The following is a 144,179-nucleotide window of genomic DNA, read 5'->3' as shown; positions in this document are numbered from 1 at the left end:
CGCTGATGGTTTCAAACTGATGCTAGAACAAACCTATTATTATTATGCATATCATTATCTGTAAATAGTATTTCTTCTGATTGTTAATTGTAAAGGATAGAAAAATTACCATTTATTTTATTTTTTTTAGAATCAGCTGAGAGAAGTGGTCTACAAAAAACCATGAAGGAAACGGAATATGTGGCTACGAAAGGCAAAAGAAAGGTTTACAAAGCAAATGTGACACATCTTTTTGAAATATTTAGGAATATCAGTAAATTGCATTGAAAAAATGTATGAAAAGATTTTGTTCAATAAAAATGTTTATATTTATCAAGGATGTATTATTTGGTATGGCCACATATCGTCAGTGATGTAATAATACATCCTATCTGTTTTTTCATGAGTTTTGTAAGAGAGACTAAAAACTTGTCTTAGGGTCACCTCCTGTTTTCATATGATATTTTTTGACTTGTTTTGTAGTAAATTAAACTATCTATGAACTACAAAACAAGTCAAAACTTACATATGAACACAGGAGGTGACCTTAAAACATGTTTTTCCATCTCTCATACAAAACTCATGAAAAAACAGATAGGAGGTATTGTCACATCAGCAAGGATGTACAGTGATGAGTGCCCTAATAACCGGCAAAATATGGGCAACATATTTAGTTGTGAGATAAAAAGAAATGAAACTAGTCGAGCTGGGAAATTTAGCGAAATTAACCTTTAAATTTACGTTATATTGATCCCACCTTTACACATATCGGAGGAGTATGTCAACTAAAACTGTCACTGTGACAGTGGTAGTTTCCAAACTCGTCTGATACGTCTGAAGGTGGTACACAATCAATACAATCTAAATGTATAAGTTATTATCGCTAAATTTCCCAGCTCGACTAGTTTCATGTCTTTTTATCTCACTACTTAATACATCTTTTGTGCTATTTTGCCGGTTATTAGAGCGGTCATCACTGTATTTCTGGTATATCCAGGGAATGTCTACAAAATATATTTTGAATGTCCAGAGAACATTTGTGGACATTCATGGAATGTTCCAATAAGACATTCAGGTAATGTTTAAAATGCTGACACAGGATTTTCCTGGGATGTTCAGGGAACATGTTTTCGGGGATATTCCAGGAATTTTTCAATGTCTGTGTACCTTCTATGGACCTATATGGAATATTTTGGTGTTATTACCGCCGCACTCCACTTGCGATTTGTAATCAGGAAGATTGAACACATTGTGTCAAATACAAGTCAATCCATTTGTGACTAAATAATCATGGATTGACTTCTATTTGAAAGAATGTGTTCAATCTTCACAACTACAAATCGCAAGTGGAGTCCGGCGCTTAGGGCTACTTCCTCTTCGGTATTACGTATTATACTACAGAAATCAGGAACTTTGCTTCTAAATATATGTATGCATCTTGGCCATCAAACATATTCTTCCAAACATTTTTTAAGGGGTTACATAGGTCTTGTGGGTAAAAAAAGTGACTTTTTAAAAAAATTATATCTCGAAAACTAAAATTTATTTTTATTTATAATTGGAACATGTAAAAGTATAGTACTTAAGGTAGTCTCAAAAAAAGTTTCAGCCAAAAATATTCATTTTTGTAGAGTTTAAGTTTTTTTGCGTTGGCAGCATAACTAAGTCCAGTCTCATCTGAAATTAAAAAGTTTCTTGTAGTTTATACCTCTGGCTAGAATATGAACGAAGGAATTTAAAAAAAATGAAATTTGAAGATTTTACATAAGTTTAAACACATTTTTGACCCCAATTTTTCTCATTTTTAAAGTAGTTTTTTTTATAAAACAAAAATGACCTCATCTAATAAAAAATCCTTTGTTCATTCACTAGCCAGAGGTATAAACTACAAGAAACTTTGATTTCAGATGAGACTGGACTTGTTATGCTGCTCACTGCAAAAAAGGGCTGTTGTCGAAAAATTGCAGTCAACTCTACAAAAATGAATATTTTTGGCTGAAATTTTTTTGAGAGTACTATACTTTTACATGTTTCAATTATAAATAAAAATAATTTTTAGTTTCCAAGATATAATTTTTTTAAAAAGTCACTTTTTTTACCTGCAAGACAACAACTTAACAAAATGCTGATTTCAAATTGTAACAAGTTGTTTTGCAAAGTATGCTGCCCTCTTGTATTTTCTGTGTTATCTTCATCATAAAATTACTTCATCTAAAAACTTTCTGCGATATATTCGCAACAACAAAAACAAAAAAAAAATAAAACAAAAGTTTAACCACCTTCACACCACAGAATCAAGCAATCAAGTTACAAAATTTTCAAACACCTCACCTGACACAGCGTCTCAAGTACGATTGCGCGCGACCACGCAACTCGAAACACAAGTACGCAAACACGGTTGCGTGAAGCGTGGCTCGCAATCGTGAAATTTACGAGACTTGCTCGACCTGTAGATTCTTGTTACAGGCGCCATCTATCGCCATTACATTTTGTTCAATGAAAACAATTGCAGTTTGCTTTGGTAGTAAACAGGTTTATCAGTGCTCTTGAACCGTTTTACCACAAAACTATTTTTAGTATTCTGTAAAAACAAATAGTAAGAGACGCTATAACTTTTTTATGTGCACATTTGTACGAAGGTAAGTTAGGTTCAATCGAACTAGTTTTGGTCCCAGAATACATATTATGTGATTTAATTTATGACCTGTCTTTTTGTTACACCCTGTATATGCAGTGGCGTAGCTGACAGGCCCGACGTTAGGAGGGGCCCCTTAAAGCCTTCAAGCTTAATACTTCTACTTTCTTTAAATTGGGGACCAAAACATATTTTCTTAATAAGAATCAAAATAGGGAATTTGGAAGAAAGTAATGAAGCGGGTAATTGACATAACTCTTACTCTTTCCAGGTGCAAGGTGCAATTTAGCGTTTCGTGGGCATGTTGGTAGTTTAGACAAAAGTGAATCCCAAAAAGGTAATTTTTTGTCGGTGGATCTTTTACTATAGCTAAATATTATGATCCTGTTTTAGCTAAATTAATTGATAAAAACAATAACTTAAACAATTTACTTGAGCCACCAAATACAAAACGTAGTTATAAATTTGCTGGCTCAAGAAACTGAAAACAAATTTATTGTTTTTATTCAATAATTATTGATACCACTCAAGATATTTCAAAACACAATCAGCTTAGTTTTATTTTCCGGTATGTAAAAATAAATTGCGATGAAAATAATTTACGTTCTAAAGCAGAAGCTGTTGAAAGTTTTTTGGGGTGAAGGTCCTGTAAATGAAATTTTAAAATTTATACAATCAAAGTACCTTTCCGTACACAACTGCAGAGGAAAGGGTATGATGGGGCAAGCGTTATGAGTGGTGTATATTCAGGCGTACAAAGGCACATAACTGACATTGAAAAAAACAGTTTCCTATCTTCATATGCATCCCATAATCTGAACCTAGTGTTGAATGATGCTGTTGCTGGTATACAGGAGTTGGTTTTTTTTACGACATAATTAAGAGATTATATGTTTTTTTAGTGCAAATATTAAAAGATGGAATGTACTACAATATGTAGTATTATCACTTTCGATTCATCGCGTTTGCCAACCAAAAATGTTATGTGAAACCCGGTAGTCATCCAGACATGATGCTGTTATGGCGTTGGTCGAACTTTCCGACAAATAATGAAATCTTTAACGAAAATTTCATTGCTATCAAAAAACTAGGAAAAATTAGAAGCTAATGCATTATTAGAGCATATGAATAATTTTGAATTTGCCGTTAGCGTTACTATTCTATTTAAAATACTTAACTTTATTCAACTAACATCAAAACTTCTGCAATCTGCAAACGGCAGAGTTTACGGTTTTTCAACTTTTTGAAAAAACTCGTGATAATCTTCGAGAAAAGAGAAATTCGTTATCGGAAACTTTAGCAGAAGCAGCAGGAATAGCAGAATAGTGGAGATTAAACCGGAATTTAAAAATAAACGGAAAAAATGTATAAAAAAATTATGATGAGCTCAGCTGGTACGAAAAAATAACTAGCAAAAAAAGTTTTGAAGTTAATGTTTTCAATGTTTTAGATATAATATTGCAACAACTTACTAATAGGTTTAGGTTTGTCGGATTAAGAGACATGAAGGTATAATAAAGTGGGTGATCATATCATTAGAGCCACCTAGTAATATTCAATGTTTTAGAGGAAGGGTATATAATTGAGCTGTATCATATATTAATGCATTTATTTCCATTTGGCTGTCTTGTTACACTTTATGAAAGTGCATTAAAGTCTGACAATAGTGGCAACACGCATGTGTGGCAATGAGTGACTCAGATGCCATTGTTTGTCAGTGCTGCCCAGCCTAGCTTGCAACTTGTGTGCCTATTATTTTGTATTCTTGGTGTTTAGAGTTATAATAAACTTTGTGAGTTTCCATTGCTCTCTAGTGATATTCTGACAGTCCTATACTATATTTTGTGAAATTAGTAAAAATTGCGCGTTCGTTACACTAGTGGTACCAGAACATCATGGGAAATCCAAAGACATCTCCCCAAGGAAAATAGCAGAAATAAAAACTTTAATATTCAATACTAATCACTCCAACAGGAGCATAGCATCCATTTCTAAAGTTTCAAAGGCAATGTGGGCCGTATAAAGAAAAAACTTACATACCATTATTAAACAAAAGTAAAATTTTCTGAGGTAGCTCTAATAATATGATCACCCACTGTAGGTTTTCATGTCTATTCCCAAAAAAACCTATTAAACGAACCGATGAAGACTTATTAAAAAAAGGCCAAATATTGTCATTTACACATATTTTAGTAAATGTTTATAATACGGAGCCACAAAAATTGTCGCGGGTGCCCCCCAATCTTCAGCTACACCACTGTGTATATGCCCTCTTTTATAATTGAATCAGTCGTTTCAGAAATCCAAAAAGGCAAATTTGTGGAAAAGGACAAAAAACATCTCAGTGTTGCGAGGTTTCTCTTGATACAGAAAAGTTTTCTTCACTGTTTAGGTTCATTTAGAACGTTAAATCGGGTCGGGTTATTCTTGAAACATGTGATTCTGTATCTAAGGGTAGAAAAATGGGCAAAAAACGAAAATTGATTTTTTTGGACATGTGGGGTTTCTGAAACAACTGATTCAATTAAAATTAATAAAAGCATATTTTTCAACATTCGTTTGCTTTAAAATAAAATTTAAATTAAAGAATAGAGCTTTTAAGTACAAAAGCAAACTTAATTAGATAAAAATTATTTTTTCCTTCTTTAGTTAGGCATAAGTACCTAATCAAAATCAGAGATACAGAACTCTCAAAATTAATGTTGACCTGTGTTATTACTATTAGCAATTTTTTATTTACCTAGAGTTAAATCTCTGTAAACCTAGAATTTAGGTCAGTAAACAACACCATTTCTTTACTGTGAAAAGGAGTTGACTATATGAACTCACCTGAATATTTTGGAATCCATATGAACTCCAGCTAATTCAGCAAGATGGTGCAGTTCGTTTTGATGGGGTCTCAAATTATCCATCTTTGCAATGTTTTCGTCGTGCATTTTCGTATTGTTTGTATTGAAACAAACTAACTATTCACGGCAACTTGTTTAAAAAACTAAAACAGGTTTTTGTTGTCGTTATTAAGAAGGTTATGTATAATATTGTTGTTTTTAAATTTGACTTTGACAACGAGCAAGAGCTGGGCCCGGATTACGTACACTCGATACGCATCGTATCCGCCATGTTTTACTGTAGCGCCTTATGGGAAAACATGGCGGATACGATGCGTATCGAGTGTACGTAATCCGGGCCCTGATTCACAGTGCTGAATGACTTACTATGTTTATGCAATGTGTTTTTTGCCTCTGTTCTGTATCAGGGCCGGATTTAACAAAGATTTAAACTCGGGTAAAGCTTTTGTTAAAGTTGTATTTTATGTAAAAGATGTAAAGATTTTAGCTTAAACCTTAAACATGCCACAACACATCATGTTTCAGAACCTACCTGGGTTCTTATGTGGAGTGGAGTGGACGTTCCATCACAGACGAGCGACTGTGGCGTAGCCGGCCAAAGTTTCCCAGGGTCAATCATCGGAAACTACTTTTGTGGATCCACAGCGTGGCCGGCCTAAATAAAATATATAATTGCTTTGGGCCCTATAATTGTTTTTATTTACTTTGACAGCTTTGGTAAAGACCAATTAAATAGCCAGACAAAAAATATATTAACCAGCATTTTAATCCTGTTTTGATCTTAGCTCCGGCTCTGTAATTCGGTTTATGACATATGGTTGACATTTGACATAAGACAACCCTGACAACCCTTTAAAATTTAAAATTGTCTTAACCTCAAATTCTTAAATCTTATCACATTTAATTTAGAATTAGGATATTTTAAATTTAAATCTAAAATGGAAGGAATTTCTTCATTATCTGGAGCCCAAAAAGATGAATTAATGGATCAAGTTAAACAACAAATTGCTGTTGCTAATGCACAAGAACTTCTCACAGTAAGTACACTTTTATTTCATCATTGATCCGCGTCTAAATTAGTTTTTATTTACAGAAAATGACCGAAAAATGCTTTAAAAAATGTATATCAAAGCCAGGTACCTCACTAGACAGTTCGGAACAAGTAAGTACAGTTGTGGATTAATTTGATGATTGAGAATTGCTATAGGGTTGACCAATTTTAATACTCTCTTAAAATTCAAGTCAAGTTATTTGTTATGTTAATATACAAAAGTACTTACATACGTCAATAAATAGTGTACAACTTTGGTTCACAGACAGAAAATACAAATAAAACAAGGCATAATATGAAATAATACATACATTAATAATTAAGACAAACACTTTCTGGGTTCCTAAGAATAAATAAAGTACAATTCACAACCCAGTTCCAAACATTAAAGTTAAAAAGTCTTCCCTGCTGTAAATGCTTGACTTATGAGAAAATTCTTTAGTGATTTTCTAAATTGTAAAATTAGCAATTCAGTAGGCAACAGTATTTTAATATTAAAGTTTTTAATACATTATTACCTATAGACCACATTATTGTGAAGTATGGATACATATTTTCCTAGTATTTAAATTATATTGTGGTTTGTGATTTATACTTCAATTTTGAAAATCCTAAATGCAATAATATTAGGTTGTTAGATGTTAAATGGATTCTTAAGGGGGGGGGATGGTTTGAAATTAACATTTCAAGCACATTTTTGTAAATTTCTTTTAAACTATGGTATAATTGCTCTGTAGTTGCAGCTCTGAGTTGGATCCCCTTGCCTAAAGACTGGTGTGATATGTCCATTTTTTTCATTTTATGGGCATGCTTTCGTCCTTCCAAATTGTAACCATTCATTTGTGCATTCGCTTCGTGAGCTCCTCTCCTCCGTTTATGATCAGTTCATTGTTGATTTCATTTGGCCATGGCATTTTGTTTACTTTTAGTTGTTTTAATACCTCCATCAATTCCTGATAAGTAGGTGCGCCTTCCTCTTCATCTCTGTTATCTCTTATGTCCTCATCCTCTGAATATGCCTTTTGGTTGTTTTTGTATAGGTGTTTAATATAGGATAGCTTTTTTGGTACTATATTGTTGTTTTATATATTCAATTATACTATACAATTCAATACTATCGTATTATTCGTAATCGCAAAACATAACCTGCCCAAATTAACATATTTATGTTGTCCGACTAAAGAAACAAGGCTGAAACAAACAGAACTCGCTGGAAAAATTGATTCTTCTTCTAATCCAATGCATTTTTTAAATGAAGTAAACACTACAAATTCTTTTTATTTTCTTCCCACTAATTCGGCTGAAATAAAAAATATTATACAAAGCATTAAAACTCCTATAGCTGCAGGCTGGGATGATATCCCATCTAAAGTTTTATCCCATCTTCCTGATAATGTTCTGAAAATTTTAGCGGAGGCAATTAACACATCTTTTTCAACAGGTCATTTTAGCGATTGTTTAAAATGTGCCAAGATTATTCCTTTATATAAAGGTGGTGACCACGATTTACCTGCTAATTATCGTCCTATCTCTTTGTTACCATCGCTTTCAAAGGTTGTAGAAAAATTGGTCAAAATCCAAATGATGACTTTCTTACAAAAACACGATTTACTTTCTTCCTGCCAATTCGGTTTCCAGTCATTAAAAGTACATATGATGCCATCTTCGAACTCATGGAAAAACTGTACTTAGACTTAAATAACGATTATATTGTTGCTGCAGTTTTCTGTGATCTATCTAAAGCCTTTTCTTAATAAACTGGAAAGATATGGTTTTAGAGGCACTACTCTAAAGTGGTTCAGTTCATACTTGAAAGACAGATGCCAGTCTGTATCAATCAATGAGCACTATTCTAGTAATATCTTTATTAATTGTGGCGTACCTCAAGGCTCTGTCTTGGGTCCTATCTTTTTCTTGATCTATTTTAATGACATAATTAACCTCGATATTAATGGACAATTTACTATATTTGCAGAATGATACCACAATTTTATGGCAAAACAAGGACTCTAAGGTACTGAACAAGATTATTAGTAGTGATATGCTAAAAATCTTAGTGGTGCAAAGCTAATCATTTGACATTTAATTTTTCAAAAACCAAATTAATTTCTTTTAAGAATGATCTAAACAACATAACTCTGGGTAATGAAGGCATTTGTTCTGATACTGTTAACAAATTTTTAGGTCTCTATATTGACAATAAAAAGTTTGAGCAACACACTGTATATTTAAGCAAACAGATATCATCGGGTTGCTTTGCTGTCAAATCAGTTGCACACCATTTGGATTTCAAGATTGCAAAAAGTGTTTATGTGGCCCTGATTGAATCTCAATTTGAGATACGGTATTGCCTTTTGGGGTAGCTGTTCTCTTCATCATTTCAGTAGAATCTTTATGCTACAAAAGAGAGCACTTAAATATTTATGCAAGGTCAAGTTTGGTACATCATGCACCATGCAGGCCTCTGTTCCGGAAACATGGTATCTTGACACTTCCCTGCATATATATCGTTGAATTAGCGTGCTTAATTGTTAAAAAACATAAAGAGGATATTCGGACAGATTCCCTTTATAACACTCGTCTAACTTACGTTATTCCACTTCCAATTCCCTCTTCTACATTAATTAAAAAATCATTTATTTACACTGGAAAGAAAGTGTTTAATCACCTACAACTCAATATAAGATCCTCAAGCAATATTTTTGTATTCCGAAGAGCAATCAAGAAGTTTTTATTATCTAAGTGTTACTATAGTATCGAGGAATTTTTTGAGGACAGTTGCGCTAATTGATGGCTTTTTTATTTTTTTATTATGTAAGTTTTATAGTTAGTATTTTAATGTATCTTGTACTGTGTTTGTACTATACCACGTTGTGTTTTATAAATGTAAACTCATTTTTAGAAACAATAAATTTTCTCTCTCTCTCTCTCTGTAAATTTGTCGGACAGGAGATCGACAATATTTAATAATTATCAAAACTTTAAATTGAAAATTAACAGTTTTGTTATCAAACTTACCGCGCTAGGAGTAACATCTTGCATGTGTTGGACTCGACGATCGTGCCCTCTTTTTTGTCCGACAAAATAATTTATTTTATTCTAACGCATAATCTTTTGATTAAAATTAAAAATTATAATTTTGCAATCACAAAACCTAACCGCGCTAAAGCTACACGCTTAGGCGTGAGGCGTGCTGAAACGGGTCCAACCTGTACTCTGAAATTGTTCACAAAGTGGTAGACTCATTCAAACCCTTCTTACATCATATCACAGCAACTTTCACTCACGACTAACTTACGCAATCCTTTCCTGGGGACACTCTTGCCATATAGATAAGGTGTTTGGTCAGCAGAGAAAGTGTATTCGCATAATCACAGGTCAGGGTTATCGGGACGATTGTAGGCAGTCTTTCAGAAACCTGAGGATTCTCACACTACCTTCTGTGTACATTATGCAGTGCCTGTTGTATGTTCATCAAAATGTAGATCTGTATAAAACACAACAGCATACTTATCAGACTAGAAATCATGATGCCCTTGTACCAGACTTCAGTCGACTTGAGAGGACCAGAAATGGAACCAGATACCTAGCATTGAAATTTTATAACTGTATACCAATATCTATTAAAAGTCTTGATTTTAACCAATTTAAGAGACAAATTAAAAATTATCTTCTGATGGGTGCTTTCTACTCATTTGAGGAGTACTTCAGATCTAAATTTTGTTTTGTCCTGTAATTTAATTAGTGTTTAGTTTTTAAATTTTAGTAATAGGTTTTTTTTACTGAAGTACTGTCAACTTTTAATGTAATTTTAGACAATTTTAATTATTGCTGACCTGTAAAAGTACATTTGTACATTATTACCAATAAATACTCTACTCTACTAAACGAAGCAATTAAAACCAACTTTAAGACTTTTGTAATCATTTTTGAAAAAAAACGATGTACTGTGGACTAATATTATGTTCATATTATATTTACTAAAATTTTTTTTTATTTTCAGAAATGTGTAGCTATGTGTATGGACAGGTATATGGACTCTTGGAATCTAGTATCAAAAGCATATGGTATGAGGATACAAAGGGAAAGGGGAAATATGTAAATTATTGTATATACTCCATTACAGCTAGAGAAGATTTTTTGTACTGAGTTTGTGAATAGTCAAACCGATATAGATGTTGTTAGTTATAAACTTGTTAATAAAGCACCTATTGCTTTACAAGTGTTGTTCTTTTCCATAATTTTAAGATAAATATTTATTCCAACCAAAGTTAGACCAGTAGCAGACTTCAAAAGATGTTCTTAAGTTGTGACTTAACAAATGGATCATAACTATGACAGCTACTATAATTTTGTATAATAGCACCCGGGGCCCATCTATGGATGTGATGAAAAAGTGAAATTAGGCATTACCCTTTTGCTGCGGATGATTCGAAAGATGTCGTTCACTGGAGGCTGACGATGTACTAAAGTAAGTTATTTGCCTGTGCCGATGGCGTCGAAAAATGTCATCCGCCTGTGACTTAAAAATCGAATGATGTCTTTTGACGTCATCCGCAACAAAAGGCCTAATAAAATGAATTGATTTTAAAGATGAAATTCAATCCTGTCCATACACTTCCTTTTTTTTTTCGTATCGTTTTGCCCTCTCAGGCATCGGATTAAGAGTTTTGTTAGGGGATCTAGACGTTTTCTTACCTTTTTCCAACAATCCCTCTTTTTCTCTGGTCCTCTTCCTATTATTTTCTGATGTGTAGTCGCCCCAATCCATTTTATATTAAGTTGAAAGACTGATAGGTTTTGTACACACTTGAAATGAATGAAAGAAGTGAAAGAAGTATATTAAAGTGTGTAAATGTATTTTAATTTCCTTAGCTAAGCGCTTTCGACATAAAAGTCATCTTCAGAGCTAATGGTCAATATATAAAAAGTACCGGCTACTTAGGAATGTATTTTCTTGCATCGCATTAAGAAATTTGTAATTCAGGTGCACTGTACAACTCCGGCTGATGAAAGCTAGTTTTAATTTTTAGTTTTTCTATGGTAAAACAATAAAAACAACCACTGGGACGATACATACATATAAAATTTTTTTCATGGTAAAGGTTTTACCCAACCATTTTGAAGTGAATAGGAGATTTAGAAAGTAGGAGAGTTATACTAAACTATATATCTTATATTATATTGCCTTAAATAGAAAAAATATCTTATTTAAATTGTATCCATGTAAGTTTTGATTTAATGAAATAAACCTTTTAATCAAAAAAGTGTTGTTTACTTGTGTACACCCAGCAATATCCTGATCATAGATAAATAATATAGTATTACCGGATCCTGATATGCAGACGCCAATAGGGCTTTTCATCGATTGTCATTTGTTTCGAGCTTCTGTCATGAGTCACATAATATTAATGTATCTGCGTCATACGTCTTTGGTTTGTATCATTGGTATATACCAATAACGTACGACGTAGATATATTAATATTGTGACACATGACAGAAGCTCGAAACAAATGACTGTGAATGAAATGCCCTATTGAATAGGGCTTTTCATCGATTGTCATTTGTTTCGAGCTTCGGTCAAGTGTCACAATATTAATATATCTACGTCATACGTCTTTGGTTTGTATCATTGGCAATATCAATAACATATGACATAGATATATTAATATTAGACAACACATGACAGAGGCTCGAAACAAATGACTGAGTGAAAAGCCCTATATCATGTAAATACAAGTCATAAAGATGTCTTTCTACAGTTAAAATTGCACAGCCTAAAGACATCATTTATGTAACTTCTTAAGCCGTCACAAAATGACTGCAATAAGAAAATAGAATTTATTAAACTTGCCCTCGCTAAGAATGTTTTTTTCAATTTTTTTTATTTTGAGGCTTTAGCGCTTAGCTATTTAGCCAGATAAATGATGAGAATTAATACTATTATCATACATATTAAAACTAATTCAAATTACTAGTAATTTTATTAATATTCTGAATAATTATGTAACAACTTAATACTAAAATAAAAAAGTGTCCATCTATATTATCCCAACACATTTTCACCTTTGAAATCGTAAATTTCCATTCCCATTAAAAAATAATTTGTACTGTATAAGTATATTTCTTAAAATAATTTGTACTGTATAAGTATATTTCTTTTGAGCTTCATTTTTTTTTCAAAATACTGTAACACGAGTTTTAAATTATGACACAGTACAATACTTTTACATGTAAATAAAATAATCCTATAATTACTTGTAAAAGTAAGGTTATAAATTTAAGAATACAGAACTCTCTTTTAATACCAAAGTGGCATTAGACTAATTTTAAAATTCCCGCTAAAAGGAAAAAGGTAAATCTGGCAACAGTGCCGTCGTTTGCTGGACATTTAATCTCTCCCATTATTCACTCCCGTTGCTTTATTCGCTGTGTGCAAGTACTTGGAGGGGACACGAGAAACGATTGTGCACGAGTAGCGAAGAAATCTGGCAACTTTATTTAATTCATATTGTCAATTGAAATTGTCAAATTGACATATTTCATACCTACTGTCATTGAAAAAAATGGGATTTCGCAAATGCTGTGTTATAAATTGTAAAAATACAACAAAAAATTGTCAATTTAAGTTCTATTCGTTTCCAACTTCTAATTACAAATTAATACAAAGAGAAAAGTGGATTTCCATATCACCTTTTAATAATGGAAAGAAATGAAAGTTTATTGGTTACACTTTTTATTTAACGTATTCAACACAATTAACAACGGAATGAATATGCCGGTTACACACACAACCTTTTTGCTTCAAAGTTGGGCCCGGCGCAAATTGAACCTAAGCGAGGCACAACCTGCGCCGGCTGGACGGGTGACCCGTGCATTAATTTTTCTAGCGGACCGCATATTGAAAACAACTAAGTACACACCTACACTGGATCCGATTTTCTCCGATCAGATCAGATCCGATCCGACAGGCGGTGCCTACATTGGATCCGTCTTTCTCCGATCAGACCGGTTTTCCGGCGAGGGTGCCTACATTGGTTCAGTAATCTTCCGACCACCGACAATGAGTTCCGATGAAGATGTGTTAAGGAGATGATGAATTGAATATATTTAAACATGTTAGCTTGCAACCCCCAACTTGCAACCAGTTTGAAACCAGTTTGCAACCAACTTGCAACCAATTTGCAACCAACTTGCAACCAAAATTGCACCTCAACTTGCAACCAATCGGAATGAAACCAAACCCTTCTCGATGAGAATAGAAGAAGCTACGCCCGACGTCGGCCGATATCGGATCGGAGAAAAACGGATCCAATGTAGGCACTCCCATTTAATACTATGGGTTTATTTTTTATTCCGACGTCGGATCTGATCTGGTCGGAGAAAATCGGATCCAATGTAGGTGCGGCCTAACCTAACCGTCGGCTGTCGGTGTTGGAAATAGAGACGGGCAAAATCAGTGCGGACGTGTAACGGTTACTTTTGATAGCGGTTCTCAGTGGTACTGAATACAAATACTGATTACAAAATAATGATGTATCTGATCCTTGAACTGCATTGAGTAGGCAACTTTAAATCGGTATTTCCGTACTTCTAACTCATAACGTTTTAAATATCTTACACGTCCCTAGTACTCGTAGCAGTATGACTTTCGAAAACATCGAATTTAATAATAATAATAATAATAGCGTTTATTGTCCAACAGAATCCATTTACAGGACAAAATATTACACAAAAAAAATTAAATGAAATATTAGTAATTCATAGGTACCAATAACACATCAAAAATTTTACAAAACTAAATTTGAACGTAAAGAAATAAATTATTAATCACCTAGGTAGATCTTGGCCATAGAAATAAGTTGCTTTAAACTGCAGTTAAATATATCGCAGTAAATACTTAAGGCATTATAATAGCTGCACATGTCGAATAGAGGAGAATTCAACATAAGGTTAGTTCTAGCTTGTGTATTTCTGAATGTAATCGAATTTCTTACTGGATAAGACGGAACGTTAAAATTTATTTGTCGAAGGATATCAGGGCTGTTAAGGCCGCGTCCCACCATCAAATAATTTGAGCAAACTGAAAGTGACAGTTAGTGACGTCACATCCTGAGTGTTCATTGTGGATAATAATGAAAAATTTTAATTTTAAATAAAGTACAAACAAGTTAGACAACTCAATACAAAAAATTTGATCAAACTAGACTGATAGTGAGAGCACAGATTTTTAGAATTTCAAAAAAACTGCAATTGTGACGTCACTTTGACGTACTTCCGGTGTTTGCTCAAACTGTTTGATCAAATTATTTGATGGTGAGACGCGGCCTTCAATGAGATTATGTATGTAGTAGCTTGTACAGGAATACCAGGGAGGCATTAATTCGTCTAGATTCTAATGATACTACGTCCAAACCGCTACATAACTCATTATTGCTGATACCCCTCCTAGGATATATACCATTAATTTTGTAAGACAAAAATTTTTGCTGTACCCGTTCTATAATTTGGATATGTACATCATAAAATGGTGACCAAATGATAGAGGCATATTCCAGTTTACAGCGTACAAAAGTGTAAAACAATAATTTAATGGCCTTAGTATTAGATTTCGACCATTTCTCAAATTTGATCATAAGTGGGTGCATAAAAAGATATCTTACACTGAACATTTTATTTCTGCACATAATACCTACACATATGTATTTAAAATAATCTCAGAGTTATTTAATAATCCCTCCGCTACTGATCGGTCATAAAAATAACAGTATCTGCATATTATTTCGTTTTTAATTTTTAAGCATAAACAAAAATGTAATATGCTGACAAGTTGAATTTGAGGGTAATACGATATTTTTATCGATCACGGGTTTAAGTATTAACATGAATCATTTTTCATTGATAAGCTGTAAATTTAAGGAATAATTATTATATAAAATTTTTATACCTATAGAAAGAGGTATACGCTATCATTATTTGTGACATCCTATTTAATTTTAAAGAAACCTTATTTTTCTAATAATGTGTTATTGTAAAGGCATAACTTTGATCATTAATTTCGTTTCACCGTTTATTTAGTCTACTAGTAATAAAGTTATAATAATTTAATGACAAAGAAAAAAGCAGTTTTCACTCGGGGTTTTGACTATGCTAATATTTTTATTTATCACAATAAATTGTACTTAGGTACCATCCGTATTCATTTCATTCCCTATTTTCTCTCGTACGTCGTGTTTCCACGGGTATATCCCGAACGAGTTCAATTAGCTTCGATACGTCCATCTCGCAAACGAAAACAAGTAAAAATAAACATCTGGCGGTAAGTCACGCGTCCCACGACCCAAGAAAACTGTACGCCGATGACAAACGTTCCCAAGTGAGACCTGCGATCGCAGTTTAGGTCCAATTTGCGGTGCCTCGCTTCTAAGCGTGCTTCACAAAACTATCCACGCAGTTCGCCGGTGCAGGTTGTGTTTCGCTTAGGATCAATTTGCGCTGGGGCTAATGACATAATGCGTGACTCGCAGGGCTCGTTCGCGCGCTCAAGGCGGCGGTTACATACCAAACAGGTTTGGAATGAATTGGTATGCTTACGGTCCAACCGGCATTTTGTAACTATTTTGATTGTGAAAAAATTATCATTACCTTATCAATCCTATTTAGTTCCGGTTCTTTTTAATTTACAGTTCAATATTTTTGTACTTTTTCAGTAAATATAAGAAATTGTACTTACATAGTATTCCTGTTTATTTTGGCTGACTTCACGTGTCATTACACATTCTCACTTTATGATCACTCTGGCGCTCGCGAAACTTTTTAATTAAACGTAATAATCACAAAATTGTGATAAATATTAAGATCACTCGTAAATGTCTTACGAATAGGCCTGGATCCCGCGTACAAAAAAAAGTTGATTAATAGCAAGCTGAAAATTTGTTAATAGCTTAACGGTGTCTAGTCGGACAAACTTTAATGTAAGGAAACACTGGAACAAGGGAAGTTTTGATTGTGAAACAGTTTAAAAATTTGGAACGTCAGATTACGAAAACGTCCCATGTAGTTTGTCGGACAGAACATCCAATTGATTTGTTAGCCTTTCATTAAACTTTCATGCAAAAATCAGACTGCTATTACTAACCAACATGATTCCTGTCATTTGACATGTTCTTCGTGTTCCACTCATTAAAATGCCCAGTTGGTAATAAACACCAGTCTGATTTTTGCATGAGAATTTAATGAAATGGTAAAAAATCAATTGGAAGTTCTGTCCGACAAAATACATGGAACGTTTTCGTAGTCTGACGTTCCAAATTTTTAACCTGTTCCACAATTAAAATTTCCCCTGTTCTAGTGTTCCCATACATCAAAGTTTGGCCGACTAGACACCGTTAAGCTATTAACCCTAGAAGGACCAAGGAGGGTTAAAAAGTATCCACAGCATTGCATTACATCCGATTTTCTAAATACGTTTGTTCCTAAAAATCTCAAATAATTAGTAGTTGTCGGCGTACTACTGCCCTATTAGAAGGTATAATTAGCATTTCTATAATTTAATTCATTTCCTCATACTTTTATAAAAAACTTGACAGTGGACTATAAAATAATCCCCTTGAATACCTTCAACACCATCCCAAAATGGAAAGGGACGATATCATTCATGTGTCAAATTAGCAAAATCTAAAAGAAAAAGGCCAATAAGTGGGCAAAAACAACCATAGTTTGTTCAAATGTATGCGGTAAGCACAGTAAGAAATCAAAAATGTTTCTGTATCCTACGATGATGCCAATTCCACTGAAGCCGAAGACTCCGGGTAAATTATAAATTCGTATCTTTTAACTGTTCCATTAACGTCTAGGAATAATATAAAAGTGTTATTTTTAAATTAGTTTAAATAAAGAAGCAAGTTTTTGAATAATTAATGTGTGGGCATTTATTGACCCTCCCTTTTCCTCGGTGTTTCTAATAAAAGGTTGGTCCTGCAAGGGTTAATAAATTTTCAGCTTGCTATCAATCAACTTTTTTTTGGTACGCGGGATCCAGGTCTATAATTCAATTAAAGAAGGGGAATGATTATCATATATGTAGTTTTAGCTTAAATAAAAATATATTTTTATGACATACTAGTTACTTATAACTGGAGAGACATTAAATCCAATAGGTAGGAATGCTTTGCAATAAAAAATCGATAAAAAAATATTGTATGTAATATGTTTTGAAAATTGGATTTAGCATTTTAAACTTTGTCCATATGTAGTTCTTTTATTATTTTATTTTTTTTAAGTTTTCTGAGTTTTAAGGTGTCCTAAATTCGTTGTAATAAAAAAAATTAAGTTGTATCAATTTCAATCCAGTAGCGTAGTATTTTTTAATAAAAAATTGCTAATAGAAATTTTTTATTTTCGACTATGCAAAAGTATAGTATACACCGAAAATTTGAATAAACACTTTAAATGTTGTTCCGGTGTATAATCTTTTATTACCTTACATTAAAAATTTGGTTGAACGGACACCGTACACATCTTATTGAAAATATATAATGACACTCAAATTCAATAAAAATGTACATGAATATATTGGTCTCGAATTTACGATCATTTCAGATCATTGCGCCAACTCTGAATTTTAATTAATAACGCCGCAAATTGTAATTGGACGGTGTTCTGCAATAATAGTCTAACCCACACATCTGTTGTTCAGAGTAAATGAGCATAATTATTCTACCTACTTTAAAAAAATCACTGATAGAAAATAAGGCTTTATTGTCACATCATTTTTATATATCAATAATTACAGGCTACCTTAAAAACATACAAAAGTAAAATAAATAAAAACATGTTATTGCAAAAATAACTTGAAAATGGCTTAGACGGTTTTTGCAAAATTTTAAAAATTTTGCGTTAACAGACTATCTTTCCGCTATAATAAATACAAAGCAAAACTGCAAATTCGACTGTATTACTAATAGTAAGTAAACGTTACTAATTAAGTTCCTACTCGAATTAATCTTCTTCAAAATCTTCCGAGTCGATGTTGCTCAGAAATCCATAAAAAGGTATGGCATCTTGGGAAATTAACTTACACAAATCTTTAAGGTTCTTTATTTTTTCAGCGGACAATGGTTTGCTATTTGGCCACAAGAGAGGAAACTCTACAATCTTTAAGAGAGGCTTTTGACCTGTACCTAATTTTTTTAAATATACCTTCGAAAATTCTTTATCTCCCATGTTTTTTGGTGCAAAACTGTAGAACCTTTCTTTGTAATAATTTTTACATGTTTCTTTAGCAATTTAATAACATCCTTATTTTTATCTGTTTTGCGATTTGTTATTGATTGTTATTATTCGCTATTAACTGAACCCATTTACCCCCACCCCGTACCTCGAGTGATAAAAATCATAGTCCCTGAAGTAAGAACGATTATTAACTTTGTGATTTTTTGCTTTAAAATATTTCAACAAGAACGTAAACAACAACCTACCGCACGTTTAAAACAATGAAAACACGCACAAAGATTTGCAACAAGGGTCTAACCCACATATACCTAATGAAAATGTGGGTTAGACTATTTTTACAAATTTCTAGTTTCATAATTTGACGAATGTGGTTTAGAACCTAGTTCAAAGATGCCGCCATCAGCGTAGATGTGTGGCTTATATCATTTTTGCTTGCTGTAGTATGCATTATGATGGACAGTTTGGCACGTCTAACCTAATTTGTAAACAAATGGGGGTTAGACGGTTGTTGCAAATCTTGTGTGCGAGTTTTCATTGTTTCAAACGTGCGGCAGGTTGTTGTTTACGTTCTTGTTGAACTATTCTAAAACAAAAAATCACCATCCAATTACAGTTTATGAAAATTTCATTCATAACTACTATTAGTTTAGGTGCTATTCAAAACAGCTTACTTAAACCCAGCGTGAGCTAAACCGATTAGAGCTTTAGCCGTTGTCATTTATTATCTACGATGTCATTTATTATATAAGAATACCTGCAGAAAATGTATGAAGTAATGAATTATAAAATATTTTTTCTCTGTCTAACTTACGTACCTACCCATTTGTTTTTAGATTTTTTTTATAAAAATTGACGCCGTTATTAAGCAAAATTCAGAGTTGGCGCAATGATATGAAATGTCGAGACGAATCTATTCATGTAAATTTGATTGAATTTGAGTGACATTATATTTTCCATCAGATGTGTGCGGTGTCCTTTGTTAATCGAAATGGTATGTATGTTTCCAATTTAAATAGATCATACTATATAAGCTGGTAAAGAGGTTTATTGTACAGATTAAGGGATTACATAGGTCTTACAACTGACTAGAGATCTCGGACCGTGTATCCGAGTCTGTCACCTTAACATCGAGGGCATAAGCCAGGCAAAATGCCAAGTGTTGCAAAAAATCCTACACGATAACGACATTGACCTGGTTGCCATACAAGAGACCCATACTGAAGACAAAGTCCAGCTTGATTTAAGGGGAAAGATACCTGGCTACGATTTACTGGGAGCCACCTATGATAAACATTACGGCGTCGCAACCTACATTCGCTTCAATATAGAAAATGGTTTCCTACTTTCTGCTTCCAATGAAAATAATATACATGAAGTAGTCACCAAGATTGGAGATATTACCGTAGTTAACATATACAAACCTCCAGCCACTACATGGAACCCAGAAGTGCTAAAGACTCATCCACATCCTACTATATACATCGGCGACTTCAACAGCCACCACGAAATGTGGAAGTACACCACGAATGATGAAAATGGGGAGGCACTAGTAGAATGGTCCGAAGAGCAAAACACATATCTAGTTTTTGATGCCAAAGACAGAGGAACATTTAAATCAGCTGCATGGAGAAAAGAATATAACCCAGACCTATGTTTTGTCTCAAAAGATACCAATGACAGACCACTAACAACTGCGAGAAGTGTCCTTGCAGACTTCCCACATACTCAACATCGTCCGGTGCTTATCACCATCGGAATATCAATTCCAATAATTAGATCATATCCTCGACCCAGGTGGAATCTTAGAAACGCAAACTGGAAGTTCTCTGAACAACTAGACCGGACCTTGAGCTGGGTCCCTCCAACCAGCAAACATTATGAGAGGTTTGTGGGCGCAGTAATAAGCACTGCCAAGAAAACCATCCCTAGGGGGTATCGCAAAGAATATGTGCCTGGATGGACTGAAACATGTGAAGACTTATACACGAAGTTTCTCGAAAGTGGTGACCGAGAAATAGCCGATGAGCTTTTACACAACATCGATACAGCTAGACGCCAAAAATGGATAAAGACTGTCGAAAACCTTGACTTCAAAAAATCAAGCCGGCAGGCATGGTCCTTGTTGCGGAAAATTGGAGGAGCTAACCAGCTGGAATCCAGAGAGTCTAAAATGTCTCCTAACAAGGTTGCCTCCCATATAGTATCTCTATCCAGAGCTCCACAAGATCGAACACATACTACCAACGTGAAAAGAGACTTAAGGGCATTAAAACAAATGAACAGAACGAACTCCGAATATTCAGCAAGAATACTTATTTCTGAAATCACACATGCGCTGAAAGAAATGAAATCAGGTAAAGCACCTGGCTTTGATGGTATCCATCCAGAGTTCTTGATACACAGTGGTGCATACACGAAACAGTGGCTTGCAATGTTCTTTAATGATATACTTCAGTCAGGTAACATTCCTTTCTCACTTAAGCGAACAAAGATAATTGCAATTCCGAAACCGGGCAAATCAAACGATAAGCCAGAAAACTACCGCCCCATAGCTCTACTCAGCATGGTATATAAACTATTAGAAAAGCTTCTCCTCAACAGAATTAGTCACAGGATACTAGAAAATGTCCCCATTGAACAAGCTGGCTTCCGCCCTCATCGAAGCTGTACGGACCAAGTACTGTCATTAACAACTTTTATAGAAGCTAGTTTTCAAAAGAAACAAAAGACAGCAACAGTATTTATAGATCTAACAGCAGCATATGACACTGTTTGGAGACAGGGATTAATATATAAACTGGCCCGCATTATCCCCTGCAGAAAGATAATTAACCTCATTGACAACATGCTGACCAACAGAGCCTTCCAGGTTATAATGGGAAAGGAGACGAGTAGACAGATGAAACTTAACAATGGTCTTCCACAGGGTTCTGTCCTTGCCCCTTTACTTTTCAGCCTCTATATTGCTGACATGCCTGAAACCGAATCTCGGAAGTTTGGATATGCTGACGACTGGACCCTTGCAACAAGCCACCAATCTTTAGAAACTACAGAAATCACTCTCACGAATGACTTATCCATCCTCAGCGAATACCTTAAGAAATGGAGACTACAGCCAAGTACTACAAAAACTGAAGTATCAGCTTTTCATCTAAACAACAAGTTGGCAAACAGAGAATTGCGAGTGAATTTTAATAACAAGCTGTTAAAACACAATAAATACCCGAAATACCTTGGGGTTACTCTAGACAGAACGCTCACATTCAGAGAACACCTGACGAAAACAGCAGCAAAATTGAAAACACGCAACAATATAATACAGAAACTCTGCGGCACTACATGGGGGTCCACAGCATCAACATTAAGATCCTCTGCTCTTGGCCTGATATATCTGGTGGCAGAATACTGTGCTGCAGTGTGGCTAAATAGCAGGCATACCCATCTGGTCGACACCCAACTAAACCGTACTATGCGTATGATAACAGGCACAATTAAGCCCACCCCTACAATGTGGCTACCTACCCTTAGTAATATAGCACCACCCAACCTACGCCGCGAACATGCATTGGTTAAAGAATATAACAAAATAATGGACAGTCGCCAGCTTCTAGTCCACAACGACATCCCCGATATTCTTGGAAACCGTATCCGATCCAGGTTACCCCCTCTACAATCTGCTCAAGCGCTGCAGCAATCCAACTTTGACTTAAATACCCGATGGAGAGAAGATTGGGAAAGTAGGACAGATCCGCATTACCATAGTCTACCGGACATCATAGGGAAACCTGGCGAATTTGAACGTCCCCGTAAGATTTGGGCAGCCCTTAATCGAATTCGAACAAACTGTGGAAGATGCGCCGACTCCCTCCACAGATGGGGTAAACTCCCCTCGCCTTCTTGTGACTGCGGCGCTGCAAGACAGACGATCAGTCACATTGTTCAGGACTGCCCACGCAGAGCATACACAGGCGACCCTATAGACTTTGTAATGGCAACCGAAGGGGCGATCGAATATATAAAAAAATTGGACATCTGTTTGTGATGCATTGTATAATGCATAAATCTAAATATATTCTGTGATATACTTAAGCCATACGCTAAATAAAATAAATAGGTCTTGCGGGTTAAAAAAGTGACTTTTTAAAAAAATTATATCTCGAAAACTAAAAATTATTTTTATTTATAATTGGAACATGTAAAAGTATAGTACTTAATGGACTCTCAAAAAAATTTTCAGCCAAAAATATTCATTTTTGTAGAGTTGACTGCAATTTTTCGATAACAGCCCTTTTTTTGCAGTGGGCAGCATAACTAAGTCCAGTCTCATCTGAAATCAAAAAGTTTCTTGTAGTTTATACCTCTGGCTAGTGAATGAACGAAGGAATTTTTATTAGGTAAAGTTGTTTTTGTTTTATAAAAAAAAACTACTCTAAAAATAGTCATTTTTGAAAAAATGAGAATAATTGGTGTCGAAAATGTTTAAACATTAAAAAATGTTCAAATTTAATTTTTTTTAATTCCTTCGTTCATTCACTAGCCAGAGGTATAAACTACAAGAAACTTTTTGATTTCAGATGAGACTGGACTTAGTTATGCTGCCCACCGCAAAAAAGGGCTGTTGTCGAAAAATTGCAGTCAACTCTACAAAAATGAATATTTTTTTGAGAGTACCTTAAGTACTATACTTTTACATGTTCCAATTATAAATAAAAATAATTTTTAGTTTTCGAGATATAATTTTTTTAAATAGTCACTTTTTATCCGCAAGACCTATGTAACCCCTTAAGTACAAATGGGTGAAATAGCAAAATTGTCAGGTCAATTTCTACTTAAAGGTGAAGAGCAAGGAGAAGGACGAACAAGATAGCAAGGAAATGTAAAACCATAAATTTATATACAATAATTTTAACAAAAATTTATGTATATTAATTTTTACATTGCTCCAAACAATCCCTTAGTGCTATTAATATTCAAATGTGAATCAGTACTAAATCATAATAATTTATTAAAATAGATTTTTACAATTTTTTAGAGAGGACATTTGATTCGGGCGAATATTTACAATGGGGCTCGTTTTAAAATTTGTACATGTATTAAATAAATAAAATTTATTCAGGAACTTCAAGACGATGTTATCCATTTCACTATATCACCGCTCTACCTTTGCCTGTCAAAATAAAAAGCTTTAATGAGGGCCAGATGTACCTATAGCGAAAATTCAAGTAAAAACTACATTTAAAAAACTTCTTTCATGGTTATAAAAAGTTTCTAGTTTGATCAAAGTAGAGTAGATTTCAAAAAATTAATCTGGCAGTACAAATTCCTTTTCTCTTTTTACTGCTAAATGTTTGTAAATTTATCGAATCTACCTACATAAATAACCAAGAGATTTTAATAAATTTTATACATTTTATAAAGTTTCTTCTTCTAGTCTTTTATGAGCTTTTATATAATATATTATTCTACTTTTTCCTCTACCAAAATAAAATCACAAAATAATTATTTATTTTACATTTCTACAACGACCTAACACCTTAAACAGATTATCTTGTTTCAAAATAGCTATACATATGTGTAAGTTTGAAAAACTCTTGGTAACATTTGTCGGTACAATCTCCAAACCATAAATCTGTAGTGGTATGGCAAAACTTCATATGTCCGATTTTTGCCAAAATAAGATTATGTGCTCGATATAATACAGTGCGCACCAAAATTAACGCATACTTTTAAAAACCCTGGTAAATCAATTAATATTTCGATTTTTGTGAAATTTAGTTGGGTTGGAATACGTTGTATAAAAGCCCTCGGTTCGGATAATCTCCCTGCCGAACTTTTCAAAAACGGCGGTGACACCCTCCTGAAACACATGCATAAACTGATAACTGCAATTTGGCAACAGAAAGAAACACCCACAGACTGGAAGTTAGGTGTACTGTGTCCTCTACACAAAAAGGGAGACATGATGGTGTGTGATAATTATAGACGCATCACTCTACTCAATATGGCATATAAAGTGTTGTCCAACGTATTGTACAAAAGACTCCTCCCCTACGCCGAACAAATAGTGGGAGGATATCAGTGCGGTTTCCGTCCTAATAAATCAACAACGGGCCAGATATTTACAGTGAGTCAGATCCTTGGAAAAACCCTAGACTTCGGCGTCGACAACTATCACATATTCGTTGACTTCAAAGCCGTATACGGCTCAATTAATAGAAATAGTTAATAGTTAATAGAAACTTGCTATGGTAGAATTTCGAAACCGTTTCATCTTGTCCAATTAACTGAACTTACACTCACAGGTACAGAGAGCATGGTAAAAATCCAAAATGATCTCTCAAGACCCTTCCATTGCAAAAATGGACTAAGACGAGGGTGATGGACTATCGTGTCTCTTATTTAACCTGGCATTAGAAAAAATAATTTGAGAGTCACAGATTACTACGAATGGTACTATCTTTAACAAGTCAGTACAAATTGTCGGGTACGCAGATGACATAGACATCATAGGTAGGTCCACAGAATCTCTGACAAGCATTTCGGTCGTTAAGAGCATCTACACAGAGAATGGGACTAAATATAAATGTTCAAAAGACCAAATATATGTGTTGCACTAGGTCAAGCAACCCGACACCTACAAGCATAATAATTGATGACCTATAACTGGAAGGTGTCTACACCTTCATATACTTAGGCTCGCTGCTAACTAAAGATAACAATGTCAGTGAAGAAATTAAAAGAACAATAGTGCTCTCCAATAAGTGTTACTATGGCTTAAGAAGACAGATGGCCTCAAAAATGCCTAGAAAAATTAAACTGACTGTATACAAAACACTAATAAGACCAGTGCTAGCATATGGTTCAGAAACTTGGTCACTTACACAGAATGACCAAGAACTGCTTAAATGTTTCGAGCGAAAAATACTAAGACGAATATATGGAGGCATAAAAGAACAAGATTTGTGGCGCAGGCGTTACAACTTTGAGTTGTATAGAAGTTTTGGAGAACCTGATGTAAAATTCATTAAGATAGCACGCCTTAGATGAGTAGGTCATGTAACCAGACGAGAGGAAGATGCCATAGTCAGAAAAGTTTTTGACTGAAGAGGGTCGATAGGACAACGAACAAGAGGAAGACCGAAACTTAGGTACCAAGACAACCTAGAAAATAATTTGAAATCTATTGGAATTAGAGCATGGAGAAGAGTTGCCAGAGACAGGAGCGAATGGAGGATTGTTCTGAAGAAGGCTTTGGCTCATAAAGAGCTGTAACGCCACTTATGATGATGATGGAATACGTTGTGCTGAACGTTTAAAGGCGTTTTTTTTCAAGTTTATTAAGTGTTTCTTCCTTTGAAATGAACCACCAGCAGCAATAAAATCGAAATTTGTCAGAACTTCAATGTACAATTTGGGTCAACCCCAAAATCGCAACTGTCATTAACACGCTAAGTTAGGCGTGCAACGTTGATACAAGAATTATAAAAAAAGACTGTGTGTGTACTTTGTACGCACGTAAGAAGTTATAATTCTATTATATAATTTCAACGAAATAAATATACTTAACTGTTTATATTTGCATTTTATTTAAATATTAAACTAACTTTCTTACCTACCACTTTCAAAAAAATTTTATTAAAACTACCAAACATTAAAAAAACCGTGAAACCTCTCGATCTCCAGTCCAATGTTCTACCTCTTATCTGTTTCCTCCCAAGAGTTCGGAGCGGTTTTTTAATTCTGAACAATTCATTGCAACTAAGTACATACTGTCTGTGTGCGCATGCGCGCAGTTTTATGAAATTTTACTCTCAATCGCGCCTAAATAAGTATAACTTCAAAAAGATTAATTGAAATCCAGATCTCGTAATTTTTTGAGCATTATAAAGTGAGTACAAAGGCATACATAATTTTTTTTGTAATTCTACTTTCAATTTACCGTGCATTTTTCGTGGACTCTTGCTGATAAGGTAGGGTCGTTGATGACTAGGGCCACACCCCTCGAGAGGACCCGGTCAAGGCTGTAGAAGGGTTACAACTCCTAATCAAGACCGGTTGACATTTGACATTTCGTAAACTGAGACAAACATCAGCCAAAATACGATAAGAGGAAGACTTGCCGAAAACGACGAGGGTACAGAAGGCCTGGGAAACGCTACGCACAGTGTAACACCATAGGGACTGTACAGTATGGTGACAGCTCGGTAATGGTGTGGAGTGGGATTAATTTGGAGGCTCGTACGGAGTTAGTTAGAATAGATCGCGGGCGGCTTACATTACACAGGTATATAACAGACATTTTAGAAGAGCATGTCGTGCCACTTGCACCATTTATTAGGGATAATTTCATGCTTATGGAAGATAATGCCAGGCCACACATGGTAAGAATTGTGCAGCAATATCGTCAGGAGGTTGGAATTCCTGCCATGGATTGGCCTATGAGAAGTCCTGACCTCAACCCAATAGAACATGTTCGGGACATCATAGGCAGAAGACTATGACAACTTGCACCAAACACGTTAGATGAATTGTTTTTGCGGTTAGTTGAAATTTGGGATCAAATTGATCAAGAAGAAATAAGAACGGTAATTCTTAGTATGAGAGATTGTTGTCAAGCAGTAATAAATGCCAGAGGAGGCAATACTAGGTACTAGTACTTTCTTGAACTTTAAAAATTTTAATTCCGTCATTTATTTATGTTAGTTTGTTTACATGCTTAGATTTATTATGTTATATTGTTTATTTCAATACATTTTTTGTAAAAAAAGAAAAGATATTTCAGATGTTCTAAAAGCAACCTTAAAGCACAAAAGAACAAACAAAAATGTTTTCATTTTAACTGAAATTGTAGTTTTAAAATCATGCGTTAATTTTGACGCGCAGCGTATTTAGTAACATTAATTTCTTCAAGTTGGTAGAATTTGGTATGTATATGGTGAAGGTAAAATCCTTAAAAATGAGAAAGACATAATATGATATTTCAGCTGTGGTACTTATTAGATAGGGCAGAACTTGATGTTACTTGATTTCTTAGGTTGATTACGGTTCATTTTTGGATTGGCTAAACATGATTCAAACTTTCAAAATGCTCTACTGAAAAATTAGGCTACATGGACATATCAACTATTGCCATAACACTACAGAAATGTACAAAAATGACAAATTTTCGTCCAAGTAGTTTAGCACACTACAGCATATTTCAGACATGCGATTCAGTGTACAAAGGATAGGGCCATACAAACTAAATGAGAATTTTCTAACAACGTTGCCGCTCTTACCGTCGACTACCGTGAAAGCTTGTATTAAGGCAGGTACTTGTAGAGGATTATCGCTGTTAACTGCTGTGGAATACTAAAAGAGGATTTATTTATGATAATTCACAGAATGGGCGAAGTATGGCAATCCCGCTTGCAATATATAACCATACTGATTCTATATTTTCAAACTCTATTATTTATATCTTTTCTACCTTTCACTAAAGAATTTTGGTTTTATAGTTTTCTTTCTATAGTGTTTTACTTGAATTTTGGCCAATATTTATTGTTAGTTAAAGAATTAAGGAACTCAAAGATTTATTTCTCTAAATTTTATATGTATATAAAAAGTTTTCACAGTATGAACACAGAGATATAACAAACAAAAAAGATCACAGCACAAAGTACACAAAAAAAGAGTTAGTCCATAAGTTGAACCTATATAAAACAAATTATTCAACATTATACTATACTCTATTCAGTTTTGAATTTTAAGCTAAATAAAACAACTAGCCTTGGAACCAAACAAATGTACAATATGTGCATTATAGTTTTGTTTCTTAAAAATATATCATAAAACACCATAAGTCATAAAATATATCAACTTTGATGCATCAGAGAATCAATCAAACATCACATATTATTTAACCAAAATACTTTTCACTACCATTTTTACCAATAAGGAACAGTTTCAAATAATTGAAATATTAAAACTTTGGTACATGTGTCATCTCTAATGGTCTGAAATAAAGCTTTGTAAATTTTCAACAACTATTATTAGTGTATAAAATACTTTGAAGTAAAAAAAATTTCAAATAAATTACATATCTACTTCTTGTCTCGTGAAATTTCATTTGAATAATCAGATCAAGGAAGTTCTTCCGAAAAACTGTACTATAGTCCCTTCAAAAATATATATTTGAAAAAGAAACATGATAAGCTCCTCTTTTTGCTCTAATTTTTATGTCTGTATTTAAGAAATCATCAACTACATTATACAATGATTATTTGTATTATTTATAATGTTTCAGTTAAAGTATAATTTCATATCCTCCTTCACTTAAAGAGCAAACCCCTTTTTTGATAATCTCATGGTTTTTTAACGAGACAGCAAACCCTGTAATATATTTTTTCTTCTTCTTTCTCATAATTTTAGTGCTCTTAAGAGTGCTAACGGGCATCTGACATAATATAGCATTCAAGATGGCGCCGAACGATGCGCACGTGAAATTACTCCTCTCTGTAAATGATGAGAATTTTAAGGAAAAAGCATTCAAATGTTGCCAGAAAACTACTAACGTTATAGTGTGCATAAAATGTGGAAGTATTTTTCATTTATCTTGTTCATCAAGAAAAAAGCAGAAATGTATAAAGTTATGTGATACTAGAATTGTATGTGAGACATGTGAACAATCTGAAAATCCCAAAGGAAACTCAGTAAGTCATACTCAAGAGGTAAATGCACATATCCTACAGTTGGAAATTGATTTTCTAAAAACAATTTTAAGTGAAAAAGAGGAAAAATATAAAATTTTATTTGATAATAATCAATTGTTAAAAAGAACTAACGAGCTCCTTGAAGAAAAAGTAAAACAAAAAACTAAAGAACCTGAATTCAAGGTAATTAACGTTGACAAAAGAAAAAACTGGACTTCCCCTGGTAAAGATGATAAACAACTACAAAATGTTAATGACCTTACTAATAGTAAACAAACTGAATTAGTAGTGACTAAAATTCCTGCAGACGGAACGCTAGCGCGATCCTCAACATCGACAAACTTTGGAAATGAAGTGCCAAATGAAAAAAAATACATTACATCAAGACAAATGAGTGCCGCAATGCAAGAAGCCAAAACTCAAACTGTTTTACATAATCTGTTGAACACTGAAAATAATGCTCCGGTTCTTTCAGAGTCTTCAAGCAACGGTGCGTGGACACAGGTAGCTCATAGAAAAAAGAGGAAGTTCTTAGTTGGAAGTACCGAGTCACCTTGCAACATTGAGGCTGTTCCACAAATGATCAACCTACATGTGACTCGCCTAAAGCCTGACACAAAACCGGAGCAATTAGAAAAGTTCCTGGAAAATCATTTAGATGGCGTAAAATGCGAAATCCATCAGTCCAAAAAACCTGACATATATGCATCCATGAAAGTGACCATTAGACGAGACTTAATTAAGAATGCATGGAAGCGAGAAATCTGGCCCAGCGGAGCATTAGTCTCGTTTTTCAAGATGAGGAGGACGCTGTCGCATTAGGTGGGTCCTCAAGCAATACAACTATTTCACGTATAGTAAATGACTTTAAATTGAAGTTAATCTCGGTTAATGTACAATGTTTAACAAACAAACTTTTAAACCTTGAGCTTTTTTCTAATGCTGAAAAACCTGACATTCTATGTATTCAGGAGCACTGGTGTAATGAGGATAATATTAATCTTATTTATATCCCAGGGTACACTTTAATAACCCATTTTACTAGAAAAAATAAAATACATGGTGGAACTCTTATTTTATCTAAATCTGGGACAGACAAGTATGCAGTCTCAGTCGTTGATTGCCGTAAATTCTCTGAGGAAGAAAGCTTTGAATGTTGTGCTGTGACTATTTTAATCAGTAACTGTAAATTTCTAGTCATTAATGTGTACAGAACGCCTAACAGCAATCTAGATTCTTTTATAAATAATTGTTTTAATATTTTAGGTCATTTTCACAACCGTGTTGATAAAATTTATCTCTGTGGAGACTTTAATATCAACTACTTAATTCAGAGCAATGAAAAACTTCGATTAGATGATCTTTTTCAATCGTTTGGTTTGTCTCTTAATATCCCAAATATACCAACACGTATTTTCATGAATAACAATAAAGTAACAAAAACAAAAATTGACTACATTGCTACTAATAATATCACTATGAATCATACTTGTCAAGTCAATCAACCCAATATGGGTGACCATCTTGCCATTATTTTTGACATTGTTGTAGGTCGTAATCAGGATAGGATGGAATCTAATATAAAACAGCAGTGTTTTAGGTGTTTAAATGATAATAATTTAGACATCCTAAAACAAGACTTAATGAGGATTGGTTTTTGCGAGGTATACAATGAAAGTAATATTAATAACGCTTTTATCGAATTTATGGATACTTTAAACTTTGCTATTACTTCAAACTGTCCCCTTAAAAGTAAAATAGGTAAGGACGTGCATAAAAGTAAAGGTTGGGTTGATCATGACATATATGCTAGGAGTAAACAATTAAAAAACCTATTTAATGAAGCTAAAAACTCTAATAATAGTAACATCTGGAATGAGTATAAAGCTACCAAGAAGGAATACAATAATCTTATTGCTGAAAAGAAAAGGGAATTCAATTATCTTCAAATTATAAGTAGTAATAATAAACAAAAAACTATGTGGAGTATAGTAAATAAAACTATAGGGAGAAAGCAAAGTACTAATAAAATTAAACTCAAAATTGAAGACAAACTAATATCAGATGATAAAAATTTAGCTCAATATTTTGCATGCCATTTCAATGACAGAAATAATGCACTAAAAAATAGGCTTGACAATAACCCTCAAAACTGTACTTTATCACATAGGTGGACTATAGACAGTTTTGTTTATTTTCCAGTAACATCTGATGAAGTTCTTGATATTATTTGTGGTCTTAAAAATAAACATTCTTTTGGAAATGATGAATTAAACACAAGAATGATCAAACACATCAAGGATGTTATATCAGAACCGCTGGCATATTTAATTAACCTAGTATACAACACAGGTGAATTTCCTGAAAACCTAAAATTAAGTAAAATTGTTCCAGTATATAAAAAATCCGATCACACTTGTATTGATAATTATAGACCTATTTCTTTGTTAAATGTAATTTCAAAAATTTTTGAACGAGCTTACTACACTAGGATCATACAGTTTTTGGACAAAAATAATGCACTGTGTTCAGAACAGCATGGCTTTCGATCCGGAAGATCAACAGAGGGGGCTACTGAAGTATTTATGGAATCTGTCTATAGGCATCTTGATGATGGTCTTCTTGTAGTGGGTATCTTCTTTGATCTTTCCAGAGCATTCGACAGTCTTAAATTTGAATTTGTCCTTAACAAATTGTATGTCCACGGAATAAGAGGTAACATGTTAAATTTATTGAACTCATATCTTCTGGAGAGGAAATTCTATGTTGAATTAAACAAGGAAAGGTCAGACATCTTCAGTGTAGATGTAGGAGTGCCGCAGGGATCTGTGTTGGGACCACTGCTATTTCTTATTTTTGTCAATGACCTACCCGATCATATTACTCATGACCACATTGTAATGTACGCAGATGACTCATCTGTGATTGTATCAGCACATACATATGTAGAGCTTCAAAATAGAGTGTCAAGGGTTATCAGATTATTCCAAACATGGTGTACACAAAACTTGCTACAACTGAATATTGATAAAACATCGTATATACATTTTAGATGTAAACGAAATATGCCAGTTGTGTCTATTCCTGAAATTGTAAATATTCCAAACATAAAATTTTTAGGTGTATTCTTGGACCAGTTTATGAGTTGGGATGTTCACGTTGAATATGTTAATAAGAAACTAAATTGTTCATTCTATGCTTTAGTACAGTTGAAGAGAACACTCAGTATTAAAACTCTCATTAATGTATATTATTCTTTGGTTTATTGTCACCTTACTTATAATGTTACGTTATGGGGTAATTCCACAAAATCAGACACAGTGTTTATTAAACAGAAGAGAATTATTAGACTTATCTTCAATATTCCTTTTGGGCATACTTGTAAGCAAGTTTTCATTAATAACAATATCTTACCGTTGCCTTCCATATATATCTTGAAATCCATATTGTATATTAAGCATAATTTACATTCATTCAAGAGAAATTCTGATTTACATGCATACTCAACTAGGAATGCCAATCAGTTTGTTACTGTTGGTCACAAACTATCCAAATTTGAGAAGTCCACAGATTATGTGGGGGTCAGGCTATATAATCATCTTCCAAATGAAGTTAGATCTTTGCATCCGGTGAAATTCAAAAGAGTTGTGAAAAGTATACTATGTAAACATGCATTCTACAGTGTAGAAGAATACTTAGCAACTAGATTGCTGTTATGAGTTCTGTCTAATATTAATAATTTTCATATTTATCAATGTACATTATGTTAAATCTAAAATTTAAGTGTATGTATAGGTATTTGATTATGTGTCTGTGACTATATTGTGTTGTATATCTGACGTGTATATCCATCTTTATGATGGCAGCTGTAAAGCTATACCAATAAAGTATTCTATTCTATTCTATTCTATATTTTAAATTTGAAATATATATCTTCAAAAGTGTTATAACCAAAAATAACATCTATGACTCACTATGTTTTACGAATATACTTTTTTATGGCATAAATATTTATTTTAGAATCACTATACTCTATATTATCCTTAAAGTATTTTAAAACTAAATCTTACGCTGGATTAAATTGCCGTAATTCTGATAACTTATCCCTATTGACCCAGAGGGCATATGCTGTTGATACTCCTAATCCAATAGCTCCACCCAAACCACATTTTCTAAGTCCAGCTGAAAAAAAAAAACAACAGTATAATGAATAATTATTTATATGGGAAATAAGCCACAATTAAAATGAAAAAAATAATTTTATTAACGTTTCGACGCCCAAATCGGGTGCCGTTGTCAAAATACAAAATACTACTAATGGAAACAAAAATGTTGTTGCTTAGTAAAAAAATTCTTCCAATAATTTATTTAATTTGACTCATTTATATCGGCAATTCAGATACATATGATACATTTTAAAGTAGAAGACTTTAAAATGATATTGCCAATATTTATGAGTTGCGTTCCTGGGACGACTTTACTGAAAGATAGTTCATTCGATTACATGAAATTAACCCCAACTCAAGAATATTTTCAACTATCTTTCAGTAAAGTCGTCCCAGGAACGCAACTCATAAATATTGGCAATATCATTTTAAAGTCTTCTACTTTAAAATGTATCATATGTATCTGAATTGCCGATATAAATGAGTCAAATTAAATAAATTATTAGAAGAATTTTTTTACTAAGCAACAACATTTTTGTTTCCATTAGTAGTATTTTGTATTTTGACAACGGCACCCGATTTGGGCGTCGAAACGTTAATAAAATTATTTTTTTCATTTTAATTGTGGCTTATTTCCCATATAAATAATTAATCATAAAAATGCCACAAGGAAATAGCTTCAGAACAACCGTATAATGAATATTTGCCCCCCTTTCCCTTATTTAACGTTACTCCAATAACTAGTAAGAACCATGTAATATAGGAATCTCAAATAAGGACATAATCAGGACTGTGTTCGAATAAATTCATTTGAATGTATAAAACTATTTAAAAATATTTTTTTCTACAACCATTTAATAACATGCTCATTATTCGCTATTTTTTAATAGATAATAGCACCCATTATTTACCCGTGAGTAATAGTTCATTACTCACAGGCTGAAGTTACTCACAGGCTAAAGTTAGATTCAAATGGTGCATGCCACTTTTAATATTAATCGTATATAAACTGCAAATAAAATTACTTATGGCTGGTTTCACCAACGACAAATAGTAGTTTAATCTATGATTAAAGTTATTTGACCAATTAAATGACATTTCTCCATTTTACTAACGTCAAATAAGAATTATATTATTTAATTATCAGTTTCAGACACCTGATTCGTGGGTTTTTTGTGACATCACAGCTTGTCGTTGGTTAGAAATTAATTTATTGTAGAATCTATACTAGAAATCTTGAAAGCGAATGAACTATAGCTTAGTACTTTTTTTTTATTTATTTATTGACGGGATACCACCCAATTAACTATACATAAAATATTACAATAATTATTATCTAGTGATACATTAAACATAAATATAGTGAATATGACAAAAATTGGTGATGCAGCCATATAGAAAAAAACAAATATTAAAGTAAGATTAAGATTAAGCACATAACAAATATAAATCACCTAAATTATAAACATTTTTTACACACTGTCTACAAATGTTTTCGGAAGCGCACAGCAACAAATCAGTCTATTCTATTTCCATTTAGAATGATTCTACTCGGTGGAGAATGAATACCAAAGTTGCAGCGATGAAATTTAATTGCAAAATTTTGAGATGATTTAGTGACTCTAGAGGGAACATTAAAATCAATTAGAGACAGTAGATCATTGCAATTTATTTTAGAATTCAATAGTTTATGTAGAAACAAAACATCAGCATAAATCCGTCTAGAAGATAGCTTAGGAAGGTTTAATGTATTTCTAATTTCTGAGTAGGAATGGTCACTTAAAGGTTTGTGTAATTTAAAACTTAAATACCTAAAGAATTTATTTTGAACTTTTTCCAGATTGGCTATATGGACTTCATAAGTGGGTGACCAAACAACTGAGCAATACTCAAGAACAGATCTAACTAGGGAAATATAAATCACATCTGATGGAATTAATATTATGCAAACATCTAGAAGTTCTGATAATGAAGCCTAACATTTTAAATGCCTGGTTATTCACATAATCAAAATGAGCACAAAAATTTAGTTTGGAATCTAATTGAACACCTAGATCTCTCACAGTTGATGTTGATACAGCCTTCAGTGGTTCTTCAGCTAATTTGTAATTATTGTAAAAGAGGTTGTTAATTCTTCTACAGAAACTAATAAAGTGACATTTTCCAACATTAATGCTTATTTGGTTCAATTAGCACCATGCCATAATTTTATTAATATCAATTTGAAGTATTTCACAATCCGAGATGGATTCGATAATTATAAAGATTTTTAAATCGTCAGCAAATAGCAGAAATTTAGAGTTACTTTGAGATTAATGTCATTAACAAATATATTAAATAGGAAAGGCCCTAAGTGGCTTCCTTGTGGAACACCAGATTTTTCAAGTAAGGTCTAACACTTTTCAAGTAAGGTCTATATAATAAGCTATAGTTCATTCACTATCAAGATTTCTAGAATAGATTCAAGAATAAATTAATTTCTAACCAACGACAAGCTGTGATGTCACAAAAAGCCCACGAATCAGCCGCCTGAAACTAGCATCTTATCTTATCTTGAAAGCGAATGAACAGGTACTTATCAGAAAACTATCTTTCCAACGTCTTGTCCATAAAGTCAAACAAGTTTTTAAAACACACAGCAAACAAGAAATGACAGTTTAGGATAAGTAGAAGAAAAAGAAGAGATAAGTCAGCAAAAACAGAGAGGCGAAGTAAATGGAAAGTAACAAAATGGTATAAAAAGAACATCCAAGAAGTCCAAAATGTTGAAAATCTAGGATGACTGAAAAAACTAGATTATAAATATAGAACTACAACAGGAATAATAAAATTGTTCTGAAGCTATTTACTTGTGGGATATTATGTAATTTAGTATTTTATTTGGGAATAAAGCCAGAATTAAAGTTTGAAATTAATTTATTTAAAGTTTTGACTTCCACTTCCAAAATCGTAACAAAATATGAAACATTAATTTATTAATGTTTTGTATTTTGGTAATGATTTCTGAAGTGGAAGTTGAAATGTCAAATAAAATAATTTCAAACTTTAACTGTGGTTTTATTCCCAAATAAAATAGTAAAAGGAATAATAAAAATAAATGTATAATTATCTTTATTAAAAAAAAAGTGTTGTTTGTTTTTACCTGTCGATTTATATAAACATCCAGTTGCTGTGGCAGCTACAATTGTATTAAGATCATCATCAGTTCCTCCTCTGGCCCAAGAAAGTATTACACCAAATGCAGAATATATCACAGCAACAGATCCAAATGTATTTGCAGTAGCACTACCCTTCTTCATAATGTAATTTATCAACCTACAAATTTTAGAAACAGTTATAAAAAGAAAATAACCTTAACCCGTTCACTACCAAGTGACTCATACATGAGCTACATCGGTTTTTCCTATAGACCAGCGTCTCAACAGTGATCTGGGAATCACACTGCACATAACAGCAATTTAAACAGCTAAAGTCTGTGAGGACGAAACTTAAATACCTATCCTCTTGGTAGCGAATGTGTTAAAAAACTGTTTTTGTAAGTGTTATCAATACAGTAGTTTTAAATGTTCTCTGCTACTGGACCAATTATAGTAAAAATAAGCAGAGACATGGGTATGTTTAAATAAAGCTATACTAAACTTGACTAAACTAAATAATGATTTAACGTTTAGAGACTTTCAATAAAATCTACACAGCATTGTATTTAGAATAATTTAAAGTTAACATGAAACTTACTGTGTTCGTCTAAGTTTTCCAGTCTGACCTGCCAATGTAGTGGCTTTTAACCCATTATAAAACCCTGAGGCACCTCCTAAAGCTGCTCCTATCATGCATGATCCACCAATTTGTCCAAAAGCAAGTTCAAATCTGCCTCTTTGTTTACTGGCTCCATCCAAGAATATAAATTCTGGTTGCGCTTGTGGTAGATATCCTGGGTCATAATTCAAATACGGCGAAGAAAAGGGGCTTACTTTACCTACAAATTTATGTAACATTGATTTAGGTTATGACGCATTTCATGGAAACTTACCATGAAGTCCTGATCTGCTAGAATAGTTTGAGGAGTAGACGTCGTTGCTATCGTTTAAGGAAGACATACTGTGAGTTTCGACTATTTGTTTTTAAATTTTTGTGGTTTCTTTTCCTGAAATTAAAAATAAGAAACCTATCGCAATGTCAGATGGTTCAAGAAGGTTTGTTTGTTTCCGGTATTTCGAAATTGACATTTTGATACTGAAATAAAGTTAAAAATATTAATTTCCATACGAGAAAAAGAGACAAATGATATCACTCCATGGAACCTGTAAACATGAGAAAACGAACCAAATTGAAGTTAGCAAGGAACTGTAAACTTGTAGGGTCGGGAACAGTGGTTAATTGGTTAGGAAAGAAGAACCATTTCGACTGGGCGTGAAAAATGTCAAAATTTGTTGACAAACACATTTACATAGAAAATTCGTAAATTCCTCAAAAGTGAATTAAATTTTTTTGAATGAAAAGTGGTTCATTGTTGATATTAAAATTGAAATAATTTTATTTCTTTAATAGGTAAATAAAATGTGATACAAATTTGGCCTAGCATTATTATCTTATCTAAGGATGGCACAATAAAAGATTAATTTATTTATTCATTATCTTTTAGGTTTTCTTGGTGGAAAATGGATCAGCTTTCTGCAGAAAAACGGTTATGTTGTGCATATATTCTGGCTATAGCTGCAGGAGCTACTTCAAGTATATCAACTGGAATAGTATGGAGTCATTGGTATAGAACTTTAGATCAATGTGTGGATAGAAACTGTAGTTGTATAATATATGGAACGCATACTGCTACCCATTTCTTAGGTATTATTTATTTTTCCATAATTTTTGTCCATCTTCCAACCCTATTTATTGTTATTGCCCCTTAAAATCCTTTATAATATAATACCTGCAATGCTCCCTGCAATCCAAAATTATTCCCCCAGTGCGATAGAGAAAAGTGTTTGTATTTAGGGTAGACATCTCTTTCTAATCGACAAGGCTTATCCAATGACATGTTAATCAACCACATGATCTTCCCACTGCTGCCGATTAGAAAAAGGTGCATAGCCTGAATACAAACACTTTTCTCACACTGGGCTAACAATTTTAGATTGCAGCGTGCAGTCTAGGTATTATATGTCTATGTTCAAATCTAAAGCGGGCCACTCACAGTACTGCAGTGTTGTTCAAAATTGTTGAGTTTGGCTAATTAGCAAAAATTTTGATCATGTGTGACCATACATCCAACAAAAACATATATCCACAGAGATACTGGCCCTGTCAGGTGCAGTACTGCAGAATTGATATCATCTGCAATCTTTTAGAACCACACTGCAGAACCATGAGTGGCCGTCTTTATGTTATTTGATCACATTTGCATATCACTAATTATTTTTTAGGTGGTAGTCAAGGAGCATGTATCTGGACAACTTTTGCACCTCTTATTTATGTATTTTTTGGAATTGGTTTCATCTGTTTTCATGGATATAGAGTATTGTTTACTACAAAATCACCTAGTGGCAGGGCTACTAGAACAATGTTGGCAAAATTAGAGTAAGTATTGAGGTATATTTTTCTTATTATTAACCCTAAAGGTAAAACTTGCAGTTTTCACATTCTTGTGTGATAATAATCTTTGAAAAATAGTAGTTCTTGTGCTTTTCATGAGCATTTTTCAGTGCGTAACAAATGATAGGAAAAAGGGTAAGTCCGTGATAATACCAATGAACTGTCAACACTGATGGAATGGCCCCGTCCCATTCCAACAGTGAAGCGAGATAGGCGCCAACATACAAGAGAGAGGTTCTAGCACTTCTAGAGAGACATGAGAGAGACAGAGAATTTTCAGGTAAAATTTGCTACAACTACAACGTACCTGACTAGCACTGTCCGATTATCTTCCCTCCTTTACCTGATTATCTTCTATCTCATCCTGACGCCATTAACTTCATTTTATGGCGATTCCATCAGTGTTGACAGTTCCTTGGATAATACACATTTATGACATTTATTCTAACATGACATTTTAGTTAAATCTGACAGTTGTCACAATTTATTTTCAATTTGGAATAAAAACAAATCAAATGTGTTTCTTGCATTTATAAAATGGTATTTTCTTTGATTTGTATAGTCTTATAAATTATACAGATTATATTTGTAATATTATTATCTAATTAAAAAAAAATTATTTTTTTTATTATGGCGCCATCTATCGACAACTAGAATAACTAGAATAAATGTTATAAATGTCACCGATGTAATGTAATCACTGACATGCGTTTTTTCTATCACATACAATTTAATGCGTTAGAAAGAAATCGAAAAACTGTGACGCACTGAAAGATGATCATGAGAAAAAGAATATAAAATACACTAGGCAAAAATGTTTATTAACCTTCCAGTGGACTAATGAGGCCTATCAGGCCTCTGCTACATAAAAGTACAACATAAACTTGGTAATTTTTTATTACAATTATTTACAATTGAAATCCTATATACCTACCTCTTCTACTAATAAAAATATAATCTCTCTGCAAAATGTTGAAAAAAAAAATACACGGAATATAGGATCGCTAATGGTGCTTACAGACCTCATCCGACCAAACATTTATTTACTTATTTATTTTTAAAGAAAAATAATACACAAACATTCTAAATAAGATTGTTGAATTATCATAACAGAAAAAGCTTACCTACAAAGATTCTACGAACAGATAAACAGCTCTAGAAATGAATTTTTAATGTACTTAATGTTTATTTACGGACTTGCCATTTTTACAAATCAACTTAAATTTAAGTAAACTATTAAAGCACAATGTGTTTACATAAAAAGGTATTTTCGATCTCATTCTTAATTGGGACCGTGCAAGTTCGGAAAAGCGACACCTATTTCTGCGCTCTGAACTTTTATTCGCACTTTTAATTATATTGGCCAACCATATGGTCCTGGTTACTGGATAATTGTCAAGGCCATAGTCCAAAAAAAATAATAAAAAGAAAAAATAAGATTTAGGTTGTGTTATTTAATCATAAACAATTGTATGTAGTAAATAAAATTAGTTATTAAAATGCAGTATTGCAAGCAAAATACAATTAATTAAATTTACCTTTATATAATAATTGCATATCATATCAATATTGTGAAGCAATATATAATTTTTCTTCTTAAATGACAATAGGTATGAAATGTACGTCAATTTGACAATTTCAGTTGACAATGTGAATTATTTAAGAAAGTTGCAATATTTCTCGTTTCGCGTATCCCTTCCAAGTACTTGCACACCGCGAATAGTACTTAGTGATAAATGAAAAAAACCATTACTATTAAATTTGTTTGCATTTCTACACATTCTCTGTAAGGGTTTATTTACAGTGTAAGTTCGATTATGAAATTCTAAATAAAATAAGTCTTGGGATCTAGTGTGTCTACAGGGAGTATGGAAGTAAACCTTTTCTAAATTATTAAATTAATTTATATATAAATGCTACATCTAGCAATATTCGCCTTTCTTCAAGAGTAGGTAATTTAAGTAAAGATTGTAAAACAATGTATTCAATTTCATTTACAGGTATTCTCAATTTTAAAGCAATAAATCTTAAGAACTTTCTCTGTACTCTTTCTAATAGATCTTTGTAGCAGGTATAATGTGGAGACCAAATATTGCTACCATATTCCAAAACCGATCTAATAAGGGAACAGTAGATATTTTTGAGACAATAAATTTTATCAAATTCAGAGAGACTACATTTCGTGAAACCTAAAAGTTTCATGGATCTATTAGAAACGTAAGAAAAGTGGTCCCTGAAGCTTACTGTAGGGTCAAAAATTACCCCAAGATCCTTAAATGTTGTGATTACAGTAGACTCCCGTAAGTTCGGCCTCGGTTAGTTCGGTCTCCGCTTAGTCCGGCCGACTCTCTGAGCATTAGTCACACACTTTGCACATCAAAAATCATTAGAAAAGAAAATTCAGAAAAAAATTAAAGACTTTTTTTAAGTGTAAGAAGGCAAACCACCAATGTGCAATAATATTTTTAAATTTTATTGGGCCTAGAGTTCTGTAAGTATTGTTTTATAGTATTTTTGTAACGGTCCATCTTTTCATATATTATGTTAAATATATGTCAGAGTATTCCTCTGTGTTGTCTTCTACTGTACAAATGTTTTGTTTTTGCTAGATCCATACAAACAATAAATGGGCATTTTTTAGATAAGCATCGGTTAGTTCGGCCACTTTTAAGTTCGGCCTAGGGTCCGGTCCCGAGGTGGCCGAACTTACGGGAGTCTACTGTACCTCCAAAATATTCGGTCCAATATGGTATTCAAATGAACCGATCATTTACAAAACAATTAAAAAGCAGAGGAGATAAATGTCCACCCTGTGGAACACCAGAGGTTACATTGATTGTAGATGACAAAAGTTGGTTAATTTTTACAACTTGAGTTCTTTCTGTGAGATAGCTCTCCATCCAGCCTAATAATCTGCCATGTAAACTAGCATTATAAAGTTTAGATATTAGGACAGTATGATTAACTCGAATCGAATGCCTTCGAAAAGTCAGTATAAATGGCATCAACCTGGTCATACCCTTCAAGAGCATCCAACAAAAATTCTTGTAAAACTAAAAGATTGGTAGTAGTAGAACGTCCTGGAATAAAACCATGTTGGTCGGGCAGTAAAGTAGGATTCAATAATGGACCAAGTTTTGCAGCTACAATCCCTTCAAAAGATTTAGCAAAATAGACGAAGCAACGAAGCATTAAACCTAGGAATTTTGTGCAGTAAGATGAATCGTCATGCAACTTTTTGCATTCGATTAGAGAGAGTGTCAGGCAACTTTGTGAACTAAATTCATCTAGGGCAAAAATTTTTGTGCATAAGAAAATGCATTTTAAAAGTGCATCTCGAAGAGGTGAAAATGAAAAATTTAGAACTCGGGCAATATTGATGGAAATGAGTTGAATTTTTATAATCGGGGGTTTTGGGGATCGTTGAGTACGAATTTCATATCGGCGATGGTCTTGAAGGTACCTGGTGCCCACGGTGGAACTCGTCGCCTAGAGTTTTACGTTATAATCATTAAAAATCAGTCAATATCCATTACTCGGGGGGTTTTTGGGGTCGCTGGCCACGAATTTAGTGTTGGCGATGGTCTCCAAGATACCTGGTGTCCAGGGTGGAACTCGTCGCCTGGAGTTTTATGTTATAATCATTCAAAATTAGTCTATAACCATTACTCTGAGGGTTTTGGGGGTCGCTGAACAAGAGTTTCATGTGGTCGATGGTCTCCAAGATACCTGGTGCCCAGGGTGGAGCTCGTCGTCTGGAGTATTGTTATATTTATTCCAAATCTTTTAAAACCATTACGCGGGGGTTTTGGGGGTCGCTGAGCACGAATTTCATGACGGTGATGGTCTCCTGTGTACCTGGTGCCCAGGGTGAAACTGGAGTTTTATGTTATAATCATTCAAAATCAACCAATAACCATTACTCTGAGGATTTTAGGGGTCGCTGAACAATAATTTCATGTGTTCGATGGTCTCCAAGGTACCTGGTGCCCAAAGTGGAATTCGTCGTCTAGAGTTTTATGTTATAATTATTACAAATCATTTAAAACCATTACTCGGGGAGTTTTGGGGGTCGCTGAACATGAATTTCATGACGGTGATGGTCGCCAAGGTACCTGGTGCCCAGGGTGGAACTCGTCGCGCGTCGCCTGGAGTTTTATGGTATAATCATACAAAATCAGTCAATAACCATTACTATGAAGGTTTTAGGGGTCGTTGGGCATCAATTTCATGTTGGAGATGGTCATCAAGGTAGGTATACAATAATCTAAAAAATACGTGTTAAATTAAATGTTAGTGCACGTATTCATAATCAATTTATTTGTATAATATAATGAAAAATCAATAAAAAGTAAAATAAAATAAAAAAATATATTTACTTACTTGAAGTTACACAAATTTCTCTCTTCCGCAATTTGGAAAACCAAAATTATAAGACAGCGTAGCTATAGACTGTAGAAATAATGAAAATTCCTTTAATACCAATCTTAAACAGCTTGATATTATAATATTATTATTTATTCTGTAATTAACAAAACTAATAAGTATAAAATATATGACTTTTTCAAAACACCAACATTAAAAACTTACTTTACTTTAAATACGGTATCACTTTTTAGATATTTTTTTATAATTAATTAAAAATTTTTAAAACAACAGAACTACATAAAAGTGTAGCTTGGAGGTATTCACATATATACTATGCTTTGTTTTTAAACCAGGAGCAGTAAAATAAAAAGACAGATTCACACCCAAGAAAGTCAATAGAAAAATCACCATATACATCTTCTTTTTTGGTTGATCATATCGGCCTTCGACGGTAATCCATCAACATTATATTATACTAATACGTCGCTAAAGAGTTCTAAAAACCACTGTTTTTTTTTATATAAAAGGAGACTAGAAATCTAAAAATTAACATATTACCGCAGAAAACACAAAAATTCGGTGATATAACTTAATTACCCTTGAAATGCCAATTATGTCAAAATTTCATAAATGTCATTACTTAGTGTCAAAATTTCACAACTGCTTTAAAAGCGACAAAATTTTAAAATAATTTTTAAATAGGTAATTTTTTAGGATATAATATAAAAGTGTTTTAAGAAAAATTATTAATGAAAAATATATTTAGCGACCCCCAAAACACCGAAGTAATGGATATTGACTGATTTTGAATGAATATAACATAAAACTGCAGGCGACGAGTTCCACCCTAGGCACCAGGTAACTTAGAGACCATCGCCGACATGAAATTCGTACTAAGCGACTCCCAAAACCCCCAGATTAATGGTTTTTCACTGATTTTGAATAATTATGACATAAAACTCCAGGCGAAGAGTTGCACCCTGGGAACCAGGTACATTTGGAGACCACCGCCAACATTAAATTGTGTTTAGCGACTCCAAAAACCCCCCGAGTAATGGTTATTGACTGATTTTGAATGGTTATAACATAAAACGCTAGGCAACGAGTTACAACCCTTGGCACCAGGTACCTTGGGCACCATTGCCGCCATGAAATTCGTACTCAGGGACCCTCAAAACCACCTGGGTAATAGTTTTTGACTAATTTTGAATAATTATAACTAAAAACTCCTGGCGACGAGTTCCACTTTAGGCACCACGTATTTTGGAGACCACCGCCGACATTAAATTCGTGGTCAGTGAGCCCAAAAACCGCCGTGTAATGGATATTGACTGATTTTTAATTATTATAACATAAAACTTCAGGCGACGAGTTCCACACTGGGCACCAGGTACCTTGGAGACCATCGCCGACATGAAATTCGTACTCACCGACACCCAAAACCCCCAGGGTAATAGTTTTTGGCTGATTTTGGATAATTATAACTAAAAACTCTAGGGACGAGTTCCACCCTGGGCACCAGGTATCTTGGATGCCATCACCAACAATAAATTCGTGGCCGGCAACCCCAAAAACCCCCCGACTAATGGATATTGACTGATTTTTAATGATTATAACATAAAACTCTAGGCGACGAGTTCCACCATGGGCACCAGGTACCTTGGAGACCATCGCCGATATGAAATTCGTGCTCAGCGATCCCCAAAACCCCCGAGTATAAAAATTCAACTCATTTCCGTCAATACTTCCCAAGTTTTTTCATTGTCACCTCTTCGAGATGCACTTTTAAAATGCATTTTCTTATGCACAAAATTTTTTGCCCTAGATGAATTTAGTTCACAAAGTTGCCTGACACTCTCTCTAATCGAATGCAAAAAGTTCCATGACGATTCATCTTACTGCACAAATTACCTAGGTTTTGGGCTTTTTAGTGCTTCGTTGCTTCGTCTAAAAACTGAAATTTTAGATATACCTCGGTAGTTTTCAATATTTTCTCTATTACCACCTTTATGGACTGGGGTAATATAACTTCTATTTATTAATAACAGATACAAACAGGTTTCCCTACTTACATGTATCCGTATCTACAATGACAACAGTTTAGTACAACGTGCACATAATATAATAATTCGAGGTAATAGAGACAAAAACGACAGATGTCTACCAGCAAAAACGTTAAAAATAATAAAAAAAAAACCTCTATATTATTCATGCAATAGACGTTTAAATAATTGCAAGTTTATTCCAAATAATTCCAGAAAAGTGGTTGTTGTTAAATCGTTGTAAATTTGGCACATTTTATTAAGTGGGCTAGAAGTATTTACAAAAAATATGTTTCTTGTACGGGTTCTGTGATCCGGGACATAAAATTGTATTTGCCCCAAAAGATCAGGCGAGTCTATTAAGTGATTACATAGTTTATAGAGAAAAATTAAACAACGTTGAAGTCTTCTTTGCTCTAATTTTTTTATATTAAATTCTTTTCTTAATGGTTGATACGAATCATATTCTGGCGATATTTTATGCTTTTTGTAAAATAAATATTTAATAAACTTGTTTTGAATTGATTCAATTTGCCGCATGTGACCACTATTTAATAAGGTACATATCTTTGGAAAGACACCTGAGCCCAATGACAAACTAAATATTTTTTGTAAAATATAACTCAGAATAAATCTACCATTAAATATAAACAGAGGGGATATATTATCAGGTCCAGAACTTGCTTTTAGATCAGTTTTAGATATAAATTCAAATACATCTAATACAGTAATATCACAAATTTCAACACAAAGACTATTATCAGAGTTTACAGCTAGATAATCTGTATGACTAGTAACATAGGTTGAATTAAAAAATTTACTAAACAAATTTGCTATATTTTGGGAATTATAAGAAGTTATATTCTCATATTTCATTGTGTTTGGCAAATCAAAACATTTTCTTTTATTACATATTTACATTCCAAATTCCAAAAATCTTTTTTATCATACATAGCAGTTTGTAAATTATTTAGGTGAATCTGATGACATGTTTTGTAACAATCCCTAAATTCTTGACGCAAATTAGAAAAAAGATCATAATCCTTCTTAGATCCTGTCATTTTGTATTTTGCATGAGCAATCTTCTTTTGAAATAATATATGTTTTAAATGAGGAGTGTACCATTTCGGAAATTTTGAGTTTTTGCATCTAGTTTTTGGTACAAATTGATTAATACAGGAATCTAACACTTCATAAAATGTATCAACGCTATTATGTACATCTGTCTCATCAATAACCCTATCCCACTCGACTGAACCTAAATATTCATTAATAAGGATATAATTAGCATTTTTAAGAGGAAACAGTAGCGATCAACAGGTAGCGAAAACGCGTTCCAAGATTGCGGCTGTAATTTTGAATATTTTTTCGAGATACTTGGCACACGTATTGGTAATATAATAAAGAATGGCGGTACAGAGCCCAATTTGAAAAATACATTAATATTTGGAAATTACTCTGTAATTAAATACAATATTAAAAAACGCTGGACGGAAGGGCCGCCCGAGAACTTTATCGTACCGATCTATTATCGTTATCGTACTAGATACTGGCATTCTATAAAAATAACAAAGTTACTCGTTATTTTGATATTTTAGAAACACCTACTGTACTTAAAAGTATGTTATGGTTCTACGCATCATTAATTCCTGCATTTGAGAAAATGTTCGATGCCATATTTCGGGGACACACTATAGATGTGTAGATTATTGCATAAATCAATAGAATATTATAGTCATACTTTCATTTCAAATTAGTTCATTTTTCTGAGAAATTAATAGTTTACAATATTTGCATTTCATTCTATTTCGATTACGCCAGTCAATGCGCGAGATTAAGAACAAGATATTATCTCCAAATTCTCTCCTACTGCATGAATTTTAATGAAATTTTGGGAGTAGCCCAATCTCCTAGTTCAAAGTCTATCCTATATACTATGCCGCTTTTATCATGGGGGAAGTTCCCACCACTTCTCAGGGGTGAAATATTTTTATTTTCGAATTACATGGAGAAAAAGGAAGATTTTTAAGAAAATTTAAAAATTCATTCTATAATTTGATCACATTTTTTACAAAAACCATCTTTATTATTTATAATCTAAAAAATGTTTTATATAGTGTTTTTAGTCCGATGCAAAGTTTTTAAGGTATTCACAAAAAATCCGTCCGAAAAGGTGTCATTTTTCAATGAAAATAGCCAATTTTCAACTACGCATAACTCAAAAAGTATTGGGTTCTCAAAAAAAAAAGTATAGACCAGTTTTTGCTTAGAAATAGGTTCTTTAGCCACTTCCGTGCTTATTTTGACCAACAAATTTTCCACCCCCTTGAAGGGGTGGGAACCGCCCCAAGATGAAAGCGCCATAGTATATAGGGTAGATTCCCTACTTACTGTGAAAATATCAAGTACATCAATGTAGTAGGATGGAATTCGGAGCCAAATACCCTCACTGACTGCCCTACAATAATGCTCTGCTATGAACGCGTGAGAGAGGACACACATAAGATTATAGCAAAATTTCTATTTACCGTAACTTTTCAAGTTTTTAAGCTACAGCAATGAATTCTATGTCATTGAAAAGGTAATTTTGCATTCTTTCAAAATGTGTTAAAATATACAGGGCGTATCTAAAAAAATTAAGATTTTTTATTCATTTCCGGTTCAACCGGAAGCCATATTTTTGGTAAAATTTATTGTGATAATAGATAATAAAGTACCATATATGTCTGCAAAATTTCAAATTTTAGTTTCTATTAACAAGGAAGTTACGGGCACTCGAATATTTTTTTATAAAAAATTCATAACTTCCCTCTTATGGGGAGTTAAGATATATGACTAATGTCATTCAATTTACTGATAGGATATCAAAAATATATTAAAAAAGAAAAAAAATTCCTTGGAGCCATTTTTGAGAAAATCAAGTTCAAATGTATGTCAAAATTTGACCCGTTAAATATAGGCAACCCGTAACTTTTTCTGAAAAACGATAACATCCTTCTTATAGCCCCATCTTTAGGCTATATAACGACTTTTTCAAATTAAACTTATCTTAAACAAGTTTTTAGATAGATAGGGAAATGTGTCGGGTGGGCGGTCGGCCATGTTGGCCGCCATTTTGAATTTGGAAATGTCAAATTCCGTATTTTTATTTACCTATCGATGAGCTTACTTTGAGTTGAATTTCATTCATTTCGGTCAAAATTTGCAAAAATGGGCCCTAAATAACCCCCCTATTTCGGCCCCCCTTTGAGGGGTTTTTTTTAAAAGCTTAGTTTCTCGACAAAATTCTCTTAAACTTACTCATACCGAATTTCATCAAAATCGGTCCAGTAGTTTTTGCTGGGCGGTGGCGACATACGTACGTACATACGTACGTACATACTTCCGACATGTTTTTTTTATTTGCTTTTTAGACTCAGGGTGACTCAAAACGTCGAAAAAAAGTGAAATCTGAAAAAATTTTTTTTGCACGATCCTATAACTTAATCTATTATACTATACTACGTATATAGTACGATAAAGTAATATTATACTATACTACGTATATAGTACGATAAAGTCAAAACGAGCCTGTACCGCCATTAAGAAGAACAAAAAAATACACTTTTTTATCCAATGCCTAGATTTTGTGTCATTTTGGAACTACTAAAATTTTTTATTACATTAGTATGTAGTTCCAAAATGACACAAAATCTAGGCATCGGATAAAAAAGTTTATTTGAAGAAAGTGTATTTTTTGTTCTTCTTAATGGCGGTACAGACTCGTTTTTTTAATATTGTATTTAATTACAGAGTAATTTCCACATATTAATGTATTTTTCAAATTGGGCTCTGTACCGCCATTCTTTATTATATTACGAATACATTATGTACCAAATATCTCGAAAAAATATTCAAAATTACAGCCGCAATCTTGGAACGCGTTTTTGCTACCTGTTGATCGCTACTGTTTCCTCTTAAAGTCAAAATAGAAATAATAGCTAAGAGAGTCTAAAATAATATTTCCAATAATGTCAAAGGACAAGGCTGGATGATAGCTATCACATTTTAATAAAGATTGATCAGCAATTTTTAAGTTTACGTTTTTATTTATACTAGAAAAAATAAGATCTAAGAAACCTCCATTACAGTTTGGTTCATTATTTAATTGAAAGAGATTTAAAAATGCAAAACTTTCTGAAATACATTTAACTTTGTTAGTAATATTTCCAATTGGTCTTGAACCATATTCATTATTTTCCCAATGAATATTTGGTAGGTTAAAATCACCAAGTAGATATACCAAAATGTACTGTGTTTCATATAAAATACCTTCGACACAATTTACATAGTCTTCATACAATACAAACTTAATGGAGAGTTTAGAGGTAAAATTACCAAGGATAGTGTAAAAGTAGTGCTTTTTTGAGGGAAGAGTTGTTGTATTTCCTACAAGAGTAGATATTTGGATTTTTCCATTTGACATATATGTATTTAGATTTAATTGATATACATTTGACAATTTGTACTTCTCTACCGTTAGTGATTTCTGCCAGCAAGTTATACAAACTCTGCTGCTGTTTCACCTCAAAGTTTGTAGATCTTCCTTACTAGTTCATATTCTCAATATGCATCTTAAATTATTGCACAAACTGTTCATTTAATTTTATATATTATTTTCTAGCACTGGAGAATCTGTACAAATAGAAGCAATATCGCAAGAAACTACTGGCCACCTTCCAACCAGCTACTGGGTAACTGCAGCAGTATTCACATGCATCTTCACTGTGTACTCATTAGTTCACTTTGCAATCTACATGGATGGCTTCCTCCACACTTGCAACCAGTACCGATCAACACTTGAGGTTCTGCTTAGCGTTCATGGTACAGCTCTGCCCGTTATATACCAAAGACTGCAGTGTCAAGGAGTTTTTGATTTCATGGACTACATGCAAACAGATAGCGGGAACGCCTATAGAGATGGAATTATTAACACTGGATTGTCGCTCATATTTGGCGTTTCATCAGCGTGTATAGCATGGATTTCTTTCTTAGCAGCGAGCTTTGTTAATATCAAAGTAGCAAGAAGAAATGATGAGGAGTAATTTTTTGTACCTATTAAATACATTTTTAGAAACTTTCTTATCAGTGATGGCTTGTAAAGTAGCAACTTTGACACTATCAGTGGCGGATCCACAGGAGGATAGGGGAAATTCACCTCCTAACAAGGTCCAAAATTACAGAAAAAAATTGTTGAAACATTAAAATATATTAGCTGGCATGAAACATAAACCATAGACAGACAACTTCAACCCAATAAACATGCTAGTTAGGAAAATTAAGGAGGAAAATTAAGGGGGTGGGAGGTATGGTTTGAAATATTTAATTTTTTTTATTATTTCAAATGAAAGTGCTGGGTTGGCAGGTTTAAACCAGCATGCTTAAAACCTTGGTTTAAACCAACTGTTTTTTAAAGAAAAAATCCTGGTTTTTTTATTGGACCTCCAACTGTTGTTTTTATTTAACAACTGTATGTAAGTTTTTAATACAACTGCCGCAAATAGAGAACATTAAGATAAATAAATGTGGCGACACGTTTCAATTATTATTTTACTGAGACTAAGTTTTCACTCTAATGGCATATAGCATATCCCACCAGAATGAAAACAATGGGAACCTTCTCTGGTTACACCTCCGAGGCTTCTACAATTTGCAAGCCATACGGATGCTGAGACTAAGGAAGATGAGGGAATTCTACAATTTACAATTCACGTCCCATCTGCTCAGCGCGGTAAAGTTCCAACGAGACCGGTTCCCTTCATACTCCACACAGAGTAAATGTAAATCAAAAATGAATAACCATTTTATTATTTTACTATTTTTTGTAATGGCTAATTTTAAATATTAACTTTCTTTTCTAAACGAAAATAATATGGGTCATTTAAAATTCACATGTGTTTCGCTCCTAAATACAAAACCAGAATGTATAAAATTAATGGCTTTTTCATGGGAACACAAATTCATAGATTACGGTACCAGATAAAGGGCCAGCCTATTTATGTTAACTTCTTAAAAATCACAAAAATGTTTTCAGCTTTTAAAACGCCAGATCTAATAAATTATTGTCGCCTAGAACACCAGACAGATTAAGTGTTTGTGGTCTCGTTCAGTATAGTCACAGCGGGCACCCGGGGTAGTCACACCACCACACTCGCAAAGAATAACAAACCCTCTTTCGAGAAATATTCACGCTATTTTACCGACACAAATAAATATATTATTGACAGTTTGTTGTGTTTACATTTATTTTAATTTCATTTAATTGATTTCGTAAACCAACACGGAACATAAATTATATTTTTTTACTTTCGAACTTAGTTATTTTGAATATTATTACGTTTGAATATGTTTTTTTGTTGTAATAATTTTTGGTGTGGCTAATAAAAATAAAAGTTGACTTAATAATTTTTTCCATTGTTTATTACTATTATTTTACAAAATAATTTATTAATTTTTAAAGTATTTACACTTATTATATTAAACCTGGTTTAAACCAAAAAATCCTGATTTAAACCAAAAAACCTGGTTTAAACCAAGAAAACCTGATTTAAACCAAAAAACCTGTTTTTTAAACCTTGGTTTTGCCAACCCTGTAAAAGTGCATATTTTCAAGAATACTCTCTGAAAATTTACCACAGAACAGAGTAAATTTACCACAGATACAGCGTGTTGAATATCCCTACCTTCAACTCACATTGTCGCGACTTCGCGCCAGCACGCTTGGGCGTAGTAAGAAATGTTAAACTACTGTTCGCCGTCTCTTTTGTAGATTACTCCGCGATTCAAAAAACATATTCCAATGTGCATCACTTTACGATTTGGCAGACAAATAAGAAGATGAAGATGCAGTTGTCAAAACTTTAAACGCATTTTTCAAAACTGCTTTTTCAAATGCGGTGGACATTGCAACTGAAAAATTACTTGACCGATCCACCTGAAATTTTGCATAGCTTTTTTTTTAGATATTTTGTTAGGTAACACCTTCAAGATGTTTTTAGTTTTGTGCTTATTTTTTGTCCAACAATAAAAAATCTGTTGATTTTCATAAAATTTATACCAAATATTTCGTATTTTTGACTTCGTCGTGATTCCAAAATCATTAAAAATAAAAAAAAACTCAACGTTGTTACCTCGTGAAACTCATAAGCTAATTAAATCTTTTTGAATTTTTTGTTTCGTATGATCCAGTGACGAGTTCTGATGTCCACCGCAAATATTTTTCTTAGCTTTTTTTTGTGTGGATTTGATGGCCTTGGCTGAGCCAATTAGCCAGACATTTTATTTTAAAAACAAACAATTTTTTTTCAGAGGAATTTTTTTCTTTATTTCTAACTCTAAATATACAGTGAGCACGTAAAGGTTGGAATAAATTCATTTTCTCGAGAATGGACGATTTTGGAAAAAAATCCCAGAACAGGTCAATTTTTATTTTTAAATTACAACTTTTTGGCATATATATCATACTAGTGATGTCACCCATCTGGGCGTGATGACGTCATCGATGATTTTTTTAAATGGTAATAGGGGTTGTGTGATAGCTCATTGGAAAGGTAATTCAATTCTCTATTCAGTAATATAAAGATTAACATAAATCTTTATACAGGGTGCCCAAAAAATTTTTTTTTAAATTACATTTATTGACATAAAAAAGAAGAATGAATGTAATTTATTTAATTCAAAATACATTTTACTGCTCTCAGAAAACAGAAAACAATGTATATTTGAAAAATATTCATTGCTTTTCGCTTAAATTCAATGTTCAAACTGTCAAGAGGAAGGCGAGTGGCTCCTTTAATATTGAATTTAAGCAAAAAACAATATTTATTTGTCAAATAAACATTATTTCCTGTTTTCTGATAGCAGTAAAATGTATTTTTGAGTTAAATAAATTACACAGATTCTTCTTTTTATGCCAATTAATTTAATTAAAAAAAATTTTTTTGGGCGCCCTGTATAAATAATTATGTTAATGTTTATACTACTGAATAGAGAATTGAATTACCTTTCAAATGAGCTATTACACAACCCCTATTCTCATTTAAAAAAATCATAGATGACGTCATCACGCCCAGATGGGTGACGTCATTAGTATAATATATATGCCAAAATGTCGCAATTTAAAAATAAAAATTTACCTGTTTCGGGATTTTTTTCCAAAATCGTCCATTCTCGAGAAAATGAATTTATTCCAACCTTTACGTGCTCACTGTATGTACATAAGAAACTAACATACTACTATCTAAATAAATACACTGTTTTGGATGTAAATATTTTTTGTATATATTTTTTTTATTATATTTTTAGTTTGTTTTTTTTTTCTTTTTTTTTTAATTGTTTTTTACTACGCTAAGACATAAACCCGATTCAACTTCTCGGAGGTTTACATCTTCTTAGTTTTTTTCTCTTTTTTTTTTCTTGTTCTTTTTTTTCAATTATAATATACAATAATTACTTAAATATACAGGGTTAAAAAAATAACAACAAGACGAACCTGTTTGTTTTGTTTTAACAAACATGCCTGCTTTGTTTTAACAAAATTACTTAAATACAGGGTTAATTATTTAGCTGCCTGTCAAAATTTGCCACGAATGGCTTATTTTTCAATATTGTGGATTGAATTTTTTTTAAATATTCTTTGAATTGTACGTAATATGTTTATTTAATTTAAAAATAAAATAATTCTACCATAGGTTCGAAAAAATTCACAAATTTACTTGATATGTTGATTTCAAACCATACCCCCCTTAAGGGAACTTAATGCATATATGTATATTATTTACTTATGTGTTTTATGCAGTTTGGGTTTATCTTTTATATGTCTTTTGGTTGGTGTTTCATTGGACGTTCCCCCTACCCCACAAATGTCTAGATCCGCCTCTGTATGCTATAAATATCACAGATAGTAGTTTGCTCTTAAGCCGCCAATGATATCAGTGTGCTTATTGATGTTAACACTTAGGCCGCTATTATATTAGGCAACTGGTGACGCCACCAAGTTGCTCCACCAGTGACTCATGACGTCACGGGGCATTTAAGTAAATGAGACCTATTAGACTACGGCAACTGGTTGCGCCACCAGAAATTGTTGTCGATCTGGTGGCCGAACCAGTCCACCAGCCGGGTAACCGGGTCTGGTGACGCCACCAAGCCGGGGCATTATGTTATATGGACCCTATTAGACTGAGCAACTGGTGTCGGCCACCACTAGTTCATTTGTATTGTAATTGAGTGCTTCGTATTTCTTTTCTATTAACTTCTATATTTTCTATTAACAAGCGTATATTTTTCTAAAACCTTTTTTGTTGATTTATAAATATGTTATATTAAAAAGTTCTTCTCGCAGATTTAGCCGTTAATTGTTTATTCATTGTTTAAACAATAAAAGCTCTTTTTATATTTTAGAAATATCGGTGAATTCATCACTTTACCTTGATCAAAAATGTTTCTATTTTGTTTTTGATTATGCTGAATCCAAATGTGACGTTAATTGGAAAATTTAAAAAAAATTGAGCTTTTATATAAAGGTACAGTATGTCTGCGTAACTTGGAGCCATATGGGAAACTTTTTTCTTATCAATTTTACTAAAAAAAAATATTCTTTATAAAATGCTCTGCATAGTCTATGTTATACGAGGTATGTCAAAAAAATTGTATGTAAAGTACCTTTAGATTTCACAACATCGAAAATTGTTATTATGAAAAGTTGTTAAGAATTAAAAAAACTATGTTTTGGGTCGCATTAATTTTATTACATCATTCTAATTGAAAAAGAAAATGCAATTTTTTTTAAATTACGGATACCCAACATCATTTTATTACAAATATCTATAAGTATTTTATTATTAATTTTACGAAAAAAGTTATTTTTTACAAAAAGCTTTATATGGTCTAAAATCTAAGATGCAATGATAATATATAAACTTTTATCAATTCTATATGAGGTATGTTAAAAAATATGAATTTCGTCCAAGAGTAAAGTACCTTTACGGTTCACAATATTTCAATTAGAAGAATGTAATTGCATATTCAAACATAGCTTTTAATTCCGAACAACTTTTTATAAAACATTTTTCGATATTGTTTAATATAAGGATACTTTACTCTTGAGCGAAATTCATCTTTTTTGACATACCTCGTATAAAATTCACAAAATTTGAATCTGATGGTTGCATCTTATATTTTATACTATTAAGAGCATTTTATGAAGAATAACTTTTTTTCGTAAAATTGATAACAAACAAGTTTCCAATTGCATTTGATTATTTTTCCAATTCCAATTCAGTTTATTATTTTTGCTGGTGGCTATTCTCGGCCACCAGTTGCCCGTGCTCACAATTTGGTGGGCCCACTAGTTGCGCCACTAGTTGCGCCATCAGTTACCTAGACTAATAGAGCCCTTAGTATGGTCCTTTTCATGAGCATTTTTCAGTGCGTCACAAATGATACAAAAAAGGTAAGTCCGTGATTATACACATTTATAACATTTATTCTAGGCGAATGGATTTAGTGTCCGCAGTCATATAAACCCAAACAAACAACAAACATTTATTCTAACATGACATTTTAGTTAAATCTGACAGTTGTCACATTTTATTTGCAATTTGGCATAAAAACAAATCAATTGTGTTTATTACATTTATAAAATGGTATTTTCTTTGATTTGTATAGTCTTATAAATTGTACCTACAGATTATATTCATAGATATATTATATAATTCGTAAATAACTTTTTTCGATTATAGCGCCATCTATCGACAACTAGAATAAATGTTATAAATGTCTGTAATCACCGACGTGCCTTTTTTTCTGTCACATACAATTTAATGCGTTAGAAAGAAATCGAAAAACTGTGACGCACTGAAAGATGCTCATGAGAAAAAGAATACCACTCATATTTTAACGACAGCTACATATACATTAGTTTTTCTTTGATCCCCTAAGGAATCTAAGGAGTATTTTTTTTCTATCCGTCCAGATTTATAGTGCATTCCATTTTGTTATTTTATATATTTTTTAGATTAAGATTATACACACGCGCGTGATACAAGAACTTATTTTGCCACATATTACATTACATTTTTTATCTTAATTAGTATTTATCGACAGTATTTATGAAAATACAAACATTTTGTGCCTTTCTATTATATGAACGTGTGCCTTTAAAATGTTATAATATACTGTGTCTTTGCAGCTAAAACATATGACTAGCAGTCACTGACTGTACTCGTATTAAACATACTGTAAAATGTTGTGAATTGACTATTTATATTTTTTAATCTTATAAGATTTACAATGTTTTTATTTACTTGTACTATTTGAAATAAAAGTCTGACTTTAAAAATATTTTGAGAGATTTACACGTAGCTTAAGAGTTCTAAAAGTACAAAGTAGCTTTTATAGGATAAGTTTTTTGGTGTTTGATGTTTTTATTGTAAGAAAATAGAAATAAAGCCTTAACCAAAAAATGATATTTATTTACTATAAAACTAAAAACACAGAATGTTTTGAGAATGGCAAAAGAGTTGACGATAAAAAATTATTTCACATTAAGATTTGTCTAATAATGTATCTGAATCACGAATGATAATTGATAATATAATGATCCGCGATGCTTTGTTGTAACTATAAATAAACTAGAAAAGTGTTGATGTTTTTAACGCTGACTCGGCTTGGCCGTGAATTAAGAATAATATTGAATAGCTGACAAAGCGTTATTGAAATAACTAGTGCACTCGTGTTAAGCAATCGGTGTCACCTCATTATTTAACAACAAACGTGATGTTTATTTTGTAAGACATTTAAAAATTAAATTAATACGTGTTGCTCTTATTTTGGATGCTGATAATCCTGTACAAAAGTATAATATAACATGTAGGTAATTCGTTTATTCATTCGTACAATAATAAAAAATAAGTCGAATTCAGAAAATTTTAATGTTTTAGCCTTAGCGTATTTTATTCAACTCCCAATTCATTAAATTTACTTTATAAACAGTTTGCTGGATGAATCTACTAGTTCAAAAATATTATGGCCATAGAAAGGATGTCTTTATTTTTGCTTTATCGACTACTAAAGGGATTTGACAATATTGGGCACTAACTATTCAAACTTTAAAGGATATTGGTCTCGATGACAAATATATGAGGATCATTAAAAACTACTAAAAAATGCAGAATTAATTCTTACCAACAGTCTGTATTCGCGGTGTGCAAGTACTTGGAAGGGATACGCGAAACGATCGTGCGCGAATAGCGGAGAAACATTGCAACTTTCTTAAATAATTCATATTGTCAATTGAAATTGTCAAATTGACGTACATTTCATTCTTATTGTCATTTAAGAAGAAAAATTATATATTGCTCCACAGTATTGATATTATATGCAATTATTGTATAAAGGTAAATTTAATTAATTGTATTTTGCTTGCAGTACTGCATTTTAATAACTAATTTTATTTACTACATACAATTGTTTACGTTTAAATAGCATAACCTAAATCTTATTTTTTCTTTTTATTTTTTTTTTGGACTATGGCCTTGACAATTATCCAGTAACCAGGACCATATGATTGGCCAATATAATCAAAAGTGCGAATAAAAGTGCAGAGCGTAGAAATAGGTGTCGCTTTTCCGAACTTGCACGGTCCCAATACAGGACAAGTGAAAATAAGTAAAGGTGTATAACAGAACTGTATCCTCACGCCATTTCTGTTTAAAATATCGCACCCTCATCGCAAAACTGTTGTAAGTCAAAATAAGTAAGTTTTGAGGTAGCGATTTTGTGCTATTATCGGTGTGCTAGTGATAGTTGTGAATATTTGGCCGGTTGAGCATTTCAAAGTTACTAAAATTTTACACGGGATAGATATGCATGTTTACAAGCGAATACCATGATTACTTCATTTTCATAAAATTTTTGACTTAAAGGGCGCTTTACGGCTTGCAATTCTACCTGCAAGACGCAAGAAAGTTGCATAAAGGCATGCGCAGTATGTTGTCAGTTGATTATTGCATGCAACTTCTTGCAATTGCGCGATAATCGGTTTGGTGCCATTTTTTCTGCAAGTCTTAGGGGAATTTGATTTTTCCACAATATCAAATATCATTGACGACACGGATTCACGAATACATGCCGATCAGCTGTTTTCTGTTTGTGAAATATATCAACGATGGAAATGAATGAATAATGAAATGGCACTTTCTGAGATTCTATAATTATTGTAAATTGTATATTAAGTTATGGAAGCTCTCTCTCCTCTAGCTAAGTACCTTAGGATAATAATTAATTTGTGTTTCGCAGAATTAGTATTTCGAAATATAGATTTCTTTGTAATTGTTCAATTTTTCCCAAGGGTTTATTAAAATGTACATTCATTCCTAGAAAATTAGAGTCATTTTCATCATCTACTTGGATAAATTCTTCTGTTGGAGATACATTATTACCCCTCTTCTTGTTCAACTAAGATCTTACTCACCATCTCCGATCTCGGCGTTCTAAATTAGTGACTAAAAGGCTGGCTGCAGCAATAATAATACTTAAAGTTGCTGCTACTTGCCTTTTTCCTTTTATATTTGGTTATTTCTGATAGTCCATTCTCATAGACCATTTCGAAATTTTTTTTTTCTGATTCTGGCTTTGGTTTAGAACTAGAACCTTTAGCCACGTAATTGTATAACTTATCACTAAGTCAGGGGAGTAGTGTGTGTGTTGAGTAAGTGTCTTGTTACTTTGCAAAGTCGACGTCATTAGGGAGTTTTTGTTGCTACGTAACGTACGCATCTCCGTATACGTAAAGCAACTAACGTGTCGTAGAGGATGAACGTTAAAACGAGAGTTTTTGTACTGCACGTAACGTAACGATGGTGTTGCCCTCATCGAATTAGTAATAAACTAAAAGTTGTCAGTCTTCCTTCAATTCAGTCTTGTCTCTTGTCTTATTTATTTCATTTCTGAAATCACGTTGTTTACGTTTATACCTTCTTGTCGTTTTGTTTTTTTTTTGATATTAGTTTAATTAATTAGTTTAGTCTTTAATTTTTAAGGGATTTTGTAGTTTCATTATTAATTGTTTACTGTTTATTTTATTAGTGTTAGATAGTTATTGAGTGTTTTATTTATATTAGTGATTTTTAGTTTAACTAGTCCTTTTAGATTAATTAATTAGTTTAGTGTTTAATTAGTGAACTCTTTAATTTTTAGTGATTTTTTACCCTTGTCCTTAACCTTATTTTTGGTAGGACAAAATAAATAGACCACGTTTTTTACAATTTTTGATTTTGGAGATGGACCCAATATTAAATATTGCCGCGTTTATTGATGATGAAGAAGACGAAGACGTAGAAGATGCGCTTCTTCTCCACATCTTGCACGATGATGAGCGTCTAGGAAATAGAGCAATTATATATGGTCGCTTCAATTTACAAACAATGTCGGATGTAGAATGCAAAAATCTTTTTCGTTTTGCCAAAAACGATATCACAAGACTTGCTATGGCTCTCAATTTACCCAATATGCTACGAATTGAAAATGTCACATGTATATCAGGTAAGTTTTACTGTTAATACCACGAATTTTGGATTGTTGCCACAATGACTATTTTTCTCTGCAACATTAGTACAAAAGTAAATGGCTCTAATAATTTATGGCTCAATAAACAACAATGTAATTTGCAATTAACTTTCGTTCATCATATTTTGCACAGTAAAATATTCGTTGTTAAGATAATCCAAAACAGTCATATATTCGTGGAATTGGGTATATAGCATTCGCCACACAATTTTTAAGTTTGATGAGTCAAAGCAGTGTAATTTTTTTAGGAATTGATGGATTATGTATGCTGTTACGAAGATTTACATACCCTAACAGGCTTTCAGATCTAGAGCCTCTTTTTGGATTTTCTGGATCGATTATATCAAAAGTGTGTACATACACATTAAACCTCATTTCAGAAAATAAATCTCGCTTATTATTGGATTTAGGGAATGTCGCATATTTAAATTATGAAAAATTAAAAGAATATTCTGAGGTTAGTTTAAAAACATTTATGTACATCCCACCAAACATAGTTAAAAGTGTGAAAATAACCATGTTGCACATTCATCATATGACAGACCTTGCACTGACCATCCTGTTAATATCTACCGTTCTCAGGATGTATGCGAATTTCACACGTTCAGCTATGTCTGGTGTACTGTACATGTAAACAATGGAAGTTTTTAATGTAATTAACTTTTAGGCTATAAGAAATATGGGTTGTCCACTTGACAATTGTTGGGGATTTATAGATGGTACAGTCCGACCAATTTGCAGACCAAGCATCAACCAACAACTCTATTACTCTGGACACAAAAGGCTCCATTGCCTAAAGTTCCAATCTGTTCTGTGTCCAGATGGAATTATCATTAGTTTAAAAGGTGCTTTTGAAGGCAGGAGGCATGACTCCGGTATCCTTAGGGAATCTAGATTGTACGAAGAACTGGAAGATAATGTCACATTTCCAAACCGTAGGTTTTGTCTATATGGCGATCAGGCATATGCTTTGCGAGAATTATTACTCAGACCATATACTGAACACGAAATTGCAGGTAACCAACAGAGGCAGCAGTTTAATACAGCCATGAGGGGACTTCGTGTAGCAGTAGAATGGGGTTTTGGCAAAGTAATTCAAAACTTTGCATTTTTAGATTTTAAGAAAAACCAGAAAATTCTTCTTCAGGATATAGGGACAATGTATAGAATAGGTGTGTTACTAACAAATTGTCACACATGTCTTTATGGTGGAGAAATACCATCATATTTTGGCATAGATCCTCCATCATTAGAAGAGTATTTGGATGCAAATAATTAAATATTTTATGAATACTATTGGATATGTCATTGCTAAATTCAGTATAAAAAAACAACATTAATTTGTATAGTACAATATTTACAATGGGTGCGTTCGGACGACCACAGCGGCTGGACAGCTGAGCAGCTGTCAGACGTCACCGCTGGAAGTCAGCAGCTGAGAGATTTACTAAGCTTTCCCTATCACGGCTGGATGCAACCATTCAGCCGATTTATGCTGACAGCCAGCCGATATGGTCGTCCGAACGCACCCAATGGAAAAAACTCACAAAACATAAAATATAATTATAAAATAACATTTTTTTATAAGTGAAATATGAAGCTACTGCAGTTTGTCCTCAAGATGATCATCTATAGAATAATAGGATTTTTTTAAGAGTAAATATTGAACATTTTTTTAATTTCGTGGAAAGAGGTAATTAGTCTGGGCTGATTATCGGAGAATATGCCATTTTTGGGAAAAGTTATTTACCAGCAATTTTATTGCTGGAATCGAATCTTATGATTGTATATATTAATAATATAGATATGCAAAGTCCGCAGATAGTGTGCTACTTTTTTATAAACAAAATGGCGCCCGAAAATCGTGTTTTTTTCAATTTTTGCTCTTTAACTCAAAAGATTTTAACTTTAGACCAAAAACACCCAAATAAAAATTCACCGCAATTAAATTCTGCATAGAGACGTGTTTTGTTACTTAATTTACGTAATTTACTTCGACGAAAACTTTCCCCGGAAAAAGCGGGGTTTTCCAACAAAATCTTTAATTTTCAGCTAAACTTTTAGATAAATTTTAAACATTTTGTTAATAAATAATTAAATTACTTGGTAACGTAAAAGCCCTTTTCGTTTATATTATAATTCCAGAAGCCGATGGAAATTGAATAAACAGTTTAGCAACAATTGAAATGTTAATTAAAAATTTACGGTCGCTATAATAACGACAATAATTATGATGCATAATAATAACTATGATTTTTTCATAAAAAGACACAATACCTATCTAATGTACTTTACAGAATTGAAATTGGACTATTTAAGCGGCCTCAGGAATATTTTAAAATTATAAACAATTTTTTGGCTTATAAACAAATAGAATATCTCGGGAAATATTAAACTAAATTAAATTTTGAAAACGGTATTCGAAAGACAGCGGCAGGACGCTTCTTTTAAAAGAAAAAACGTTTAATTATGACGAGTAGTTCCTGAGATACAACCGGTCAAAGTTGACCGAAATTTACGGCAAAGATATAAACAATAGGATTATAATTTTCAAACCATCACCTTTTTATTTTTGTCCTCTTTCTCCACACCAATTTTCATATCTTTAAAATCCTCATAACATATATTATTATAATAAAAACTATCAATAATACGTGTGAAAATTGCCAAAAATAGCAAAAATTCCAATCAAAAATTAGGTTGGAGAAAATGTAACCCTCAAAGTTCAAAATCGGTATACGTTAAAAAAATGCATTTTCTCGGCTTCCCATGGAGCAATTTCCTTCATTCTTTTTTTGTTCCCAAGTAACTCGAGTAGAGCCATCGAACTAATGCATTACTAAATGTCAAACTTGCTTTTGTTTTGTTATAATAAATTAATTTATTTATTATAACACAATATTTTAATTTCTTTAAATAAAAATTGTTTAAATAATTATACAGCTTTAAAATGAGAATATTTATGTTTTTAACTTTAAAAGGTACACTTGTAGTAAGTTTATCTAAAAAAAGCCTACAACTGGAAAAAATATGTAATTTTCTGTTATTATAAATAAATTAATCTATTATAACAAAACAAAAGCAAGTTTGACATTAATAATGCGTTAGTTCGATGGCTCTACTCGAGTTATTAGGGAACAAAAAAAGAATGAAGGAAATTGCTCCATGGGAAGCCGAGAAAATGCATTTTGTTAACGTATACCGATTTTGAACTTTGAGGGTTACATTTTCTCCAACCTAATTTTTTATTGGAATTTTGCAATTTTTGGCAATTTTCACACGTATTATCGATAGTTTTTATTATAATAATATATGTTATGAGGATTTTAAAGATATGAAAATTGGTGTGGAGAAAGAGGACAAAAATAAAAAGGTGATGGTTTGAAAATTATGATCCTATTGTTTATATCTTTGCCGTAAATTCCGGTCAACTTTGTCCAGTTGTATCTCAGGAACCACTCGTCATAATTAAAGGTTTTTTCTTTTAAAAGAAGCGCCCTGTCGCTGTCTTTCGAATACCGTTTTCAAAATTTAATTTAGTTTAATATTTCCCGATATATTCTATTTGTTTATAAGCCAAAAAATTGTTTATAATTTTAAAATATCCCTGAGGCCGCTTAAATAGTCCAATTTCAATTCTGTAAAGTACATTAGATAGGTAATGTGTCTTTTTATGAAAAAATCATAGTTATTCTTATGCATCATAATTATTGTCGTTATTATAGCGACCGTAATTTTTTAATTAACATTTTAATTGTTGCTAAACTGTTCATTCAATTTCCATAGACTTCTGGAATTATAATATATACGGAAAGGGCTTTTACGTTACCAAGTTATTTAATTATTGATTAACAACTACTTATCTAAAAGTTTAGTTGAAAATTAAAGATTTTGTTGGAAAAACCCGCTTTTTCCGGGGAAAGTTTTCGTTGAAGTAAATCGGAAAAAACACGTCTCTATGCAGAATTTAATTGCGGTGAATTTTTATTTGGGTGTTTTTGGTCTAAAGTTAAAATCTTTGGAGTTATAGAGCAAAAATTGAAAAAAACACGATTTTCGGGCGCTATTTTGTTTATAAAAAAAGTAGCCACTATCTGCGGACTCCTGGTTAAAAAATAAACTATAGATGACTGGAACATACATATATGAATGCCTACTTTTCATTTTTAAAAAATAATCATAAATTCATGAAACACGTAATAAACCATAATTATTCTAATACACGAAACAATCTTATAAACTATAATATACCAATACATAGACTAACAACATCTGAGAAAACTACAGAATATGCCTGTATTAAATTTGTTTAATAAACTGCCTTATAGCATTAAAATAGAAACTGAAATAAATAAATATAGTAAGTCTGTTCAACAGTTAGGTAATCATAAACCTAGAACCATACAAAGTGGAAGAATACCTTCAAACTGACCTGCAAGGAGACTGAGGGCTCTTATCTTAACCTACATGTCACTGTTATTATTGTAATTATATTTTTAATATCATTTTTTTTTGTTAAGTGTAGGTTGTTTCAGCAACCCTTATAAATTGTATTTGACACCATTCTCCCTATTTCTGTTCTAGAAATATCCCTCTAAAACCAACATTATATAATTTATTGTGAATAAATGTTATGTCTATGCAGTCAAAAGCTTGTGATAGATCAATATGTATTTTTTAATGAATAACACGTTGACAGACAAAAGTCTAATTTTTATTGATGTAATGTGACAACGTCTATAGGCGCCATTTGTAAAATAACGAGTTGTGACAAAAAATAGCATGCAATAGATGCATTTCATATGCATCTGAGTACAGATGCATATGAAATGTGATATGACATCCATTGTTGTCATCCACATGTTTACAGGAAATGTTAAAAAACTCCTTTCCAAAAATTTTTTCCATAAACTATAAGCGGTAAAAGAAATTCAGCAATTTCCCTATTCTGCTTTGCAAAATACATATAGTGTCACAACACTTGCTTATACATTTGACGCACTGTCCATCAACGTGTTAAACAAAATATTTTTTAAAACGTTTTTATATACTTGGCTTAGTCTTTGTTACTGTCTCCGCAAATTGTGTAATCCATTTTAAAAATAGCTCTAGGCTACCTAGGTACCTGAAATTTTCAGAATAGCTTAGAACTAGCCAACAATGTAATATTTAACTGCTATTATACAGGGTATTTACAAAGTTATAACCAATCTTATATGAAAATCGTAACAAGTTTAACTCCGTGTATAAGTAAAAATAAGCACAACGGCAACAGTTTATTGATGCCATACTTTTTTATTTATTGTCAAAATTTTCATAAATGATCGATATTGCTAATTTTCTTTATATTGAATACAGGGTGAGTCAAAACGCAAGTACATTATTTTCTCAGTAATTTTAAATGAAACACCCTGTATTTTATATCACTGTCGAAAAGTACCATTACCATACTTTAATTTTTATATAACATTACATATGTCTAAATTTATTAGTTTTCGAGATATTTTCATGTTTCAGAGCAAGTTAATAATTACGGGTCTAAATCTTTCCAAATTTTAGGTAAGCCATGACTGAATTGTCTAAAACTGACAATTTACGATTACTGATTATCAATCTGTAATCAAAGCAGCTGGCTACAATTTTTGTTATTAACTTTTATTGCTTTACCCCACCTATTCAATCACCCTGTATGGATAAATTAATTTTTTTTATTTCAAATTATTTTAAAAATGTGACTAATGCAATGATGTTTTAAATAATAATAAATAATAAAAACGTTTTTTTATAAAAAAAAAGTTCTTTTTTATAAAAGTGTTATTATTATAAACCAGCTGCACTTGCATTTTTTTCATTTCAATCCTGTTTTCTCTTTTCCATTTCTCAATTGAAATTGTTGTTCCTGTAACGTTTTTCCCTCACTTGAAGTGCCAATTCCCTACTTCGGATTTCATACCAGCGATAAATAAAACATCGAAGCTACATAAATGAGATTCCTAAAAAAATGGAAGTGGTTACAAAAAGAGATAAAATAAGAAATGACACAATAACTCAAGCTCCAACGTTAAAACCCAGAGACAATTATAGGGGAAAGACAACTAGGATTGCTAGGCCACATCCATAGAATGAGCGACAAAAGAATAACAAAAAAAATATGAAGTTATATAGGGTACAAGGTAAAAACAAAGTAGGCCGCCCAAGAATGAGGTGGGAAGAACAAGTCAGACAGGAAGCAGAGAAGATAGGACTATAGGACTGCAATGGAATGTTAAAACAATTAGCTCAAAACAGAACCTTGTGAAAAAGAGATATTAAAGAAACACCGCAATAGTAAATATATGGACAGAAAAATGTGTTAAAATAAGTAGGTAGTTGATAAAATAAGTATTTTATAATTCTGGACCTCGGAGATAAACTACACTATGTCGACATGGTGTTGTTTTGAATAAGTTCCTTTAATCCACTTATTTTATTAGTTGGATCATACAAATTGGTTATATCATTAAAATATTGTCATATATTGTTACTCAACCAATTATGGGATATATCAGATTTTTATTAACATCCTAAGTGGTCTAAACACAGTTGCTTGACATTACATAGTACTTATAGTTTATCTCCGAGGTCCAAAGTTATTGAACTGTATATACTTAAATAGCCCAATGCGAAAGGTACAAATGGGTTTAAGTGATTAAATAAAAAAACATTCTTTATATTTTTAATGAAAGTAAACCTCATTAGTTAACTTATTGTTGTTTTGCCTTCAGAATTTTCAGCCCTTCATATCTTTTGATTAAGACTCATAATAATAAAGCTCGTAAATGCTGCAATGAGATATGGTTTAGAAAAAACTGAGTACATGGCAAAGAAGCAGTAGAAAACTGATTAGAACTAGAAATTAATAACTGCTGAACAGAAAATCAATGAAGCCTGGGTCCTGAAAGAAACATCTAAAAACAAACTCGACACATTCGAAAGGAAAATACTAGGACATGTGAAGGAAAACGGAATCTTCACAAGTCGATACAACAACGAACTTTATCGGCTTTATAGGGAAGCACCCCTGTCAGATTTCATTAGAATACAAAGATTGCAATAGGCCGGACATGTGATATGAATGGGAGAGGATAGGCTACCAAAAAGAGCACTGAATGCTAGAATGCAAGGAAAGAGACCGGTTGGAAAGCCAAGAAAGCGGTGGGAAGACACAGTAAACAGCGACGCACAAGCCCTTTTAGGAGTCCGTGTATGGAGAACAACAGCCACAGACAAGCAAGGGTGGAGGCAAAAAATGTAGGAGGCCAAGGCTCAATTTGGGCTGTAGTGCCGTAGAAGAACAGAAGAGCTACAAATTTGAGAACAAAGAAAATTTCATTCATCTATTATGGTAGCGAAAATACTAAAATTTCATTCATATCTAATTAATAACGGTAGCAGAAGCAATGTTTAGGATACCATCAAGAAAAGCAAATAAATATATCAAAGATACTATCAAGAAAAGCAAAAGAAAGCTCTACAGAACTGTCATAAGACCAGTTGTGCTTTATGGGTGCGAACTATGGATGCTAAATAAAACAAATACTAATGCTAGAAGTTCGGGAACGAAACATTTTACACAAAATATATAGAAGAAAAAGGAGGCATGTGAGTTAGAAAAAATAGCTTAAGTCAAAGCGCAAAGAATAAGATGGCTGGAGCATGTAAAAAGACTTCCGGAACAAAGAGCAACCAAACAAATGCTGAGAAGAGACCAAACGGGAGAAAAAAGACAAAAGGGGCCTAGAAGAAAATGGATAGATGCGGTAGAAGTGAAATTTAAAGAATTTAAGATAAGAGACTGGGAAACTAATGCACCGAATGGAGAGGAATTGTCAACCAAGCAAGTGAGCTGTGAAGGCCCGTTAAGAAATAGGAAAGATGTATATAGTACAAGTGTTATAGCAAATTGTTACACATGTCTTTATGCTGGAGAAATACATTTTGGAAACAATACATGGACATTTTGGAATAGATCCTCCATCATTGGAAGAATATTTGGGTGTAAATAATTAAAGTAATAAATATTTTTCAGTATGTATTTTTTTAATAATAAAACAATTTTTTTTTATAAATTCAAACTAGATTTGTTTAAAATTGCCTCCACTAATTTCTGTTGGTTCTTAAACAAATCTAGTTGAACTTCCAATCTTTTTTCCTCCATTTCGGTCCTCTTCTCTGTTTCCCATTTTGCCAATTTAAATTTTTCTTCTTGTAACGTTTTCTCCCTCTCTTGGAGTGCCAGTTCCCTACTCCGGATTTCAAACCAGCGGTCATTTTTTTTTTGTAAATAGTCTAGAGATGACTGTTTTAAGCCAACATTCCTTCTATTTCCTTTAGGAGCTACAAATAAATTTATGAAGATATACTCACGGCCAAAAATATTGCATATGCATGTAAAATGAAATGTTCTGTGCTGCCTTTCTTAGCCCCCAGTATCATACAAATGGATTTCTTTTCCGAATGCGCTGGTTTAAAGTGTCGTATAAATGCTATAATTGGATTTAAATATGATCTGGGCTATATGCTGGCCAATATGATTTTTAAATTGAATCTCATCAAGTACATACTCACTATTCTAGCGACATGAAGACGTGCATTGGCGCCAATATGTCATATCCAATGTGGCTTGCAAATGGCAAAACATGATCTTTTAAAACGTTTTCAATGTACATGTCAGTTCGCACCTAATCACCTCCACGTGTTCGGTATGTCCTTTCAGAACAATACTATGCCACCACCACCAAAACTAGCACTCTGTATGAGGTTACAACTGAACTACTGTACGAAGTTTTGTCAATCTTGCTTCCATATGGGATGATGAACAGTATGCCATATGTAACATTATACAGAGTGTAAATTTTGGTGGTGGTGGCATAGTACTATGGAGTGGTATTTCTTGGGAAGGAGATACCAAACTTTTGTGAAGGTGATTGGGTGAATGAAAGTTGATATTTAATCATATTTTGCCATTTGCCAGCCATATTGGATAACACGTTCGTGTTAATGCACCATAACGCAGGTCTTCATGTCGGTAGAATAGTAAATACTTACCTTGTTAATATTCAATTTAAAAATCATATTGGCCACCATACAGCCCATATAAAATTTTAATCCGATTATACCATTTATGATACTTTAAAAGAGCACATTCGGAAAAGAAATACTCTTTCCATGACACTGGGAGCAGCAAAAAAAATTTCATTTTACACGTTAATTTAAAAATATGCAATATTTTGTCATGAGTGTATATAATATATATTGATGTTGAATAATCGAGTACAAATATAAATATAGATAAGCAAAATTATTGGCTAAAACTCGTAAAGTGAATGTGGATATAAACGGAAATATATAAAATGATGAAGGGTCATCATTCCATACATTTCTGGGCAACTATATACACGTGATTCGGAATGTATGTAATGTATGGAATGATGACACTTCATCATTTTATATATTTCCTTTTATATTCACATTCACTTTATGAGTTTTTGCCAATAATATATATATATATATACATCAACCAGTGAATATTAAAAATAACATACTTAAAATGGTCCTTTTTTTTCCTGGAGTTTCTTCAATTTTTTGCTGACTTGATCCAGGCTTTGTTGGATCCTCGCTTTCGACAATTATTTCCTCATGAACTATAATATAAAAAATGTTAATAACTTTGTTTCATTCATAGACAGTCTCTAACTTACCATCAATTGTAGATGAGTCGTTAAATAAATTTAATGTTGCATTTTCCCTTATCACCAATGCCTGCTGGTGACTGTTATTCTGACTTTTACCCTTAACAGAGGGTAAAAGTGCAGATTCCCTTGACAACTCCAGTACATACTGCAAAAGATCATCCATCTCAGAAACTTCTTCTTCAACTCCTGATCTATAAAAAATAAGGCAATCTCAGTGTTTGTATTTAATTTCGTTTATTTATTAACTCCAAGAAACACAAATGTCACCTCCAGTACATTAAAAAAATACAAAAATGTTCACACAAAATACAATTACCTACTTATCTGATATTAGGTCTGGATCCCGCGTATGAAAAAAAAGTTGATTAATAGCAAGCTGAAAATTTGTTAATAGCTTAAGGGTGTCTAGTCGAATAAACTTTGATATATGGGAACACTGAAACAGGGGTAGTTTTAATTGTGGAACAGGTTAAAAATTTGGAACGGTCACAGCACGAAAACGGCACATTTATTTTGTCCGACAGAACAGACTTAAACTCTCCGAACAGAGATTAAACTCTCATGAAAAAATCAGACTGCTATTTATTACCTGTCATAATTCCTGTCATTTGACATATTCTACATGTTCCACTCATTAAAACGCCCATTTGGTGATAAATAGCAGTCTGATTTTGCATGAGAGTTTAATCTCTGTTCGAAGAGTTTAAGTCTGTTCTGTCGGACAAAATAAATGCCGTTTTCGTGCTGTGACCGTTCCAAATTTTTAACCTGTTCCACAATTAAAACTACCCCTGTTCCAGTGTTCACACATATCAAAGTTTATTCGACTAGACACCCTTAAGCTATTAACAAATTTTCAGCTTGCTATTAATCAACTTTTTTTCATACGCGGGATCCAGACCTATATGTAATAAAAAAATTTAAAAAAAAAATTTTTAGGAAACGCTTTTCTTTAGTTACGAGTGACTAAAATTATAAATATAAAAAAATCAACTAAAAAGCAAAAAATTAAAATAATTGAAAAAATCTAACACATTCGCCAAAGAAAAACGTGGCGTGTCTTCATCGAATACACGGTTTTCGCCCCACGCTTTTCTTTGACTAATGTGTTTTTTTCAATTATTTTTATTTTTTGCTTTTTGGTTAATTTTTTTATATTTTTAATTTTGGTCACTCGTAACTAAAGAAAAGCGTTTCCTAAAAATTTTTTTTTTTAATATTTTTTTATTTTTTACTTTTTAGTCTTACACTTTTCAAACATTAAAATATATCGTCATGTTTATTAAAGTATGTATCAAACATATGATGTACAAACATGAAAAGTCGTCAGAATCAGCAAAAAATTTGAAACTTTATTGTTTATTTATGAAGTCTAACGTAAACAATTAACGTAAAAAGTAAAATTATCTACAGTAATTAGCTTCTTCTAAAGTTTCTTCATTGTAAAAAACAAGAGAATTTAAGGATTTTCCATTAAAATAATTTTTTTAGTTAAACAATTAATAAACATAAAATTTTTCATTGACTATTCGTGTATTGTTCCTGCGAATGGATATGTCTGCAAATTTTTAGTCATTTGCATTGAAGAAAAGGCAGTCAAATTAACATCCAAAGATTTGACCCAAATGATTGAACTAAAGAAAAGCGTTTAAAAAAGATAAATGATGATATTGTATTGTTTTGATTGCTTGTTAGGTCTGGATCCCGCGTATGAAAAAAAGTTGATTAATAGCAAGCTGAAAATTTGTTAATAGCTTAAGGGTGTCTAGTCGGATAAACTTTGATATATGGGAACACTGGAACAGGGGTAGTTTTAATTGTGGAACAGGTTAAAAATTTGGAATGGTCAGATTATGAAAACATCCAATGTATTTTGTCAGACAGAACTTCCAATTGATTTGTTGCCCTTTCATTAAACTCTCATGCAAAAATCAGACTGCTATTTATCATCAACATAATTCCTGTCATTTGACATGTTCTATATATATCATTCTAGCATAACGTTATTCTAACATTGTAATGTCAGACTTGTTAAAACGCCAAAAATATTTTCTGACATAATTTTTTTTTTCATATATTATATAAAGTTTGCTATTGAATAAACCTAAAAACAACCTGCTAGTTTTCACAATCATAAACTTGTCAGGACGACATGTTCCACAATTAATACTTTCCCTGTTTCCAGTGTTCCCCTACATCAAACTTTGTCCGAATAGACACCTTAAGCTATTAACAAGTATTCAGCTTGCTATTAATAAATTTTTTTGTAGGTGGGATCCAAGCCTATGTATTTAAATATAAAAATATGCTTTTATCTGAGTTTTCAATTTTTTTATTTTGTTTATACCTTTTGGTTGTGAAGGTAAATTATTGTATATCAATAATTTAAATATTTTTTTCCATATTTGAAAATTTTACTGAAATTAAGTCATTTGTTGGTCTACTTATATTTCTTAAATACAAGATTTGTTTGTTTTATTTTTATAATAGACAACTTAATACATTATTATTATATACCTAGGCAAATATTAAACATTAAATATGGAGTTCCAATAAGGAACATGGATGATTACTTAAATTATCCAAAGAAAATGTATACTCAGGGTTGCCAACGACGGAACCTCGTTTTCTACTAGATTTATATATAAAATCTACTAAATTCTACTAGATTCAGGATAAAATCTACCAAAAATTCTACTAAATTATTTGCTCACAAATGACACCCAAAAAAGAAGAAAAAAATGACAGATGACTGCCCAAAAAAGAAGAAGAAATGACAGATGACAGTCGAAAAAGAAGAAGAAATGACAGATGACAGCCGAAAAAGAAATGACAGATGACAGGCTATTTTGTTATATACAAAAACCAGTTTTATTTAAAATATAATAATTTTTATAAATATTGACATGAACAACATAACTGAAACTTCTAAAAAATAATTTCAAAAAATGTTAAATACTTATTCTATACAAAAATATATCCTCTCTAGGAGAAAGTGGTGAAAACAAGAGAAACAAGTTACATTTTAACTAATACCATTGTTTAAGAACTACCCTTTTTTAAACAATGCTAATACATTTTGTACACTTAATTTTTATAAAGTCACTTTCTTGTGCTTAACACAGTTTAGTATCCAAAATTTTACTTTAAAATTAAGTTAGTTTAACGTTTTGAATTGTAAACTTATGTTAATGTAAAACTATAGCCTATTCCCAGTAAAAATAGTGCATTAAAGTTAATTTCTAACACTCAATAAACCCCAACTGATAAAATGCTGCCAGCATTGGCAATTTTATCTGATTGCACATATCACAAAAATATCCTCTCTAAAAAGAAATAAGTAGGTAAAAATAAGTTGTATTTAGCTGAACGGAAAGTTCTACATATTAAACATGTAAAAGACAACTATAAATTCTAGGTAAAAAAATATTAAATAGTATATATGTACAAAGTTCATTTTTAACTTAAAATATTTTCGATTTCCTCAAATTCTAAACCTACAATGGTATGTTTATGTCTTTTGTAATGTCTAAAGGTAAGTATATTGGAATTAAAATAACATTTATATATATTTTTTTCTCCTTGTGAACTCTTATTTACAATCAATTTCTTAAGCAAGTTTGAATGAAATTTTAAGCAAGGAAGGATGATGATCCAATGATGCTTCGTCTTATAGGTTTATTTCACTGTTGTATTAAATCTTGTAGCCACGTTTGCTTGAATCTTCTGATTATTGGTCCATTGGCAGATATGTTTGATCAGTTCGTTGTCTTGGTTTCTTGTTCGACTTTCATGGTTGGTCGCTGTATTTCATCTATTACGAAGGGAATATTCAGATCAGTGTGAGATTACTGACATACCAAGGTGCACCAGTAATTAATCAAAGGACTTTTGATTGAAATTGTGGTATGGTTGTGATGTGTGTTAATTTAGCACAATCCCAGAGGTGGATACCATACATCCTAATTGATTTCAACATGGCTTTGTATAGTAGGAATTTGTTATTTAATGACAATTTGGATGTCGTACCAAGGAGCCAGTACATTTGTCTGAACTTGAGATCCAACTGCCTGCATTTCATTTGGAGGTGTTTGTTCCATGTTATCCTTTGGTTGATATGCAATCTAAGGTATTTAAGATGCAATGTAAATTAATTTGAATGCACAAATATCATGCTTGAGACGAGACATTGTGGAAAAGTTTAGGATTTGTTAAAATTCTGGATTCAAAAATAGGAGTTCAATTCAACAGATATATAACATAAATGGTATTAACAATATAAACAGGTTAATACAATAAAACAAAGGTTTAAGTCTTTATTTTTTAAATTTTAATACTTTATGTATTAGAATCTATTAGAAGTTTTGAACCAAAAGTATTACACTTTTATTTGCATGCTATCAGCATTTGGTTATTTAAATGTGCTATAACAAACCACCATAAACCATAAAGCCAATTCCTTTACTATATCTCTCTCTTTTCCTCCTCCTCCGTTGTTGTTGTTGAGAGAGATATCTCTCTCTTTTCCTCCTCCTCCGTTTGTTGTTGTTGAGAGAGATATCTCTCTCTTTTCCTCCTCCTCCGTTGTTGTTGTTGAGAGAGATAAGAAAAAGAATATATTATCAACATTAACCATTTACAGTAAAGCCTCCGTTAACCGAAATAATTAGGGGGGGGGGGGTGGGTAGGCTGTTTTGGATAAAGAGTTTCAGTTAAAAATGACATTGTTTTTTGTACTATTATTTTATCAAATTACATAGTATTGGAGAGATAAAGCTACAAAACATTATCATTGTCAAAGAGAAACACAAAAGAAAATATAGATTTCTTTAAAAAAAACACTCAACATGTTCATTTTCCTTAATTGTATTGCTTTTTGTTTAATATACTTTTTATTGACAAAATTATTGAAACTGTCAGCCATTTCGGTTTACCGATGTTTTGGTTAACGGAGGTTTTACTGTATTTGCCTTAAATGGCAACATTTTAAAACAAACAAACACACACTGCCCAAAAAGTTGCACTAGATTTTCTCCTGGTTAAAAATGTATAAAATGTAGCAACTGCCACAGCTTGTTGGATTAAATAACCGCAGGCTCAGTTGCCAGTATTTCAATGTTTTCTCTAAACAACTGCAATATTTGTAAAGCTGATACTATTTTAACAAAAGGTATCTTGCATTGCATCTCATTTCACATATTAATATGAAAAATCTCTTTAAAATACCATACCTTCTTTCAATAACAATTGAAGCAATAATTTATGATTGATTAAACAGCACTTTAACTGATGTCTGAAGATTCTGCAATGGTGTCATTTCACTAGGTAGTTGAGAACTGGAACTGGATATTCCCTAACAATCCATTGTCCATAAATTCTTCATTTTTTATACCCATAATATGCAAAAGTATTTAACAACTAAAATAGAGTATTTCTGAATTAATTAAATTCAACGTTTTACTCTTTTCCATGAACTTATTTTACTTTTTATCTATATTACAGGTAACAAATAGAATTTTAGCACATTTTAGAAGTTATTTTGTACAAATTAATAAAAATAAAAATATGTAATGTCATTTGTCAAAATAAAAGATTCCTTTACTTTTACTGTTTTACTTACAACCAAATCCTACTAAAATCTACTAAATTTTCTACCAGATTCTAAAATCTACTAGATTTAAAATTTTCCCACTAAATCACAAGAAATTCTACTAGATCTAGTAGAAAATCTACTAAATTGGCAACCCTGTGTATACTCACTTAATTTGAAGTCTGTGGTCCCTCTGACTAAACTTGCTCACAGGGGCCTGGGCCCTGATTCTAAATCAAATTTCGACACTAAACAAGTCGCTTTCAATATGGCGATGGCGACTGTCGAAATTATTTGACACGGAGATGAATGAATGGCCAAAAGCGAGGTTAGGTTTAGTTTAGATGTGTTTTGTTTATTTCTTGCAAGGAAAACTAAATCAAAAGGTATTATAATATAGCTGGGTTTAATTGAAATTTGCTTGTTTTGAGGAATTAGATAGAATAGTATTAAATTAGAAATATAATAATTGAGAATGTCCACAACATGAATCATCAACTCAATGAAAGATGTGAGGTAATAATCTGGGAAAATTAGTAAAAAACAAGGAAAATTAATTACCAGCTATTTTATTGCTGGACATGCTGAAATAAAATCTTCAAGATTTCCTATATTAGTAATATAGCTGTGCAAAGTCCACAGAAAGTGTGCTATTTTGTTTATAAACAAATTAGCGCTCCGAAATCTTTTTTTTTATTATTGCTCTAAAACTCCGAAAATTTTAACTTTAAACCAAAACACTCACATAAAAATTGACAGTAATTTAATTCTGCACATTAATAATTTATTCCAATTTCCTTCGACGGAAATTTTCTTCGGAAAATTCGGGTTTTCCAAACAAAATCTTTAATTTTCAACTAAAATTTGAGGGAAGTAATTATTTATCAATAATTAAATAATTTGGTGACAGTGACATAAATCTTTTTTGTTATGAGTGTCTTGAAGATATGAAAATTTGTATGTACAAAGAAGACCGGAATTAAAAGGTATCTAATGGTTCAAAGATTAAAATCCTGTTGTTTATAACTCTGTCGCAAATGCCGGTCAAATTTGACCGGTTATACCTGGAATCACTCCTCGCAATTCAATTTGTTTTTCTTCGAAAAGGACACAGAAGCCGTGCTCTTTTCAACAGCGTTAACTTAATTTAATTTAATCTAATATTTTCTGAGGGGTTCTATTTGTTTATAAGCCAAAAAATTGTTTCTTTATAACATTCCCGAGACCGCTCAAATGGTCCAATTTCAATCCTGTAAGGTACGTTGAATAGGTATAGTGCTTTTTTATATGAAAATCATAGTTATTCTGGTGTATCATAATCTTTCTGGTTATTATTTCGACCGAAATTTTTTAATTAACATTTTAATTATTGCTAAACTATTGGTTAGATTGTCGCCGGTCTCCTGATATACAGAGAGGGGCTAAATTATGGAATAAATTCATTTTCTCTAAAATGGACGATTTTAGAGAAAAATCCCGAAACAGGTCGATTTTTATTTTTAAATTAAATTTCTTGGCATATATTTCAAACTAGTGACGTCATCCATCCGAGCGTGATGACGTAATTATTTTTTTAAATAGGAATATGGGTTCGTGTTGTAGCTCATTTACAAAGGCGTTCAATTCTCTATTCAGTATTATAAACATTAGTTTCATTATTTATACAGGGAGGCCAAGAAAAATTTTGAATTAAATTAATTGACGCAAGAAGAAGAATGCATGTAATTTATTTAACTCAAAATACATTGTATTGCTGTCAGAAAATAGAAAAAAATGTTTATTTTGCAAATAAACATTGCTTTTAGCTTAAATTAAAAGTTCAAACTGCCAATAGGTAGGAGGGAGTCTGTTTGTGATTTAATTTAAGCGAAAAGAAATGTTTATTTGTGAAATAAACCTTTTTTTCTATTTTCTGACAGCAGTACAATGTATTTTGAGTTAAATAAATTACATACATTCTTCTTTTTGCGCCAATTAATTTAATTCAAAATTTTTTTTTGGCAACCATGTATAAATACCTAATGATATTAATGTTTATATTACTGAATAGAGAATTAAACGCCCTTTCAAATGACCTACCACACGACCCCTATTCCCATTAACAAAATTATCGATTACGTCATCACGCTCAGATGGATGACGTCACTAGTATGAAATATATGCCAAAAAATTGTAATTTAAAAATAAAAATCGACCTCTTTCGGGATTTTGCTCCAAAATCGTCCGTTTTAAAGAAATGAATTTATTCCATAATTTAGCCCCTCTGTATAATCTACTATAATAAATCTTTCATGTCTTCAATTATTTAATTATTGATAAATAATTAGGTACTTCCCTAAAATTTTAATTGAAAATGGCAGATTTTTTGGGAAAACTCGGATTTTCTGAGTAAAATTTTTGTTGAAGGAAATCGGAAAAAAAATAACTTTGTGCAGAACTAAATTACGGTGAATTTTTATTTGAGTGTTTTTGGCTCAAAGGAAAAAATATAGGAGTTACAGACCACTAATTGAAAAAAAAAAAAAGAAGATTTAGGAGTGCTAATTTGTTTATAAATAAAATAACACACTTTCTGCGGACTTGTCATACCCCATATTACTAATATATGCAATCTTAAGATTCGATTTTAGCAATAAAATAGCTGGTAAATAATTTTTCCCAAAAATGGTATTTTTTCGATAATTTTCCCAGACTATCAACAAAATCCAAGAAACCGAAGCGCCAACCCAAATTCTGAGCAGTCTCAACATAATAAGGTTAATATCCCCAAGAATCGCGCGGTGTCGACATAGATATATAATACTCTAGATTGCGCCCTGCGATCTTAAAATGGGTGACGGTTGCGACAGAGATAAATGAGCCTATTTGGTCGGTAGTCTCTTTTTAATTTAAGGGGAATATCGACGACGTGAATATCCCACTTTATCGAGTAATATGTCTTGACAGTTGGAGCGGGTGGTGACGGGAAATGGTCTTTGGTCTTCGGACGTGGATAATCGTGGTTCGAATCCCATACCAAACTTTACTTTTTTTATTTTTATTTAATCAATATTGGGTTTATTAGATATTTTTACATCTGAAAAATGGACCTAAGTAAATCTAGCAGATAATAAATGTGTATGTATAGTAAGTTAATATTGGAATACATAATTTGTGAATTGCATAGTAAAATAAAAGTCATTCGTTATTAATAAAAATTCGTCCTTATTCGAATGATGTGAATGTTTGTTTTGCTTCTACTTTTTAAAAAATTGTAACAATAGTTTCATAAATAAAAATAATGTCTAATTACTTATAATTGAATCGGTCATTTCAAAAACAGCAAAGTCCACAATTTTCAGAAACTAACTTTTTGAGAGGAATAGACCCCTTTAAGATAAACGTTGTGTGCAAAAACGACACCAGTCCAGTAAAAACATTAGGAACAAAACTACAATATAACTCTGAATTTTGATGTCATCCATTTCATCCATCTTTCGACTATATAGTTAGTTTTCTTTGCTCTTCTGTAAAATTAGGAATATGTGACTCATGTTGTTTTTGAAATGACCAATTCAATTAATAAATCGATGGTACATTATGTTGATATTAATTATTGGTAATTTTTTACGAATATTTTTAACAATTACTTTATACTATTCTACAATTAACTTATTAAAAAAATAACATTGGCTTTTATATTTTTAAAAATCTATAGGTACCTACACAGTTTTTCTTATTTGTTATATATTTCTTTGCATAGATTTACTTTAGAGATGTAATAATATCTAATAAACGCAATATTGATTAAATAAAAAATAAAAAAAGTAAAGATTGATATGGGATTCGAACCAGGATTATCCACGTCCGAAGACAAACGACCAGTTCTCGTCGCCATCCGCTCGAACTGTCAAACCATCTAAAATACTCGACGACAGAGTAGGATAGTGACGTCGTCGATACTCCCCTTGAATTAGAAAGAGACTACCGACCAAATAGGCTCATTTATCTCTGTCGCAACCGTCACCCATTTTAAGATCGTAAGGCGCAATCTAGAGTATTATATATCTATGGGTGTCGAAATGAAATTGCGACTGTCGAAATGAATTAGAATCAGGCCCCTGATTCTAAATCAAATTTCGACACTAAACAAGTCGCTTTCAATATGGCGACGGTTGAAATGCGATTGTGCGAGCCTTGTGGATTTTAGTTGAACTAACGAAGTGACGTCATGAAATAGCGACTATCGAAATTAATAGCGACTTTAAAAAGGGTGTTGATATTATAATTTCGACTGTCGAAATTATTTGACACGGAGATGAATGATTGGCCAAAAGCGAGGTTAGGTTTAGTTTAGATGTGTTTTGTTTATTTCTTGCAAGGAAAACTAAAGCAAAAGGTATTATAATATAGCTGGGTTTAATTGAAATTTGCTTGTTTTGAGGAATTAGATAGAATAGTATTAAATTAGAAATATAATAATTGAGAATGTCCACAACATGAATCATCAACTCAATGAAAGATGTAAGGTAATAATCTGGGAAAATTAGTAAAAAACAAGAAAAATTTATTACCAGCTATTTTATTGCTGGACATGCTGAAATCAAATCTTAAGACTTCCTATATTAGTAATATAGCTGTGCAAAGTCCACAGAAAGTGTGCTATTTTGTTTATAAACAAATTAGTGCTCCGAAATCTTTTTTTATTATTGCTCTATAACTCCGAAAATTTTAACTTTAAACCAAAACACTCACATAAAAATTGACAGTAATTCTGCACATTGATAATTTATTCCAATTTCCTTCGACGGAAATTTTCCTCGGAAAATTCGGGTTTGCCAAACAAAATCTTTAATTTTCAACTAAAATTTGAGGGAAGTAATTATTTATCAATAATTAAATAATTTGGTGACAGTGTCATAAATCTTTTTTGTTATAAGTGTCTTGAAGATATGAAAATTTGTATGTACAAAGAGGACCGGAATTAAAAGGTATCTAATGGTTCAAAGATTAAAATCCTGTTGCTTATAACTCTGTCGCAAATGCCGGTCAAATTTGACCGGTTATACCTGGAATCACTCCTCGCAATTCAATTTGTTTTTCTTCGTAAAGGACACAGAAGCCGTGCCCTTTTCAACAGCGTTAACTTAATTTAATTAAATCTAATATTTTCTGAGGGGTTCTATTTGTTTATAAGCCAAAAAATTGTTTCTTTATAACATTCCTGAGACCGCTCAAATGGTCCAATTTCAATCCTGTAAGGAACGTTGAATAGGTATAGTTCTTTTTTATACGAAAATCATAGTTATTCTGGTGTATCATAATCTTTCTGGTTATTATTTCGACCGAAATTTTTTAATTAACATTTTAATTATTGCTAAACTATTGGTTAGATTGTCGCCGGTCTCCTGATATACAGAGAGGGGCTAAATTATGGAATAAATTCATTTTCTCTAAAATGGACGATTTTAGAGAAAAATCCCGAAACAGGTCGATTTTTATTTTTAAATTAAATTTCTTGGCATATATTTCAAACTAGTGACGTCATCCATCCGAGCGTGATGACGTAATCGATTATTTTTTTTAAATGGGAATAGGGGTTCGTGTTGTAGCTTATTTACAAAGGCGTTCAATTATCTATTCAGTATTATAAACATTAATATCATTATTTATACAGGGAGGCCAAAAAAATTTTTGAATTAAATTAATTGACGCAAGAAGAAGAATGCATGTAATTTATTTAACTCAAAATACATTCTATTGCTGTCAGAAAATAGAAAAAAATGTTTATTTTGCAAATAAACATTGCTTTTAGCTTAAATTAAATGTTCAAACTGCCAATAGGTAGGAGGGAGGCTGTTTGTGATTTAATTTAAGCGAAAAGAAATGCTTATTTGTGAAATAAACCTTTTCTTCTATTTTCTGACAGCAGTACAATGTATTTTGAGTTAAATAAATTACATACATTCTTTTTGCGCCAATTAATTTAATTCAAAAATTTTTTTTGGCAACCCTGTATAAATACCTAATGATAATAATGTTTATATTACTGAATAGAGAATTGAACGCCCTTTCAAATGACCTACCACACGACCCCTATTCCCATTAACAAAATTATCGATTACGTCATCACGCTCAGATGGATGACGTCACTAGTAAGAAATATATGCCAAAAAATTGTAATTTAAAAATAAAAATCGACCTCTTTCGGGATTTTGCTCCAAAATCGTCCGTTTTAAAGAAATGAATTTATTCCATAATTTAGCCCCTCTGTATAATCTACTATAATAAATCTTTCATGTCATCAATTATTTAATTATTGATAAATAATTAGGTACTTCCCTAAAATTTTAATTGAAAATTGCAGATTTTTTGGGAAAACTCGGATTTTCTGAGTAAAATTTTTGTTGAAGGAAATCGGAAAAAAATAACTTTGTGCAGAACTAAATTACGGTGAATTTTTATTTGAGTGTTTTTGGCTCAAAGGAAAAATTTTAGGAGTTACAGACCACTAATTGAAAAATAAAGAAGATTTAGAAGTGCTAATTTGTTTATAAATAAAATAACACACTTTCTGCGGACTTGTCATACCCCATATTACTAATAAAGTAACGCATAAATTCGTTATTTCGTAAAGTGGTTACTTTAAGGAAAATTCCCGAAACACGTCGATTTTTATTTTTAAATTACGGTTTTTTGGCATATATATCATACTAGTGAAGTCATCCATCTGGGCGTGATGACTTAATCGATGATTTTTTTAAATGAGAATAGGGGTCATATGATAACTCATTTAAAAGGGTATCCAATTCTCTATCCAAGAATATAAACATTAACATAATTATTTATACAGTGTGTTCAAAAAACATTTTTTAATTAAAATAAGTGAGACAAAAAGAAGAATATAATGTAATTATTTAATTCAAAATACATTTTACTACTGTCAGTAAACAGAAAAAAATTTTATTTGACAAATAAACATTGATTTTCGCTTAAACGAAATGTTCAAACTGCCAAGCGACAGGTGGGTGGCAGCTTTAACATTGAATTTAAGCAAAAAACAATATTTATTTCTCAAATAAACATTTTTTTCCTGTTTTCTGACAACAGTAAAACGTATTTTGAATTAAATAAATTACGTACATTCTTCTTTTTGTTTCAATTATTTTAATTAAAAAAATGTTTTTTGAACACCTTGTATAAATAATTAGGTAAATGTTTATATTAGTGAATAGAGAATTGAATACCCTTTCAAATGAGCTATCACATGACCATTCTCATTTAAAAAAATCATCGATTACGTCATCGCGCCCAGATGGATGACGTCACTAGTATGATATATATGCCAAAAAATCTGAATCTAAAAATAAAAATCGACCCGTTTCAGGATTTTTCATTAATGTCGCTGGTTTACGAAATAATGAATTTATGCGTTACTTTATGGACGCACTGTATATGCAATCTTAAGATTCGATTTTAGCAATAAAATAGCTGGTAAATAATTTTTCCCAACAATGGCATTTTTTCGATAATTTTCCCAGACTATCAACAAGTTCCAATAAACGGGAGCGCCAACCCAAATTCTGAGCAGTCTCAACATGATAAGATTAATATCCCCAGTTGTAACTAATATCGAAATGAATAAGAATCGCTATATTCTGCGGCTGTCATGGCGGTGTCGAAATGAAATTGCGACTGTCGAAATGAATTAGAATCAGGGCCCAGGTCACAGCATAGAAAACGCAACAGCAGTGACACACTAGTAGGCGGGAAAAGTTCGCGCACTATTACGGCGCAGATCGTCGGCCATTTTGTGCGTAGTACCAGACAATGTAGAAAATCGACAGTGTTGCCGATTTGTACATAATTATCAGATTTACTTAACTTTTATGACATTCTGATAATATTAAATATTTTTTAACATAATTTTATACGTATGCCTGTAAGAATTATGTCAATAATTGGGACATAACACAAAATATTGACGATGAATGGCGATTGTATTGTTAATCTTTTGCATACATTCCAGAAATTATTCAAAAAGAATCTCTCACGAGTAATAAAGTTGGTGACATCGGCAACACTGATGAACTAACACATCACATCACCACTGAGATGTACTACGCGAAAAACGGCGACCCTGTACTTTTCAACTTCAAAGGCGGCATCAGGGAGTGTCCTTGCTGGTTTCGTTTATTATGCTGTGACCAGGTTCTTTATACGATCTTTCAGTGCTCTAATGCTGGCCTGCTTTCCAGTGATTTGCAGCATGTTTACTTGAACTAAGTTCCACCTGTCTGGATGCTCGAACGGATTCTGGCCTACGACTTCCTTCAGCAAGAACAAATCATCTTCATTGCTGAAGTGAAGTCGTTTTCTGCTATTTTCCATTGTTAAAAACAAAACAAATGCCTTTAACCTTAAAACTTAAAATAAAAACAAGTGCCACGTGCGAAATGTTAATATATACCTCTATGGTGCGAAATAACGAAATAGAAAAGAATTGACAGACGACAAACCAAACGATGACGGTTTGCGTCTGTAATCGGGTAAGCTCCGCTTGTGCATTCGGTAACTTTCGGCTCGATAGGGATGCGTATGAACCTAACGTACCAGCCCGTAACCTTAGGTAATACGTATCTCGATACGGTAGTTCAACCATTAATGCGCAAGCGTATATGTCAAAAAGATGCGTTACGTTTACGTATTTGTGTGCACAAAAACTCCCTATTGTCTTTGCAAAGAGACGCTAATTGTTTCCGAACGTCTGCGGTCCCTCCGGTGAGTACCGATCCCACAAGGACAGAAACTATTTTTCATTTATTCATTAATAATAAATGAAAAATTTCTGCCCCTGGTAGGATTCGAACTCCCGACCTTTATTTCGAAATTTACCAAGTTAAATAAACAGCAATAAAGTAATTAAAAAAAAACAAAAGTTTATAAGTTAGGTTAAGGGTAAAACTTTCAAATTGCATGCAAGCCGGGTTGCAAGCTGTAAAAGACCATGCAATAGACTTGCATGCGAGAAATTGCAGCAAGTTTTCTTGCAAGCTGTAAAGCGGTCTTAACAGTTTTGCACTGAAGGTGCGATATATTTATGTAGAAATGTTTTTTCAACTTTCACAGTAGAATACCTCAATGACGTATCATAAATTAAATTTTTATTTTATTTTTTCTGATTTAACTATTGTTGCAGATTCAGGAGCTATGAGCATGAGCTTAAACTCAGATCATAGAATCCCAGATGTCTGACGGTTTAAAACACACAGATATAGCCGGATAGCCCTGGTAGATACGGGCACTCAACTGAATGGAAGAAGAAGTAGTCAGTTGACAGCTGAACCCTGTCAAACATCTGTCAAATGCTCAAAACTCAAATCGACATACGTTCTGGGCTTCTGGCTTTAAATAAAATTAAAATAAGATGTTTAATTGTTTAAAATATTTAGTCTTTTGAGTATTTGGACCACAATTTTTGCCCTTCAATTTCATACAAAAAAATGAAGGTGTATGGTACCGAGGTAGTGGCAAGTAGTGGTATTAGGTATCACCAAAGAATATATTATGTAGATAGAGGATAGAGGTATCACACATGTTTTATTGCTATTGATTATAGTAAATGGTTTTGTATGCTTCCAATATTTTTATTCAGTTTATTTGTTAACTATGGAATTTAAAGTTGAAATCAAGGAAGAGTTTGTTCAATATGACCAACAAAATAAGGAGACTCAGCTATGCACATCAATAGATCTGGAACACTTCAAAAATCAATCAGAAGATAGCTCAGGTAACAGAAGGAATATCAATATTACTTTCCAATGCTTCTCATTTGTTTCGAGCTCCCGTCATATGTCCTATTCGCGGTGTGCAAGTACTTGGAAGGGATACGTTAAACGATTGTGTGCAAATAGTGGAGAAATATTGCAACTTTCTTAAATAATTCATATTGTCAATTGAAATTGTTAAATTGACGTACATTTCATATCTACTGTCATTGAAAAAGAAAAATTATATGTTGCTCCACAATATTGATATATGCAATTATTATATAAAGGTAAATTTAATTAATTATATTTTGCTTGCAGTACTGCATTTTAATAACTAATTTTATTTACAGTAGACTCCCGTAAGTTCGGCCACCTCGGGACCGGACTCTAGGCCGAACTTAAAAGTGGCGGAACTAACCAATGCTTATCTAAAAAATGCTTATTTATTGTTTGTATGGATCTAGCAAAAACAAAACACTTGTACATTAAGTAGAAGACAACACAGATGAATAGTCTTGACATATATTTAACATAATATATGAAAAGATAACCCTTACAAAAATACTATAAAACAATACTTACAGAACTCTAGGCCTAATAAAATTTAAAAATATTATTGCACATTGGTGGTTTGGCTTCTTAAACACTTAAAAAAGTCAGTAATTTTTTTCTGAATTTTCTTTTCTAATGATGTTTGATGTGCAAAGTGTATGACTAATGCTCAGAGAGCCGGCCGGACTAAGCAGAGACCGAACTAACCGAGGCCGAACTTATGGGAGTCTACTGTACTACATACAATTGTTTACGTTTTAATAACATAACCTGAATCTTATTTTTTCTTCATATTATTTTTTTGGGCTATGGCCTTGACAATTATCCAGTAACCAGGACTAATTTAATTGGCCAATATAATTAAAAGTGCGAATAAAGTTGCAGAGCGAAGAAATAGGTGTCGCTTTGCTGAACTTGCACGACCCCAATATTAATATTATCAAAGAATATAAATACTCTCCTAGAACAAGAGTTTAAATGAGACAAATTGTCAGGTTTATTTGTCACTACAAAATACTCCCCTAGAGGACAACTGGATAAACTCAAACCATAGCCAAGGGAGTGACAGCATAAATTATTATTAGGCTTGGGGGAAAGTGGGAAAGGAATATGAACTGAGCAATTATTTAATTTTGCATCCAGATCAAATAAAATTTCGATGCCATTGATTTGTAAACTTTTTCACAATAATATCTTTATTTTTAATATATTAAATTGTTACATTTATAATAATTTAATAACTTAAAAAGGTATGAAAACGTCAATATTAAAAGTATTTATTTTTTTATTGCATATAAATAAAATTTTATAACTTTAAATTAAAAATGATTTTGTTCCAACACAACGAGAAACCGTAACTCTTTATTATAATTTATTCCTGCCTAAAAATTCATCCACGAAACTTTTTAAAAAAATTTCAAAATACATTCAACCAAAAATTTTAACTTTGTCAAGAGTTTTTTTAGTTAAACTTTTTAGAACATTTGTGAAATTATTTCATTGAATAATTGTCCTGTTCAAAAAAGTATTCAATGAAACTATTTCGTCTATTTCTATTATTTTATAGTATTTACACCGACTTATGAGCTAATAAGTGCAGGTTTCAATTAGCAAGAACAAAAGTTAATATTTGTTCTCATTGTCTCTATAGTCAGAAACTGCACTGCTGTGCTTGCAGTTTTATTTTTAGTAAGTGTTTATACTTATTGATTTTTAAAATTAGAAAATCCAAAATAATATTTTATAATTTCGAATTTTCAAATTGTAAAAGACAATTCTTTAGTGTATGTGCTAAAAAGCATTTCTACCATAATAACCAGATCAGGAATAGTGTTAAAAAATTCTCGAGAATGAAAAATCAGAGAATATTCTTGATATGGAGAATTTTCTGAGAGTGAACCCTGACGCACTTAGGGATATTGTTGAAGATGAAATAGGGTATTAAAAATCATGAATTATATACAAAATTATGACACTAAACAATAGTGTTCTTTATATATAAACAAAATACAAAAACAACAGAGAACACAAAATTTATTTGATAAAAAATGAAAGTTTCTTCTTAACAACAAATAATGCAAGTAATGGATGTGGTGATTTAATCAGAAAAATATGAGGCCTCAGGTTCAGAATCTATTTCTATCATTAGTTCATCCTGGTCATCTACGTTCTGTATTTCAATGTACTGATGAGAAGTTGTGGGATGTTATTTTTCACGAGTCGTCAGTTCAGTCATGGATTGGTCTACGTCTAAAGGGGCATTTAGACGGGCTAGCTTTTGAAGCAATATGTTGCCAAAAATATAATATATTTGGTATGTTTCTGGCAACATTACAGCCATCTAATGAAAATATCGCCATTTGGCTGAGCCATGTGGCCGAAATCTTACTGATATTTGAATACTATTGCAGTGCTGATGAGTTGCCAATAAAGTCGAACTGCTGTGGAAAATTTTGCATGTTGCTCTGTATTTCCTCTTTATTTCCTGTACTCTGTTGAAATTTAATTCGGTTTTGTCAAAAAATACAAAGAAAAGATGAATATGTGGTCAAATGAATCACAATGCTTGTTAATGCAGTCCATTAATGCGTCCAGAGTTGTGGAACTTGGCATACTTCTGGAACTATGAGACAAATGAAAGAGTAGTGCACCCTGAATAAATACATTAAACAAAAACTGTTAGTATATATAAATAACAATTGTTAATCTTGTTGATATTGGTATTGTGTTTCTCATGTTTGATCTTTCTTCTCTATTCTTGGCCATATCATATATTTATTAATAGTTCGAAATCGCTTTTTGATATTCTGGTAAAATTCTTAAACAAAATGTTGTCTAGCATTATTTCCATAGTTAAATTACTCATTGTTTCACGTTTGCTTAGAAAAGCCGTATCCACATTTTCTGTTTTTCATTTTTCTTTTTTATGTATTGTCTTAGCACGATTAAGGACGAAGCAACTCTCAAGAGAATATTCTCTTCTTACATCACTAATCAGGAATTGTTTTTTCATCGAAACACCTTAGAATTCTCTCCCAGTGACTGACTTTTAATTGATTTTATTAATATTTTATAAGAGGATATCGCTATAATCGCTCCGATTCCACCGTCAACAATACAGACCACGGATAATCCAACAGTACAGAAATCTACCAACGTAGATGGTAATACAGATGAAACAGACTTAGTTCGTATTATTAAAGCCAGAGATCGCGACAACAACAGCCGCGACGTGACTGACAACACGGTAGGAACAAGTCTGCAACCCAACACCCATGTATCTCTGGGAATAGCCACGGAAATCTTGCGGGTAGAAGAAGAAGTAGTGACAGATGAAGTTTTTGACAAAACAAACGATGATGTGACAGAGACAATAAATGAAAATAAACATAACCAAAATCAAAAATATGAATGGAAGAAGGTGCTATCCAAGAAAAAAAAGCATCCCTCACGTAAGGATACTAGGCCCGCTCCTAAACTGGGCAGAAGTAATGACTGCACTCTAAAAGCCGCAATCTCATGTCCATTGGAGTGGATATTTATCTCCGGTCTCGATCCAAAGACTGAAGCCAAGGATGTCAGGGAGTATTTAGAACAATTAAAAATTACCAATGGAATTCAATGTTATAAACTACGGACCAAAAAAGACAACCACTGTAGTACCAAAATAGCTTTGAATGGGGTTTATGGAGACTCACCACTGGAAAGTGTAAGTCCTGCGCAAGACAAAAATAATATAAATTATAATAAGACATTTTATTCAAAATTTAGTTTTAAGGTTTTATTTATTAATGTTTTGTCCATAAAAAATAAGATTAATGAGCTGGAGGCTTTCATGACTGGGAGAGAACCGGATGCACTCTGTCTGGTTGAACACTGGCTATCAGATCTGGATTACAGGTCCTTAAGAGTCTCCAATTTTCTGCCAGCTTCAGCCTTCTGCCGAACAAACTGTAAAGGAGGCGGAGCAGCCATTTTAATAAATAAAAACATTCTCTTTAAAGAGTGGCATAATGTAAAAGATCTGTCCATACAGGGACAAATTGAATTATGTTGTGCATATATTGAAAAATATAAGTTATATTTATTAACTGTATATAGGCCTCCGTCAGGCTCTTTTAACATTTTTATTGAAGTACTGGAGGGAGCTTTACAATCACTTAACCCTACTAAGAAAATCTTGATTCTTGGGGATTTTAATATTCATTTTAATACAGATTCTCCTCACTGTACAGAATTATGTAACCTAATGCATAGTTTCGGTTTTCATCAAAATAATTTCGAAGCCACCAGACAGAAAAACTGTCTCGATAATGTTTTTTCCAATTTGGATCCACAGGACCTTCAGCTACAAGTTGTTGATCCTGGTATATCTGACCATAGAGGTATATACCTGGAATTTACCTTAATGGGAGGAGAACAATTTTCTGATCCTCAAAAAGTGTTTTTTAGACCCATCACTGAGAGAGGAAGATGCTTGTTCTTCTCTATGATAGAGGACATTTCATGGGACTTTATTAAGGACACTAATATGAATGCGAATAATAAGTTTTCCTATTTTGTTCACATCATTTCCAATGCATTCTTGACCTGTTTCCCGGAAAAGTCTTACTCTAAAAGAAAGGGTCAGGCGGGTGTGGTGAGTTGGTTTAATGATAGCTTGAGAACAATGCGTGATAATATTCATTTTTTTATAGAACTTAATAAACAGCTTGATGCACCAAATTACCTACAGGAATACATAAAAAATATTAAAAATGAATATCGGAAGGCAATAAAAGCAGCAAAGAAAGCTACCAATGACCAACTAATTTCAAACTCTCATAACCCGATTAAAACAATGTGGAATATCATTAATGAGTATAGAGGCATCACAAAAACTGAAACTAATTCTAATATAACACCTGATCAATTTAATCATTATTTTTTAAACATTGCCTCCGAGCTGCATAGCCGTACTCCTGCACCCCACAATGACCCACTCAACTATGCACCACCTTATGCTGAACATATGTTTGAATTCCAACCAGTCTCTTTTAATGAGGTAAGAGATATTGTGAACTCTCTCAAAAATAAAAAAAGTAAGGACCCATTTAATTTAACTGTCAGCTTAATCAAAGGGATAAAAGATCTAATAATATGTCCTCTGACCAAGCTCATAAACTTACGTATAGCTGAGGGGGTTTTTCCTGAAGTTTTAAAAACTGCGGTGGTCATTCCGGTTTTTAAAAAGGGAGAGACAGATCCAATGTCTAATTACAGACCTATCTCTCTGTTACCTATATTCTCAAAGATATTTGAAAAATGTCTTGCTGGAAAAATAGCAAGTTTCTTTGAGTCTAACGGGCTCTTCGTTGAATCTCAATTTGGCTTCAGAAAGGGTTTGAAGACTGTTCAGGGTATTTTGAATATTGTAACATACATCCAAGATGCTTTTGAACAAGGTAACTATGTGTCTTCCAACTTTTGCGACCTAAGTAAAGCCTTCGATTGTGTGTCCCACGAAATTCTTACTGCTAAATTGAGTAAATATAACTTCTCAATCTCCAGTATATCATTGATAAAAAATTATTTGACGGACCGCTGCCAGAGGGTGAGATTTGCAGGTGTTGAATCGGAGAGAGGATGCTTGCGCATAGGAGTTCCTCAGGGCTCTGTGTTGGGTCCCTTATTATTCTTGATATACATCAATGATCTACCACTTTCATGTCAAACTGCGCATTTCACTCTCTTTGCAGATGACACAACAATCTCATCCTGCAGTAAGGATTTGGTAACAGCAGTGGGGAGTTCGTGGGGTTCAGTGTCGGAGGCAGAACAATGGTTCCATTCTAATAGGCTGTTTCTCAATACAACCAAAACACAGTCCTTACTTTTTTCAACTAGAAATATTCCTGATGAACTGGACAATGCATCCTGTGCTAAATTTCTTGGTGTTTTGCTGGACCCTGGTCTGATATGGGATGCTCATACCACCTCTTTAGTGGCAAAGCTATCATCAAATACATTTTTGCTTCGTGGACTCTCATCCTGTGTTTCCGCTTCCATACTAAAGCAGGCATATTTTTCTTTGTGTCACTCACATATCTCCTATGCTATTCTCGCATGGGGCCATAGTGCAGGAGCGAAGGATGTATTCAGACTGCAGAGAAGGGCCATTCGCATTGTCGCAGGCTTGCCATATAGAGCCGATTGCAGACAAGTTTTTATAGATTGGAAAATATTAACATTACCTTGCCAGTATATATATGATAATCTTATATATGTAAAATGCAATATGCATAAATTCCAGACTCATGAACAGATTCATAATATTAACACACGCTTTAGAGGGAACCTTGCCCCAAAGTTTCGTAGGTTGGAGAGGTGCAGAGATGGCCCATCATGTCTGGCTATACACTTCTTTAATAAATTACCCCTAATAATTCGAGAACTGCCCTTAGATACATACAAAATAAAAATCAAAGAACTTCTTTTGGTGGGTGCTTACTATTCTCAGGAGGAATATCTCGGGGCTACCCTGTTGTGATAGTCCTACAGCTCTCTTAAATGTTCTGTGTGCTCTTGTGTTTTTATGCTAATATTCTAACTTTGTGTTAAGTATTTAGACTAGGTGATAAAATTTTATAGATTTTACTTATTAAGTGTTAGCTTGCCAATGTATTTCAATGATGCATTTTAACAGACTTTGACTTATGTAAATACTTTGTATATTGACATCAATAAACTGAATTGAATTGAATTGAAAGGAGAGTTCTTTTGGTTTGTTTTCTGGCCTTGGTTTGGAACCTTTAGTTTGAATTATATTATTATTTGTAGATTTGTACACATTTAAATTGAAAATTTGAATCACAATATTGTTTATGTAGTTCTAAAAAATTCAGTTATTAAAAGTAAAAATAATATTTTATTTTTTACACAAAAATTTTGAAAAGATGCAAAAATTTAAGGGATTTAAGGCAAGTATTGTATGCACACAATCACATGGCATTTAGGTAAGAAAATAAGTATCAAACATCTAAAGAAAATGGCTCCACTATTCCATATGTCAGAAGCAAGCTTGTTGACGAGGAAAATTGCAGCTTCAATGGTGACGAGATAGTGCAAGCTATGTAGTTGTTGTCATGTGGTTATTCCTCCATAGCTTCTACTCAGTGGGAACACAAATCCTATGCTGAAAAGTTACAGGGCAGTACTCTTCTACTTACGTTTATTCTTTGATATTATACACGGATTATACAGGGTGTAACAAAAATACAGGTCATAAATTAATTCACATATTCTGGGACCAAAAATACTTCGATTGAACCTAACTTTCCTTAGTACAAATGTGCACCTAAAAAAAGTTACAGCCCTTTGAAGTTACAAAATAAAAATTGATTTTTTTCAATATATCGAAAACTGTTTGAGGTTTCTTATTGAAAACGGACATGTAACATTCTTATGAAAGGTACATCTGAAAAAAAAATTATAGTGAAATTTGTGTACCCCATAATAATTTTATAGGGGTTTTGTTCCTTTAATCCCCCCCAAACTTTTGTATAAGATCCAATTAAATTATCATTGTGGCACAATTAGTTAAACACAATGTTGTTAAAACTTTTTTGCCTCTTAGTACTTTTTCGAAAAGTTAGTTTTTTTTATGTAAACATTAAAAAAGAAGCCGCATCTCGATTAAAACTGGTTTATAAAAAAGTACTAAGAGGCAAAAAAGTTTTAAAAACATTGTGTTAAACTGTGGTACTACAAAAAAAAAAGAATGTGTGTGTACTTTGTACGCACGTAAGAAGTTATACTTCTATTATAATATAATTTCAATAAAATAAATGTACCTACTTAACAGTTACAATACAAACAATTAACAATAATTACCAAAAATGAACCAAAACTTAACAATGCCAAATATTAAAAAAAAAAGGTATGAATCGTCCGGGATTTGAACCCGCAATCTCGCGATTTTTTGATCTCTGGTCCAATGCTCTACCAACAAGGCCATCAAGTCGCATGTGACTGGCTAAATGACATCCAAGTCTATGCCATAAAAAAAAATCAAGCCGCATGCTACTTAACTTTCAGATATACATAATTATACATCACGGTGACAAGTGAAATATAAAAATAGATGTTTTATTATTTTACGCCCAAGGAAGACAAATCCAAAGACACAAAATTATAATAAAAAAACCTTTTAAACCACCTTTTTCAAATTGCGCAAGTTGTATTATTAATATTAATGTTAATAAATGAAATATAAATATGTTGACGTTTCACAATTTGACGATTCACTTTTAACTGCAGTGCCTTAAAAATTTTAAAGCACTAGTGCCTTAAAGTAGCATTTTTAACGCTCCTATGGAGTCCTAAAAATTGCATTTTTAACACGTTTGTAGAAAAATATATTTAAAAACACTAATATATTCTTTCCACACCTTTTCTGTACTGATACATATATAAATTAAAACATTTTGAAGTATAACTTCAAAAATATAATATGAAAACTATTTAAAAAGGCAGTATAACTATTAACTAACCTTTGTTTGTTGTTTCTATTCCCACAAATTTTAAAACGCAACAACCATACATAACCAAACCGTCAACCGTCCAAACCACAGCTGCGCTACAGCTGCCATATTGGATAATTTTTGACATGTCATTTGAACATCCAATCAGAACAAAGTTATAATGCGCATGCGCCCGGATCGTAGGTTTTAACATATAAAAATTCACCCTCATATCGCGCGTAAAGAAGTATAACTTCAATAATTTAATTGGGACGTACATACTAGTTTTGGGGGGTTTAAGGGAACAAAACCCCCATAAAATTTTTATGGGCTGCACAAATTTCACTATAATTTCTTTTTAGGATGTTCTTGCCATAAGAATGCCACATGTCCATTTTCATTAAAAAATCGAATAGTTTTTGATATATCGGAAAAAATCGATTTTCATTTTGTAACTTCAAAGGCCTGTAACTTTTTTTGTGTGCATATTTGTACTAAGGTAAGTTAGGTTCAATCGAACTATTTTTGGTCCCTATATATGGTCCCACTATATGTGATTTAATTTATGACCTGTATTTTTGTTACACTCTGTATAACATATGAAGGAGGCTCGAAATAAATGAGAAGCTTTGATAAGCCCTATTAGTGTCAAATAATATCACTTATTTAAATTTTATTAGCAGTGGAACTATCAGCTAAAGTTAAGAAAGAGATAGTTGAAAGTGGTCAAGGATATACAGAACATCAGCTATTTACATCCCTAGATATTAAAGACTTGAAAAACGAATCAGAAGATAACTCAGGTGAGAGAAGTAATAATCAATTATCGCATTCAGGAGATGAAAAAGTGACGGAGCAGTTCCGCAACTGTTAGGAATTTGTTCTCTGAATGTGGCACTACTTGTGGAACATGTTACGGAACAGTCGCCATGCCAGTGAGCTCATTATAATTCCGCTACCTCCATCCAACGTATGCTACTTTTGTGAATTTGTCAATAGACTTGTTGAAAGATGACGTCAAGTACTAATTAATTATCAATTGGAAAATGGCGCAAACTGTAAACAATCTTTTATTTATTTTTAGTTATTTATTTACGGTTACAACCATTTACAAAAAAAAACAATACATTAAAATACCAATTACAATAAAGAGAACAAATATATAAATAATTAATCATAAAAATGCCACAAGGAAATAGCTTCAGAACAACAAAAAGAGAACAAAAAATACAAATTAACAATACAAAAATAATACCAATACAAATTACACAAAAAATCATACCTAAGGATGAATTAAAAATATTAAACCTCGCTTGTAAGCTGTAGTGTTCCTAATCAATCTGACCAAGCCAATACCAGATCCATAATTGGTTCGGTGTGCTTGTACAGCAAAAGTGGAATGAGCTCCAAGAGATCTAGGTGGAACATAAATCGTTACCTGTTGACTAACAAAGGCAAGTATATAACCTCACAAATAACAGAAACTGGTAGGCTGTCACGAATTTAGGAAGCATAGCGTTCACAAGGTAAAACACAACTGTTGCCATTGAGTTGAGATCGAGTTGAATCAATGATTCCATCGGGAACTGCTCCCTCACTTTTTCATCTCCTGAATGTGATCAATATTAGTGTTAAATAACATCACTTATTTAAATTTTATTAGCAATGGAACTATCAGCTAAAGTTAAGGAAGAGATAGCTGGAAGTGACCAAGGATATACAGAACATCAGGTATTTACATCCGCAGATATTAAATATTTGAAAAATGAACCAGAGGAAGATGAAGGTGAGAGAAGTAATAAAAATATGTAGAGGGAACTTATTTTTTTTTTATAGATTTCATTTAATTTATAATACAGTAGAACCCCGATTATCAGTGCTCCTCGGGACCGGGCATGGCATGGATAATTGAAAAGCACAGATAATCCGAACATTTATTTCTTATATGTAACACATATATGTTCGTATATGCATACGTAAGTACCTACCATATACGTACATAATATGACATACCTGCCATAAAAAGATAACAGAAAAAATAAATTTTTCATTATCAGTCTCCCTCTTGGCGTATAGAGCTTCCTTTGAGTGATTTACGGTGACGCTATTTTGATAAAACCTCAAAAATGCAATTTAAGTAACAGAAAATCATAGCACGGATAATCCGCACACGGATAATCGGGGTTCTACTGTACACTTTTTTGACATTTAAGAGATACAATTTCCGACAACTTAGTTTGTGATAAAGTATCATTTAAAAAAACTCATATTTCTCAGAAATTATATTTGCTCCAAGACAGCTTCTGTGAAGAACCCTGTTATTTAAAAACACCCTGGTTTGACGAAGAACATGGCTAGTTGTTAAAGTACCTAACTTATTTATTATCCAACATAAGCGAATGAATAAAAAAACAGAATGTTAAGAATACCTGAGGCTTTAGTTGGGTTTTAATTTCAGTATTTTATAAATGCTAGAATATTCCACAGGGTTTTGCGAACTTTCAGAAAAAATCACAGTGTGATTGGTACACACGGTATACGATGACTATTTACCTGTCTAGCAACAATATTATTACAGCGATATTGTTGTAGAATAAGGCTATAATATATTAAAAAAATAACTTAAATCGGAAAACGGGTTTAGGAATTTCGAGACATCAAAAATGACCCATTTTGTGGGTGGCCCGTTTTCTCTGACGCGCGAAGTGTTATCATCACTATTCAACTTGGATCTATCCACTGCTGGATATTCGCGGTGTGCAAGTACTTGGAAGGGATACGAGAAACGATCGTGCGCGAATAACGGAGAAATATTGCAACTTTCTTAAATAATTCATATTGTCAATTGAAATTGTCAAATTGACGTACATTTCATACCTAGTGTCGTTGAAGAAGAAAAATTATATATTGCTCCACAATATTGATATGATATGCAATTATTATACAGGGTGTCCCGAAAAGATTGGTCATAAATTATACCGCACATTCTGCGGTCAAAAATAGTTCGATTGAACCTAACTCACCTTAGTACAAATGTGCTCATAAAAAAAGTTACAGCCCTTTGAAGTTACAAAATGAAAATCGATTTTTTTCAATATATCGAAAACTATTAGAGATTTTTTATTGAAGACGGACATGTATGATTCTTATGTCAGAAACATCTTGAAACAAAATTATAGTGAAATTTGTCCACCCCATAAAAATTTTATGGGGGTTTTGTTCCCTTAAACCCCCCCAAACTTTTGTGTACGTCCCAATTAATTCATTATTGTGGTACCATTAGTTAAACACAACGTTTTTAAAACTTTTTTTGTCTCTTATTATTTTTTCGATAAGCCAGTTTTTATCGAGATGCGGCTTCTTTTTTAATATATTTACATAAACATTTTCTGTGGGTTTTGCTCCTTTAAACTCCCCAAATGTTTGTGTACGTTCCAATTAAACTATTATTGTGGTACTATTAGTTAAACACAGTGTTTTTAAAACTTTTTTTGTCTCTTAGTTTTTTTTTGATAAGTCACCTTTTATCGAGATGTGGCTTCTTTTTCAAAATACACATAAAAATGTAAATTATAAATAAATTTTCAGATATTAACAGGTCTCTATAATCGTACTTAACCATATTAGACCAGTAAGGATCTGCGAAAAAACGTCTATTTTTGGATGTGAGAGGTGGCATTCGGATTTTTGCAGATAAAGTTAGGTGACACCTTCAGTAATAATAATTGACTTATGCTCCTTCTCAAATATTCCCGGAACATTAATAAAAAAATTAAAATATTTAAAAATTTCGAAAAAAATCGATTTTTCTGCTTTCTTTGCTTATAACTTTAAAACGATTCGTTTTGGAACAAAGTCGTACAGAAATAAAATAAAGATAATTGAATTTTGTATGATATACGACTGGTAAAAAATGTCTTAAGGTATTACCTTTTCTGCAATATAGCAATAAATACAAAATAAGGGGGCAAAATAAGTCTGTTGTTCAACATGTCTTAACCACTTTGGTGGCACTTAGAACCTTAGTAATTCGCCTAGGAAATTCTTTGTAACATACTTAAATCATGTACCAAATTTCATTAAAATCGACCTAATAAATTTTGCATAATAAATTTGCAATCTAAATGTTTTTAAAAAAGTTCAAATTTTTTAAAATCTTTCTGAACAAAAAGTAGACCATTTAGAAGTTGGCTAATTTTTTTACATATAAAGAGGTCTATCTAATACACTTTACAAAATTAAAATCAGATTATTTAAGGGGCCTCAGCAATGTTTTAAATTTATAAACAATTTTTTGGCTTATAAACAAATAGCTTTGTTTAATAATAAAAATATTAATTTTTAGCAATGCAAATAATTAAAACCGGTATAATTTGACTTAAACTTTCAAATGCTGTCAGCAGAATTGCTATTTTATTTTTTAATCAAACGTTATTCGCGTTCAAAAATTGCAATTTCTCGATTTTTGAAAGTTCCACCGCGTTTATCTCGAAAACTATGCATCCTACGAAAAATCTTGTAAGAACATTTTTTGCTTAGAATTACCCAAGAAATACAAAAAAATGTTTTACTTTGCGAAAAATCGATGTTATGTAATTCCTCAAGTGATTTGTTTATAACAACCTTATCGACATCCGGATCAACTGTTACCCAAAAAATTCGTGTTATACGGGTCAAAATACATAAAAAAACATGGGTAAGTCCATCTAAATAAAGGAGCCCGTAGCACCCTCCCGGCCACAGCACTAATTTGTTTATAAGCCAAAAAATTGTTTATAACTTTAAAACATTGCTGAGGCTGCTTAAATAATCCGATTTCAATTCTGTAAAGTGCATTAGATAGGTGGAGTGCTTCTTTATATGTAAAAAAATGGACAAATCTTTGTATGTTCTAGTTTTTGTTGTGCAAGATTTTAAAAAATTTTAATTTTTTAAAAAAACTTTAGATTGCAAAATTATTATGCAAAATCTAGTAAGTCAATTTTAATGAAATTTGGTGTACGGTTTTAGCACATTACAAAAATTTTCTAAGCGAATTAGGAAGGTTCCAAGTGTAACCTAAGTGATGGAAAATCATTGAATAAGGACAGGCTTGTTTTGCCCCCTTATTTTATATTTATTGCTATTTTGAAGCAAGGATGATAAATTAAGACATTTTTAACCAATCGCATCTGATAGAAAATTTAATTATCTTTGTTTTATTCCTATACGACTTTGTTCTAAAATGAATAGTTTTTAAGTTATAATCAAAAAAAGTAGAAAAAAAAACGAAATTTTTTTGAAATTTTTAAATATTTTATTTTTTTTATTAATGTTCCGGGCATATTTGAGAAGGAGCATAATTCAATTATTATTAACGAAGTTATCACCTAACTTTATCCGCAAAAATCTGAATGCCACCTCTCACATCCACCTAAAAACAGATCTTTACTGGTCTATATACAAATATGTGGTGGATTCGACAAATATTCAAAATATCTCGATAAACACTAGCTTATCGAAAAAGTACTAACAGGCAAAAAAGTTTTAAAAGCATTGTTTTTAACTAATGGTAATACAATATTAGTTTAATTCGAACGTACACAAAAGTTTGGGCGGGTTTAAGGGAACAAAACCCCCATAAAATTTTTATGGGGTGCACAAATTTCACTTTAATTTTTTTTAAGATGTTGCTGCCATAAGAATGCCACATGTTCATTTTCAATAAAAAATCTTTAAGAGTTTTCGATATATGAAAAAAAATCGATTTTCATTTTGTAACTTCAAAGGGCTGTAACTTTTTTTGTGTGCACTATTGTATATAGGTAAGTCAGGTTCAATCAACCTATTTTTGACCCCAGAATCTGTGGTATAATTTATGACCAATCTTTTCGGGACACCCTGTATAAAGGTAAATTTAATTAATTGTAATTTGCTTGCAGTACTGCATTTTAATAACTAATTTTATTTACTACATACAATTGTTTACGTTTTAATAACATAACCTGAATCTTATTTTTTCTTCTCATTATTTTTTGGACTATGGCCTTGACAATTATCCAGTAACCAGGAATAATATAATTGGCCAATATAATTAAAAGTACGAATAAAGTTGCAGACCGTAGAAACCAGATGTCGCTTTGCCGAACTTGCACGGTCCCAATAGGTTTCCCTCAGTATTCTCCATGTATTCCTGTTTTGTACTGTTTGCATCAAATTTTTGTCGATCCGTTTTATGACATGAGACCATCTTGTTGGTGGACGACCTCTACTCCGATATGCTTCGTGTCTTGGTCTCCAGTGTATTATTCGCTGTGTTAATCTGTTATCCGATATTCTTGCTACGTGCCCCGCCAAGTTACACTTAAGGGCCATAATTCTTTTTATCGCATTTGTCACTCTTGTTCTCTGTCTTATTTCCTTTTTAGTAATCCGATCCCTACGAGAAATGTCCATCGAGCGTTCCATGGCTCTTTGTGTAACACAAATTTTATTTCTTATTTTCTTCGTTAATGTTAGGGTTTCTGCACCATATGTAAGTACTGGCAACACGCACTGATAAGACTTTTCTTTTGAGACACATAGGCAGTTCTGTCTTAAGGATATAGCTCAGCTTGCCGAATGCTACCCAAGTGAGTCGTATGCGGCGGCTTAGTTCGCACGTTTGATTATCTCTTTGTATGCCTATCTCAGTCCCCAAGTACTTATAAGATATGGTTTCTTCGATATCGATGCCATTTACTGAAATCTTTTCGCTTAACACAAGATTTGCCATGATTTGTGTTTTTGTGTGGTTGATTTTTAATCCAACTTGTAGGGAGGCTAGATGTAGTTTCTCTAGTCAGCAAAAAGAACAATATCGTCAGCGAACCTCAAATGACTAAGCATATCTCCGTTGACATTAATTCCTTTTTCACTCAGATTTGCGTTCTTAAACATGTGCTCTAATGAGGTTGTAAACAATTTTGGCGAAATTGTGTCGCCGCCTCCTTGTCGTACTCCCAATTTTATTTTAAATATGTTGGTCTTTTTATCTGCCAGTTTCACGCTTGCTGTCGCATTTTGATAGATGCATTTGATCATGTTTAGATAGAGATGATCTATGCGACATTCTGTTAAGGCTTTTGCCATTTGTTGATCACTTATTGTGTCGAAAGCTTTTTCATAGTCAACAAATATAAGGACTAATGGCTCGTTGTATTTAACACTCTTTTCTGTCAAGTTCTTAACCACTTGGTAATGATCATTCGTGCCATATTCCGCTCTAAAACTTGCTTGCTCTCTTGGCTGATTAAAAATCCAACTTACCTTCTAGCCTGTTAGTAATAACTCTTGTGAATAGCTTATATACATGTGACAACCAGCTAATGGGGCGGTAGTTTCTAAGGTCGCTGATATCCCCCATTTATTGAACAATTTAGCAAGTGCCAGTAAAAGTTTATTTCCTCCTAGTGTGTATTAGTAATATTAGTACCGTGATAATTTTCTTTTACCTTTTCAATTGACGTAAACTCCTAAACTTAATTATCATTATATTGGTTAACCTAGCCATTGGATTGTTTTTCTTAAAAAAATATTATCTTTCTCTAAGATGTCAGTGCCTGGCGTTTTAGTATGTTTCAGTTTTATTTATTATATTCATTCTTACTAAATTTTATTACTTTTTGTTTTGTCCTCTAGTTGCTGCATAAACAAATAGCTTCAGAACAACATAAATCTTTATAGTTTCCTTTTTTTAGGTTTTTCTCAGAACCGAATGGAAATAATGAAAACAGAACGTGCATGCACTACAGAACAACAAATAAGGACAAACTCTGAACAAACAACAAACAATTCTATTAGTAAATGTATAATTTGTTTTAAGCAATTTAATCAGAAAAATTATTTGAAACGGCACATGAAAACACACAGTGGAGCTTACCAGTGTGAAGTTTGTTTAAGCAGTTTAGTACTGCAGGAAATTTGAAAACACATTTGAGAGTGCACACTGGAGAAAAGCCACACAAGTGTGAATTTTGTGTTAAGCAATTTAGTGAAGCTACTTTAAAAAAACATTTAAGAGTGCACACTTACGAAATGCCTTATAAGTGTCCAATTTGTTTTAACCAGTATTCTCGGAAAAGTGATTTGATGAGCCATTGGGGTACACACTGCCCAAAAAGTTAATTTCGCCTAATACTAGATGTAGCAATGAAAGTTTAAGTTACAAGGAGAGAAATATCATATAAGTTTCTTTGGTAGAATTATGGAAATAATGAATGAATTAATTAAGTGGAAAACTAATAGGTCGCTGGTTCATATCCGGCTTGAAGGACCAATGCATAAATTCGAATATAATATAAATTCGATTGTCCTATTTCCGAAGTTCTCGGTCGACGATATAAAATAATTCTAGAAGTGTTGGAGTAAATGATTTAATGGTAGCTTAAAAATAAATATACTCGACGTAAACTTCAACTGCCCATACTGGCGCAACTTGACTGAGTTAATTATTCTTTCAGACTATGTGCTCAGAAGCGTTCAAACCTAATTTATAATCTCACAAATAAAATATCAATTCATCAAAACGGTCATTGCTTTATACTTTATAAAGGTAACTTATACCTTTGAACTTAGACGCTTACACAAATATAATTCCAACTGTGAAGTTATTGCAACAAAGTTTGGCAATAATTGATTGAATTCTAACGGAAGGTAAATAACCTCGTAATTAAAGTATGTTATACATGTCTATTACAATTATATACAGTGAAATGAGGAAGTTAAAGATTAATGTGAGATTAAAAATTAAAGGTTCAATTTGTGATCGAACCCTCAAGAATGTGGACCAGACTTTGAACCTCAAAATACAAGAACGTTTTAATTCATGCTTACGAGAAAAGTAACTGTCTAATGCCTGGTTGCACCAACAGATCTTAAGCTCCAGCTTAGCTAAGCTCTACTTATAGATATTGCCTCCTTGAGTATCACTTACGTTGCACCATAATTTTAGATTCTTACCTTATTACATAAAAAAGGAGATAAAAGTGACCTACAAAATTATCCACAAGAATAACAACGAGATTGGAGAAAAATCTAGACCTGTACAAAAACCAGAGAGCAAGTGGAATTTCGATTAAAGTTTGGCACTGACGACCACCTGCAAACGATAAAACATCATCATCATCTTGGTTGCACAGCCCTTAGAGGGCCTCGACCTTTTCAAGCTTTCTACGCCATTCTGTTCTGTCCCTTGCTTGCATTTTCCAGTTGCCGACTCCGATCTTCTCGGCATCTTGTGTTACCCCGTCCATCCACCTCAGCTTTGGTCTACCCCGTCTTCTCGTTCCCACGGGTTGCGCTGTTAGAATCTTTTTTATCATGTTCGATTCAGGGGCGCGGACTACAGGTCCTGCCCACTGCAGGCGGTATCGCTTAATTATAGTGATAATATCTTTCTATAATTTTAGATGGGAAATAAGACACAATTAAATTGAAAAAATAATTTTATTAACGTTTCGACGCCCAAATCGGGTGTCGTTGTCAAAATACAAAAATGTTGCTTAGTAAAAAATTCTTCTAATAATTTATTTAATCTGACTCATTTATATCGGCAATTCAGACATATATTATACATTTTAAAGTAAAATACTTTAAAATGATATTGCCAATATTTATGAGTTGCGTTCCTGGGACGACTTTACTAAAAGATAGTTCATTCGATTACATGAAATCAACTCCAACTCAAGAATATACGCCACAAAAAAATCATAGCATGTGATCTGTCTTTAAAAAGACAACCAAATGCAACGGTGACAGTAAAATTCTCGCGTTAGAGATTTCATAGTAAATCACGAGGGAAAACCAGGAAAAAACCTCGTGATACTATCCCGACATCTTAAGTGTATAGTATCACGAGGTTTTTTCCTGGTTTTCCCTCGTGATTTGCTATGAAATCTCTAACGCGAGAATTTTACTGTCTATTTAAAGACAGATCACATGCTATGATTTTTTTATGGCGGATATTCTTGAGTTGGGGTTGATTTCATGTAATCGAATGAACTATCTTTTAGTAAAGTCGTCCCAGGAACGCAACTCATAAATACAGTACAACCTGCCACATCCGGACTCGGATCGGTCTGTCGCCACATTGATCCGGATATGACAGGTTTTACTGTATTGGCAATATCATTTTTAAGTCTTCTACTTTAAAATGTATAATATACAGGGTGCGCCAAACCTCTGGTTTTCTTTGATTACGGCTAAACTATGAGATATACAAAAAAATGTTTATAACAAAACTAATGTGTATCAAAGAGGTCTATAATTTAAAATTATTTTCAATTATACAGGGTGAGTCAGAACGACGGTATGAACCAAAGTTGTATTTTTTAAAATGGAACACCCTGTATATTAAATCATTTTTGAATATATTATTTAAAAATATGAAAAATTTGTATAAGGTCTTATAGGCCTAAAGTTAATAATTTTCGAAATATTTACATTTTTATTGAGAAAAATGGTAATATTTATAGGGTTGTGGATTATGTTTCCAAGGAAATAAAAATTTAGGTGATAGGTCAAAGTTTTTAAAATATAGTGTTATTTTTAAATAATTTAATATTTTTTACTTTTAGCCATAAAATATACAGTGTGATCACTATTTGCAAATACAAAATTTTCTCATTTTTTTTTAAATGGGACACCCCGTATATTAGTTTTGCGTTTTGTAGTAAATATTACAACCTTTCTTTTGGTATAAGGTTGTATGTACCTAGCATGTTTCGTTTTGTAGATATTTAAAAAAAAACTATAGATTTTACGTTTTTGCGGATTTTTTATTTAAAAATTTTTTTGCAAAAAAATAATTATAATCTGGTTTTAGAAACATACACTAAAATATAAAATATGAAAATAAAAACGTAATTAAAGATTAAAATAAATCGTATGCTAGTACAATTCAATTGAATTTAATAACTTTAAATTATTTTACAAAAAATATTTTACCATATTAATGAATGCATAAATTAGTTACTAAATTAAATAAACAACCAAATTTTAAATCAACCGTAGTAATTCTTCTACCGCAGCAACTTTCCTGTACCAAATTAATTGTTAGTTATATTGTATTTACGAGTAAGATCAGTTAATAACTTTTTAATTTACCTACACCTTGAGAACGTATAAAGTATGCTTTGAAACAAATAAACGTTATGGAAGTATATTAAGAAGTAAATAGTATCTATGTACCTACCCGTGTCACAAAAGCTGGTAATAATTTCTAATGGTTTCGCCCAAAACAAATGTCATATCCAAAAATTTTTCGGTTAAAAAATTAAAATTTAAAATATAAAAAATTGTTACAAAAATTTCAACTACAAAAGTATTACCAGCTTTTGTGACACCAGTAAATACTATTTATATTAATAAATAATTTGGCTGATACATTTAACATTCAGCTGTTTTAAAGCATACTTTATAATAATTTTTATATTCTCAAGATGTATGATGTATGTAAGTAAATTTAAAAGGTAAATTAAAAGTTTAACTAAATACAATTTAACTAACAATTAATTTGGTACAGGAAAGTTGCTGTAGTAGAAAAATTACTACGGTTGATTTAAAATTTGGTTGTCTATTTAATTTAGTAACTAATTTATGCATTCATTAAAATGGTAAAATATTTTTTGTAAAATAATTTAAATTTATTAAATTCAATTGAATTGTACTAGCAATTGTATTTATTTTAATCTTTAATTACGTTTTTATTTTCATATTTTATGTTTTAGTGTATGTTTCTAAAACCAGATTATAATTATTTTTTTTGCAAAAAAATTTTTAAATAAAAAATCCGCAAAAACGTAAAATCTATAGTTTTTTTTAAAATATCTACAAAACGAAACATGCTAGGTACATACAACCTTATACCAAAAGAAAGGTTGTAATATTTACTACAAAATGCAAAACTAATATATAGGGTGTCCCATTTAAAAAAAATGAGAAAATTTTGTATTTGCAAATAGTGATCACACTGTATATTTTATGGCTAAAAGTAAAAAATATTAAATTATTTAAAAATAACACTATATTTTAAAAATTTTGACCTATCACTTAAATTTTTATTTCTTTGGAAACATAATCCACAACCCTATAAATATTACCATTTTTTTCAATAAAAATGTAAATATTTCAAAAATTATTAACTTTAGGCCTATAAGACCTTATACAAATTTTTCATATTTTTAAAAAATATATTCAAAAATGATTTAATATACAGGGTGTTCCATTTAAAAAAATACAACTTTAGTTCATACCGTCGTTCTGACTCACCCTGTATAATCAAAAATAATTTTAGAATATAGACCTCTTTGATACACATTAGTTTTGTTATAAACATTTTTTTGTATATCTCATAGTTTAGCCGTAATCAAAGAAGACCAGAGGTTTGGCACACCCTGTATGTCTGAATTGCCGATATAAATGAGTCAAATTATAGTATATTATTCAACGAGCATGTAATGATGGCTATTACTCACGATGATGAAGTTTGCGACACGAGACGTAGGCGAGTGTCGTAATTCATCAGAGTGAGTAATAGCCATTACATGCGAGTAGAATACTATACTTTTTCTACGATCTTTTTTTTATTTTAATTAGTAAAAAAATTAATTATCAACTACTCGAGATTTAAATTACTTATAATAATTTACAAAAATACCTAAATGCTATTTACCCCTAGTACGTGGCTGAATAATTGGTTGCCTACTATTACTAAATTCTTATTTATTGTAAAAATACAACTACAGTATTTCTCATGATCATCTTTCAGTTCGTCACAGTTTTTCGATTTCTCTCTAACGCATTAAATTGTATGTGACAGAAAAATAGGCCCGTCGGTGATTACATTTCGTCGGTGACATTTTTATAACATTTATTCTAGTTATTCTAGTTGTCGATAGATGGCGCCATAATAAAAAAATAATTTTTTTTAAATTAGATAATATTACAAATATAATCTGTATAATTTATAAGACTATACAAATCAAAGAAAATACCATTTTATAAATGCAAGAAACACATTTGATTGGTTTTTATTCCAAATTGAAGATTATATAGATAGATAATAATATTACAAATATAATCTGTATAATTTATAAGAATATACAAATCAAAGAAAATACCATTTTATAAATGCAAGAAACACATTTGATTGGTTTTTATTCCAAATTGAAAATAAAATGTGACAACTGTCAGATTTAACTAAAATGTCATGTTAGAATAAATGTCATAAATGTGTATTATCACGGACTTACCCTTTTCCTATCATTTGTTACGCACTGAAAAATGATCATGAAAAGGACAATAGAAATAGTCAATATAAGTTCTATTCGTTCCCGAAAAATTATAAGCTTACCTAAATTTGTACCTACTGTCAGTGAATCTAATAAATAGGAAATGGCTATTGTCGGTGGACGTATTTCATATATATAGTTATAATGTATATTTACATTTAACTATATATAATATAATAATATAACTATACATAATATGTTATTACTTATTACATAAGTAACACAATATAACTTGAAAAACAAACACAATATTAGTTATAAATTCCAATTAACATAAACAAAATGCGCTAATGTCACTGTCACTAAATTAAATGATAAACGTCAAAATTTTTAGTAAACAAGATATAAACGTAAAAAATATACTGACATTGTTACAGTTAAAATTCCTTTACAATTTTTTCGAAGTTAATTATTGGTATAAATTACAATAATTATTGTATTAAGTATTAAATAAACAAGTTTAAGTAATTTTATTTGCAGTTTATATACGAGTAATATTAAAAGTGGCATGCGCCACTTGAATCTAACTTCAGCCCGTGAGTAATGACCCGTGAGTAACTTCAGCCCGTGAGTAATGAATTATTACTCACGGGTACAGTAATGGGTGCTATTATCTATGAAAAAATAGCGAATAATGAGCATGTTATTAAACGGTCGTAGAAAAAATAAATTATTAGAAGAATTTTTTACTAAGCAACAACATTTTTGTTTAATTTAGTAGTATTTTGTATTTTGACAACGACATCCGATTTGGGCGTCGAAACGTTAATAAAATTATTTTTTTAATTGTGCCTTATTTCCCATCTAAATAGTTAATTATAAAAATGCCACAAGGAAATAGCTTCAGAACAACAGATATTCTGCAGTTCAAAGTAGGGCTTCCAATCCCGCAGCCTGAGTCCAATCTCGGTATTTGCGGGACTCCGAATTTTCAATCTCGCGGGATCTCGGTATTTGCGGGATCCCGCATATTGAAAATAGTCATATTTATATAAGGCAAATAAAACAATAAATTAATCCACTAACTCCACATTTATTTAAGTACTATTACTAATTACTATTAGTATGAGATCAAAACTTTTTTTTTCTTCAAAAAAAAAAACAGTAACAAATACTGAAAAAACAAAAAATCTATCTTCTTCAAAAAATACACCAACAAAATTTTAAAAATCAACCAAAAAAACTCATTTTCAACTGAAAAATAAATTTAGTTTATTTAGCTATCAGTTACTATTATTTAGCTAAAGCTTTCATTTGAAAATGTTTGCAAAGGATACACAACATATTGGATGGTATGAATAAAAACGGAGTATAAACTCCGAGTAAGTTCTCATGAGTATGAGCATAAATTATAAGCACAGTATAAAGAGGGAGTGACTGGCTAATTGACACCCAAGTCTATGCCATAAAACAAAAAAAAATCTTGAATGATTTTTTTTTCCAGTTTTTTGATAATTTTGAGCGTAGCTACAGCAGTAGTGTAGGCTTTTTTCAGTCCCGCAAATCCCGCGGATCTCGCGCCTGTAATCCCGCATCACGCGGGATTGGAAAATAACGCGGGATCCCGCAATACCGAGATCTCGGTATTGCGGGATTGGAAGCCCTAGTTCAAAGTTATATCTACGCCTCCATATTTCGTTCTCACAGACCGCTCAGAATATCTTGCGTATCGCCTTTCTTTCTAAAATCGATAGAGCGGATTCATCGGTTTTAGTTAGCGTCCATGCCTCTGATCCATATGTCAGAACGGGGACTATCAGTGTTCTATACAGCCTTATACGAGTTTGAGACAGAGGTTTGGTAGTTAAGACTTTGATAGACCATGTTAACACCTGTTTGCAATTATTATTCGCCTTTTTATTTCCCCTGATGTGTTATTATTGGGGTTAACCGATGTCCCTAGATATATGAACCGTTGGACCGCTTCAAAGTTTTGGTAATTGATGATTAGATCTGTGTCAATATTTCCAGCTCTTGTGTTTGTGTTAGTCGCCATGAATTTGGTTTTATTTTGATTTATATGTAACCCCATTCGTTACGCTGCTGCTACTAGCATGGTTAGGATTTCCGCAGTTCTCGCCCTGGTTCTTGTTATAATGATACTCTTTAACGATAAAACAACTCATTGAAAAATTCAGGGAATACAACAGACCTCTGGTATTAGTATTTATAAATTTCCACAAAACGTTTGACTTGGTAGAACTAGATAGTGTAATTGAAGCATTATGTGTATATTAACGATATTAGTACTGTGACAATTTCCTTTTATTTTTTCAATTGATGTAAATCCTTGATATCACTATATTGGTTAAACTAGTCATTGAATTGTTTTTCTTAAAAAAATTATTATCTTTCTCTAAAATGTCAGTGTCTGGCAGTCTAGTATTATAGTCCATTCTTTCACGGTTTTTACTCTAATTTTGAAAGAACCGCTTGGATTGACATGAAATTTGGCATACGTATAGCTTACATGTCAAAGAAAAAAAGTGATATTGTGCCGATGTGTGCTTTTGCCCTGGGGGTGACTTTCACCCCCTCTTGGGGGTGAAAAAATATATGTCCAAAATAAGTCCGGAAATGGGTAAACTGACTAATTTTAAGTAACTTTTGTTCAATAGAGCTTTTTCGCCAAGTCGACACTTTTCGAGTTATTTGCGAGTGAATATGTTTATTTTTCAACAAAATAACCACATTTTTAGACGGTTTTTCGCAAATAACTCAAAAAGTAAGTATTTTGGCGAAAAAACGTTCTTAGCAAAAATATAGCCTATAAAAAAGTAAAAAAAAATGGTGTACGCGTTAGGTCTCTGGATCTCGTAGAACCAGAGTTACAACCAATGAAAAATATATTCATATTCACCAAATTTCAAATAGAATATTTCGACGTGAAATATCCAAAAAATTAAGCACTTTTTGGGGAAAACCCATTATAACTTTTTTTAAAGTGTTTAAAAAAAGCTTTATTTCTATTTTTACAAAAAGTTTCTAGCATTAAATTTAAGCAAGTTACGCTCAAAATAAAGTTGGCCCCTTTTGTTTTTGCAAAAAAAAATCGGGAAGACCACCCCCTAATTAGCAACTTAAATGAAATTAATCGTTACCGCTCCACAAATTATTTTACTTATGTTGTGTTTATACGATCTGTAAGATTCATCGATTTAAAGTGCCTATTTTTGAAAAAATTTGGTTTCAAAATAAAATTTTTAGAAATTTAAATTTTGAAAAATATGTTTTTTTTTCAAAATAACTTAAAAATTGTTAGAGATACCAAAAATCTCGAAAAACAAAAAAGTCATATTTGCTTTTCTGAATATCATGTATTTTTTTGTTGTTATGTAAGACAAAAATTGATTAAGATTTGGTGTTTCTAAATTTGCATACATTCGTGATCAGTGACTCGTTCAACCCCTTTTAACTACAGCCCTTTCAATAATAAGGACTTTGAACCGATGAAACTTACAGATCATATAAACAATATATACACGAGTCGAGAAACTTGTGAAGTCGTAACGATTAAGTTCATTTAAGATACTAATTAGGGGGTGATTTTCTCGATTTTTTTACCAAAACCAAAAGGGTCTAACTTTATTTTGAGCGTAACTTGTTTAATTTTGATGCTAGAATTTTTTTTATAAAACAAAAATAAAGCTTTTTTTAAACACTTTAAACAAGTTGTAACGAGTTTTCCCCGAAATGTCCTTCATTTTTGGTTATTTCACGTTAAAGTATTCCATTTGGCACTTGACGAATATGAACCTTTCTTTCATTAGCTATAACTCTGCTTCTACTAGATGTGGAGACGTGATATATACACCATGTTTTTAAATTTTTTACAGGCTATATTTTTCTAAAAATGTTTTTTCGACAAAATACTTACCTACTATTTAAGTTATTTGCGAAAAACAGTCTAAAAGCGTGGTTATTTTGTTGAAAAAATGAACATATTCACTGCCAAATAACTCGAAAAGTATTGACTTAGTGAAAAAACTCTATAGAACAAAAGTTACTTAAAATTAGCCAGTGTATCCATTTCCTGACTTTCTTTGGACGAATATTTTTTCACCGTCAAGAAAGGGTGAAAACCACCCCCAGGCCAAAAGCACATATCGGCACAATATCACTTTTTTTCTTTGACTTGTTAGCTATGTGTATGCCAAATTTCATGTCAATCCAAGCGGTTCTTTAAAATTTAGAGGTTTTGCAATCTTTTACCGTTAAATAACGGACTATTAGTGTTTCACTCTTACTAAATTTGGTTACTCTTTGTTTTATTTACCCTATGGTTTCTACATAAACACATTTTTATAGTTTCATTTTTTTAGGTTTTTCTCAGAACCGAATGGAAATAATGAAAAAACTTGCATGTACTACAGAACAACAAATAAGTGCAAACTCTGGAGAAACAACAACAAATTCTATTAGTAAATGTATAATTTGTTGTAAGCAATTTAAACATGAATGGTATTTGAAACGGCATATGAGAATACATACTGGAGAAAAACCTTACCAGTGTGAAACATGTTTTAAACAGTTTATTCAAGCAAACGGTTTGAAAACACATTTGAGAGTGCACACTGGAGAAAAACCTTTCCAGTGTGAACTTTGTTTCAAGCAGTTCTTTCAGAAAAGTAATTTGAAAGCACATTTGGCAGTGCACACTGGAGAAAAGCTTTACAAGTGTGAAATTTGTTTTAAGCAGTTTTTTCAGAAAAGTAATTTGAAATCACATTTGAGAGCTCACACTGGAGAAAAGCCCCACAAGTGTGAAATTTGTTTCAAGCAATTTTCTCGAGTAAACGTATTGAAAATTCATTTGAGGGTACATACAGGAGAAAAGCCACACAAATGTGAAATTTGCTTAAAGCAGTTTACTAGAGCACACGATTTGAAAATTCATTTGAGAGTACACACCGGCAAAAAGCCTTACAAATGTGAAATTTGTTTTAAGTCATACAGTGGCAAAACAACTTTGAAAACTCATTTAAAGACACATACCAGAGAAAAACCGTACAAGTGTCAAATTTGTTTAAAGCAGTATTCTCGGAAAAGTGATTTTATGAGCCATTTGGGTACACACTATCCAAAAAGTTAATTTCGTCTAATACTGGATGTAGTAATAAATTTTTAAATTACAAGGACAAAAATATACAAGTTTCTTTGGTAGAATTACGGAAATAATGAATGAATGAATTGAAGTGCAAAACTAATAGCTCGCTATGTCATATCCGGCTCGAAGGACCAATGCATAAATTCGAATATAATATAAATTCGATTGTCCTATGTCCGAAGTTCTCCATCGACGATGTGAAATAATTCTCGAAGTGTTGGTGTTAATGATTTATTGGTAGTTTTTAAATAAATACACTCGACATAAACTTCAACTGACTATACGCAACTTGACTGATTTAATTATTCTTGTAGACTACTTGTTTAGAAGCGTTCAAATCCAATTGAAGAGCTCAAAGCTAAAAGGATTAGGGTCAATTATTTGTCATTATGGAGATAATACTAATTTCTTCTACTTTATCTCATGTAAAATATTACATGGTACCTAAATAAACAAAAAAGATGAAGGTATACAAGCCATTCAGCTTTGAAAAATACGTCTTCTAGGCTAACAGGATGAAGGTGCTACATATGCAGGCTAAAAGGATGACAGTCCACCTAGTTCAGATTGCTGACCCCTGCTGACACAGAGGCCCCTGCTATTAGTGCTGTTTTTTGCCCAGATGTTTTATATACAAAAAGTTGTCCTTTCAAAATACGACATGTACGGCAACTAACCATCGTTTCTCATCACCCTCGAATGTTGTTACATCATCAGACTGTTAATGGCCTAAATGAAGAAAGTATTGTTACTAAGCCTAAGAGGAAACAAATTGCACTACCAGAAGGCTGTTTTCACCTGCCAGACTAGCATATTGTGGACTTTAAGAGCCCGCGCAGACTGCAGACTTTTTAATCGGCCGATAGTTTAGTCGGTTTCTTAATCAGTACAGAGAGGTATGCATCGGTGAATCGGTGTAATGTGCGCATCTGCATACCTCTCTGTACTGATTAAGAAGCCGCCTAAACTATCGTCCGATTAAAAGTCTGCAGTCTGCGCGGTTTCTCAATATTCAGCATTTGAAAAAATTTTGCTCTGTAAAGTCTCGAGCATATTTTGACGCACTGCCACATGCTTAAAGCTTTTCATTGTATCAATTACTAACAATCTTCTACTTTATTAATTTGTAGCTTTGTGTAATCAACAAGAGCAGATCTGTAGAATATTACTTTTGAAAATATAGACTACTTATCTGCATTTTTAGTTTCATTTTATGACACGTTAGTGGATCCTCATCCATTTAGTCTAAGATTTCATGACACCAAAAGATAAATAAATTTATATTTATAGTCATTTTTAAACTGATAACCCCAAAAACATAACCTATACTATCCGTTGCAAGATAATTCGGATGGAATTCCGACAAAATATGTACTTTTTGTATATATTTTGTCGGAATCCCATCCGGATGATCTTGCAACGGATAGTACGTTCCCTGTAAGTTGCTGCATGAATTAGTAACCAAAGTGAAGTGCCCTTTCTGTCAATTATTTTTATATCTAGTTTTAAAACTTAAAAACCCAATTTCTCAAAACTTGTTTTTTTGGACCCTCATCCTTTTAGCCCTGAGCTCTTCAATTTATAACCTCACAAATTAAATATCAATTCATTAACAAGGCCGCTGCTTTTTATTTTGTAACACACCTTTGGACTTAGACGCTTACACAAATATAATTCGAACTAAGTATGAAGTTATTGCAACAGAAATAATTGATTGAATTCTAACGGAAGGTAACTAACCTCGTAATTAAAGTATATTATAGATCTTTATTACAATTATACAGGGTGAGCAGATAAAAGTCCCACTAGAAATATCTCGAGAACTAAAGGAAACAGAATCATGAAAATTTGAATAAAGCGGTTTTGAAGAGTGATCTCTATAATGAAAATATTTTCATCGATTTGCTACTTCCGGTTATACCGGAAGTGGCTTATAACTTCGTTTTTTTAAACGGAACATCTTGTATATTTTTACAGTTATGGATTCTCCTGGATGTCTTCTTTCTTAAAATATGAGGTTGCGTAATGTTATACGGGGTAGTTTAAAAGATAATTACGTTTTTTTCTTAATTTCCTAGCAACATGCACACCCTGTAGAATTGTAGTAGTTTGACATCAAAAACCCTATTTATGTTCAAATGATTTTTAATATAGTCTACTATTGTTAAAAATTGTTAGTGTATAGCTAAATGTTGAATTGTACTATACATACAGGGTTGGTCGAAACTCGGAAAGAGTATTTTCTGAGTTTTCTTAAATGGAACACCCTATATTTTATTATTGTGATGAAATGATATTTTATGCTACTTTTTTATTTCTTAAACATTCCCTATACATAACTGCTTTAATTAGTGAGTTATTGGTGATTCAAGCCAAACATTAATTTCAACAACAAATACGTGAAATTGTATTAGGTTGGCCGTGAAAATATTCAATCACAAATAATTTTTCGGAAATAAATACATATTAATCTAGACTGATCTTTAAAATTGCCAATAATGGTTGAGCAATCAAAATACTTACGTAGTTAACATTCTTGGCGCGATTAACAATTAAGCACAAATTAAACCATTAGGTATAGGGAATACTTAAGAAATAAAATTTATTTATTTATTTATTAAGCGCAACAGGCCTAGTAGGCCTAGGGCTAAAATACATTTCTGATAAGAAATAAAAAAGTATCATAAAATGTCTTTTCATTGCAATACTAAAATACAGGGTGTTCCATTTAAGAAAATTCAGAAAATCCTCATTCCGAGTTTCGACCAACACTGTATACTAAAATTTAACATTTAGCTATACTAATAATGTTTAATAATAGTAGACTATATTAAAAATCATTTTAACATAAATATAGTTTTTGATATCCAACTACTACAATTATACAGGGTGTGAAAGTTGCTACGAAATTAATAAAAAAACGTAATTACCTTTTAAACTACCCTGTATAACATTACAAAACCGCATATTTTAAGAAAGAAGACATCGAGTAGAATCTAAAAATGTAAAAATATACAGGGTGTCCCATTTAAAAAACGAAGTTTTAAGCAACTTCCGGTATAACCGGAAGTGGCAAATTGATGAAAATAATTTCATTTAATAGATCACCCTTCAAAACCCCTTCATTCCAATTTTCATGATTCTGTTGCCTTTAGTTCTCTAAATATTTTTCTAATAGGCCAGTTATCTGCCTCACCCTATATACAGTGAAATGAGGAAGTTAGGATTAATGTGAGATTACAAATTAAAGGTTTAATTTGTGATCGAACCCTCAAGAATGGGGACCAGACTTTGATCCTGAAAATACAAGAACGTTTTAATTCATGCTTACGAGAAAAGTCGATACTGTCTAAATGGAATAACGGCTGTAACGATTCAGCTACATAAAAAAAGGAGATAAAAGTGACTTAAAAATTATTTATCCATTATCCTTTAAAACCATATGTGCACACTTTTAACGAGATTAGATAAAAAACTAGGCCTGTACCAAATCCAGAGAGCAAGCGGAGATATCGATCAAAGTTTGGCACCGACAACCACCTGCAAACGATAAAACAAATTGAAAAATTCAGAAAATACAACAGACCTCTGGTATTAGTGTGTGTTTATAGATTTCCACAAAACGTTTAACTGGTAGAACTAGATAATGTAATTGAAGCATTACACTGCGCGTCAGAGAAAACGGGCCACCCACAGAATGGGTCGTTTTTGATGTCTCGATTTGCCTAAACCTGTTGTCCGATTTAAGTGATTTTTTTAATGTTCGTAAAGTTTTTCGAAAAAACACATTTTTTGCGATCGAGGACACCTGGGGCCACGTAGGGAGCTAAAATTTTGGTTAGGGGGTTTTTAGGTATGTAGTTTCGATTGCCCTATCCCAAGTAAGAATCGAGCCAAGTGCAGATTTTACCATCTTATCCCGCTATAGCCTTTGTGGCTTATTTCCCATTTAAAATAGTTGATTACAAAAATCAAGCCAATAGCTTCAGAACAACAACTAGCCATGTTCTTAATCAATACAGGGTGTTTTTTTTTAAATAAGTGCGACAAACTTTAAAGGGTAATTCTGCATGAAAAAACAACCATTTGCTTTATAAACATATCGGACAACAGGTTTAGGAAATTCGAGACATCAAAAATGACCCATTTTGTGGTTGGTCCGTTTTCTCTGACCCGCAGTGTATATTAACAATATTAATACCGATAATTTCCTTTTAGCTTTTGAATTGACGTAAATTCTTGATATTACTATATTGGTTAAACTATATTATAGTCATTGGATTGTTTTTCTTAAAAAAATATTATATTTCTCTAAAATCTCAGTTCCTGGCGTTTTAGTATGTTTCAGTTTTATTTATTATTATATTCATTCTTACTAAATTTTGTTACTTTTTGTTTTGCCCTCTAGTTTCTACACAAACAAATTTTTATAGTTTTCTTTTTTTAGGGTTTTCACAGAACCGAATGGAAATAATGAAAACTGAACGTGCATGCACTGCAGAACAACAAATAAGGGCAAACTCTGAAGACACAACAAGCAATTCTATTAGTAAATGTATAATTTGTTTTAAGCAATTTAATCAGAAAAATTATTTGAAACGGCATATGAAAGCACACAGTGGAGCTTACCAGTGTGAAGTTTGTTTTAAACAGTTTAGTAGTGCAAGAAATTTGAAAACACATTTGAGAGTGCACACTGGAGAAAAGCCTTATAAGTGTGAAATTTGTTTAAAGGAATTTATTCAAGCAAATATTTTAAAAACACATTTGAGACTGCACACTGGAGAAAAACCTTACCAGTGTGAACTTTGTTTCAAGCAGTTCTTTCAGAAAGGTAATTTGAAAGCACATTTGGCAGTGCACACTGGAGAAAAGCTTTACAAGTGTGAAATTTGTTTTAAGCAGTTTTTTCAGAAAAGTAATTTTAAATCACATTTTAGAGTTCACACTGGAGAAAAGCCCCACAAGTGTGAAATTTGTTTCAAGCAATTTTCTCGAGTAAACGTATTGAAAACTCATTTGAGGGTACACACAGGAGAAAAGCCACACAAGTGTGAAATTTGCTTAAAGCAGTTTACTAGAGCACACGATTTGAAAAGTCATTTGAGAGTGCACACTGGCGAAAAGCCTTACAAATGTGAAATTTGTTTTAAGTCATACAGTGGCAAAACAGCTTTGAAAACTCATTTAAAGACACATACCAGAGAAAAACCGTACAAGTGTCAAATTTGTTTTAAGCAGTATTCTCGGAAAAGTGATTTGATGAGCCATTTGGGTGCAGACTGTCCAAAAAGTTAATTTCGTCTAATACTGGATGTAGTAATAAATTTTTAAATTACAAGGACAAAAATATACAAGTTTCTTTGGTGGAATTACAGAAATAATGAATTAATGAATTGAAGTGCAAAACTAATAGGTGGCTGTATCATATCCGGCTCGATGGACCAATGCATAAATTCGAATATAATATAAATCCGATTGCTCTATGTCCAAAGTTCTCGATCGACGATATGAAATAATTCTCGAAGTGGTGGTGTTAATGATTTATTGGTCGTTTTAAAATAAATACACTTGACATAAACTTCAACTGACTATACGCAACTTGACTGATTTAATTGTTCTTGTAGACTACTTGCTTAGAAGCGTTCAAATCCAATTTATAACCTCACAAATAAAATATCAATTCATTAACAAGGCCATTGCTTTTTATTTTGTAACACACCTTTGAACTTAGACGCTTACACAAATATAATTCGAACTAAGTATGAAGTTGTACTCACCGGAGGGACCGCAGACGTTCGGATACAATTAGCGTCTCTTTGCAAAGACAATGACGTCGACTTTGCAAAGTAACAAGTCACTTACTCAACACAAACACTACACATTACTCCCCTGACTTAGTGATAAGTTATACAATTACGTGGCTAAAGGTTCTAGTTCTAAACCAAGGCCAAAATCAGAAAAAAAAAGTATGAAGTTATTGCAACAGAATTAATTGATTGAATTCTAACGGAAGGTAACTAACCTCGTAATTAAAGTATATTATAGATGAAAAAGACTAAGTTTTCACTCTAATGGCATATAGCATATCCCACCAGAATGAAAACAATGGGAACCTTCTCTGGTTACACCTCCGAGGCTTCTACAATTTGCAAGCCATACGGATGCTGAGACTAAGGAAGATGAGGGAATTCTACAATTTACAATTCACGTCCCATTTGCTCAGCGCGGTAAAGTTCCAACGAGACTGGTTCCCTTCATACTCCACACAGAGTAAATGTAAATCAAAAATGAATAACCACTTTCAATTTCGTTGCAAAACGAAAATACAGCCGAACCATATTCCAGTCCAATCAGAGAGTGCTGCAAGCACCCCTACCGGTTTCGAAACTTATTAGTCTCTCATCAGGAGGCACATATGCTGCTCTCCCCGATCCAACCAAAACAAACCCCAGCGTGCAGTCCCGAATTGCAACGAACGAAATGGCATAGATGCCCTAGCGGCAACTGCTAGCAAAAGACTAAGTTTTCACTCTAATGGCATATAGCATATCCCACCAGAATGAAAACAATGGGAACCTTCTCTGGTTACACCTCCGAGGCTTCTACAATTTGCAAGCCATACGGATGCTGAGACTAAGGAAGATGAGGGAATTCTACAATTTACAATTCACGTCCCATTTGCTCAGCGCGGTAAAGTTCCAACGAGACTGGTTCCCTTCATACTCCACACAGAGTAAATGTAAATCAAAAATGAATAACCACTTTCAATTTCGTTGCAAAACGAAAATACAGCCAAACCATATTCCAGTCCAATCAGAGAGTGCTGCAAGCACCCCTACCGGTTTCGAAACTTATTAGTCTCTCATCAGGAGGCACATATGCTGCTCTCCCCGATCCAACCAAAACAAACCCCAGCGTGCAGTCCCGAATTGCAACGAACGAAATGGCATAGATGCCCTAGCGGCAACTGCTAGCAAAAGACTAAGTTTTCACTCTAATGGCATATAGCATATCCCACCAGAATGAAAACAATGGGAACCTTCTCTGGTTACACCTCCGAGGCTTCTACAATTTGCAAGCCATACGGATGCTGAGACTAAGGAAGATGAGGGAATTCTACAATTTACAATTCACGTCCCATCTGCTCAGCGCGGTAAAGTTCCAACGAGACTGGTTCCCTTCATACTCCACACAGAGTAAATGTAAATCAAAAATGAATAACCACTTTCAATTTCGTTGCAAAACGAAAATACAGCCGAACCATATTCCAGTCCAATCAGAGAGTGCTGCAAGCACCCCTACCGGTTTCGAAACTTATTAGTCTCTCATCAGGAGTGGGATATGCTATATGCCATTAGAGTGAAAACTTAGTCTTTTGCTAGCAGTTGCCGCTAGGGCATCTATGCCATTTCGTTCGTTGCAATTCGGGACTGCACGCTGGGGTTTGTTTTGGTTGGATCGGGGAGAGCAGCATATGTGCCTCCTGATGAGAGACTAATAAGTTTCGAAACCGGTAGGGGTGCTTGCAGCACTCTCTGATTGGACTGGAATATGGTTCGGCTGTATTTTCGTTTTGCAACGAAATTGAAAGTGGTTATTCATTTTTGATTTACATTTACTCTGTGTGGAGTATGAAGGGAACCAGTCTCGTTGGAACTTTACCGCGCTGAGCAGATGGGACGTGAATTGTAAATTGTAGAATTCCCTCATCTTCCTTAGTCTCAGCATCCGTATGGCTTGCAAATTGTAGAAGCCTCGGAGGTGTAACCAGAGAAGGTTCCCATTGTTTTCATTCTGGTGGGATATGCTATATGCCATTAGAGTGAAAACTTAGTCTTTTGCTAGCAGTTGCCGCTAGGGCATCTATGCCATTTCGTTCGTTGCAATTCGGGACTGCACGCTGGGGTTTGTTTTGGTTGGATCGGGGAGAGCAGCATATGTGCCTCCTGATGAGAGACTAATAAGTTTCGAAACCGGTAGGGGTGCTTGCAGCACTCTCTGATTGGACTGGAATATGGTTTGGCTGTATTTTCGTTTTGCAACGAAATTGAAAGTGGTTATTCATTTTTGATTTACATTTACTCTGTGTGGAGTATGAAGGGAACCAGTCTCGTTGGAACTTTACCGCGCTGAGCAAATGGGACGTGAATTGTAAATTGTAGAATTCCCTCATCTTCCTTAGTCTCAGCATCCGTATGGCTTGCAAATTGTAGAAGCCTCGGAGGTGTAACCAGAGAAGGTTCCCATTGTTTTCATTCTGGTGGGATATGCTATATGCCATTAGAGTGAAAACTTAGTCTTTTGCTAGCAGTTGCCGCTAGGGCATCTATGCCATTTCGTTCGTTGCATTTCGGGACTGCACGCTGGGGTTTGTTTTGGTTGGATCGGGGAGAGCAGCATATGTGCCTCCTAATGAGAGACTAATAAGTTTCGAAACCGGTAGGGATGCTTGCAGCACTCTCTGATTGGACTGGAATATGGTTCGGCTGTATTTTCGTTTTGCAACGAAATTGAAAGTGGTTATTCATTTTATATTATAGATCTTTATTACAATTATACAGGGTGAGGCAGATAAAAGTCCCATTAGAAATATCTCGAGAACTAAAGGAAACGGAATCATGAAAATTTGAATGAAGCGGTTTTGAAGAGTGATCTCTTTAATGAAAATATTTTCATCGATTTGCTACTTCCGGTTATACCGGAAGTGGCTTATAACTTCGTTTTTTTAAACGGAACATCTTGTATATTTTTACAGTTTTGGATTCTCCTGGATGTCTTCTTTCTTAAAATATGAGGTTTCGTAATGTTATACGGGGTAGTTTAAAAGATAATTACGTTTTTTTCTTAATTTCCTGGCAACATTCACACCCTGTAGAATTGTAGTAGTTTGACATCAAGAACTCTATTTATGTTCAAATGATTTTTAATATAGTCTACTATTGTTAAAAATTGTTAGTATAGCTAAATGTTGAATTGTAGTATACACTATACAGGGTTGGTCGAAACTCAGAAAGAGTATTTTCTGAGTTTTCTTAAATGGAACACCCTATATTTTATTATTGTAATGAAATGATATTTTATGCTACTTTTTTTATTTCTTAAGCATTCCCTATACATAACTGCTTTAATTTGTGAGTTATTGGTGATTCAAGCCAAACATTAATTTCAACAACAAATAACAAATACGTGAAATTGTATTAGGTTGGCCGTGAAAATATTCAATCACAAATAATTTTTCGGAAATAAATACATATTAATCTAGACTGATCTTTAAAATTGCCAATAATGGTTGAGCAATCAATATACCTACGTAGTTAACATTCTTGGCGCGATTAACAATTAAGCACAAATTAAACCATTAGGTATAGGGAATGCTTAAGAAATAAAAAAGTATCATAAAATGTCTTTATTGCAATACTAAAATACAGGGTGTTCCATTTAAGAAAATTCAGAAAATCCTCATTCCGAGTTTCGACCAACCCTGTATACTAAAATTTAACATTTAGCTATACTAATAATGTTTAATAATAGTAGACTATATTAAAAATCATTTTAACATAAATATAGTTTTTGATATCCAACTACTACAATTATACAGGGTGTGAAAGTTGCTACGAAATTAATAAAAAACGTAATTACCTTTTAAACTACCCTGTATAACATTACAAAAGCGCATATTTTAAGAAAGAAGACATCGAGTAGAATCTAAAAATGTAAAAATATACAGGGTGTCCCATTTAAAAAACGAAGTTTTAAGCAACTTCCGGTATAACCGGAAGTGACAAATTGATGAAAATAATTTCATTTAATAGATCACCCTTCAAAACCCCTTCATTCCAATTTTCATGATTCTGTTGCATTTAGTTCTCTAAATATTTTTCTAATAGGCCAGTTATCTGCCTCACCCTATATACAGTGAAATGAGGAAGTTAGGATTAATGTGAGATTACAAATTAAAGGTTTAATTTGTGATCGAACCCTCAAGAATGGGGACCAGACTTTGATCCTGAAAATACAAGAACGTTTTAATTCATGCTTACGAGAAAAGTCGACACTGTCTAAATGGAATAATGGCTGTAACGATTCAGCTACATAAAAAAAGGAGATAAAAGTGACTTAAAAATTATTTATCCATTATCCTTTAAAACCGTATGTGCACACTCTTAACGAGATTAGATAAAAAAACTAGGCCTGTACAAAATCCAGTGAGCAAGCGGAGATATCGATCAAAGTTTGGCACCGACAACCACCTGCAAACGATAAAACAAGTTGAAAAATTCAGAGAATTTCAATCAGAGATTTTCAATCTCTGGTATTAGTGTTTATAGATTTCCATAAAACGTTTAACTGGTAGAACTAGATAATGTAATTGAAGCATTACACTGCGCGTCAGAGAAAACGGGCCACCCACAGAATGGGTCATTTTTGATGTCTCGAATTGCCTAAACCTGTTGTCCGATTTAAGTGATTTTTTTAATGTTATAGCCTTATTCTTTAACAATATCGCTGTAATAATATTGTTGCTAGATAGGTAAATTATCGTTGTATACCTGATGTACCAATCAAACCGTTATTTTTTTTCTCAAAGTTCACCACACCCTGTGGAATATTCTAGGATTTATAAAATACTGAAATTAAAACCCAATTATAGCCTCAGGTTTTCTTAACATTCTGTTTGTTGATTTATTCGCTTATGTTGGATAATAAAAAAGTTAGGTACTTTAACAACTAGCCATCAACTATTTTAAATGGGAAATAAGCCACAATTTTACTAAAAAAATGATTTTATTGACGGTTCGACGTCCAAATCGGATGCCGTTGTCAAAATACAAAATATTTAGTAAATTTGTGGCTTATTTCCCATTTAAAATAGTTGATTACAAAAATTCCACAAGGAAATACCTTTAGAACAACAACTAGCTATGTTCTTGAGCAATACAGGGTATTTTTTATATATGTGCGACAAACTTTAAAGGGTAATTCTGCATGAAAAAACAATGACCATTTGCTTTATAAACATATCGGACAACAGGTTTAGGAAATTCGAGACATCAAAAATTACCCATATTGTGGGTGGTCCGTTTTTTCTGACCCGCAGTGTATATTAACAATTTTAATACTGATTATTTCATTCATAGGAGATTCTGACCAATAGAAAGCTACAGACATGCAAATTAAGGTGATATTTTTTGATAATCTCCCGTCGTTAAGCATATTACGTCAGATGCCCTTCGTTGCTACGAAAAAATACATTCAGTGACATTAATGACAAATGTTTTAAAAATTATAAAAGTGATGACTTTCAACCGTCAAATACATATTTATAACAACTGTGTGTTTAATTTCACTAATTGGTACTTACATATATAAATTACAATAAAATTTTGGTTTTGAACAGTTTTATTCATGAAATAATCGCAACAAATTGCACTCGAACTCTAAAATTAATATAGAATTTTTGCCCTCGTGACACTTTGACATAAATTAAAACTGCCAAAGTGACACTCGGGAAAAATTCAATAATTTTAGAGCTCTTGTGCAATTACTACTGATAATTTACTTTTACCTTTTGAATTGACGTAAATTCTTGATATTACTATATTGGTTAAACTATATTTTAGTCATTGGAATGTTTTTCTTAAAAAATATTATCTTTCTCTAAAATCTCAGTGCCTGGCGTTTTAGTATGTTTCAGTTTTATTTATTATTATATTCATTCTTACACAATTTTATTACTTTTTGTTTTGCCCTCTAGTTTCTACATAAACAAATTTTTATAGTTTTCTTTTTTTAGGGTTTTCACAGAACCGAATGGAAATAATGAAAACTGAACGTGCATGCACTACAGAACAACAAATAAGGGCAAACTCTGAAGAAACAACAAACAATTCTATTAGTAAATGTACAATTTGTATTACGCAATTTAATCAGAAAAATTATTTGAAACGGCACATGAAAACACACACTGGAGAAAAACCTTACCAGTGTGAAGTTTGTCTCAAGCGGTTTAGTACTGCAGGAAATTTGAAAACACATTTGAGAGTGCACACTGGAGAAAAGCCTTACACGTGTGATATTTGTTTAAAGCAATTTATTCAAGCAGGTGATTTGAAAAAACATTTGAGAGTGCACACTGGAGAAAAACCTTATAAGTGTGAAATTTGTTTAAAGCAATTTATTCAAGCGAATATTTTGAAAACACATTTGAGGCTGCACACTGGAGAAAAACCTTACCAGTGTGAAGTTTGTTTCAAGCAGTTCTTTCAGAAAAGTAATTTGAAAGCACATTTGACAGTGCACACTGGAGAAAAGCTTTACAAGTGTGAAATTTGTTTTAAGCAGTTTTTTCAGAAAAGTAGTTTGAAATCACATTTGAGAGTTCACACTGACGAAAAGCCCCACGAGTGTGAAATTTGCTTAAAGCAGTTTACTAGAACACACGATTTGAAAAGTCATTTGAGAGTGCACACTACCAAAAAGCCTTACACAGTTTCAGTAACAGTTTCGTAGTGCAAGAAATTTCAAAACACATTCGGGAGTTCACACTGGAGAAAGCCCTTACACGTGTGACATTTGTCTTAGGCAGTTTTTACAGAAAGTTCAATTAAAAGCACATTTGATAGTGCACACTGGAGAAAAGCCACACAAGTGTGAAATTTATGCCACCCAAGCCGTTTGCTCGAGCACACGATTTGAAAGGTCATTTGAGAGTGCACACAGACGAAAAGCCTTATAAGTGTGAAATTTGTTTTAAGCAATTTAGTGAAGCTAGTAATTTAAAAAGACATTTGAAAGTGCACACCTACGAAATGCTTTACAAGTGTCAAATTTGTTTTAAGCAGTATTCTCGTAAAAATGATTTGATGAGCCATTTGGGTACGCACTCCCCAAAAAGTTAATTTCGCCTAATACTGATGTAGTAGTAATACATGTTAAAGATACGAGGACAGAAATATCATACAAGTTTCTTTGGTAGAATTATGGAAAGAATGAGTTAATTAATTAAGTGGGAAACTAATAGGTCGATGTTTCATATCAGGCTCGAAGGACCAATGCATACATTCGAATATAATATAAATCCGATTGTCCTATGTCCGCAGTTCTCGATCGACGATGTGAAATAATTCTCGAAGTGTTGGTGTTAATGATTTAATGGTAGTTTTGAAATAAATACACTCGACATAAACTTCAGATGATTATACCATGACTATACCTTGACTGATTGAATTATTCTTGTAGACTACTTGCTTAGAAACGTTCAAATCCAATTTATAATCTCACAAATAAAATATCAATTCATTAACAAGGCCATTGCTTTTTAACAGAACAAGCATTACAACAGAATTAATTGATTGAATTCTAACGGAAGGTAACTAACTTCGTAATTAAAGTATATTATAGATCTTTATTACAATTATATACAGTGAAATGAGGAAATTAAGATTAACGTGAAATTACAAATTAAAGGTGATCGCCCTCTCAAGAACTGGGACCAGACTCTTATCCTATAAATACAGAAACGTTTTAATTTATGCTTACGAGAAAAGTCGATACGGTCTAAATGGAATAATGGCTGTAACGATTCAGCTACACAAAAAGGAGATAAAAGTGACCTAGAAAATTATCTATCTATTACTCTTTAAGATACTAGTACACTTTAGAAGACCAAAAATAAGCATTCTTTTAAGAGTTTTTTATCAGAACCTTTATTAAAAATGAACATAACACTTTTTACTTATTAATATCTAACTCTTAGAGAATACAAAAAATATATCTTTTTTCATTTATGCACGTACCCTAATATTGTAGAGGGCACCAAAGTCGAGGACTCGAAAAAAAGTAGTTCCGATGGCGGACAGTTAATCTCAGGATTGGGATCTGTGAAACAAAAAGATCGTACGGCATTTAAAGAAGGAAGGTTCGTTACGTGATAATTTACCACCGTTAGTGAAAAATTCCGCAAAAAAAAGATTACGAAAATTGAAAAAATTTTGTAAAAAAATCACCCGTTTTTCTTCAGTTTTTCATTGTTAAAATTTTTTTATTTTTTGGTCAAATTGTGGAAAATTGTTACGTAATAAACCTTCCTCTTTCAAATGCAGTACGATTTTTTTGTTTCAGATATCCCAATCCTGAGATTAACTGTCCGCCATCATTCTTCGAGGCCTCGACTTTTGCGCCCTCTACAATATTAGTGTACGTGAATAAATGAAAAAGGATATATTTTTTGTACTCTCTAAGAGTTAGATATTAATATGTAAAAAGTTTTATGTTCATTTTTAATAAAGGTTCTCAGAAAAAAATTCTTGAAAAAAATAATAATTTTTGGTCTTCTAAAGTGTACTAGTACCTTAAAGCCATGTGTACAAACTCTTCACGAGAATAAAAACGAGATTAGATAAAAAACTATAGCGTATTTCAAACATGCTATTCAGTGTACAAGGATAGCCCCCATGCAAACTAAATGATAATTTTCTGACAACGTTGCCTCTCTTCACGACAGAGGCCGTAAAATGTAGTATTAAGCAAGTACTTGTAGAGGATTATCGCTGTTAACTGCTGTGGAATACTAAAAGAAGATTTATTTATGATAATTCATATAATGGCAAACCCGCTTGCAATATATACCTACTGATTGTAACTTTTGAAACGGAGAATAGACTTGTACAAAATCCATAGAGCAAGCGGAGATATCGATCAAAGATTGGCACCGACAACCACATGCAAAGATAAAACAAATTGAAAAATTCAGAGAATACAACAGACCTCTGGTATCAGTGTTTATAGATTTCCACAAAATGTTTGACTTGGTAGAACTAGATAGTGAAATTATTGAAGCATCACATGTGATAGCTTTTAATTTCAGTATTTTATAAATGCTAGAATATTCCACAGGGTGTGATGAACTTTGAGAACAAAACACAGTTTGATTGGGACACCCAGTATAGGTACAATGATAATTTACCTGTTTAGCAACAATATTATTACAGCGATATTGTTAAAGAATAAGGCTACGACATATCATTAAAAAATTGCTTAAATCAGACAACAGGTTTAGGAAATTCGAGAAATCAAAAATGACACATTTTGTGGGTGGCCCGTTTTCTCTCACGCGCATGCTTCCGTGGCTTCGACCTTTTTCTTATATTGCTCGGTTATTCTCCACGTCTCGGCTCCATAAAGTAGGCTAGTTTTAACCATTGTCTCATATATGATCCATTTTCTTGTCTTTGATATCTCTTTACTCCATAGCACATCTTTCTCTAAAATGTCAGTGCCTGGCGTTTTAGTATGTTTCAGTTTTATTTATTATATTCATTCTTACTAAATTTTATTTGTTTTATTTACCCTCTAGTTTCTACATAAACACATATTTATAGTTTTATTTTTTTAGGTTTTTCTCAGAACCAAATGGAAATCATGAAAACTGAACGTACATGCACTACAGAACAACAAATAAGTGCAAACTCTGAAGAAACAACAAACAATTATATTTGTAAATGTAAAATTTGTTGTAAGCAATTTAAACATACATGGTATTTGAAACGGCATATCAAAACACACACTGGAGAAAAACCTTACCACTGTGAAGTTTGCTTTAAACAATTTAGTCGAGTTGAAACTTTGAAAGAGCATTTAAGAATACACACTGGCGAAAAGCCTTACAAGTGTGAGATCTGTTTTAAGCAATTTTCTGTGAAAAGTAGTTTGAAAACACATTTGACAGTGCACACTGGAGAAAAGCTTTACAATTGTGAAATTTGTTTTAAGCAGTTTTCTCATAAAAGTAATTTGAATTCTCATTTGAGATTGCACACTAGAGAAAAGCCCCACAAGTGTGAAATTTGCTTAAAGCAGTTTACTAGAACAGATCAATTGAAAGTACATTTGAGAGTGCACACTGGCGAAAAGTCTTACAAATGTGAAATTTGTTTTAAGTCATACAGTGGCAGAACAACTTTAAAAACTCATTTAAAGACACACACCAAAGAAAAACCGTACAAGTGTCAAATTTGTTTTAAGGAGTATTCTCGGAAAAGTGATTTTCTGAGCCATTTGGGTACACACTGCCCACAAAGTTAATTTCGCCTAATGCTGATGTAGTAATATTTGTATGTTTAAGTTATGAGGACAGAAATGGCATACAAGTTTCTTTGTTAAAATTATGGAAAGAATGAATTAAGAGGAAAACTACTAGGTCGCTTGTTCATATCTGGCTCGAAGGACCAATGCATAAATTCGAATATAATATAAATTTGATTGCCCTATGTCCGAAGTTATCGATCGACGATGTGAAATAATTCTCGAAGTGTTGGAGTAAATGATTTATTGACAGCTTTAAAATAAATACATTCGACGTAAACTTCAACTGCCCATACTGACGCAACTTAACTGAGTTAATTATTCTTTCAGACTATGTTCAAACCTAATTTATATTCTCACAAATAAAATATCAATTCATCAAAACGGTCATTGCTTTATACTTTGTAACTTATACCTTTGAACTTGACGCTTACACAAATATAATTCCAACTGTAAAGTTATTGTAACAAAATTTAGCAATTGATTGCATTCTAACGGAAGGTAAATAACCTCGTAATTTACCTCAAAATACAAGAGCGTTTTAATTCATGCTGACGAGAACAGTAGATATCGTCTAAATAGCTGTAACGATTCAGTTGCATAAAAAGGAGATAAAAGTCTTCTTCTTCCCGCTTCCTTAATAGGCTCGTGCCTGTTCCATCTTCGGATGCCTCCTCATCAGATATCCAGGTCGTCACTCCATCCTATACTCCTTCGGCCGTTTGGTGATCTATCTCGTGCTATCTTTACCAGTCTTCCTTCTCCCATTCTGCTTTTATGGCTATACCATTCTTTTTTCACTACATTGTTTAAACTTACTTCACTATATTGTTTAAACTAGTCAGTGGATTGTTTTTCTTAAAAAAAATTCGTCTGTGCCTGGCGTTTTAGTATGTTTAGTATAATAATATTTATTATTATATTGATTCTTACTAAATTTTATTACTCTTTGTTTTTCCCTCTAGTTTCTACATAAACACATTTTTATAGTTTCATTTTTTTAGGTTTTTCTCAAAACCGAATGGAAATAATGAAAAAACTTGCATGCGCTACAGAACAACAAATAAGTGCAAATTCTGAAGAAACAACAACAAATTCTGTTAATAAATGTATAATTTGTCGTAAGCAATTTAAACAGAAATGGTCTCTGAAACGGCATATGAAAAAACACACTGGAGAAAAGCCTTACCAGTGTGAAATGTGTTTTAAACAGTTCTTTCAGAAAAGTAATTTGAATGCGCATTTGAGACTGCACTCTGGAGAAAGCCCTACAAGTGTGAAATTTGTTTAAAGCATTTTACTGGAGTATTATTTGGATTGAACGTTCATTTGAGGGTTCACACTGGAGAAAGGCCTTACAAGTGTGAAATTTGCTTTTTATTAGCAGTTTATTAGAGCACACGATTTGAAAAGTCATTTGAGAGTGCACACTGGCGAAGTGTGCAACGTATACCGTTATAAGTGTCAAATTTGTTTTAAGCAGTATTGTCGGAAAAGTGATTTTCTGAGCCATTTGGGAACACACTGTCCAAAAAGTTAATTTCGTCTAATACTATCATCATCATCCTCCAGCACTTTGCGTCCACTGCTGGACATAGGCCTCCCTCATTTTTGTCCATTGTGCCCTATTTTGAGCACTTTGCATCCAACTTCTTGACATTTTGAGATCGTCAGTCCAACGAGTAGGGGGTCTTCCTCTACTTCTTTTGTCTAATCTCGGCCTCCACTCAAGTAATCGTCCACCTCCAATCACTGATTCGGGCGACGTGTCCGGACCAGTTCCATTTCAGGGTAGCAATTCGGGAAATTACATCGGTAACTCCTGTTCTTCGTCTTAAATCTTCATTTCTAACTCAGTTACTCAGCATTGACCGTTCCATTTTCCTCTGAGCTATTTGCGGCATTTTAGAAGTTGTAGCTGTCAATCTCAAAGTTTCCGCACCATAAGTCATCACAGGCAACACACATTGGTCAAATGTTTTACGTTTTAAAGAAATTGGTATATCGCTTTTAAAGATGTCTTTGAGTTTTCCATAGGCTGCCCATCCTAGATTTATTCTTCTTCGTAGTTCGCATGTTTGGTTGTCTCTTGTGATCTTTATTTCGTCTCCAAGGTATATGTATTCTTCCACTAGCTCGACTTCGTTGTCTCCAGTATTGATATTTCCGCTAGGTATGTACTAGTAAGACCTGCACTGGCACATACTAACTAAAGTTCATGTAGCATTGTACATATCTCCTTGAGGTTGTCAGATAACAAAAGTATGTCGTCTGCGAATTTCAAATTTGTCAATCTTCTACCGTCAACGTTCAGGCGTCTCTCTTCCCAGTCTTCAAAGTTTTTTACAAACATATTCTCGTCCTCGTCTAATACTAGATGTAGTAATAAAAGTTACAAGGACAGAAATATCATACAAGTTTCTTTGGTAGAATTATGGAAAAAATGAATGAATGAAGTGGAAAAGGAATAGATCGCTGGTTCATATCCGAATCGAAGAACCAATGCATAAATTCGATTGGCCTATGTTCGAAGTGACAATGTAAAATAATTCTCGAAGTGTTGGAGTAAATGATTTATTGGCAGTTTTAAAATAAATACACTCGACAGAAAATTCAACTGACTATACGCAACTTGACTGATTTAATTATTCTGTTAGACTACTTGCTTAGAAGCGTTCAAATCCAATTTATAATCTCACAAATAAGGTATCAATTCATTAACAAGGCCATTGCTTTTTATTTTGTAACACACCTTTGAACTTAGACGCTAAAAGCAGCTTTACAGCCAGACTATGCAAGTCCGATTTGCATGGCATATCTCTTACCTAGCCTGACCTTTTTACATCAGAGCTATTTCTGTGCAGTTTTTAAGCCACTTTCATTGTTGCCAACAAAAAAATATACCAAAACGTTAACTTTAGATATTTCACATGGAAATTTCAGTCTAACATTAAATATATTTAAGTATAAATCACAAATTATTATTACTTCCAATAAATAACATTTAAATTTACACAATAAGGTTAAGTTTTTTTCCAGCCTATAAATTTTGTTATACAGGGTGAGTCATGAGGAACTGTACATACTCCTACCTCGTATAGAGGCCCCTATGGGGAATAACAAATGACCATTAAAAAGTGTCTGCTCCCATTGTTTAACAATATACAGGGCGAGTTTCGCATTTTGACAGAAATTTTTATTCGTCATAATTTTTGAACGGTCAGAACGATGTGTCTCTTATTTTGGTCAATCGTTACACTATTGCCACCTAATTAACTGATTTATTCAAACTAGAAAAAAATCAGGTCTGGCTTTAAAAAAATTAGTTCGTTTTGGTCTTAGAAAAAATTTCACCCTGTATAAGCTTTTTGAAAACTATAATATGAATTTTACAAATTAGACAAATAGGCAATTAAAATAACATTTATTTTTTTCCGCACACGATTGCTTCATTTTTTATAAAAAAATCAAATTTGATTATGAATTAAAAGTTTGGTAAAGTGAACCATACATTTAACAAAATTAACTTTTATTAAAAAAATTAATTTTTTTTTGAACAAATATTTAATTTATGTTACCACCAATCAACTAATTTATTCAAACAAGAAAAAAATCGGGCCCGGATTTAAAAAATAAGTTCGTTTTGGTCTTAGAAAAAATTTCACCCTGTATACGCTTTTTGAAAACTCTAATATGATTTTTACAAATTAGACAATTAAAATGGCATATTTATTTTTTTCCCTACACGATTACTTAATTTTTTATAAAAAAAAATCAAATTTGACTATGAATAATTAAAAGTTTAGTAAAGTGAACCATAGATTAAAATAAAAATAACTTTTATTAGAAAAATGAATTTTTTTTGAACAAATATTTAATTTATGTTATCACCCAATCAACTGATTTATTCAAACTAGAAAAAAATCAGGCCCGGATTTAAAAAATTAGTTTGTTTGGGTCTTAAAAAAAATTTCACCTTGTATACGTTTTTTGAAAACTCTAATATGAATTTTACAAATAAGACAAATAGGCAATTAAAATGGCGTATTTATTTTTTCCCCACACGATTACTTATTTTTTTATTAAAAAATCAAATTTGACTATGCATAAAAAGTTTGGCAAAGTTTTTGCATAGATTTAAAAAAATTAACTTTTTTTCCAAAAATTAATTTACAAAAACAACGTTTTTCTTAAAATTAAAAGTTTTATCATTTTTTTTTCTATAACACGTCTATATCTAAAACTTCCCATAACACTTCTTTTGGACTCTATAGTTTAACATAAACGTGATAAAATTGATAAATTTTAAATTTTCCCACCTAATTTTTGCGATTTACAAGTTTGCAACTTTTACAAGAAGAAGACTGAAAGTCTACAACAATTTTCATAGTCTTCACCATGGTAAGAGGTATGTGCTGTAAAAATTTCAGAAAAAAATATTAAAATGGAACAGAGTTGTAGCGAGTTAAACCGTGAGTTCATTTTTTTTTTCATTTTTAGGTTAAAATTCCGATTTTGACAAATTTGATTTTTTAATAAAAAATTAAGTAATCGTGTGGGGAAAAAATAAATATGCCATTTTAATTGCCTATTTGTCTTATTTGTAAAATTCATATTAGAGTTTTCAAAAAGCGTATACAGGGTGAAATTTTTTTTAAGACCAAAACGAACTAATTTTTTAAATCCGGACCTGATTTTTCTCTAGTTTGAATAAATCAGTTGATTGGATGGTAACATAAATTACTTATTTGTGCAAAAAAAATTAATTTTTGTAATAAAAGTTATTTTTTTTAAATACATGGTTCACTTTACCAAACTTTTAATTCATAGTGAAATTTGATTTTTTTATAAAAAATTAAGTAATCGTGTGCGGAAAAAAATAAATATGCAATTTTAATTGCCTATTTGTCTAATTTGTAAAATTCATATTAGAGTTTTAAAAAAGCGTATACAGGGTGAAATTTTTTCTAAGACCCAAACGAACTAATTTTTTTAAAGCCGGACCTGATTTTTTCTAGTTTGAATAAATTAGTTGATTAGGTGGTAATAGTGTAACGATTGGCCAAAATAAGAGACACATCGATCTGACCGTTCAAAAATTATGACGAATACAAATTTCTGTAAATGCGAAACTCGCCCTGTATATTATTAAACAATGGGAGCAGACACTTTTTAATGGTCATTTCTTATTCCCCATAGGAGCCTCTATACGAGGTAGGAGTATGTACAGTTCCTCATGACTCACCCTGTATTGGCAACATGAAATTTGACAACTTGCATCAAAATAGCATGAAAAATAGAACATGATTTAATTTTTCGTGTAGCACAGGAATTGCATGGAAATAGCGTGTGGGTATGCGCAGTTGCCAAATCTGTCTTGCATGGTTCTTGCCTAGCATGAAAATGGCATAATGTAAAACTGTCTTTACACAAATATAATTCAAACTAAGTATGAAGTTATTGCAACAGAATTAATTGATTGAATTCTAACGGAAGGTAACTAACCTCGTAATTAAAATATATTATAGATCTTTATTACAATTATGTACAGTGAATGGAGGAAGTTAAGATTAATGTGAGATTACAAATTAAAGGTTTAATTTGTGATCGTCCTCTCAAGAACTGGGACCAGAGCCTAAAAATACAGGAAAGTCTTAATTTATGCTTACGAGAAAAGCCGATACCGTCTAAATGGAATATTGGCTGTAACGATTCAGCTACACAAAAAAGGAGATAAAACTGATTACAACCTTTTTGAAAAAATTAAAAGCTACTTTTAGTAAAATATTTTATATATTTAATTACATAAGGTGTTCAAAATGAGTTGAATTACTTACACTACGAAGCATTTGTAAATTAACACTTCGAAATACACTTTGTATTCTATTTTTCATCTCATCCCTTGTTGTTTTAGACATTTTATAACCTTCATTCTTATACGTAACCCCAAAAAAATCAGTCCAGTTTATTAAATTTTGGTGATCTATGTGGCCACGCTACTGGTTCATTGAAAAATGAAAATATCTCGAAAACTAATAAATTTAGACATAGGAAATGTTATATACAAACTAAAGTACGATAATGTTACTTTTCAATATATAGTGATATAAAATATAGGGTGTTCCATTTAAAATTACTGAGAAAATAATGTACTTGCGTTTGGACTCACCCTGTATTCGATATGAAAAAAATTAGTAATGTGAATTTGCGAGTTTTAAAAATTTTGACAATAAATAAAAAATATGGAATCAATAAACCATTGCTGTTGTGCTTATTTTTATTTATACAGGGAGCTGAACTTGTTACGATTTTCATAGAAAATTGGCTATAACTTTGTAAATACCCTGAATAATATAACAGACCTTTATATTTTTGTAATGGGGAAGGTAAGCATATTTCGAATATAAGATAAAATATAGGGTGTTCTATATATAAAAAAAAAGAATGTGTGTGTACTTTGTACACGCACGTAAGAAGTTATACTTCTATTATATAATTTCAATGAAATGAATATACTTAACAGTTACAATACAAAAAATTAACAATAATTACCAAAAATTAACCAAAACTTAACAATGCCAAAAATAAAAAAAAAGAATATGAATCGTCCGGGATTTGAACCCGCGATCTCCCGATCTCTGGTCCAATGCTCTACCAACCAGGCTATCAAGGCGCCTGTTATTGACGTTTCGGATATACATAATTACACATCACGGTGGCAAGTGAAATATAAAAATAGATAGGTATTTTATTATTTTACGCCTAAGGAAGACAAATCCAAAGACACAAAAATTATAATAAATTATACATTTACTAAAAAACAGTAATATATTATTTTAATGGCTTATTTGCGCTGATACATAATTTGAAAGATTAGCAACGAACTACATACTGTCTGTCTGCGCATCCGCCAGGCAATTATAAAATTTCACCCTCGATCGTAAAGAAGTATAACTTCAAAAACATGTTTGGTCTGCCACGATGTTATCGAACACCCTGTAACATTCTAATTAATTTTAAAATATGAAGCTTAAAGTTGGCTACAATTTTTGTTATTACATAACTTTTATTGCTATCTATTACTGTAGCGGATCTATTGAGCTTTACTCCACTATCAATCACCCTATATAGTAGCGCGTCATCAATATAACTTCGGGAGATAATATCATACCTTTTCTCGTAAGGTCTGCGAAACTTTGGCAACAGTGGTAATCTTTGATATTATCTAAGATTAATATTTGTACTCATAGACGCGCTAAATGGAGGTAATAGAAAACAATTTTGTTATTAGTAAATTAATATTTATAAAAATTAACCAAAATGGGTGAAAATTTTATGTTAACATAGGTATTTGCACGAAATAATAATAAATAATCATTTCGCTGTGAAGCGAAACAAGAGCCGTCTTATTTTATTTAGTTCATAGAGCGCCAAAGGCACTCTAACTTTATATACTCGCATTAGAATTCGAAATATTTTTATGTAAAATATACTTACCTACCTACATATAACTAAGACTCACAATGAACAATAATAATTTTTTTAAATAGGCCAACAACTTCGTTCTATTACACAAAAATATAATAAATTAACTACAAATAAACACTACTGCACTGAACCAAAGAATACATATCTCCCAAGAACCGACACAAACGGATTATCTATGAACTAAATTTTTATGGGCATGTGCCAGATCGGCCATTTCTCAATTTGTATGAATAGCAAATAATTTTGGTGACATTTGTCTTGTACAGGATCGGCGTTTGTTGTCACAGTTGTTTGTTTGGCTTGGCTTGGCGTTAGTATTTTGTTTTTGTATCAGTTTGTAGCTCATAATATTTTGTATAGACTTATTTTCTTATATATATATATATATATATATTTTTATATAGCCTACAACTATTAATTGCTATTTTCCAACATTTATACAATTTAATTCTTTTTGAGATATCTTGATTATGTGAATTAATTATTTTAAGCTTTTTCATGAACTATAAACTATCGTATAAAAAATTAATTTTGTATTTATTGGGATTTCACAAAGAATTTGAATCTAAAATACCATACAAATTCTCTAACCTTTCTTTGACCTCTACTGTACCAAATGCATCTGCAGGAAGAGCACAGAGTCATATTTTATATGTGTTCATTCCACAAGCCACGTGCTGTGTTTAAAAAGTTGAGAATCCAATACTCACAAAAACTTCCATAAAGTACCTACTTTTATCAGCAAACCTAAATTAAATTTAATAAATTATGTTTCATTAAATTGTTTCTGTAGTTTGTATAAAACAATAACTTAGGTCAAATATATAAAACAATTTATGACTGACTACTTGAAATTCAGGATTTTCAGGAGTAACATTATATAATTTAGCTAATTCAAAAAGTTTGATCCAATATCACTTGAAATTGTTTCAACATTCAAGTTAATGCTTGATAATTGACAATACACTCTTCATAATAGGTTTACATTCTCTTGATTATACTTGCGTTCCAACAAAAAAAGCTAAAGGCTGCTTTCATATGGAATATAAGCTTCTGACCATAATGATCAAAACGTTTCCATATATATATTAATTAATATATTAATTAAAAAAATTACTTTTTCTCTTTTCTCGATTGCTTATTAGTTTTTATTGTATACTATATATATTTTTTCAGTTATTACATCTTTATATTTATAGAAATAAAATAGTACAATACTTATTGGTTTTTTATTTATTTACCCCGATATTCGACTTTAAAGAATGTACTGGCTGGTTTTGGCTGGAATGTACGGAATGTTTTGGCTGGTTTCCAAGACAATAAAAATTGAAAATATTGACATTCGATTTTAACATACAGTTTCTTGTTGTTGATCACGAACATTTGTCATCCAAAAAGAATTGGATTCCGTGACGGTTACAACGGCTGTTATTTTTCGATTATTTTACGAAATAACGAATATAATGAATTAGGAAATACCTCGATAAACAAGTAATTGGTCCTAGGTTTTCACCCAAAGTAATCGAAAGTAGAACTGGAAGTCGATATTGGAACTCTTCGTCTAACTTTGCGTCGATTGATCTACGATTTTACTAATATTGTCATCTTGTTTTACATTCATATCATATTTTGAGTGACTTTAATGAGGTTAATTATCTTTCTGCAGGGGATAATGCGGGCCAGTTTATATATTAATCCCTGTCTCCAAACAGTATCATATGCTGCTGTTAGATCTATAAATACTGTTGCTGTCTTTTGTTTCTTTTGAAAACTAGCTTCTATAAAAGTTGTTAATGACAGCACTTGGTCCGTACAGCTTCGATGAGGGCGGAAACCAGCTTGTTCAATGGGGACATTTTCTAGTATCCTGTGACTAATTCTGTTGAGGAGAAGCTTTTCTAATAGTTTATATACCATGCTGAGTAGAGCTATGAGGCGGTAGTTTTCTGGCTTATCGTTTGATTTGCCCGGTTTCGGAATTGCAATTATCTTTGTTCGCTTAAGTGAGAAAGGAATGTTACCTGACTGAAGTATATCATTAAAGAACATTGCAAGCCACTGTTTCGTGTATGCACCACTGTGTATCAAGAACTCTGGATGGATACCATCAAAGCCAGGTGCTTTACCTGATTTCATTTCTTTCAGCGCATGTGTGATTTCAGAAATAAGTATTCTTGCTGAATATTCGGAGTTCGTTCTGTTCATTTGTTTTAATGCCCTTAAGTCTCTTTTCACGTTGGTAGTATGTGTTCGATCTCGTGGAGCTCTGGATAGAGATACTATATGGGAGGCAACCTTGTTAGGAGACATTTTAGACTCTCTGGATTCCAGCTGGTTAGCTCCTCCAATTTTCCGCAACAAGGACCATGCCTGCCGGCTTGATTTTTTGAAGTCAAGGTTTTCGACAGTCTTTATCCATTTTTGGCGTCTAGCTGTATCGATGTTGTGTAAAAGCTCATCGGCTATTTCTCGGTCACCACTTTCGAGAAACTTCGTGTATAAGTCTTCACATGTTTCAGTCCATCCAGGCACATATTCTTTGCGATACCCCCTAGGGATGGTTTTCTTGGCAGTGCTTATTACTGCGCCCACAAACCTCTCATAATGTTTGCTGGTTGGAGGGACCCAGCTCAAGGTCCGGGTCTAGTTGTTCAGAGAACTTCTTCCAGTTTGCTTTTCTAAGATTCCACCTGGGTCGAGGATATGATCTAATTATTGGAATTGATATTCCGATGGTGATAAGCACCGGACGATGTTGAGTATGTGGGAAGTCTGGGTTATATTCTTTTCTCCATGCAGCTGATTTAAATGTTCCTCTGTCTTTGTCATCAAAAACTAGATATGTGTTTTGCTCTTCGGACCATTCTACTAGTGCCTCCCCATTTTCATCATTCGTGGTGTACTTCCACATTTCGTGGTGGCTGTTGAAGTCGCCGATGTATATAGTAGGATGTGGATGAGTCTTTAGCACTTCTGGGTTCCATGTAGTGGCTGGAGGTTTGTATATGTTAACTACGGTAATATCTCCAATCTTGGTGACTACTTCATGTATATTATTTTCATTGGAAGCAGAAAGTAGGAAACCATTTTCTATATTGCAGCGAATGTAGGTTGCGACGCCGTAATGTTTATCATAGGTGGCTCCCAGTAAATCGTAGCCAGGTATCTTTCCCCTTAAATCATTGTCTGGGGTGTAATGCTAGTTCGCCTCCATGTGGTGCACCCTGGGTAACGCTAAATGAACTAGCAAAAATTTGGCGGCAGACGAACGAAAAACAAAAACAAAATCCTGCCAACATCACAGATCACAAACAGAAATCTTATGGTTGGTAATAAGGTATATTTTAAGTAATATTGGTAATGTTGTTTAATGCACCATTTTGGTTTTTTTGGGATGTAAAGAAAATAAAAACACAAAATATAAAAAATGCAGGCATTTTCTAATACCTTTAAAAGCACCATCAATACATTAAATTTATACAAAACATCTTTAACATAAATTCTGGCTTTTATATTAAAATTAGATTTGTTAAATTTACATATTTTTTGTTAAAAAGGTGATAAAAAATGAGCGCGTGTGTTTTTTAAAGGTGGAATATCCATATTTGACGGTAATCTGAGATGCGTTTATAAATTTCACATCAGGTAATTTTGTTTAAGTCCTTATTTATGTATTTATATAAATTTAAATACCTGATATGATGTCAAAATAGTTTACTTTTTATATAGGTAAAAAAACATAACCAGTCCGACTCTTTGAGCAACCATTGCACGCAGGCACTTTTTATAGTCGCTTCAGTTGTCTTATGCAACGCTTAAGGTTGCCTAGGCAACGTCAAGACAACTCAAAAATCGTCCACCAAATTAGTGCAGAATTGGGTCGTCTTCTAGGCAATAACAACGTTGTAACAAAACGTTGCCACGCGGTAGACAACGTTGTCGCGTCGACAAATTGCTACTTGGGTGCACTACAGAACAACAAATAAGTGCAAACTCTGAAGAAACAACAAACAGTTCTATTGGTAAATGTACAATTTGTTTTAAGCAATTTAATCAGAAAAGTTATTTGAAACGGCATATGAAAACACACATTGCAGAAAAACCTCATAAGTGTGAAATTTGTTTAAAGCAATTTAGTGAAGCAAGTAATTTGAAAACACATTTGAAACTGCACACTGGAGAAAAGCCTTATAAGTGTGAAATTTGTTTTAAGAAATTTAATCTAGCAGGTAATTTTAAAATACATTTGAGAGTACACACTGGAGAAAAAAATTACGAGTGTGAAATTTGTTTTAAGCAATTTACTGTACCTATTACTTTAAAAAGACATTTGAGAGTGCACACTGATGAAAAAGCTTACAAGTGTCAAATTTGTTTTAAGCAGTATTCCCGGAAAAGTGATTTGCTGAGCCATTTGGGTACACACTGCCCAAAAATTAATTTCGCCTACTACTGATGTAGTAATACATGTTTAAGTTACGAGGACAGAAATATCATACAAGTTTCTTTGGTAGAATTGGAAAGAATGAATGAATTAATTAAGTGACAAAGTAGTAGGTCACTGGTTTATATCCGGCTCGAAGGACCAATGCATAAATTCGAATATAATATAAATTCGATTGTCCTATGTCCGAAGTTCTCGATCGACGATGTGAAATAATTCTCGAAGTGTTGGTGTAAATGATTTATCGGTAGTCTTAAAATAAATAGACCCGAAGTAAACTTCAAGTGACTGTACGCAACTGGACTGAGTTAATTATTCTTTTAGGCTACTTGCTCAGAAGCGTTCAAACCCAATTTATAATCGCACAAATAAAATATCAATTCATTAACAAGGCCATTGCTTTTTATTTTGTAACTTACACCTTTGAATTTAGACGCTTACACAAATGGACGGGATTCTGCAGAAAGGATCCAACTCACACTTTGTTAAAACTGAGATATTAGCCAAAAACTTTACGATAGAGTTTAAAATCCTCTATTAAAAATAATTATGGTTTAACTCAGTATTTATCAATCAACGGTTTAACATTAGAATCGGTACAATGTTAACGTCTCCGTCTGTTAGTACTCTGTCAAGTGTTAGATACTTAGATTTGAGCACTCACCGAAAAAAATATACATTCAATTACCTACAACTCACGTTGAATTAATATTAAAAGATTTTTCAAGTAAAGCATTTATTCGACTTTTTTTTAGCTTAAATTTTGGTAATAACTTTTTTGTAAAAACTTAGTTTTTAAGTTACTTATGAAAAACGCTCATTTTTTCACGAAAAATTAAAATCTTTATGTTTAAAGAACTCAAAGAGTATTGATGTCTTTTAATAACTTGATATTTATAATTTTGTACTTATAATTTATTCCTCTATCGATTTATGGGATTATTTTATTAAAACGATTTACATCCCCGAGAAGGGGTGGCATCCACTCCCAGGGTAAAAGCACAAATTGTTACCATGTCCTTTTGTTTCTTGGGGTATCCTCTAACTACTCACCAATTTTCATGAAAATCGATGGAGGTTCAACCAAGTCAGAGGTGAAAACCTTTAGTGACTGCACTATTACAATGGAATATTCAAACGGATTGTTTCTTTTTAACTTGATAGTTAAAGTCTTCGGGTGCTTTTGGATTTGTCCAAATTTTCCAAACATAGGATCTGTGTCTTGGGGAAACATTAAAAAGCCATCATCATATTTTGCACGTGCTATAAATATATATATTTCATAAATAAATAAGGAATGTAACAATAATTCAGTAATAAACAATATCAATATTGTATAAATAGGTAAACTTCACATTGTAACAAATAAATATCTATTTTCTAACAATCTAATTGACCTGTTTCATACAGCTGCGGCAATGGATACTCAGATCTAACGTCAGATGAGAGATGAAATTTACGACCTGTTTCAAACAGACTTCTAACAAAAAAAATCACAAGAAGTATATCCTAACCATAGACATATAATACCTAGACTGCGCGTTGCAATCTAAAACTGTACCCCGGTGCGACAGGAAAAAGTTTGTATTTAGGGTAGGCATCTCATTCTAATCGGCTACAGTGGGAAAGTCACGTGGTCGATAAACCCAACGTCATTGGATAAACCGCGCCGATTAGAAAGAGAGTCTACCCTAAATACAAACATTTTTCTCTGTCGCATGTTAAATTTAAACAGTTTTAGATTGCATGGCGCAGTCCAGGTGTTATATATGTCCACGATTCTAACCAAATCTGTTTTTATAACCTATAATAATATTTGAGGTTATGGTTTATTTTGTTATACCATCTAGACTGCGCGCTGTAATGTAAAACTGTTCTTCCAGTTCGACAGAGAAAACTGACTCTAAACAGGGTATGCATCTCTTTCTAATCGACGGGGTTTTATCGAGCACGCGACTTTCCCACTGTCCACCGATTAGAAAGAGATGCATACCCTGTTTACAGTCACTTTTCTCCGTCGCACTGGCGGAACAGTTTTAGATTGCAGTGCGTAGTCTAGGTATTACATTTTTATGTATAAAGCCAAAACATAACCTCAAAATCTTATAAAAATAACTCACAGCATAATCAACGGATGAATTCTTCAATATAATTTTATATACACATAGTTTCAAAAGTTATGCATCACCTAAGATTATGCTCATATTCATAGTTCATTTTTTCATGAACAGATTAACGGATCCCGCTAACTTTTTTTTATTATTTTAGATTTTTCTTTGGTATTTACATAGTTGAGCAAAGGTTTACTCAAACTTTCTTTTTGTACTTATATCCGGTGGAAGAAAAGATATGTTTTTCTGATGTTAAGTTTGAGACAATCTGTAGGGAGGACAAGGTATAAGTGTGGGTATCCATCGAAATCATATTACAGTCTAATATTTAGTGAACACTTTATTTTTTTTTCAATGTTCCTGATATCCTTAGAAATAAAGAAAATAGACGGTTTTATTCTTTAACATGACGTGTTTTAACTGAAACAAAACTAATTTAACAATAAAAAATAACAGTTAACAAACGTTTAAAACAGAAACGCACACGTTAACAATTCTGGTCACAACGTTAACACTTTAAGAGTTATTTGTCGACCAAGTGAGCGGTATGCACAGCGCAGCATAAGAGAGACGAGATTGTTTAATGGAGGCTCTGTGATGTTTTGGGGTGCAAATTCCTTGAGAGCAAGTACGGATTTGCTGTCTACGTGGATGTTTTTTAAATAGCGAGAGGTACATTGCACATATTTTCTTTCTTTGAACACTTGTTCCTTTCCTGTTCCTTTTGCAGTAAATATAGGAAATAATTTCGTCTTAGTGTACGATCAGACATAACCTCCTCTCGTATCGCATGTAGTCAGTTAAAACACATATTAAAGAGTAAATCAGTCTCGTTTCTTTATTATGAAAGATATCAAAGAAACTAAAAAAATAAAATGTTCATAAAATATGAGACTACAACATAATTTCGATGTATATCCACCTTTGTACCATTTCCTCACTAGAGGGTGTTTTAAACCTTTGTTTCAGTTAAAACACATTTTAAAAAATAAAACGGTCTATTGTTTTTGTTTCTAAAGATATCAGGGACATTCAAAAACAAAAGTTCACAAAATATAAGACTACGATACGATTTCGATGCGTACTCAAAGTTGTACCTTTTTCTCCCTAGAGAGAGTCTCAAACTGTACATAAGAAAACCATTTCTTTTCTTCCACTGGGTATAAGTACAAAAAAGAAGTTTAAGTAAACCTTTCCTCAACTGTGTAAATACCAAAGAAAAATCTAAAATAATAAAAAAATAGCGGCATCCGTTTATCTGCTCATGAAAAAATCAACTATGAAAATGAGCATAATATTAGGTGATCCATTACTTTTGAAACTATATTTATAATCTTATTCATAACAAATGTATGAATAGAGCTAAAATGAAATATACTTCATGAACTTTTACATGTTGCTAGTAGTTTGTTTCAAAGGTTCATAAACTAAACCCACATCTTGTGACGTCACGAGTTTAATTGTCCACTAAGAGCACGAAAAAATATTATTTTTCATCTAATACTGCAAAATATTTCTCAAACAATTGAGAGAAAAGCTGCCACGTTTACAGTTCGAGAATCAACCAACAGATCAGGGATCTGTTCTTAAAGGTATGCGTTTGTTTTATTCTACTATATTAATACCTTATGTCACATTCGGCATACATTCGAGAACAGTGCTTAAAATGTTCACAAAAAGAATTTTTGTTCTTTGGCAAATATACCAACCATATGGTTATTAAATGTCCGAGGGAAATTCAAGTTACATAAAAAAAGGCGATTTTAGGAGGCACTTAATAGTCTAAGATACGATAA

At 32.4% G+C, this 144,179-nt stretch overlaps 5 protein-coding genes across 14 annotated transcripts; 3 read left to right on the top strand and 2 right to left on the bottom strand.

Annotated features, from left to right (window-relative positions):
• Positions 1-6,279: 6,279 nt before the first annotated feature.
• On the top strand, positions 6,280-10,736 carry LOC114328004 (mitochondrial import inner membrane translocase subunit Tim13). Its single transcript, XM_028276742.1, has 3 exons — positions 6,280-6,500; positions 6,557-6,625; positions 10,518-10,736. The coding sequence occupies exons 1-3, from the start codon at positions 6,402-6,404 to the stop codon at positions 10,614-10,616; spliced, it is 267 nt and encodes an 88-aa protein (XP_028132543.1). The 5' UTR covers positions 6,280-6,401; the 3' UTR covers positions 10,617-10,736.
• Positions 10,737-23,737: 13,001 nt separating this feature from the next.
• On the bottom strand, positions 23,738-37,829 carry LOC114328003 (mitochondrial import inner membrane translocase subunit Tim23). Its single transcript, XM_028276741.2, has 5 exons — positions 37,637-37,829; positions 37,342-37,582; positions 36,749-36,921; positions 33,511-33,622; positions 23,738-23,916 (listed from the first exon to the last, which is right to left on the bottom strand). Exons 1-5 carry the CDS (start codon positions 37,701-37,703, stop codon positions 23,907-23,909), a joined length of 603 nt encoding a protein of 200 aa, XP_028132542.1. The 5' UTR covers positions 37,704-37,829; the 3' UTR covers positions 23,738-23,906.
• A 140-nt stretch (positions 37,830-37,969) lies between these two features.
• Positions 37,970-56,987, top strand: LOC114328002 (uncharacterized). Its single transcript, XM_028276739.2, has 4 exons — positions 37,970-38,154; positions 38,249-38,448; positions 39,027-39,180; positions 50,269-56,987. Exons 2-4 carry the CDS (start codon positions 38,265-38,267, stop codon positions 50,687-50,689), a joined length of 759 nt encoding a protein of 252 aa, XP_028132540.2. The 5' UTR covers positions 37,970-38,154; positions 38,249-38,264; the 3' UTR covers positions 50,690-56,987.
• Positions 56,988-68,290: 11,303 nt separating this feature from the next.
• On the bottom strand, positions 68,291-135,963 carry LOC126879091 (uncharacterized). Of its 3 annotated transcripts, none has more exons than XM_050642020.1 (4): positions 135,838-135,963; positions 69,953-70,137; positions 69,797-69,895; positions 68,291-68,588 (listed from the first exon to the last, which is right to left on the bottom strand). In XM_050642020.1, exons 2-4 carry the CDS (start codon positions 70,107-70,109, stop codon positions 68,314-68,316), a joined length of 531 nt encoding a protein of 176 aa, XP_050497977.1. In that variant the 5' UTR covers positions 70,110-70,137; positions 135,838-135,963; the 3' UTR covers positions 68,291-68,313. The 3 variants fall into 3 exon arrangements, with proteins under 3 accessions (XP_050497977.1, XP_050497976.1, XP_050497975.1); XM_050642019.1 differs by lacking the exon at positions 135,838-135,963 and adding an exon at positions 75,707-75,923; XM_050642018.1 differs by lacking the exon at positions 135,838-135,963 and adding an exon at positions 75,178-75,484.
• Positions 84,863-129,646, top strand: LOC114327996 (zinc finger protein 239). 8 transcript variants are annotated; one of them, XM_050642010.1, is made up of 4 exons: positions 84,863-85,305; positions 94,518-94,640; positions 95,501-95,623; positions 127,652-129,287. In XM_050642010.1, exons 1-4 carry the CDS (start codon positions 85,185-85,187, stop codon positions 128,338-128,340), a joined length of 1,056 nt encoding a protein of 351 aa, XP_050497967.1. In that variant the 5' UTR covers positions 84,863-85,184; the 3' UTR covers positions 128,341-129,287. The 8 variants fall into 8 exon arrangements, with proteins under 8 accessions (XP_050497967.1, XP_050497966.1, XP_050497965.1 ...); XM_050642009.1 differs by lacking the exon at positions 127,652-129,287 and adding an exon at positions 124,052-125,897; XM_050642008.1 differs by lacking the exon at positions 127,652-129,287 and adding an exon at positions 111,470-113,872 and having other exon boundaries at positions 84,864-85,305.
• Positions 135,964-144,179: the final 8,216 nt, after the last annotated feature.

The sequence above is a fragment of the Diabrotica virgifera genome, chromosome 1 (genome assembly GCF_917563875.1).
Source record: "Diabrotica virgifera virgifera chromosome 1, PGI_DIABVI_V3a".
Lineage (NCBI taxonomy): Eukaryota > Metazoa > Arthropoda > Insecta > Coleoptera > Chrysomelidae > Diabrotica > Diabrotica virgifera.
Note: the sequence above shows the minus strand (reverse complement) of the source record. Positions and strands in the feature narration are given on the sequence as shown.

Bases quoted from the DNA above. Each gene is read 5' to 3' on its own strand.
- LOC114328003 (XM_028276741.2), bottom strand. From the start codon at position 37,703: ATGTCTTCCTTAAACGATAGCAACGACGTCTACTCCTCAAACTATTCT. The intron at 36,922-37,341 runs GTAAGTTTCATG...TAAAATTTGTAG, and splicing joins GGAAAACTTAGACGAACACA to GTTGATAAATTACATTATGA. The intron at 33,623-36,748 runs GTAAAAACAAAC...TTTTTTTTTCAG, and splicing joins ATGTTTATATAAATCGACAG to CTGGACTTAGAAAATGTGGT.
- LOC126879091 (XM_050642020.1), bottom strand. From the start codon at position 70,109: ATGGATGATCTTTTGCAGTATGTACTGGAGTTGTCAAGGGAATCTGCA. The intron at 69,896-69,952 runs GTAAGTTAGAGA...TTTATATTATAG, and splicing joins CGACTCATCTACAATTGATG to TTCATGAGGAAATAATTGTC. The intron at 68,589-69,796 runs GTATGTTATTTT...ATTTATTTGTAG, and splicing joins AAAAAAAAGGACCATTTTAA to CTCCTAAAGGAAATAGAAGG.
- LOC114328004 (XM_028276742.1), top strand. From the start codon at position 6,402: ATGGAAGGAATTTCTTCATTATCTGGAGCCCAAAAAGATGAATTAATG. The intron at 6,501-6,556 runs GTAAGTACACTT...TTTTATTTACAG, and splicing joins ATGCACAAGAACTTCTCACA to AAAATGACCGAAAAATGCTT. The intron at 6,626-10,517 runs GTAAGTACAGTT...TTTTATTTTCAG, and splicing joins CACTAGACAGTTCGGAACAA to AAATGTGTAGCTATGTGTAT.
- LOC114327996 (XM_050642006.1), top strand. From the start codon at position 85,185: ATGGAATTTAAAGTTGAAATCAAGGAAGAGTTTGTTCAATATGACCAA. The intron at 94,641-95,500 runs GTGAGAGAAGTA...AAATTTTATTAG, and splicing joins CGAATCAGAAGATAACTCAG to CAATGGAACTATCAGCTAAA. The intron at 95,624-116,701 runs GTGAGAGAAGTA...TTCTTTTTTTAG, and splicing joins TGAACCAGAGGAAGATGAAG to GGTTTTCACAGAACCGAATG.
- LOC114328002 (XM_028276739.2), top strand. From the start codon at position 38,265: ATGGATCAGCTTTCTGCAGAAAAACGGTTATGTTGTGCATATATTCTG. The intron at 38,449-39,026 runs GTATTATTTATT...ATTATTTTTTAG, and splicing joins TACTGCTACCCATTTCTTAG to GTGGTAGTCAAGGAGCATGT. The intron at 39,181-50,268 runs GTAAGTATTGAG...ATTATTTTCTAG, and splicing joins ACAATGTTGGCAAAATTAGA to CACTGGAGAATCTGTACAAA.